We start from the raw sequence: 144179 nt of genomic DNA on the forward strand, positions 1-144179 counted from the left end.
TCAGGCATTTTAGTAAGCTCCTTACAGTCCTTCACAGGTCCACTAACGAGGGCTATGTGAACTTGATCAGGCATTTGTTGCATGAAGAGTTCTTTAAAAATAAAATGAGTATGGTCATTTCCCAGGAAAGGCAGCATATGGCCCATTAGCTCTGAAGGCCTAGAATCATTAAGGCTGGGCAAGGAGAGCAACTGTTTGGCACTCAGACTCTGATAGTCCAAAAGTATGCAAAAAGTGAGTTCTCAGCAATTGGTATTTTTTGTGTTCAGGCAGGTGTTCAAGCAGACTTACCACTCTCGCAGTTGTGGAATTGCTGAGTGACACTACCACGTAGTAGAATTTGGTGCTGTCAGAGGTGATTTCTTGCAGAGCAAATTGAGCTTCAGCTTGTACAAACCAAGTGGTGGAATTTTGCTCCCAAAACTCCGGCAGTTTCAAAACAACTGTGTTGGCTGACTTATTCAATAGCTCTGGAATCATCTTAGAACATTGGGGTCACCAATGTCGGTTTTCATGAATAAAATCAAGTGAGGCACTTTATGTTTAATGAAACCTGTAACACATTTACTGAACTCCAAAACCTAAACGCAAAAGCGCGCTGAAACGTCATCACATTCAACCAGCCTCTTAAAGTGAAATCAAAACTCAATGTCAGTGGTTGTGAATTATGTACATTTCTCCCAATTACATTACCCTACCCAGCATGGGCAATTAATGCAATAATCTGCTGAACATTGGATGTACAAGGTAACTGAAACACCCAGAGAATGGGTAAACTCAAAGCAATAACCAATCAGGATCGAACACTGAGTTTCAAAGTTATTGTTTAAGAAACAATACATTAAGATAAAAATAGAGCTTTTCATCTTTAGGACACAGATTATTTGTGTCACTTAGAAACCAGGTTTGTAACTGCAGTTGACTTTTCCACCACAGGGAGGTTACTGATCGATTAGGTATGGGATCTGAGTTGCACCACAGCACCACCCACAGTCAGGAGGACCATAGTGATGCAGCATTAAATTCTGAACAACCCCATTTCCAACCACGAAGCAGCCTCACTAATCGAGGAGAGATTACCTCACCAGTTTTGACTCTAGCTAGCACACTCTTCCAGCCATTCCTAGACAAATCCATTGTTCTAACAAGACAGAAAACCAATTACCTCCTGGTGCAATGAAGAGTCAGGAAGGCCAATGCTGGCCTTCAATGTTAAATACAGATGACATAATAGGATAGCACGGAGCCCTGGTCAGATCACAGCTAGAATGGAGGGGAGCTTCTGTCTCCTTGCCTGAGGAAGAACAGGATTATTGAGAGTGTAACTTTGGTTCATCAGATTGATTCTTTGGAGGCAAGACTTGTCCTGTGGAAGGAGATTGAGTCAACTGGACTTATTATCTCTAGAGAATAGAAAAATGATCCCGCTATCTCACTAAAATGTATAAAAATTCCTAAAGCAGCAACAAACATCTACTCAGTGGGTTAAGAGACATCTGAAGGAAGACAAGGATTTTTCAATATTTCAGGTTGGAACAATGCATCAGTCCTGATAGGTTTCAACTCAAAATACAAAAATTCCTCCCCCTACACCACAGATGTTCCTCGATCCGCTCTTTGTTGTTCTGGGTTCCAGCATCTGCGGTACTTGTCCAAAAATTTTACTGCCTAAAATTATCCTGGGAATGGAAAGGTTAATGTATGAAGAATATTTGATGGTTCTGGGCTTATACCAGCTGGAATTTAGAAGAATGATTGGGGATCTCATTGCAGCCAATCAAATATTGAAAGGCCTGGACAGAGTAGACATGGAGAGGATGTTTCCTATAGTGGGAGAATCTAGGACCAGAGGGCACAGACTCCAAATTCAAGGACATCCCTTTACAAAAGAGATGAGGAGGTATTTCTTTAGCTGGAGGGTAGTGAATCTGTGGAATTCTTTGCCACAGAAGGCTGTGGAGGTCATTGGGTATGTTTAAAGTGGAGGTTGATATGTTCTTAATTTGTAAGGGTGTTTAAAGGATATGGGGAGAAGGAAGAATCTCCTTTCTTCTCCTTGTAACCTTTACCACCCTTACAAATTAAGAACCTATCAACCTCCATTTTAAATAGAGGTTGAGAGGGATAGTAAATCAGCCTGAATGGAATGGCAGAGCAGACTCGATGGGCCAAATGGCCTAATTCTGCACCTACATCTTATAGTCTAAAAATGTTTTGTTGAGACTCATGAACAAGGGGAGACAGCTACAAAATAAAGGGCTGGCCATTTGAAACTGAAGTGTGGAGAAATTTCTTAGCCATTGAATCCTCAGAATGTTGAAAATTTTAAAAAATGTGCAGCAGTTATGAGAGATTAGTTGAGGAGATTAAATTGGAAGCTTTTTCAAAGCAACAAACAATCTGCTGAAGGAACTCAATGGATGAAGCAGCTTTATGGGATGAAAGAAATTATTGACATTCTGGGTTGAACCCCTGCATCAGGACCCTGAAATTTCAGTAATTTCTCCACTCCCCACAGACCATAAACAATGCAGATGTTGGAAATCCAGGGCAACAAACAGAAACCTCTGGAGGAGCTCAGCAAGTTGGGCAGTATCTATGGAGAGAAATAAACAATCGACATTTCAGACCAACGCACTGTAGGTTGGGGGACTGCTTCATCAAGTGATTTTGCTCCATTTGCCACAAAAGACAGGATCTTCCAATTGTAATTCCATTTGAATTCAAATCCCAACATGTCGATACATGTTTTCAGAAGGCATCTGATAAGATGCCACACATGAGGCTGCTTAACAAGACAAAATCCTATGGTGGTCACAGGAAAGGTACTGGCATGGATAGAGGAATGGCTGACAGGGAATAGGCAGTGAGTGGGAATAAAGAGGGCCTTTTCTGTTTGGCTGCCAGTGACCAGCGGTGTTCCTCAGGGTTCAGCATTGGGACCACTACTTTTCACCTTGTTTGTCAATGATCTGGACCATGTAATTGATGGCTTTATCGTCTAAGTTTGCAGACGATATGAAGATAGATGGAGGGTCAAGAGGACTTAGACAAATTGGAAGAATGGGCAAAAAAGTGGCACATGGTATAGTATTGGGAAATGTATGATAATGCATTTTGGTAAAAGGAACAATAGTAGAGACTTATCTAAATGGGAGAAGGTTCAAACATCAGAGGTGCAGAGAGACTTGGAAGTCCTCGTGCAAGACTCCCAGAAGGTTAATTTACTGGTTGAGTCTGTGGTAAAGGCGGCAAATGCAATGTTGGCATTTATTTCAAGGGGAATAGAATATAAAAGCAGGGAGATAATGCAGAGGCTTTATAAGGCACTAGTCAGGCCACACCTGGAGTACTGACAATGGTTTTGGGCCCCATATCTCAGACAGGATGTGTTGTCATTGGAGAGAGTCCAGAGGAGACTCACAAAGATGATTCTGGGAATGAAGGAGTTAACATACGAGAAGCGTTTGGCAGCTTTGGGACTGTACTCTTTGGAATTTTGAAGAATGCAGGGGCGTTTCATTGAAACCTACCGAATGCTGAAGGACGAGACAGGGTAGATGGGGAGAGGATGTTTCCTATAGTGGAGTATCCAGAATTGGAGGGCACAGCCTCAAAACTGAGGGGTGATCTTTTAGAACAGAGATAGGGAAGAATATTTTTAGCCAGAGTAGCAAACCTGTGGAATACTCTGTTGCCACAAACTGTGGTGAACACCATGTCCATGGGTATCTTTAAGGTGGAAGTTGATAGTTTCCTGATTGGTCAGAGCATCAAAGGATATGGCGATTAGACAGGTGTATGGAGTTGTGTGGGATCTGGGATCAGCCATGATGGAATGGTGGAGCAGACTTGATGGGCTGAATGGCTCTATTCTGCTCCCATGTCTTCTAGTTTTACGGATACAAAATCTCATGTACTGACACTATGAGGTCACACTCAGGTTGGAGGAACAACACCTTATTCCACCTTGGTGCTCTACAAACTGACAACATGAACATCGATTTCTCCAACTTCTGGTAATTTCTACCCCATCCCCTTCTCTTTGCTGCCCATCACTCCACCTGGTTTCCTCCTCCTTCCCTTTCCTCCATGTTCATTTCTTCTCCTAACAAGTTTTTTCTTTTCCAGCCCTTTACCTCTTCCACCTCTCCCCTCCCAGCTTCTCATTTCAACCCTCCTTCCATTCCAGTCCTGTTGAAGGGTCTCGGCCCAAACTGTTGCCTGTTTATTTCCCTGAATAGATGCTGCCTGACCTGCTATACTCCTCCACCAGTTTGTATGTGATACAGTAACTATGATCAATCTGCAGGCCTTGCTAAATCAGAGTTGTTGCCTGTCTTTGGAAGGTGGATGGTGGCCACGAGGGTTTATCCCACATTAGTTGGAGTGTCCAGTGTGGAGACATTGACCACTGACGGTTAGGCTTCAGTCCCAGAGACAGGAAGAGAATGACGTCAGTCAACGATCAGCTTGTTGTTCACAGATGGGAACAAGTCGAAGAATCCCTGGGGGGGAAATACAAGAGGTTAATCACAACATTCAGGGCTCAAAGAGATGTCACCATCATTACTGCCATTAGAAAGGAGCAACAGGAGCCTGAAAACACACAATCAACATTTTAGGAACAGCTTCTTCCCCTCCATCATCAGATTTCTGAATGATCCATGAACATCCCTCATCATTCCCATTTTCACACTATTTATTTATGGGGGTGGGGGAGGGCACTGCACAGACTTTGACCTCACAATCTACCTCGCTATGATCTTGCACCTTATTGCAACACCATCTGGTATGGAGGCCCCAATACACAGAGTTGTAAACATAGCCAACTCCATTATGAAAACAACCCTCACCAGCATCAAGGACATCTTCAAACCATGATGCCTCAAAATGGCACATATTTAACATTTTACAAACAGGTTCTTTCCATCTGCCATCAGATTTCTAAATAGACCATGAACACTATCTCACTATTTTTGCTCTCCTTAAGTACGAAATTTTTAAACTTTATAATACATTACTTACTGTAATTCATAGCACTTTTCATGTATTGTATTCACTGGTGTTGCTGCAAATCAACAAATTTCACTACATGTTAGAAATAATAAACCTGATTCTGAACTTGCTCACACCAACCAAGGTAACTTCTTGGGCTATTCCCTCTTGCATGTATTTGGGACAACTTTTTAAAAAATAAGCAGTATTGAATATATGGAGCAAGCTACCAAAGAAGAAGGAACAATAGCATCATTGAAGAAACACTTGGATAGGTACACAAAGGGCTGGGGATTAGAGGGAAGTGGGCCAAATTGGAATATATGATAAAGACACTCAATGGCCACTTTATTAGGTATGCCTGTACACCTGCCCATTAATGCCAATTAATTGTGGCAGCAACTCAGTGCATAAAAGCATGCAGACTTGGTCAAGAGGTTCAGTTGTTGTTCAAGTATCGAACACGACTTTCTAAATCTTCAGAAGTCGAATCGATGCGAGATAGGTGTTCGGCATGCTTGTCCACTTTATCGTTGATCCGATCCAGTTTGTCTTCCAACTGTTTGAAAGCGGTTTTAAATTCCTTTAAAATTTCGTCTCGGAGCTTTCTGAGCGCAGCCAGGGTCTCGTCTGAGGGAGCCGTAGCTTCCTTTCTCCCGGATTTAGAACTCTCGCTAGACATTGTAAGTTAGATATGTTCACAGGCAAGTAAGAGATACCGAAAAAATTCCTAACTAAGGTTTAAAAAATGGGGACATTTAGTGCAAAGATAGCGACAGTAACGGAACAAAAGTTCGGAGCAGCTAAACAATCGCCATCTTACTGGAAGTCCCAGTTGTTGTTCAGACCAATCATCTGAATGGGGAAGAACTGTGATCTAAGTGACTGACTGTGGAATGATTGTTGCTGCCAGAAGGGGTAGTTTGAGTATCTCAGAAACTGCTGATCTCTGCATTTTTACAGCATTTAGAATTTGCAGAGAATGGTGTGATAAACAAACAAAAAACATTCAGTGAGCAGCAGTTCTGTGGGCAAAAATGCTTTGTTAATGAGAGAGGTCAGAGGAGAATGGCTAGACTGGTTTAAGCTTACAGGAAGGTGACAGTAACTCAAATAACCATACATTACAACAACAGTGTGCAGAAGAGCATCTAGGAACACACAAAAGGTCAAACGTTGAAATCGATGGTGGTCACTTTATTAATAATGAAGTACCTAATGAAATGGTTACTGATTGTAGGATATGGCAAATTGGTGGGTGCTGCAGTCAGCATGGACAGGTTGGTCCAAAGGACTTGCACCTGTGCTGCATTGTTCTACGACTCCGCCATGATGCGTTCATTGTGGCACTATTTACTTATGAGGGTGTGGTGCAGAGATGGAGACATCCTGAATTATTTATTCCCTATAGGAACTATTTATTATTATGAGTCTATATCTGTGTCCTGCAGTCATTAGCACTCATCGCAGCGCAGAACTGTCTCTGTGACTGGACTCGTTCTCAAAGACTCTGCAGCTCGTGTTCTGTGTTGCTTATTTACTTTTTTATTATTTGCACAACTTGTTCTTTCTGTTCGCACGTTGGGTGTTTGATGGCCTTTGTTGTGGGGGGTTTGTAAGTGGTTCTACTGTGTTTTTGTTTTGTGAGTGCCTGCAAAATGACAAATCTCAGAGTTGTATATGATATACGTACTTAACAAATAAGGGTACTTTGAAGTTTGAACCTTATTTTGTTTAGACATATAACACTCTAACAGGCCCTTAGAGCCAAATAAGCCCACGCTGCCCAATTACACCCTTGTGAGCATTTAACCTACTAACCCGTACGTCTTTGGAACGTGAGGGGAGACTGGAGCATGTGGAAAAAAACCTATGCAGTCATGGGGTGAATATACAAACTCCTTACAGATAGAGGCAGAAATGAACCCAGGTTGTTGCTGCTGTAATAGTGTTACGCTAAGGGCTACACTACCACGCTGCCTCAAAGCAGATGCCCTGGAGTGCAGCTGGAGTGGGGCTTCTGCTGTGATATGCATGGGTGCATCACAGGCCACAGACCAGTGCACTGTGAGGAGTCTATCGCTGTGCCAGACCAACACTTCCCCCTGCTGGCATGCTGGAGATGACACTAAATTACAAACAAAGCTACTGATACTTGACCCCAGATCGCGCAAAGGAAATAAATCCGTGCAATTCTTGTCCTTGTATCCCTTCATATCCTTTCCATCTGCACTTGTCTGCCCTTTCCATTTCCCTCAGTCTGAAATCAATAAGACTAAGTCACAGCAGCAGAATTAGGCCTATCCTGTCTGCTCCGCCAGTCCATCATTGCTGACTTATTTTCCATCTCAACCCCATTCCCCTGCTTTCTCCCCATAACCTTTGATGCCCCGATTATTTAAGAACTTATCTACCTTTGCTTTAAATATATCCAATGACTTGGCCTCCACAGCCGTTTGTGGCAATGAATTCCACAAATTCACCACACTCCAGTTAAAGAAATTCCTCCTCTTCTCTGTTCTAAAACAATATCCTTGTATTCTGAGGCTGTGCTGGGCTCTCCCACCACAGGAAACATCCTCTCCACATCCACTCCATCAAGGCCTTACAATATTTGGTAGGTTTCAATGAGATACCCTCTCATTCTTCCCAATTCCAGCAAGTACAGGCCCAGAGCCATCATCAGCTCTTCATACATTAATCCCTTCATTCCCAGGATCATTCTCGTGAGCCCCCTCTGGACCCTCTCCCTATACTCAAATACACAAATGGAGGCTACAGAGAACAGCGGACTCAGCCTGTTCTATCATGGGTAGAGTTCTCACCACCATTGCAAACATCTATCAGAGACGGGGTCTCAGGAAGGTGACAGGCACAATCAGGGACACCAGCACCTGGACTATGTTCTTTACTCAATGCTCCCATCAGGCAGGAGGTACAGGAGCCTGAAGACCCACACCAAGTTAAACGTCAACTTCTTCCCCATGACCAACAGGTACTTGAAACCACCTGAAAAACATTGGACTACATCTTTTCCTCTCTCTCTCTCTCTCTCTCAACTTGCACTAGTTTTAATAAGATACAGAACAGTACAGGCCCTTCGGCCCACAATGTTGTGTCAACCCATCCTGAGATCAATCTAACCCTTCCCCCTATAGTTTTGTTATGTTTATTTTGTTATGCAAGTTAAGTATAATAAATGTTAAATGAAGTTTACGTTCACTTATGTTTATCGCATTTGTAACGTACTGTGTTGCTGTAGGAAGCTGATTTTCCTTGGCATTTACATGATAGGAATCGTTTATTATCATGTCATGAAATCTGTTATTTTGTGGCATGAATATAAAAGATTTAAAGATTAGTTTTAACTTAGGTTAACTTTATTTGTCAAAGCATAGAGAAATGTGCTATTTTGCATCATCGACCAACACAGTCCAAGGATGTGCTGGGGGCAGCCCGCAAGTGTTGCCACACTTTCTGGCACCAACATGGCATGCCCGCAACTTACTAACCCGAACCTGCACATCCTTGGAATGTGGGAGGAAAGCAAAGCACTTGGAGGAAACCCATGCAGTCACCTAGGGAATGTATAAACCACTTGCAGACAGCAGCAGGAGTTGAACCCCTAATGGAAAAAATTGCTTTAAGTTACAATATAAAAAATAAAAAATGCAAGAGAGGAATAGTGAGGTAGCATCTATGGATTCATGAGCCCTTTAGAAACAGCTTGCTCCCCTCTACAATCAGATTTCTGGAATATTTGAGTGTGGCTCTACAAGCTCCTATACCTCCTCCCCATGGTAGGAATGGGAACACAGACAACACTGCAGCACAGAATGACCTTTTAGCCATCTCCAAGATCAATCTAACCCTTCCCTCCTACATAGCTCTCTATTTTTCTATCATCCATGTGACTGTCTAAGAGTTAAATAACCACCCGTGGCAAGGCAGCCACTACTCTTCATAAAAACCTTTGTATATGTGTATATCCTCATAACACATGCTCTCTAGTCCAGGAAGCATCCTGGTAAATCTCTTCTCCGCCTGCTCTAATGCTACATCACTAAAGACTTTAGCAAATTTCTACAGAGGTACTGTGAAGAGCATTCCAACCAGTTGCATTTGGTCTGGAGGAGCCATTGCACAGGATCACTGTAGAGGGTTGTAAACACAGCCAGCTCCACCGTGAGCATTAGCAGCATTCTTCATTAAGGATCCCCTCGACATAGAACATGCTCTCCTGAACTTCCTGTCAGATCTCCAGCAGGTGGTAAGAGTGGGCTCCCTCACCTCTGCCCCTCAACACAGGTACCCCTCAGGGCTGTGTCCTAAGCCCCCTCCTTTACTCTCTGTATACCCACAGCTCCAATCTGCTAATTAAATTTGCTGATGATACTACACTGATTGGCCTAATCTCAAATAATAATGAGGCAGCCTACAGAGAAGAAGTCATCACCCTGACCCAGTGGTGCCAAGAAAACAACCTCTCCCTCAATGTCGAAAAAACAAAGGAGCTGGTTGTGGACTACAGGAGGAATGGAGACAGACTAATCCCTATTGACATCACTGGATCTGAGGTTGAGAGGGTGAACAGCTTTAAGCTCTTTGGCATACACATCACTGAGGATCTCACGTGGTCTGTACATACTTGCTGTGCAGTGAAAAAAGCACAACAGTGCCCCTTTCACCTCAGATAGTTGAAGTTTGGTGTGAGCCCCCATATCCCAGGAACTTTCTATAGGGGCTCAATTGAGAGCATCCTGACTGGTATAGGAAATGTACTTCCCTCTCTGCGAAGCCCTGCGACTGAGTGGTGCAGACAGACCAGCGCATCTGTAGATGTGAACTTCCCACTATTCAGGATATTTACAAGGACAGGTGTGTAAAAAGGACCCAAAAGATCATTGGGGACCCAAGTCACCCCAACCACAAACTGTTCCAGCGGCTACCACCCAGGAAACGGTACCACAGCATAAAAGCCAGGACCAACAGGTGCCGGGGACAGTTTCTTCCACCAGGCCACCAGACTGATTAATTCATGCTGACACAACTGTACTTTTGTTATATTGATTGTTTTGTTGTACATAATATTTATTAGAAGTTACTAAAAATTGCACATTGCACATTTAGACAGGTGTAACGTAAGGATTTGTACTCCTCATGCATATGAAGGAAGTCAGTAATAAAGTCAATTCAATTCTTATCATTATTACCCTCAGGGAGGAGATACAGGGCGCGCACACACACACAGTTTAGGAACAGCTTCTTCCCCCTCCACCATCAGATTTCTGAATGGACAATGAACTACCTCACTATTTTTAATACTTATTTCATATTATAAGATTTATAGTATATTTTATGTATCGTGTTGTACTGCTGCTGCAAAACAACACATTTGTGATAATAAACCTAATTCATTCACACTACAACACAGGTGTTGGAAGCTGACAGAAACAACAACTGATGGATGATACTTTGAAGTCAGTAGAGGTATTGTTCTCTAGGTGGTGTGTGGGGCTTGAATCCTTCAATAACATCCTTCGCTCGATATGCCAAATGGCTTCATTAGGCTGCTGTGCAAAGGGGAGCTCTCTTCCTCTGACTGACTGCATAATATCTGCAAACTATCCCTGCCTGGACGTTACCTTCACTGGTACCTTGCTGCAATTTCTACATGCCCAGGTCAATAAACCTGCATCTGAAACTTGATAATTGGAGGCATTGTTAACAATGGTGAAGTATTTAAAATCAAGGTCCCAAAGCTTTGGGTTCTCCTCCCTAAAGCCTGCGACTGAGTTTCTTCATAGACATTGTCGTAAGACATGGGATCACAGTGAGGACATTTGACCCATCCAGTCTGCTTTACCATTCCACTATGGCTGTTTTATTTTCCCTCTCAACCTCATTAGCCCTGTAATCTTTGACACCCTCACTAACAAAGAGCCTAACCACCTCTGCTTTAAATGTACCCAAAGGTTTAGCAATCTGTGGCACAGACTTACACTCTGACTAAAGAAATTCTTCTTCATCTCTGTTCCAAAGGGATGTCCTTGTATTCTGAGCATGTGTCCTCTGGTCCTAAAAACTCTCCTACTATAGGAAACATAGTTTCCATCTAGGCCTTTCAATATTCGATAGGCTTCAATGGAATTTCTCCTCATTCTTCTAAACTTCAGCAGGCCCAGAGCCATCAAACGTTCCTCATACACTAACCCTATCATTCTTAGGATGGTTCTCACGAACATCCTCCGGACCCTCTCCAATGCCAGCACACCTTTTCTTAGATAAGGGGCCAAAAACCACTCAAATATTCCAAGTGCAGTCTGACCACTGCCCTACAAAACCTCAAAGCCGTGAGGAAACCAAATAAGTACTTTACAAATAAGTTCCCATGTGAGCTGGGCCCATTAATGATCAATGAACACAAGATGGAGAAGTCTGTCAGAGCTCACGGGAGCCAATAGCAGCGTGGGTCACTCACCTTGAACAGTGTAATGGTCTGGAGAATGCTGGAGGTGCAACACATCTCCCGGATGGAGTGCATGGACAGCTGGGGGCTGCCCAGGTCCACTACTCTCAGCCCCAGGCCCGAAGCCAGAATTGGGCCGATCGTAGACCCGCAGGGGCTGTCGTTTCTCACCATGACATCCTGAAAACAATTGGAAGCTGGTCAGGAGGAACACATTAAGGACACAGGACAGAACACTACAGGCCCTTTGGACCATGATGCTGTGCCAATCTTTTAGCTTGGTCCAAGATCAATCTAACATTTTCCACCCATCGCTCTCAATTTTTCTTTCATCCATGTGTCTATCTAAGGGTTTCTTAAACATTTCTAATGTATCTGCCTCTCCCACCAACCGTGGCAGAGTATTCCATGCACCCCCTACTCTTGTGTAAAAACCTTTCTGACAATCCCCCAATCACCTTAACATTAAGCCCATTTCCATTCTGGGAAAGGTTTCTGTCTACTCAGTCTCATCTTGTACACCTCTATCAAGTCCCCTCTCATCTTCCTTTGCTCCAAAGAGAAAAACCCTAGCTTGCTCAACCTTCCCTCACAAGACAGACTCTCTAGTCCAGGCAACATCGTGGTAAATCTCCACTGCACCCTCCAGGAGCTGGGGGAACTCAGCGAGTCAGGCAGCATCTACAGAGGGAGATGTGAACAGTCAACGATTAGGTCGAGCACTGAGAATGTAGTAGAGGTCAGAAAGCTTAAATTATAAAGATTAACTTTATTTGTCACAGACACATTGAAACATCAAGCCATACAGTGAAACGAATCACTTGCAAACACAGTTGGAGGATGTGCTGGGGCAGATGGCAAGTATCGCCATGCTCCTGGTACCAACACAGAGTGCCTACAACTCCCTTACTAATCTGTACTTTGGAATGTGGGTGGAAACTGGAGCACCCAGAGGAATCTCATGTGGTTTATGGGGAGAATGTACAAACTCCTTAATTATTACTAGATTCTACCCCTCACTTACACACTTGGGGCAATTTGCAGCAGCCAATTAACCTACTAACCCACACGTCTTTGAAGTGTGGAAGGAAACTGAAGCATCAACAAGGTCACGGGAAGACCATGCAGATGGCACTGGAGGCTGGGACTGAACCTGGGTCACTGCTGTTGAGAGACTCACACAGCATAGAACTTGTCCTCTTGCCCAACAGGTTTACACTGAGAACCACGTTTCTGTTTTGTATGAATCCCATTTAATTCATCAACTCTCCCCCAGTTGATCCAGGTTTTTCTCTGGCCAATTAGCCCACCAACCAGCACGTTTGGGATGTGGAAGGGAATCCACATGGTCACAAACCCCACTCAGACAGCTTGACGTCAGGATCGAACCCTGGTCCCTGCAGAGGAGGAAGTGGCTCTTAGGCACATCCTCAGGGTTGGTGGATTGGGGTGTACAATTATTATATTTCTGGTACACACAAGAGATCCTGCTGATGCTGGAAATCCAGAGCAATGCACACAAAATGCTGGAGGGGAATAAACAATCGACACTCATCCTCAGGACTACTTCCCCACACACTTTTATATAATCATCTTCTGTGTATACACGTTCAATAAATTTTCCTACAATTACAATACAATTGCTTCTGCATTTTTCTAGAAACTTCTTAATCTTCAGACTCTAGTCTGAGTACAAGATGGCCATAGCTACTTTTTAGTCTGGTCTGTTCTTTGTTTTCTTAATGCTGCTGCGTCTTGTTCTTCTTTGTTCTTGTATCATTTAATTAAACAGCCATAAGCAACAAGTTTTGTGGCTCATTCTTGATTTCTGAAAGACTACTGGATTGCAAAAGCATGAGGATCTAACACAGTATTGAGGTGAATTTATACAAATTCCCACTGGATGAACCCATTTTCCTATATATGGGGGCAGGGAAGAGAATAAGACAAAAGAACAGAATAAGGCTGTTCAGCTCATTGAGTCTGCTCTGCCATTCCATCGTGTTTAATTTATTATCCTTCTCAATCCCATTCTCCTGCCTTCTCCCCATAACCTTTGACTCCATTAAATAATCAAAAACCTATTAACCTCCATTTTAAATATACCCAATGACCTGACCTCCACAGCCCTCTGTGCCAATGAATTCCACAGGTTCACCACCCTCTGGCTAAAGATTCTCCTAATCTCTATTCTAAAGGGACATCCATGTATTCTGAGGCTGTACCCAGTAGTCCTAGACTCCTCCACTACAGAAAGCATCCTCTCCACATCAACTGCATCTAGGCCTTGCAATATTTGATATGTTTCAAAGAAATATTCATTCATTTTCCTAAACTCCAGTGAGTACAGGCCCAAAGCCATCAAACATTCCGATACCCTGACAGGAGCAGCAAATTTACCTGTAGTGGGACTGCCACTTGATTGGCAATCTCTCGAATGATTGCCATCGTTACTGCAGTGGAGGCGTAGCGCTGGTTACTGTTAAACTTAATTACCGGGCCCTGCACAGGAACAGCGAAAGGCTTTGTTAGCAGATCACACAGCGAGAGAGAGAGAGAGAACCAAAATCAAAGTAAATTTGTCATCAGTGGCCACTTTATTAGATACACCTGCCTGTTAATGCAAATATCAAATCTGCTGATCTCTTGGGATTTTCATGCACAAGAGCCTCTAGAGTTAATAGAGAATGGAGCAAAAAAACTCTGTTAATCAGAAGTCAGAGGAGAATAGCCAGAATGGTTCAAGCTGACAAGAACATGGCAGTAACTCGAATAATCATGCGTTACAACGGTGGTGTGCACAAGAGCATCTCTGAATGCACAACATGTGCAATTTTGAAGTGGATGACCACAAACATGCACTTAGTAGCTAGTTTATTAGGTACAGGAGGTACTTAATAAATATAGTGCAATAATTTTAAATATAAAATGCTTGCATTTTTGTAAATGATCATTTTGCAGTCCAGCATACTCTAATCCCACTAAGACTCACTAATATTTCACATTTTAAAAAAATTATGAAAAGATTTGCTTAGAAGAATAATCACACATATCCCTCCCTCCCCTCAACTCCTTGCTGTTTTTTTGTTGATTTAGAGATTTGTTTGGAAACCTCTGTGGAATTTAATTGTAATACAGGAATTTCACCTTGTGCAGAGCTGGTCTGAGATTCTCTTCATGTTTGTCTCTGGAAAGATTGAAAACAGTAAGTTACAATCAGCTTGTTGCTTCTTGTCCGGAGTTCACACCCCCTGCTGTACCGTGAGAATGCAGAAGATGCACATTTATGGTCTCCACACTAACAGTAAGAATGAGACTGCACTGGAGAGGGTGCAAAGGAAATTCAACAGGAAGTGGAGCATTTTAGTTACGGGATCCCTTCCAAGCTTCACTTCTTTGAGGCAGAACGTTCTGCCCTCAGCAAGGTCCTTACCTTTATCCCTGCACCCGCACATCAGAGAGTTCTGCACCCACCTGCACTGAACTCTTATTTTGCTGCCTGTGTCCACGTCTACTTCGTTGGCAAGGTTTACTTACCCACACCGATGACTCCTCCTTCCATCTTCAAACTCCCTCCTTTTCTTGAACTTATACAAACTCTAGCAACAAGATATTAACCATCTTGTCTTCAGTACTACTCCCTCCTATTAAACCTCACCCCCTCTAAATGCACTACCTTCCACTCTCTGCACCAATCCCAACCGCACCATCAAACCCACAGAAGGTGTGGGGGGTGGGGGGAGTTCATTGTTCGGCAGACTGAGCTCTACCTCGCCGAGGCCACTATCAGACAGTTCCTTGGAAAGCACCCCTCTGAGAAACATCAGGCTTTTGCCTCCCCCACCATCACCAACCTCATCAACTCTGATGCAGGCGGCATCCCAGTGCACCCTCTCCAGAGGACATATTCTGTAAGAGATTGACCAACCTTGGGTTCTTTGCTCTGGAGTAGCAGAGGCTGACAGGAGACGCAACAGAGGTTTATGCACTTATGACGTACTGTAAATAGAGTGGATGGCCAGCATGCTTTTCCCACTGCTGACATGCCTAATACCAGAGGGCATGTATTAGGGGGTGTTTAAAGGGGTAACACACAAAATGCTGTAAGAACTCAGTAGGTCAGGCAGCATTTATGGAAGGGAATGAACAGTTCAGGAAGGCAGGAAAGGAAGGGGGAAGAAGCCCAAATAATCTGGATTCCTGTGCAGGAAGTGTGCGAAGTTAGAACACTTACTGGTAGTTGGGGTGCACAGCATGGGCCATGTCAGAACTGATCATGAAGGACTTGGGAATGGCTTCCTCGTATGCCGTCAGGTTGCTGGTGCTGCTGGACAGCCGACGAAGAACCAACTTCGTAAGGGAGGACTCGGCACCCTGAGCACTGCCACTACCTACCTGGACCCGGCAGGGAGAAGAGGGAAGAGCAAGGTTAGCACTCAGATTCGAGACACATTCACACTTCCACTTATGAGGGGTATAGGATAGGATAGTGGTCACCAATCTTTTTAAGCCCAAGATCATTTACCTCAGCCTTAGTGAAAGTTGAGATCAACCTCAGATCGATTAGTTACATGCATGCACACCGGGACAGAAAAGACCGTAAGTAGAAATAATGTATAAACACCAGGGGTACCCACACTTTTTACACACCGCGGACCGGTTTAATATTGGCAATATTCTTGCGGACCGGCCAACAGGGGGGCGGTTAAACTCGACCGGGATACAGCCATACTCGAAGCAGGTTCCTTATGTCCAGTCTATTCCACAATTTAGTTTTCACCGCTCTCGGCACTTAGCTTCTGTCCTGCTTGCTCACGTTTTTTCCACTGAAAAAATCTCAATGTGTTTGTCTTTAAGTGCAGGGTGCTTGGACTCAAGGTACCGAAGCAGTTTTGAGGGCTTCGTTCCCTCATTAGACAGCCTCCTGGCCTGAACTGCAGCCTCCCGCCCGCCGCCAGACGCCTTGGCCAGGTGTGGCTGGTCGTGGGTCGGGTGAGAGGACAAGGTCAGGGCCGGAGGTCCCTGTGCTGGGGCCGCGGCAGTCGCAATCCGGAGAGAGCGACCAAGCGAGGAGTGCGACAGGGTGCCCGCCCCCTTTACAGGATCTATCGACCGACAAAAGTTTGTTTCAGTAGATCACAGCGTGGTAGCTGCTCTGATACTTAAGGAACTATGAGCCCGAATTAGATCGTCTGCAAATATTTTAGCACCGGGTTCCCCATGAACATTTAGTGTGCTGAACGGGTTCAGAGGCGGTGCCCATCTTTCCGCGCTCCAGGCCAGTAGCAACGGCACTTCCCGCTGGCCGCACAATCCCTGGCACGAGGGTATCACGGCGTTTAGGCGACTGATGACCTCACGTGGGTGCAAGTTCAACAGTCGGCGTGACAGGGAATGAGGAAAGGTGCAGCTGACTCATTGTTTCTTCGCGGCCCGGTGGTTGGGGACCACTGAATTACACTCTGTAGTGCGGGGGAGCTACACGCATGCGCACTGGGCAAAAAGAACGGAACTAAAACCCTGCAACCCAGAAACAATCTCTCAACAGTATTTGTGTATTTATTTTTCTTTTTTTTTCCCCGGGATCTAATGAGAAAGTCTCAAAGATCGACCAATCCATCGCGATCGACGAGTTGGCAACCACTAGGATAGGATACATACAAGCAGGCTTTTTCCCCCCCACTGAGTTTGGTTGAGACTACAATGAGAGGTCATGGGTTAAAGGTAGAAGGTGAAATGTTTAATGGGAATCTAAGGGGAAACTCCTTCACTCAGAGGCTGTTGAGAGTGTGGAAAGAGCTATCACCAGAAGTGGTGAATGCGATTTCAATTTCAATGTTTGGAGAGGTAGGAGGGCTACGGTATGGGTGAAGGTCAATGGGAAGAGGCAGCTTAAATTATTTGGCACGGGCTAGTGGACAAAGAGTCTGTTTTTGTGCTGTAGTTTTCTATGACTCTATAACAAATAGGAGGAGTCCGCCATTTGGCCCATTGAGCCTGCTTCATTTAGATCATGGCTGATCAGACCATTGACTCAGCTCCACCTACCTTCATCTTCCAGATAACCCTTAATTTGCTTGCTATGCAAAACTATTTTTTTAAATTTTTGATATACAGCATTGAATAGAACCCTCTGTCCCTTCAAGCCCCACCGCCCAGCAATGCCCCCCAAACCCACAATTTAACACAGAACAATTTAAAATGATCAATTAACCTACTAACTGGTACTTACTAACCTACTACTTTGGACTGTGGGAGGAAACCAGAGCAAGCCACACAGTCACAGGGAGGACATATTACAGGCAGCAGTGGGAAACCTAACTGTGCCTTATATATATTTAATGAGATAGCCTCGACTGCTTCTCTGGGCAGAGAATTCCACAGACTTGCTATTCTCTGAGGAAAAACAGTTCCTCCTCATCTGTTCACAAGACCATTTGTTCCTCGATCCAGTCAGAAACATCCTTCCTGTGTCTGCACCTACCTCTTCATTGTCGAACAGCGTAATCATTCGGATATTGGTGTCTTCTGACAGCGTCCCATCATCTTTGGATGAGTCTATCAGGCCCTACGGAGAAACAAGAATGAACTTTCTTCGTAGAGGTGTCCGGGACATGCAACACGAGATCAGGTGTGAGGAAGGTGGTGGGGGAGAGGGGATTTAGTGAGCGGTGGGGGAGGTAAACAGCTGAAGGAGGAATCTCATGGGAGAGGAGAGTGAATGAAACAAGACCCCTTTTACCTAGTCTCGCTTACCATCTGAGAGCTTGTACTCCTCCCACACCCCCATCTTATCTGGCTTCTGACATTTCCTTTCCAATCCTGAAGGCTCTTGGCCCGAAATGTTGACTTTTTCCCCCCTGACCTCAGTTCCTCCAGCAATTTATATGTTTTGCTCAAAGATAGAGGTAGAAGCTGTAATTTCATGCAGGCAAGTGTGAGAAGTTCCATTTTGCAACAACCAGCACTAAGAAATGTTAACATCAAATAGATCAAAAGAATCCAAGGATGCTGCTGGGACTTGAGGACCTGAGCTGTAGGGAGAGGTTGAATAGGTTAGGTCTTTATTCTCTGGAGCACAAGAGAGTGAGGGCAGATTTGATAGAGGTAAACAAAATCATGAGGGGTATAGATAAGGCAAATGCAAGCAGGATTTTTCCACTGAGGTTGTGAGAGACTAGAACTGGATGCCAGAAGTTTTTGGTGAAAGGCAAAATGTTTAAGAGGAATATGAGAGGGAGCTTCTTCATTCATGTACTGTGAGAATGTGTAATGGGTGCCAGTAGTGGTGAAGTCAGGTTTGATTGCAGCATTTAAGATAAGTTTGGATAAGTACATGGATGGGAGGGGTCTAGAGGGCTATGGTCTGGGTCAGGTCAATGGGACTAGGCAGAATAATAATTCAGTATGGACTAGATGTGCTGAAGGGCGTTTGAGTCTAACTGGTAATACGCAAGGGATCGATGTTTCAGGTCCACAGTGCGATGCCTCAACCCGAAACGTCCTCTGCAGATGTTGCTCAACTTGCTGCTCCTGATTCTAGCAGGCAGCAGTTTCATGACCCCAGCCTCCTCCTACAAGCCAGTGAATCCCAACACAAGAAACTCTACAGACGCTGGACATCTTCAGCAACATACACATGATGCTCCTCCTGTGGAGGAGAATAAACAGTTGTCCTTTTGGGCTCTGGCCCTTCTCCAACTTGGTAATTTCTCCCCACTCCCCTTTCCCTTTTTTCCATTCCCCATTCTGGCTCCCATTTCACCCTTTCTCTTCTCATCTGCCCATCACCCCCTCTCTGGCTCCATTCCTTTTTCCCCTTCCTCCCATGGTCTACTCTCCTAACAGATTCCTTCTTCAGCTTTTCACCTCTTCTACCCATCACCTCCCACCTCCTCAATTTGTCCCCTCTCACCTACCTTCCCCATGTCACCTATCAACTTGTCCTCCTCCTCCCCCCACCCCCCCTGATCTGGCTTCTTTTCTTTTCAAGGCTGGGGTCCTGTTGGAGTCTGCTCTAAAGCTGCAGCTTAAACTACGGTTCTACACGGCCAGTGGATTATCGTTCTCGCCACGTAGCCTGGTACCTTGATATCTCCAGGTGCGGCCTGGAAGATGTTTGCCTTTAGGGTCGATGTCGCCAACAGAGCGTTGTAGGAGATTAAAACATCAAGCGGTGTACGCTGCTGTCGGAAAGCCCCTGTACTTGAGTGATCTCTCTCTCTATGGTGAGTGAGTTGGGGGGGGGGGGGGGTTGGAGAAGTGATGTGGAAGACTAACATCGAAGCAGCAAGCTGTTGGCCTCCCCTCTTGTTGCAGGAGCAATATTTCTCCCTCACATGTCAAAATGTTGGGATCTCTGTAGTTTTTGAAGGACTCTAGATCACTGGCTCTTTGGAGGGGGGGTTGCTATTGCTAGCATGGTGGGTGGTGGTTTTCAGGGGTGGGGGTTGAAGCTTTGCTGCAGCAGGAGGGGTAGGGGGAAGGTTGATTTTTTTTTTTGCTGCTGCTTGTACATGGGGGGAGGGAAAACTTTGGGCTTCTAATGTTTTCTGTCATTCATTCTTTGGTTTCTTTCCTGGTTTGTGGATGTCTGCAAAGAGGATGGATTTCAGTTTGTCTACTGAATACATTCTCTGATATCAAATTCAACTATTTGCCCTCTTCCTTTCCAGTCCCGTTAACAGGTCATAGCCTGAAACATTCCTGTTTATTCCTCTCCGTAGATGCTGCCGGACCTGCCTGGCTCCTTTGACCATGTGTGTGTGCGCGGTGTTGCCGAATTCCAACACCTCTGTCATTACCTGAAGGGCACAGTAGCAGCTGTGGAGATTATCCAATCGTGGAGCAAATATAAATTCCTTCAAAGCACCACCCAGGGCCTGTGAAGAAGAAGAATAGGGATCTTCACAAAAGAGCAATGCTCAAACCAGTACCAACCCCTTTCGGCACAAAGAAAATGTAAAGTGATCTGAAACATCCTGAGTCAGAAAGCAATACAGCACAGATACAGGCCCTTTGACCCAAACGTCCCTGCCAACCCAGCTAGTCCCAATTTCTTGTGTCTGGCCCATATCCCTCTACGCCCCACCCCTCCACACGTCAACATCACCAGAGCACAAGCAGCATCTATCAAAGACCCCACTACACAGGCCTTGCTCTCTCCGTGCTACTTCCATCGAGCAAGAGGTGCAGGAGCCTTAGGTCCCACCCCACCAGATTCAGGAACAGTTATTACCCTACAACCATCAGGCTCCTGAACCAGTGTGGATAACTTCACTCATCACAATGAATTGATCTATGAACCCCAAGAATTTTGCCAGGGCTTGAGGATCCTAGTTCTAGCGAAAGGTTGAATAGTTTCTGAATTTATACCCAGGAGAATGAGGTGCGACTGTATACAGGTATACAAGATTATGATGGGTATAGTGTAAATATAAGCAGACATTTTCTACTGAGATTAGGTTAGACAAAAGCTAGAGATCATTGGTCAAGGGTAAAAGGTGAAATGCCAAGGGAAAACCTGAAAGTGATACATAAACATGCAAAGACTGACTAACAAACCAATGTGCAAAAGAAGACAAACTGCAAATAAAAAATGTGGAGTGAGCTGCCGGTGGAAGTGGTGGATGCGGGTTTGATATCAAAATTTTAGAGAATTTTGGATAGGAACATGGATGGGAGGGGTATTGAGGGCTTAGTCCAGGTGCAGATTGATGGGACTATGCAAATAGATCGATCGGCACAGATTAGATGGGCCAAAGGGCCTGTTCTATGACACTGCCCTGCAGAGTCCTATTCAATGACTCATTACAACTCATGCTCAATATTTTTTATTTGCAGTTTGTCTTCTTTTGCACATTGGTTTGTTAGTCAGTCTTTGCATGTTTATGTATCATTTTTCATAAAACTATTGTATTTTTTCTTGTAAATGCCGCAAGCAAATGAATATCAAGGTGGTTTATGATAATATATGCATACTTTGATAATAAATTGACTTTGGACTACTGTACCTGCCACAGCCACTGGCAATTTGTTCCAAATACTCGTCAACCTCTGCATAAAAAAGTTGCCTCTTAGATCCTTTAAAAATCTTTTCCCTCTCAACCTAAACCTATGTCACCTAGTTTTGGACTCCCCTACTCTGGGGAAAAAATTGTTATCATCTACCTTATCAATGCCTCTCATAATTTTGAAAATTTCTTTCAGGTCCACCCCCTGCCATTCTCCAGCTTTCAAAGGAATAAAGCCCTAGTCTAGCCAACCTCTCCCTGTAGATCAGAACTTCCCGTTCTGGCAATATCCTGATAAATATTTTCTGTAGTCAATCTTTGGCAGTACATCCATTTCTCTTGTAGATATTGTGGCCATGTCCCATTCTGGAGAATGGATAGCCCAACACAGGGTCCCAGCCTATTCATTCCAGCACCCCCAACAGGTAGCTGTGCACAGCATGTCAGGTGGGTACTCACCGCAGGCTGTGTATCGGCCAGGCACAGCTCAAAGTCAAGGATATTTTCTGCATTCACTCCCAGCTCTGTGCAGATCAAATTCAGCAGGACAGGATGGTGCTTGTCACACTGCAGATAAACCACATCATGAGCCCAGTCAGACCAATATGGGTGTGGTCAACATATCATTTATTGCAGATATTATTATGGCGGGAGTACAGTTTGTGCAATCACCTGACAGTGCCAATTACTGCCGCCCGCAAGTTCTCCCCGTAACTGCAAAGGTTTCTTCCGGGTGTTCCAGCTTCCACCCACATTCCAAAGAGGTACAGATTAGTAAGCTGTGAGTATGCAGTGTGGCAACAATTGCCCCTGTAGCTACCTCCACGGACTGTACTGGTCACTAACACAAGCAGTGCATTTCACTGTATTTCAATGTACATGTGATAATCTTTAAGACATCGATACTGCCAGTGATTGTTGTGGAGGCAAAATGGCAGAATTATAGGAAAGATGTCAACAAAATAGAGAGAGTACAGAGATTTACTAGAATGTTACCTGGGTTTCAGCACCTAAGTTACAGAAAAAGGTTGAGCAAGTTAGGTCTTTATTCTTTGGAGTGTAGAAGGTTGAGGGGGGACTTGATAGAGGTATTTAAAATTATGAGGGGGATAGATAGAGTTGACGTGGATAGGCTTTTTCCGTTGAGAGTAGGGGAGATTCAAACAAGAGGACATGAGTTGAGAGTTAGGGGGCAAAAGTTTAGGGGTAACATGAGGGGGAATTTCTTTACTCAGAGAGTAGTAGCTGTGTGGAACGAGCTTCCAGTAGAAGTGGTAGAGGCAGCTTTGATATTGTCATTTAAAAAAAATTGGATAGGTTTATGGTGTTACGCCCGCAGCCCCCTCCTTTGTGAGAATCGCTAGATCATTATTGGGTTGGGTCAGGGGACCCAGGAAATGAGAGAGAGACGTGCAGAATGCCTTGTTCCCCGGCGATGTAAAGTCACGAGACATGGCCATTGTCTCTTGGAGACACATTTGTGGATTGAGATCCTATGCTACGTGTGAGCCCTCGGGCAAAGTGGGCTGGGTGAAGGGGAGAGATTGCATCATCCCCCAACCTGATTGACATCTACGACCCTGCAAGTCAGGATAAAAGAGGGGCTGTAGGAACGGCCCCTTAGACGCACCAGAAGAAACGCTAGCGATCCCGTAATAGCGGGAAGCCATTTGGGTGGTACCACGGAAAACGGCTTTGAACTAACAACGGGGAACCAACTCCCCCGACTCAACGGATTGGCCTCATAAAAGACCCAGGCAAGTTTAAAACCGTCTCTCTTAAACCCAAAGAGCTGCAGCTTGAATGACAGTGACTTTTATTTTTCCATTGGACAATACAGTATCCCCTAGACAACGATAGAGCTATTTCTTATTATTATTATTATACCCGTGCTTTTAGATTGAGTATTGACGACGTATATTATCTGAATGTTTGTATTAATCTTATTTTTGTGCCCCTTTATCAATAAAGACTTTTAAAAATAGTAGCATCAGACTTCAACGGACCGCTCTATCTTTGCTGGTAAGTGACCCAGTTACGGGGTACGTAACAATGGCCAAAAAAAGGAATGGAGGGTTCTGGGCAGAGTGCAGGTCAGCGGGACTAGGTGAGAGTAAGTGTTCAGCACGGACTAGAAGGGCCAAGTTGGCCTGTTTCCGTGCTGTAATTGTTATATGGTTATATGTTTAGAGGTTCTTAGATAGGCACGTGAATATGCAGAGAATGGATGGATAGACAAATTGAATTAACTTTAAAGATTAAAGGATAGCTTTATTTGTCATATATGGAGTGCAGCATCAAAACGTGCAGTGAAAAGCATTGCTCGTGTCAATGACCAGATTCCAAGGATGCGGTGGGGACAGCCTACAAGTGTCACTATGCTGCCAACACCAACGTAACATGCCCATAACTTACCAACCTAACCTATACGTCTTTGCAATGGGAGGGAACCAGAGCACCCTGAGGAAATCCACATCGTCAAGGAAAGGACATACAGACTCCTTAAAGACAGCAGTGGAACTGAACCCAAGTCACTGACACTGTCAAGCGTTACGCTGTTATGCTACCAGGTCTCCCACTAGCTCAGTTCTGTTTTCAGTTAATTCAGCACCTGTACTGTACTGGAACCCTGTAGAGCAGAGAACATTACAACAGTACAGGCCCTTTGACCCACGATGTTGTGCCGACCTTTTAACCTACTCCGTGATCGATCTAACCTTTCCATCTCACACGACCCTCCACTTTTCCACCATCCATGTGTCCATCTAAGAGCCACGTTCTGATCTTTGATACTCATTTAAAAACCAGCGAACCCTTTTTTATATTTTGAGATTGATAAATGATGTAAATAGTTATATGCAAAGTCTGACACCCCTCAGAGGGCAGCAGACGTGGAGTATTGTGCTCATTTCCGGTCACTTCATTATATAGGAAGAATGTGGAAGCTTCAGAGAGGCTGCTGAGGAGATTTACCAGGATGCTGCCAGGACTAGAGAGTATGTTTTCTGATGAAAAGTTGAGCAAGCTAAGGCTTTTCTCTTTGGAGCAAAGGAAGATGAGAGAGGACTTGATAAAGGTGTACAAGATGGTAAGAGGCACATGTAGGGTAGACAGCCAGAGACTTTTTCCCAGGGCAGCAATGTCTAGTACAAGGAGGCATAATTTTAAGGTGATTGGAGGAAAGTATAGGGGGAAGGGGTGTCAAAGAAATGTGTTTTTCTTAATACACAAAGAGCAGTGGGTGTGTGGAACAAACTGCTAGGTGCGCTGGTAGAGATAGATACAATAGGGACATTTAACAGACCTTTAGATAGACACATGAATGAAAAAAGAAAAGATGGGTTATGTGGGAGGGAAGGGTTAGATTGATCTTAGAGTAGGTTAAAAGATTGGCACAACAGTAGGCCAAAGGGCCTGTACTGTCCGATGCTCTATTCCATATATCCAGTGCCAGCTTTGGAAACAAGTTGTCCCTCAGGTCCTATTTAAATCTTTCCCCCTCTCACCCTAAACCTATACCCGTTAGATCTGGACTCAACCCTAGGGAAAAGACTGATACCATTCACCTCGATGAACCTGTAGTTTAAGATCACTTCAGAAAGTTGCTTTACCAGTTGGGTAGCTTCACTGGCATTCCCACTGCTCTTCCCTCCCATCTCCAGCTGCTCCTGTACAGCTGTGGCAATGATTGGAACCCTGAAAACAGAAACAAGGTAAAGTGTTTAGCTCAACCAGGCAGAAATCAGAATCAGGTTTATTTAAAGACCCCCACCATCCATGCCAAGCCCCTCTCAGAATGTATTTCACTATGTTTCAAAGTACATGTGATAAGTAAACTTGATCCTGAATCTTCATGCTACTGCCATCAGACAGGAGGTACAGGAGCTTTAAAACCCACAGCACCAGGTGCAGGAACAGTTATTTATTTCGAGATACAGTGCCAAACAGGCCCTTTGAGCCCGATCCACGACATTGTCCAGCAACCCACCTATTTAGCCCTAGCCGAATCACAGAACAACTTACACTGACCAACTAACTGGTACATCTTTAGAATGCAGGAGGAAAGCAGAGCACCCGGAGGAAACCCTTGCGTTCACAGGGACGAGTGCACTATCTCCTTACAGACAGTGTTGGCACTGAACTCTGACCTTCGAGCTGTAGTAGAGCTGCACTAACCTATGCTACCACGGTGCCCCGACAACCATCCAGCTCTTGTACCATCGTGGACAACCTCACTCAGCACAACTCTAAACGGATTCTATGACCTACACACTCCCTTTCAAGGACTTCACAACTCATGCTCTCAGTATTATTTACTTTTTAAACTGCACAGTTTGGCTTCTTTTGGATATTGTTTCCCACAGCATCACATCAGCAGAATTCACAAGAAATATGACAATAAACTTAATTTGAAAATAATAAAGCTATTAAAAATAACTCGGGTTACTGTGCATAGGGATAGGATTGAAAAGCAGAATGATGTTACAAGTCGACAGAACTGCTCGCCCGATCTCATTTGGGAATATCACAAAATGTTCTAGACTCAAGCCATAAAGAGGATTTACAGGCACTGGGATAGGTGCATAATTAACGATTAAGTTGATAATTGAATTAAGTCACTATAACCAAGAAAGACTGAAAATATGAAGGTCTTTTCTTTTGAGAGTGAAAGAGTTCAACTTCAAGTTTATTGTCATCTGATTGTACATATGGACATGAGAAGGAATTTCTTTAACCAGAGAGTGATAGATTTGTGGAATTCTTTGCCATGGGCAACTGTAAAAGCCAAGTCTTTATGTATATTTAAGGCAGAGGTTGATTCTTGATTGGTCAGGGGGAAGGCAGGAGATTAGGGCCAAGAGGAAAATTAAATCAGCCATAATGAGCTGGCAGAGCAGACTTGATGGGCCAAATGGCCTAATTCTGCTCCTGTATCTTATGGTTTTGCTAATACAATTAAACAAAACATCCCTCTAGACCACAGTGCACCTACAATACAGATATCACTCAGCACATTAAACAAAATATTACCACAAGATCAGCAGTGTAATTGATCATAGAAAACATGAACAGGACGGGAATTTTCAACATTGACTGGAGACAGAGAGGCCACCGCAACCATGCGTGTGGCTATCTTGTGATGTTTGACAAAGATGTATCTGTGTGTGATTAATAGAACATAGTACAGTACAGCACGGGGCAGGCCATTCAGCCCACAATCTAGTTGTCAATTTATACCAAATGCCTTCCTCCTGCACAGGCTTCATATCCTTCTATTCCTTTCGTATTTATGAGTCAACCAAGATCACAACTGGGCACCACAAGTGTAAGATGTTGATGAATCCAAAAGAGATTGCAAGAACAAGTTCTTTATCTGGGGAGGGCCAAGAACGTGAAACTCATTGCTACAAAAGGTAGCTGCGGCAAACAGCACCGAAGCATTTACAGAGAAGCTGGAAAAATGGCAGAAGTGATTCATGAAGACAAGGGTGAGGTGCGTACTCTCGGACAACCTGGGTGAATGGTGGGGCTCTGATGTGTGTGTAAGAACAAAGTGATCTGGGAAAGCAGATCAATAATCCTTTGAAAGTGGCCCTCTTAAATAGGGGCACAACGAGAGCTTTCATTGTCTTTCATAAACCAAAAATGAATTCAGCGAATAGCCAGAATTCCTTTTGTTTATTTGGGACACTATACTGCTTAATTGGGACAAGAGACTTGCCGATTAGTTTCTAATTAGCTTCAGTCATGCGTACTGTGTATCCATTAGACACTACACTGTGTTTAGAGAATACAGTTTTTAAACTGTCTGTAGCACGTTTGTGTTTTTGTCATTGACAGTTGGTGAGAAATAAGCTGTTAAACACAGAACAGTTTTGCTCACTGTGGTTTCAAGCATTCAGGCTTGGAATTGCTAGAAACAGCCAGTGGAGAAAATGAAATAATTCAGCAATAACTAGGAAGAATTTTAAAGTATCGACAGTCATCTTTGATGAAAATGACTGTTACAATGAAAATGAAGATTTGGGGGATGCAATTGTTGAAAGGCATTAGGTGTCTGTACCGATTTTGTCCATTTACAGTCAATCAAAAGAACATGGCAGCAATACTGGATGAATTCCTCCATTGATACTTATAGGAACTAACAAAGTTTTATAGTACTATAGTAGTATTGGTAGTGTTCTAATTTGTTCATGCATTTCACTTAAATGCACAATTTGTTACTCAGTTAAACATAGTTGGTCTTTTTTCTAAAAATACCTTTGTATATATATCCACGGGACTACAGCAGCTGCTTAGTTGGGCCAAAATGTACTGATCCCAGCATGTACGAATTAACCTGAAGCCACTCTTCTGTACAGGAGTTGAGGATGTTATGTTGAAGTTATACAAGAGGACAAATTTATATATTGTGTAGCCCGGGTTACTGACCTACAGGAAAGAAAAGACTAAGATTGAAAGTGCGGAGAAAATTTAAGAGCAAAAGGATTGCAAGGGACAAAACTGGTCCTCTCAAAGTATCAGAACTGCTCCTCCTTTGTATCTGTATCTATTCAGGAGATGGACAGACTCTACAGAACTGAGGCAAAGCAGCAGCAAGGTCATGTACCCTGTACAGATTACAGGAGGAGGACTGGAAAACTGCAAATAGCACTCCACTCTTCAAGAAGGGAGAGAGGCAGAAGGAAGGAAACTACAGGTCAGTTAGCCTAACCTCAGTGGTTGGGAAGACATTGGAGTCAACTGTTAAGAATGTGGGTTTGGGGTACCTGGAAGCACGTGATAAAATAGACCAAAGTCAGCATTGTCATATTTGCAGGAGACAGAGAGTGGGAATAAAAGGATCCCTTTCAGATTGGCTGCCAGTGACTAGTGGTGTCCCACAGGGGTCTCTGTTGGGACCGCTTATTTTTCGTTATAGGTCAATGATTTGGATGATGGAATTGATGGCTTTGGGGCCAAGTTTGTGGATGATACAAAGATAGGTGGAAGGGCTCATAGTTTTGAGGAAGTAGAGCGGCTACAAAGGACTTAGATTAGGAGAATAGTCAAAGAAATGACAGATGGTCATGCATTTTGATAGAAAATAGTCTACACATTTATTTCTTCTAAATGGAGAGAATATTCAAAACTCTGAGGTACAAAGGGACTTGGTTATCCTTGTGCAGGATTCCCAGAAGGTTAGTTTGTAGGTTGAGTCAGTGGTGAAGAAGGGAAATATGATGTTAAGAGTCATAGAATCATAGAGAAGTGCAGCACAGAAACAGGCCCTTCAGCCCAATGAATCCATGCCAAAACCACTTAAACAGCCTACTCCCATTGACTTGCACAGGGACCACAGCCCTCCATACCCCTACCATCCACGTACCCATCCAAACTTCTCTTAAACATTGAAATCAAGCTCACATGCTGGTAGTTCATTCCACACTCATGACCCTCTTAGTGAGGAAGTTTCCCCTCACTTACAATTCATCCTTTACCCATGACCTCTGGTTGTAGTCCCACACAACCTCACGTGTAAAAAGCATGCTTACCTCACCTTTGTACACCAAATCTTTTATGTTCCAAGGAATATTGCCTAACCTATTCAATCTTTCCTTATAACTAACTCAGGTCCTCCAGACCTGGCACCATTCTCATAAACTTTCTCTGTACTCTTAACCTGTTTACATTTTTCCTGTAGGTAGGTGACCAAAACTGCACACAACACTCCAAATTAGGCCTCACCAATGTCTTATACAACTTCAACATAACATCCCATCTCCTGTACCCAATACTTTGATTTATGAAAGCCAATATGCCAAAAGCTCCCTTTACAACCCTGTCTACCTGTGATGACATTTTCAATGAATTATGGACCTGTATACCCAGATCCCCTTGTTCTATCACACTCTTCAGTGCCTACCATTCACTGTGCAAGACCTACCCTGGTTGGTTGTACTGAAGTACAAGACCTCACACTTGTCTGCATTAAATTCCATCTACCATTTGCAGCCCATTTTCCCAGCTGATACAGATCCCTCTACAAGCCTTCCTCACTCTCCACTGCACCCCCAATCTTGGTGTCATCTGCAAAGTTGATGATCCAGTGACCCACGTTATCATCCAGATCATTGATACAGATGACAAACAACAAAAATCCCAGCATCAATCCCTGATGCACACCACTGGTCACAGGCCTCCAGTCAGAGAAGCAACCCTCTACTACCACTCACTGGTTTCTCCCACAAAGCCAATGTCTAATCCAATTCACTACCTCATCCTGAATGCCAAGCAACTGAACCTTCTTGATCAGCCTCCCATGCAGGACTTTGTCAAAAGCCTTACTAAAGTCCATGTAGACAACATCCATTGCTTTGTCTTCATCCGCTTTCCTGGTAACCTCAAGGAAAAACTCCATAGGACGGGTTAGACTTGACCTACCATGCATGAAGCCAAGCTGACTATCCCTATTCAGTTTATGTCTTTCCAAATACTTATATATCCTGAGCCTTAGAATACCTTCCAATAACTTTTCCACAACTGATGTCAGTCTCACCGGCCTATAATTTCCTTGTTTATGTTTACAACTCTTTTTAAAGAGTGGAACAACATTGGCTGTCCTCCAATCCTCTTGTTCCTCTCTTGTCACTATGGAAGATTTAAATATCTCTGCTAGGGCCTGACAATGTCTGCACTTACCCCTCTGCAAGGTCTGAGGGAACACCTAGGAAGGCCCTGGGGATTTATCCACTGAGATTTGTCTCAGGGTAACAAACACATCCTCCTCTGTAATCTGTACAGAGTCCATGAAGTTGATGCCACTTTGCCTCACTTCTGTAGGCTGTGTCCATCTCCTGAGTAAATACAGATGCAAAGATCTCCCATCTGTTTTATCTCCACACATGGATTACCAATCTGGTCTTCTAGAGGACGAAATCCTTTTGCTCTTGACATTATCTGTAGAATCCCTTCCTTCACCTTGTCTGCTAGAACTTCATACCTTCTTTTAGTTTTCCTGATTTCTTTCTTAAATGTTCTCTTGCATTTCATATACTCCATAAGCACCTCATTTGTTCCTGCGTGTCTATACCTGCCATCCACACCTTTTTCTCTTAACCAGGGCCTCAATATCTCCTGAAAACAAAGGCTCCCTACACCTGTGAACTTTACCTTTTATTCTGACAGGCACATACAAGTTTTGTACTCAAAATATCCTTTTGAAGGCCTCCTACTTATCAAGTGCACCTTTGCCAGAAGACAGCCTGTTCCAATCCACACTTGCCAGATCACTTTTGATACCATCAAGATTGGTCTTTCTCCAATTTGGAATCTCATCCTATGAACCAAACCTATCTTTTTGCACATTTACTTTGAAACTAACAGCATTGTAGACTCGGCATGCAAGGTGTTCCCCTACACAAACTTCTAACACCTGCCCTGTCTGATTCCCTAATAGCAGATCCATTATCACATGCTCTCATATAGGGACTTCTATGTTCTGATGAAGAAAGCTTTCCCAAACATTTGGCAAACTCTATCCTATTTAGTCCTTTTACAGATTGGGATTCCCAGTCAATGTGGAAAGTTAAAATCACCTACTATTACAACCTTGTGTTTCTTGCAACAGACTGCGATCCCTCTACAAATTTGTTCCTCTAAATCCCAAGGACTGTTGTGTGGTCTGTAATAATATCCCATTAACATGGTCATACCTTTCTTATTTCCCAATTCCACTCATAATACCTCACTTGTCAAGTTCTCCAGTCCGTTCAGGCAGAGCACAGCCATGACTAGTAATGCCACTTCCCTTTTCTTTAATCCCTCCTGCTCTGTCACATCTAAAACAAAAGAACCCCAGGATATTGAGCTGCCACTCCTGCAAACAAGTCTCACGAATGGCTACAACATCAATTCCAGGTTTGATCCATGCCCCGAGCTCATCTGCCTTTCCTATGATACTTGAAATATATGCAACTCAGGACACCAGTTGCACTATGCTCAACCTTTTGATTCCTGACTTTGTCTGAGGTCTCACCAACATGTCTCCACAACCTCTCTACTAACTGTTAAGGCACCCTGGTTCCCAACCCCTGCAACTCTAGTTTAAACCTCACCATGCAGCATTAACAAACCTTCCTGCTAGGATTTTAGTCCCTCTCCAATTCAGGTGCAAAGCATCCCTTTTGTACAGCTCCCACCCTCACTGGAAGAGAGCTGAATGATCCAAAGTTCTTATGCCCTCCTTCCTACACCAAATCCTTAGCCAGTGTTAAGACTGCAAGGTGATAAGACATAGGAGCAGAATTAAGCCGTTAGGCCCATCGAGTCTGCTTCACCACTTCATCTTGGATAATTCAACTTTCCTCAGCCCAGTCTCCTGCCTTCTCCCTGTATTCCTTCATGCCCTGACCAATCAAGAATTTATCAACCTCTGCCTTAAATATACACAAAGACTTGGCCTCCACAGCTGCCTGTGGCAAAGAATTCTATAAATAGACCACTCTCTGGCTAAAGAAATTCCTCCTCTTCTCCCTTCTAAATGGATGCCCCTTTATTCTGAGGCTGTGTCCTCTGGTCTTAGACTCCCACACCATAGGAAATATTCTCTCCACATCCACTCTATTAAGGCCTTTCATCATTCAATAGGTTTCAATGAGGTCACCCCCATTCTTCTGAATTCTAGTGAATACAGGCCCAGAGACATCAAACGCTCTTCATATGACAAGCCATTCAATCCTGGAATCATTTTCATGAATTTCCTTTGAACCCTTCGTCCTGGCCCGAAACGCCAACAGCGCTTCTCCCTATAGATGCTGCCTGACCTGCTGCGCTCCACCAGCATTGTGTGTGTTGCTTGAATTTCCAGCATCTGCAGATTTCCTCGTGTTTGCTTTACTCTTAAGCATTCATTTTCAGGGAATTACGATATAAAAGCAAGGATGCAAATGTTGAGGATTTATAAAGCACTGGTGAGACCCTACTTGGACTATTTTGAACAACCTTGGACCTCATATCTAAGAAAGGATGTGCTGACATTGGAGGTGGTTCAAACGACATTCACAAAAATGATTCTGGGATTGAAAGGCTTCTCATACGAGGTGCATTCTATGGTTCTGGGTCTCCACTCTCTGGAATTCTGAGAATGAGGGGTGACCTCACTGAAACATATCAAATGTTGAATGGCCTCAATAGAATGGATGTGGAAAGGATGTTTCTGATATTGGGGGAGTCTAAGACCAGAGGACACAGCCTTAGAATAGAGAAGTGTCCTTTTAGAACAGAGAAGAGGAGGAATTTCTTTAACCAGAGTGTGGTGAATCTGTGGAATTTATTGCCACAGGCAGCTGTGAAGACCAAGTCATTGAGAACATTTAAGGCAGAGGTTGATAGATTCTTCATTAGTAAGGGCATAAAGAGATATGGGGAAAAGGCTGATTGGGGCCGAGAGGAAAAATGGATCAGTCATGATGAACTGGCTGATTAGATGTGGGCCAAATGGCCTACTTCTGCTCTTATATAGGCAAATTAGGGTGGATAAATCCCTAGTGTTCCCTCAGACCCTGTGGAAGACAATTGCAGCAATTTCAGGGGTCCTAGCAGAGATATTTGAGACATTCTTAGCAAAAGGTGAGGGACCGGAGGTTTGGAGGATAGCCAATGTTGTTCTGCTGTTTAAGAAAGGCTCTAAAATATGCCAGGAAATTATAGGCTGGTGAGCCTGATATCAAGAGTGGAAAAGCTATTGGAAGGTATTCCAAGGGACCGGATGGTCCTTTGACAAGGTTCCGCACAGAAGGTTAGTTAGGAAGTTTCAATCGTTAGGTACTAATATTGAAGTAGTAAAATGGATTCAACAGTGGCTGGATGGGAGATGCCAGGGAGTAGTGGTGGATAACTGTTTGTCAGGTTGGAGGCCAGTGACTAGTGGTGTGCCTCAAGGATCTGTACTGGGTCCAATGTTGTTTGTCATTTACATTAATGATCTGGATGATGGGGTGGTAAATTGGATTAGTAAGTATGCAGATGATACTAAGGTAGGTGGCGTTGTGGATAATGAAGTAGATTTTCAAAGTTTGCAGAGAGATTTAGGTCAGTCAGAAGAGTGGGCTGAGCGATGGCAGATGGAGTTTAATGCTGATAAGTGTGAGGTGCTACATTTTGGTAGGAATAATCCAAATAGGACATACATGGTAAATAGTAGGACATTGAAGAATGCAGTAGAACAGAGTGATCTAGGAATAATGGTACATAGTTCCCTGAAGGTGGAATCTCATGTGGATAGGGTGGTGAAGAAAGCTTTTGGTATGCTGGCCTTTATAAATCAGAGCATTGAGTATAGGAGTTGGGATGTAATGTTAAAATTGTACAAGGCATTGGTAAGGCCGAATTTGGAGTATTGTGTACAGTTCTGGTCACCGAATTATAGGAAAGATATCAACAAAATAGAGAGAGTACAGAGAAGATTTACTAGAATGTTACCTGGGTTTCAGCACCTAAGTTACAGGGAAAGGCTGAACAAGTTAGGTCTTTATTCTTTGGAGCATAGAAGGTTGAGGAGGGAGGTATTTAAAATTATGAGGGGGATAGACAGAGTTGACGTGGATAGGTTTTTTCCATTGAGACTAGGGGAGATTCAAACAAGAGGATATGAGTTGAGAGTTGGGGGCAAAAGTTTAAGGGTAACACGAGGGGAAATTTCTTTACTCAGAGAGTGGTAGCTGTGTGGAACAAGCAGGTTTGGTATTGTCACTTAAAGTAAAATTGGATAGGCATATGGACAGGAAAGGAATGGAGGGTAATGGGCTGAGTGCGGGCCAGTGGGACTAGGTGAGAGTAAGCGTTCAGCACGGACTAGAAGGGCCGAGATGGCCTGTTTCCATGCTGTAATTCTTATATGGTTATATACGAGTACTTGGATATTATGGACTGATTGGGGATAGTTGGATATCAGCATAGCTTTGAGTATTATGTCATGTCTAACCAATCTTACAGAATTTTTTTTATGAAGTTACCAGGAAACTTGAAGGCAAGACAGTGGATGTTGTCTACATGGATTTCAGCAAGGTTTTGATAAGGTCCTCTATGGGAGGTTGGTGAAGAAGGTTCAGTCATTTGACATTCAAGATGAGGTAGTAAATTGTATTAGACATTGGCTTTGTGGAGAAGTCAGATAGTGGTAGTAGATGATTGCCCTCTGATTAGTGGTATGCTGCAGAGATCGGTGCTGGATCAGTTATTGTTTGTCATGTACATCAATGATCTGGATGAGAATGTATTTAACAGCAACAATAAAATTGTGGATGTAGTAGACAGCAAGGAAGACCATCAGAGCTTGCAGAGGGACCCACAATCAGCTGGAAAAATGGTCTGAAAAATAGGAGATGGAGTTTAATGCAGACAAGTGCAAGATGTTGCATTTGGTAGGACTAAACAGAGTAGGTCTTACACAGTGAACGGCAGGGCACTGAGGAGTGTGTAGAACAAATGGATCTGGGAACACAGGTATATAATTCATTGAAAGTGGCATCACAGGTAGATAGGATTGTAAAGAAAGCTTTTGCCACATTAGCCTTCATAAATCAAAGTACTGAGCACAGGAGTTGGGATGTTGTTAGGATCGTGAGAGTGTGGAATGAGTTGCCAGTGCAAGTGGTGCATATAAGCTCAATTTCAACATTTAAGAAGAATCTGGAAAGGGACATGATGGCACAGGTATGGAGGGCTATTGTCCCAGTACAGGTCAAAGGGACAAGGCATTTAAATGGTTTTGACATGGACTAGATGACCAAAGGACCCGTTTCTGTTCTATACCGAACTGACACCAAATGCATGAGGAAACAAGTAATGGAAGGGTAGACCAATGGGAAAAAATATCAGACAATTATTTTTCTGTCTGGTCCCCCACCCACCACCCAGACCATAGCCCTCCATACCCATTCCATCCATGTACACATCTAAAATTCCCTTAAATGTTGCAACTGAGCCCTCATCCAGCACTTACATTGACAGCTTGTTCCACACACTTCTGAGTGAAGACATTTCCTCTCAAGATTTTCCTTAGACATTTCATCTTTCACCCTTAACCTATGACCTCTAGTTCCAGTCTCACCAACATCAATGGAAAAAAACTGCTTGTATTTATCCTATCTATATGCTTCAATTTTGTATACCTCTATCAAATCTTCCCTCATTCTCCTACGCTCCTATACAATACTCAGACAATCCCTCGTTTTACCTTGTGACTCTTGAACGCAATCCCCTGACTAATTTAGGCCAACACGCCATACACTTTCTTAACAGTCCTATCAACTTGCATGGCAACTTTGAAGGATCTATGGACGTGGGCCCAAAGATCTTTCCGTTCTTCCGCAGTGCTAAGAATTCTGCCAATTGAACCCTATATTCTCCCTGTATTTCATATACTCCTATCAGGTTTTCTCTCAGCCTCCAACTTGAAGCACTGGACAGTTGAGCCGAGGATTGGGGGGGGGGGGGGGGGGGGGGGGGGGGGGGGGAAGAGTGCATTGTCCTCTGTGCAAACCTACAAATGAGTCTCCTTGTTGGGTCCGAAGCTGTCGTTTATGTCTCTCTGCAAATGGATAGCCAGGTGGGGGATTCGAAGGACTGGGCGACGCACATTGATCAGACGCTGCTCCACACCGTATCCTGTCTGGGAACAGAAGCAGAAAATCATCAACAGTGTGGAGAAATCAAAAGCACAAGATTCCATGCACAGGAGATAGAGAAATTTCTAATTACACAATGATGGAGCACAGATGCATTATCGAACAAGAACACAGTGTTAGATCAAAACCCAACTGACGGTCTATGAAGCAGCATGTTAAAGCAGAGGGGCAAAGATGCAGAGAGGTGCAGGGCATTCGAAAGACTAAGGCTTCAGCAGCTGCATGTACCAACAAAAGTAGTGAGGTAATTAAATGTAGGGACTGTGTTGGATATTAGTGCTGGAGTGAAGTCAGAGAATTATAGGACTAGAAGTGCAGGAGATGGCTCTCTCTCTCTCACACACACACACTGACCCACACACACACAGACCTACTGTCACACTGACCCTCACATACACTGACCGACACACCTATCTACAGACACACTGACCCACAGACACTTACCCACACACACACTGACCAACATAAGACTGACTGACAGAAAAACTGACCTACAGCCACACTGACCCACACACATTACCCACAACATACACAGACCCACACACACTCACATGGCCCCCCACACACACTGATCTACACACACAGACTCACACACAAATTGACCCACCATACTTACCTATATACACACAGACCCACATGCACTAACCCAAAAACAGTGACACATGCACTGACCCCCCCCCCCCCCACACACACAGACACTGACCCACACAAACTCTCACACACACTGACAGAGATACACACTGACCCATACACAGACTTACCACACACACAAAATGCTGGGGGAACTCAGTAGATCAGACAGCATCTATGGAGGGGAATAAACAGTCAATGTTTCAGGCAAAGATCCTTCATGAGTTTCTGCCCATAACTTCAACTGTTTATTCCCTCCATAAATGCTGTCTGACCTGCTGAGTTCCTTTAGCATTTTGTGTGTTGTACAGGACTGGAGACATTTGCAGAGATAAAAATGGACAGAGATTCAAAGATGACGACAAAAATGCACAGGGCACAACTTAACCGGGAACCAATGAAGCCAGCTTACCTTCACTAAAACCCGGCCAGCCACTGTAAGGTCACGGTCAAACCAGGTGTTCCAAATTCCACCACCATAACATTCTACTCCCACCTGCAGGTAGCCCACTTGTGTCTTCTTTGACCGGAGCTTCACCTGGTAAGACAAAGTCAAGACATTCATTAGCAGTTGAGCACTCAAGCAGTGCATCCACACACATACCAGATTACACCCTCTTCCCCCTCCTCCATTGAGCAATAGACAAAAGCCTGAAAGCACTTAACCACCAGGCTCAAGAAAGGATTCCATCCCGCTGTTATAACACTATCAAACAGTTCTCTAACACAGTAAGATGGACCTTTGACTTCACAGTCTATCACGTTATGACCTTGTTGTTTGCCTGTACTGCACTTTTACTGCAAGTTACTGCAATTTACTGCAAGACAGATAGACCTCAGTATGTGCGGTTGGGAGACTGTAGGTCTGACACGGTGGTCAGCAGCACAGGGGCGCCGCAGGGAACCGTACTCTCTCCGGTCCTGTTCACCCTGTACACATCAGACTTCCAATATAACTCAGAGTCCTGCCATGTGCAGAAGTTCGCTGATGACACGGCCATAGTGGGGTGTGTCAGGAATGGACAGGAGGAGGAGTTTAGGAAACTGATACAGGACTTTGTGATATGGTGCAACTCAAACTACCTGCGTCTCAATATCACCAAGACCAAGGAGATGGTGGTGGACTTTAGGAGATCTAGGCCTCATATGGAGCCAGTGATCATTAATGGAGAATGTGTGGAGCAGGTTAAGACCTACAAGTATCTGGGAGTACAGTTAGACGAGAAGCTTGACTGGACTGCCAACACAGATGCCTTGTGCAGGAAGGCACAGAGTCGAATGTACTTCCTAAGAAGGTTGGCGTCATTCAATGTCTGTAGTGAGATGCTGAAGATGTTCTATAGGTCAGTTGTGGAGAGCGCCCTCTTCTTTGTGGTGGTGTGTTGGGGAGGAAGCATTAAGAAGAGGGACGCCTCACGTCTTAATAAACTGGTAAGGAAGGCGGGCTCTGTCGTGAGCAAAGTACTGGAGAGTTTAACATCGGTAGCTGAGCGAAGGGCGCTGAGTAGGCTACGGTCAATTATGGATAACTCTGAACATCCTCTACATAGCACCATCCAGAGACAGAGAAGCAGTTTCAGTGACAGGTTACTATCGATGCAATGCTCCTCAGACAGGATGAAGAGGTCAATACTCCCCAATGCCATTAGGCTTTACAATTCTACCGCCAGGACTTAAGAACTTTTTAAAAGCTATTATTAATGCTTTTTGAGATGGGGATTTAGATGCATATCATATTTTTTTTTACTGAGTTAAGTATTGTATGTAATTAGTTTTGCTACAACAAGTGTATGGGACATTGGAAAAAAGTTGAATTTCCCCATGGGGATGAATAAAGTATCTATCTATCTATCTATCTATCTAAGTCAATACTTTATTCCACACTTTTTAAAAACACAAGAGATTCTGCAAATCCAGGGAAATACTCAGAATGTTTTTGCGTATTCTACCTTGATGCAGTTTTGTAAACATGAAAGATGCCGTGTCAGTGAACAAGACGCTGGTAGCAGCTCCCCTCAGCCTCATGAAAGGGAAGCAACGAATTAGCGATTGGAATATGTTGCTATACAGCACAAAGGCTGGAGAAAAACCCAGTTACTTATCATCACAGCCTATAAGGCCATAAGACAAAGGAGAAGTCAGCCATTCGGCCCATCGAGTCTGCTCCGCCATTTCATCATGAGCTGATCCAATCTCCCATTTAGTCCCACTCCCCTGCCTTCTCACTATAACCTTTGATGCCCTGGCTACTCAGATACCTATTAATCTCTGCCTTAAATACACCCAATGACTTGGCCTCCACTGCCGCCCGTGGCAACAAATTCCACAGATTCACCACCCTCTGGCTAAAAAAAATTTCTTTGCATCTGTTCTGAATGGGTGCCCTTCAATCCTTAAGTCATGCCCGCTCGTACTAGACTCCCCCACCATGGGAAACAACTTTGCCACATCCACTCTGTCCATGCCTTTCGACATCCAAAATGCTTCTGAGGTCCCTCCTCATTCTTCTAAACTCCAGGGAGTACAGTCCAAGAGCAGTCAAACGTTAACTCAAATGTTAACCCTCTCATTCCCGGAATCATTCTAGTGAAGCAACACACACAAAATGCTGGTGGAACGCAGCAGGCCAGGCAGCATCTATAGGGAGAAGCGCTGTCGACGTTTTGGGCCGAGACCCTTCGTCAGGACTAATTGAAAGGTAAGATAGTAAGAGGTCTTACTATCTAGAGATCTCTGGGTCTTACTTACTAAAGATCTTACTATCTTTCCTTTCAGTTAGTCCTGACGAAAGGTCTCAGCCCGAAAGGTCAACAGTGCTTCTCCCTATAGATGCTGCCTGACCTGCTGCGTTCCACCAGCATTTTGTGTGTGTTGCTTGAATTTCCAGCATCTGCAGATTTCCTTGTGTTTATCATTCTAGTAAATCTTCTCTGAACCCTCTCCAATGTCAGCATGTCCATTCTTAAATAAGGAGCCTAAAACTGCACACAGTCCATGCCAAACTCATTCTGCCTTGTCCCATTGACAACAGACCAGAACTACACAAAGGAACTCAGTGGTTCATAATTAAAGAACTATGCAGCACAGAAACAGGTGCTTCAGCACATCTGGTCATTGCCAAACTATTGTTTAGCGCCACCAACCTGCACCCAGAACGTACCAACACACCCCTCCCAATCACGTACATCCAAACTTCTCTCCCCTTTGGCATCACATGTAGATAAGCTCACAAAGAGCTTTTGGCACATATAACCATATATCAATTACAGCACGGAAACAGGCCATCTTGGCCCTTCTAGTCCGTGCCGAACGCTTACTCTCACCTAGTCCCACCGACCTGCACTCAGCCCAAGATCAACACGTGGCTGAAGACATGGTGCAGGAGGGAGGGCTTCAGATTTATAGATAATTGGGCAGTTTTACAGGGAAGGTGGGACCTGTTCCAGAAGGACGGTTTACATCTGAACTGGAGGGGGACAAATATTCTTGCAGGTAGGTTTGCTAGAGAGGCTCCAGTATCTTGTAAACTAGATACAAGGGGGGAGGGGAACCAGGGTGTAGGAACAGATGTATGAGAGAAGGAAGAAAAAGATAGTAAGGTTGTTTGCACCGTTAGAGATAAACAGAGAGGAGGAGGTGGAGAATTTCTTAAATGCATTTATTTCAATGCTAGGAGCATTGTAAGAAAGGTGGATGAGCTTAGAGCATGGATTGATACTTGGAAATATGATGTTGTAGCTATTAATGAAACATGGCTGCAGGAGGGGTGTGATTGGCAACTAAATATTCCTGGATTTCGTTGCTTCAAGTGTGATAGAATCAGAGGGGCAAGAGGGGAAGGTGTTGCATTGCTTGTCAGAGAAAATATTACAGTGGTGCTCTGGCAGGTTAGATTAGAGGGCTTGTTTAGGGAAGCTATTTGGGTGGAATTGAGGAATGGGAAAGCTGTAGTAACACTTACAGGAGTATATTATAGACCACCCAATGGGGAGCAAGAATTGGAGGAGCAAATCTGTAAGGAGATAGCAGATATTTGTAGTAAGCACAGGGTTGTGATTGCATTCCTTTCCTGTCTATATACTTATCCAATTTTACTTTAAATGACAATATTGAACCTGCCTCTACCATTTCTACTGGAAGCTCGTTCAACACAACTACCACTCTCTGAATAATGAAATTCTCCCTCGTGTTACCCCTAAACTTTTACCCCTTAACTCTCAACTCATGTCCTCTTGTTTGAATCTCCCCTACTCTCAATGGAAAAAGCCTATCCACATCAAATCTATCAATCCCCCTCATAATTTTAAATATCTCTATCACATTGTCCTTCATAAATCAAAGTATTGAGTACAGGAGTTATGATGTTATGTTGAAATTGTACAAGATGTCAGTGAAGCCTAATTTGAAATATTGTGTGCAGTTTTGGTCACCTACCTACAGGAAAGATGGCAATAAAATTGAAAGACTACAGAGAAAGTTTACAAGGATGATGCATAACTTGAAGACCTGAGTTATAGGGAAAGGTTGAATAGATTTGGACTTTATTCTCTAGAGCACAGAATGCGGGGAGAGTTGATATACAAAGTTATGAGTGGTATAAATAGGGTAAATGCAAGCAGGCTTTTCCCAACTGAGGCTGGGTGAGATGAGAATGCGAGGTCAAGGAAGAAAAGTGAAATGATTAAGGAGAACCTGAAGGGGAACTTCTTCACTCAGAGGGTGGTGAGAGTGTGGAGCAAGCTGCCGGTGGAAGTGATGGATGCAGGTTTCATTGCAGCATGTAAGAGAAATGTGGATAGGTACATGGATGGAAGGGCTATTGTCCGGGTGAAGGTAAATGGGACTAGGCAGATTAATATTTTGGCACATACTAGATGGGCTCAATGGCCTGTTTTTGTGACTCTTACACTAAATGTTGTAATTTTCCTGTAGGTAGGTGACCAGATCAGTGCATAATACTCCAAAATGGATTATTCAACATAACATCCCAACTCCTGTATTCAGTAGTCTGATTTATGAAGGCCAATATTCCACAAGCTCTCTTAACAACCCTCTCTGTGCTGCCACTTTTAAGGAATTATGTATCTATATAATGTTACTGAGCCTGGGATCTCACTGTGCTCAAAAGGCCTGCAACATTTTTTTGTTACAAACTTGACAAGACTTCAAAGTGCACAAAGTCAAGCACCTTCACTCTGTCACAACAGGCAAGATTTCCCAGTGGCCACCTAATTCTAATTCCCATTCCCACATTAAAAGCTCGTGGCCTCCTCTCCCGCCACACTCAAGTTGAAGGAGCAACTCCTCATATTCCCAGGTAGCCACTAAACTAACAGCATGAACATTGATTTCTATTTCTCTAACTTCTGGTAATTTCGCCCTCCTCCCCCTTCTCTTATTTCCATTCCCCAAACTGGCTCCCCTCTTAGATAGTCAACTTCCCTCTCCTACCAGATTCCTTCTTCAGCCCGTTATATTTTTCATCTATCACCTTCCACAGTCTCATTTCATCTGCCTCCCCCCCCCCCCCCCATCCCATCATCTGCCAGCTTGTATTTCCTACCCTCCACCCACCTTCTTATTCTGGCTTCTGCTCCTTTCCTTTCCAGCCCTGATTATTCCCCTCCACAGATGCTGCCTAACTTGCTGTGTTCCTCCATCATTTTCTGTGCTTTTGCAGTATATTCTGTGTTTAGAGTTTTTTTAAAAACTTTACTGATTGAGATTCATCATAAACACTGGCTGAGCATTGCCAGACACCCAACAAGAAGCACAACCTGAATGTTCAAAGTAAATTTTTATGTCACAATATACTACCTACTTAGTTGGCTGAAATCATTTTGTCCTAATGTTACAGCCTCCAGATGGCAGCAATGAACTTCAAATGCTTAGGTACAGAAAGTGTGTTGAGAATATCACAATCATCTCAGTCCTCATTCTCCTCACCCCTCCACAAGTGATTTTTCAGAAACACTCCCCGCAGACAGTGACTCACCCGCAAGCAGGGACTGTCTGTGTGTGCTCCGATCATGCTGAATCCATTTCCCGGTTTGTACTTGGCTCCCACGGCAAAGGCCAAGATCGATGAGTAGTTCCTTGTCATGTAGTACTATTTAAAACAAATAGATTAACACAGCTCAGCTGGCAAGTAAATCTGTGCAACATTCATTTCTTTAAAAAAAATTACATTATCATGAGTTTCTTGGAAGACTACAAGAGCTTTGATGAGGATGGAACCTTTTGGATGCCAAAGTACCACACAACAGCCCTCAAAAGGTAAAGGCTGAGGGATTAAAGGTTCACTTAGCATAGATACTACAGGGGCCAAGGAGCAGAGAGTGGTGATGAACAGCTACCTTTTCAAAGGGAGGCAAAATCAAAGTCAAGTTTACTGTCATATGTACATGTGTGTACAGGTGTAATACAAAACTTGCCTGCAGCAGCATAACCGGCATCAGATTAGCAGCGTTCACATAAAAAGCTGAAAACAGATTATACAAAATTTTATACGTAATTTAGATCAGAGCAATTAGCCTTCCTCAAGGTCGGGCGTCACCCGCGTGTCCCCTCCCCACTCCTCCAGAGGCCGGAGACGTCCGGTCGCCACAGCTGTCCGCATGCAGCCTCTGGTTCCGCGAGAAGGCCAGTCTCTTTGGGGCGAGGAGAGCCTCAACTCCTATTTGTCAGAGGTACATTGAATGATACAGTGAAGCATGTTGTTTGCATCAAATCTAATCGGTGATGACTGTGCTGGGTCAGCCCACAAGAGTCACCATGGTTCTGGCACCAACATAGCATACCCACAACTCATTAGCCCTAACCCGTACATCTTTAGAATGTGGGAGGAAACTCGAGCATCTGGAGGCTATGTGCCTGTCATGCTGATGCAAGCAAGCTACAAAAGATTAAACTACACACATTTTTAAAAAAAACAAGAACCACCACACTAGAACAAGGGAAACTAAAGTCTAAACTGAAGTGATCCAAGAGGCTGTAGTATTGCTAAACTGCAGTGATTTGGACACTTCCCTTCACCTATTCAGTTCTTGACGAACTGGCACAACTCTAATCACTACTCAGTATAGTAACACTAAAACACTTCGGCTTTTCCTCTAATTGTGTTCTTTCTTCCAAAAATTGTGTTATTTATGTATTTCCTGAAAGCATTATGTATTTGATGCAGACATTGCAGGAGCCCTAAAAGAGATATTTAAACATCCCTAGCCAAGGGTAAGGTGCCAATCAGAGGACAAGTCTCAGCATGGACTGTTTATTCATTTCTGTGCTGTAATGTTCTATGACTTCCTGTGCTTGTGATGCTGCTGCAGGTAAACTTTTCATTGTATTTGTGCACACACAGACTTCTGCATATAGAAACATAGAAAATAGGTGCAGGAGTAGGCCATTTGGCCCTTCGAGCCTGCACTGCCATTCAGTATGATCATGGTTGATCATCCAACTCAAAACCCTGTAGCTGCTTTCCCTCCATACCCCCGATCCCTTTAGCCACAAGGGCCATATCTAACTTCCTCTTAAATATAGCCAATGAACAGGCCTCAACTGTTTCCTGTGGCAGAGAATTCCACAGATTCACCACTCTCTGTGTGAAGAAGTTTTTCCTCATCTCGGTCCTAAAAGGCTTCCCCTGTCCTTAAACTGTGACCCCTCATTCTGGACTTCCCCAACATCGGGAACAATCTTCCTGCATCTAGCCTGTCCAATCCCTTTAGAATTTTATACGTTTCAATAAGATCCCCCCCTCAATCTTCTAAATTCCAGCGAGCAGAAGCCTAATCGATCCAGTCTTTCTTCATATGAAAGTCCTGCCATCCCAGGAATCAATCTGGTGAACCTTCTTTGTACTCCCTCTATGGCAAGAATGTCTTTCCTCAGATTAGGGAACCAAAACTGCACACAATACGCTAGGTGCGGTCTCACCAAGGCCTTGTACAACTGCAATAGAACCTCTCTGCTCCTGTACTCAAACCCTTTTGCTATGAATGCCAACATACCATTTGCCTTTTTCACTGCCTGCTGTACCTGCATGCCCACTTTCAATGAATGCTGTACAATGACACCCAGGTCTCGTTGCATCTCCCTTTTCCTAATCGGCCACCATTCAGATAATAATCTGTTTTCCTGTTCTTGCATAACCTCACATTTATCCACATTAAATTGCATCTGCCATGAAATTGCCCACTCACCTAACCTATCCAAGTCACCCTGCATCCTCTTAGCATCCTCCTCACAGCTAACACCGCCACCCAGCTTCGTGTCATCCGCAAACTTGGAGATGCTGCATTTAATTCCCTCGTCTAAATCATTAATATATATTGTAAACAACTGGGGTCCCAGCACTGAGCCTTGCGGTACCCCACTAGTCACTGCCTGCCATTCTGAAAAGGTCCTGTTTACTCCCACTCTTTGCTTCCTGTCTGCCAACCAATTCTCTATCCACATCAATACCATACCCCCAATACCGTGTGCTTTAAGTCTGCACACTAATCTCCTGTGTGGGACCTTATCAAAAGCCTTTTGAAAATCCAAATATACCACATCCACTGGCTCTCCCCTATCCACTCTACTAGTTACATCTTCAAAAAAAATCCTATAAGATTCATCAGACATGATTTTCCTTTCACAAATCCATGCTGACTTTGTCCGATGATTTCACCACTTTCCAAATGTGCTGTTATCACATCTTTGGTAACCGACTCTAGCATTTTCCCCACCACTGATGTCAGGTGGTACATCGGGGACATCAGGGATATGACAATAAACTAGACCAAACCTAAATCAAACTAACCAAGATTTGAATATGGTTTGAACTCAAGCTGCTGGACCATGCTTGTGTCTCTGGACTGGTAGGTAGCCCATGCTCAGAATGAGAAACAGGTTTATCATCACTGACACAAGCCAAGAAATTTGCTGTTCTGCAGCAGCAGACAAGAACTACTCTAAATTATAACTTAGATAGAGAATCAAAACATGGGTTCTCGGACTGTTCAGAAATCAGATAGGAGACGTGAACAAGCTGTTCCTAAAACGATGAATGTATGTCTGCAGGCTCCTGCACCTCCTCCCTGATGAAGCAATAAGATGGCATGTCCAGATGGTGAGGGTCCTCAATGATGGATGCTACGTCTTTGAGGCATCACCTCTTGACAATGTACTCTATGGTGAGAGGCAAATGGGCACAATGAGTTCTATGAGTTAACAACCCTCTGCAGGTTTTTTTGATCCATTGGAGCCTCCATACCAAACAGCAATGCAACTAGTCAAAATGGTCTTTATGGTACACCTGTAGAAATTTGCAAGAGAGTCTTTGGTGACATATCAAATCTCTTTAACCTTCTAACAAAATACAGCTGCTGGCATGCCCTCTTCGTGATTGCATCAATACATTGGGACCAGATAGATCATCAAGGTTGTTGACACATGGAATTTGAAGATGCTCACCCTGCTGATCCCTCTGAGGACTGGTGTGTATAGTCCTGATCTCCCCTTCCTGAATTCCACAATCAATTCCTTGGTCTTACTGACATCGAGTGCAAGGTTGTTGTTGTGGCAACACTCAACCAGCTGATCTATCTCCTTGTCACTATCTGAGATTCTGCTAACAGTTGTGCCATTGGCAAATTTATAGATGGCAATTTAGCTTTACCTAGCCACACAGTTGTGGGTGTAGAGTGCGTTCCTGGATAGACAGCTTTTGGCAGAAACTCTCAAGGGGAGCAGCTGCTTTTTCTCTGTTCAGAGTTACACACAAAATGCTGCAAGAACTCAGCATCTTAGTCAGTGCAAACTGCCCCACAGTTGCTGGGCAGCGTGGCTCATCAGGTCAGAAGGGCCTGTTCTGTGCTGTATCTCTAAATAAACAAGAGAGGTTGACCACCCAGGGCTTTTCTCTTTGGAGCGAAGGTAGATGAGAGGCAACTTAGAGGTGTACAAGATGATGGGAGGCATAGATGGGGTGGATAGCAGGAGGCTTTTCCCAGGCAGAAGTAGCTAATACAGTGATGAGGCCACACTTAAATCGGGGGCTGCTGGTCAGTGTGGCCTGAGGGGCCAGATGGACCTACTCTGTGCTGTATATCGTCAAACGAAAACAGCTGACATATTTTAGGCTGAGATCTTCATCAGGACTGGAAAAGAAGGGTGCAGAAGCCAGAATAAGAAGGTGGGGGGGGGGGAGGGGATGAATACAAACTGGGAGATGATAGGTGAAACCAAGTGAAGGGGAAAGTGGATGGCTGGGGGTGGGGTTGGGGAGAAGCAATCTGATAGGAGAGATGAGTGGACTATTGGTGAAAGAGAAAGAGGAGGGGCATCAGAAGGCCAGGTGAGGAGAAGGGGTAGACAGGTGCCAGAATGGAGAATGGCAAAGGCAAGGGTGTGGGTGGGGGGGGGGGGGGGGCAGTTATTACTGGAAGCTGGAGAAACTTGCGTTCATACTATCAGGTTGGAGGCTACCTAGACAGAATACAAGGTGCTGCTCCCCCAACCTGAGGGTGGTCCCATCGATGCAGTTGCACCCCCATCTGCCCCATTCAGATCCTCACCTTGCTGGCAGGTTCAATGTCCCAGTGGTCAGTCTCCTTGAGCTCTTTGAAGCCAGCTGATCGGAGACGTCGCTTGCATTCCTCCACAACTGTAAGAACCAAAAAAGGTACAGAGATCACGAGTCAATCAACTGATTGATAATGGGACACCTACCATACCAATGCCAGCCCATTAGCCTATCCACTCTCTCCTGATAACAATCATTCCATCCAGACAACATCCAAGTGATTCTAGGCACACAAGAGACTGCAAATACTGTAACCTGCAGCAAGCGCATTCTACTGGAGAAATTCAGCAGGTCAACTGGCATCTGTTAGAGGGAGGGAGGAAGGAACTCTCAGGATTGATAAAACACTGTCAATTCCTTTTTCTCCTACACATACTGATAGATCCACTGAGTTCCTTTAGCAATTTGTCATTTCACCCTCACTACCTTCCAACAGTGTGGTAACTAGAATGGCTCATTGTAGTCCAGCTGTGACCAACATAGAATTGTTTCAATTTTATCTTACTCTAGCTTCTTTCCAGTCCCGTTCGAGGGCCTTGGCCTGAAGTGTCAACTGTTCATTCTTCTCCATAGATGGTGACTGACCTGCTGAGTTCCTCCAGCATTTGTGTGTTGGCCTAGATTTCCAGCATCTGCAGAATCTCATTTTTAATTTTGTCATTGCTCTCTATCTATCCATTTATTTATTTAGGGGTAGCAGGTCCTTCTGGTCCAATGAGCCCACGCTGTCCAATTACAGCCATGTAACCAATTAAACTACTAATTAAACCAATTAATCTGCGGGAGGCAAACTGGAGCACCTGGAGGAAATCCACAGAGTCACAGGGAGACCAGTTAGTTCAGGAACTGAATGGTTGAATGGAAGAAACTGTTTGTGAACCTGGTGGTGAGAGACTTCAGACTTCTATACCTTCTCCCTGATGGTATATGCAAGAACATAGCAAAGCCCAGATGGTGAGGATCTTTGATGTACAGGTAGTCCCCGAGTTTCGAACGTCCGAATTACAGACAACTTGTACTTACGAACCGTGGAAGGAGAACGCTGTCCGCCATTTTAAGTCATTGCCGTTGACGCCGTGTTGACTGTTTAACTTTGAATTTGGTTTAAATTTTTCTTAGTAAGATTCACCCTGACCCCGCCTGTTCCATTCAGCTGGTGGCACAGTGAGATCAACGCCGGGCTGGAGAAGAGGTTCCCAAGTTCGATCCAGTGACAGACCGCTCCCATGCCGGGTTGATGTTGATCCAGCGACTCCCGTACCATCCGTGCCGGGTTGATGTCAAGCTCGCAACTCGACCTCGTAAAAAAAACCCACTGCCACCTCCAGTTTAAATTCCCACACGGAATATTGTGGAGGATCAAATACCCAAACCCAGCACAGCCCCCACTTGTCCTATTTAGCCTGTCTCAGTGCGGTGGTTCTTAGGACCCAGCAAACCTCGGGAGCCGGCAAAGCTCGGGACCTACCACCCGCAGTGTTTCTGTTCCATTGACGAGAAGTGAGCACGATTGAAAATAAAGTGGAAATAATAAAGCATTTGGAAAGAGGTGAAACGCCATCGGTCATTGGAAAATCATTAGGTTACAGTCGGTCAGCGATCGGAACAATTTTAAAGGATAACGGATAAAGTGAGGATAATGGAGCTTGTGAAAGGCCCTGCCCCGATGAAAGCTACAATTATTACTAAGCAACGTAGTGGTTTAATTATTGAAATACATACCTTTCTTAAGTGTTTTATATGCATAGAAAGGTAAAATATATACTATATACTAAGACAAACATTTGACTAACTGACGCTGAATAATACCAGATGTACTTGTTCCGACTTATGTACAAATCTGACTTAAAGACGGACTCAGGAACAGAACTCGTACGTAACCCAAGGGCTGCCTGTATTGGGCAAGAGTCCACTCTGCAGCTTCTTTGAGTCATCTGGTATATTTAAGGTGGAAGTTGATAGGCTTTCAATTAGTAAAGGTTACAGGGAGAAGACAGGAGAATGGGTTTGACAGATAATAAGTCAGCCATGGGGCACTAAGGTAGCATAGCAATAAGCATGATACTATTACAGATTGGAGTGTTGGAGTTCAATTCCGATGCTGTCTGGAAAAGGGGTTTGTACGTTCCTCCCTGTGAATGTGTGGGTGTCCTCCGTGTGTCTGGTTTCCTCCCACACTCTAATTAAGTACCGGTTAGTAGGTCAATTGGTCATTGTAATCTATCCTGTGATTAGGCCAGGGTTAAATAGGTGGGCTGCTGGGTGGCAAAGCTCACTGGGCCAGAAGGTCTGTTCCGCGCTGTCTCTCCAAATTAAAAATAAAAATAAATGGAATGGGGGAGCAGACTCAATGGGCCAAATGGCCTAATTCTGCTCTTATGTCTATAGTCTTATGTTCCTGTCCATTTGAATTGCTACATCAGACTGTGATGCATCCAGTCACAATACGTTCAATGGTATTTCTGTAGAAGTTTGTTGGTGCATTCATTGACAAACCAAACCTCCTGAACCTTCAAAGGAGCCACTTGTGGTGTCATACGAATCACGTTGGTGCTATGGTTGGATAATCCCAGCAACAGCAGATGGGACTCAGCTCTTTTGTATTGCATTTATCGGTTGTACACCCCTACATTATAAAGCTATCCCACTGTGTATTCTGTAGATTTGAGACAGTATGATAGGATGCTGGACACTGTTACAATCGTGGAAATAGTGCAGGATTTCAGCCTCTACCCTCCCCTGATGCTCCAAACCCTGCTCACCATCCCCTCAGGAAAACATTATCAAAGGTGCCAGGAGTGGTAGAAGCAGACACCTTAGGGGCTTTTAAGAGACTCTTAAGTAGGCACATGGACGTTAGAAAAATGGAGGGCTATGTGGTTGAGAACGGTTAGATTGACACAAGAGTAGCTTGAAAGGTCAGCACAACATCATGGGGCAAAGGACCTGTACTGTGCTGCAGTGCTCTTTGCCCACCATCAAGGACATGCCATCTTCTCTCAACTGAGATCAAGGCAGGAAGAACTGAAGCCTCAAGTCCCACACCACAATCTACTTCCCTTCAACCATTCAATTATCAAACCAACCGGCACAACCCCAAATCATAAACAAAAAACTCTGCAGATGCTTGAAATCTTGAGCAACGCACACAAAATGCAAGAGGAACTCAGCAGGTCAGGCAGCATCTACAGAGGAGAATAAACAGTCGACCTTTGAGGCTAAGTCCCTTCAGCAGGACTGGAAAGGAAGAGGCAGAAGCCAGAATAAGGGGGTAGGGGAAGGAGGAGTACAAGCTGCACATGGATTGAAGACTCAGAATCACAGGGATCACAAAGGAGGACCAGTGAAAGAGGGTCTCACTGAACTCCCATTGAAGAGAAGAATTAAACTTCAATGGAGCAGCAATCATAAACACAAAAGATTCTGCAGATGCTGGAAAATCAGGACAGAATTCTTGTGCCCAATAAAGAATTTTATGAACACAGAATTTTGCAGTTGCTGGAAATCCAAGCAACACAAAAAATGCTGGAAGAACTCAAATTTGGGTCACATCTATGGAGGGAATAAACAGTCAATGGGCAGAGGCCCCTTCAGGACTGCAAAGGATGGGGATGGAAGCCAGAATACGACAGTAGGAAGGAGAAGGAGTACAATCCAAATCACTGCAGTTCATCCACACTCTGTTGCATTAAAACGGACTTCATTTTGATTGCCTTCTTATATATTAGTAGCAACACTGTGACCACTTTGATTATTATGCACTAAAATGGACTCCGTTTGCCTTGTGAATGCTGCTTATATGATGCTCTGTGCCTGTGATGCTGCTACAAGTTTTCCATTGCATTTGTGCACACATGGTCTTGTGGCAATAAACTTCACTTTTGATTTTGAACGCAGATCTGTAGTTATACAGTCAATAGTTACTCCGTTAGGTACACCAGCTTGTTAATGCAATTATTTAATTAACCAATCATGTGGCAGTAACTCAAAAGACAAACACATGCAGACATGGTCAAGAGGTTCAGTTGTTATTCAAACTAAACATCCGAATGGGAAAGAAATGTAACCTACAGTGTCTATCTTAAGTATTCACTCCCCCCCCCCCCCACCCCCCTTGGAAGTTTGTGTTTTATTGTTTTAGAATCACAGTGGATTTAATTTGGCTTTTATGACTCTGATCAACAGAAAAGACTTTCATGCCAAAATGAAAACAGATCTCTACAAAATTATCTAAATTAATTACAAATATAAACTGCAATAATTAATTGCCTAAGTATTCACTCTCTTTAATATGACACATCAAATCATCACTGGTGCAGCCAATTGGTTATAGAAGACACATAATTAGTTAAATGGAGATCTGCTTTTTGGAGACCTGTGTGCAGTCCAGGTTTTCAAATGATTGTAGTAAAAATACACCTGTAACTGGAAGGTTCAACTACTGGTGAGTCAGTATCCTGGCAAAAACTACACCATGAAGACAAAAGAACACTCCAAGCATCTCCACGAAAAGGCTATTGAAAAGCACAAGTCAGGAGATGGAAATTTTCTTGTATCCAAGTCACTGAATATTCTTTTAAGTACAGTTATGTCAATCATCAAGCAGTGGAAAGAATATGGCACAGATGCAAATACAAGGCTGTTTTCCAAAACTGAGTGACCATGCATGAAGGGGACTAGTGAGGGAGGCCACCAAGAGACCCATGACCACTCTGGAGGAGTTACAAGCTTCAGTGGCTGAGATGGGAGAGACTGTGCATACAACAACTGTTGCCCGGGTGCTTCACCAGTCACAGCTTTATGGGAAAGTGGCAAAGAGAAAGCCACTGTTGAAAAACACACGAAATCTCAGCTAGAGTTTGCCAGAAGGCATGTGGGAGACTCTGAAATCAGCTGGAAGGTTTTTATAGTCTGATGAAATTGCAAGTGACTTTACTGTGGAATGTGTGTTGGTGTTGAGGTGGTTTGAGTATCTCAAACTGCTGATCTCCTGGGATTTTCATGTACAATCTCTAGAGTTTATGGAGTACCATGCAAAAAACACCCAGCGAGCAGCAGTTCTGTAGGTGGAAGCACCTTGTTAAACACAGAAAACCTACAGGACAATACAGGCCTTTCAGCCCACAAAGCTGTGCTGAACATGTCCTTACTTTAGAATTACCTATGGTTACCCACAGCCCTCTATTTTTCTGAGCTCCATGTACCTATCCAGTAGTCTCTTAAAAAACCCTATCGTATCCGCCTTCACCACATTCCACTCACCCACCACTCTCTGCGTAAAAAAACTTAATCCTGACATCTCTTCTGTACCTACTTCCAAACACCTTAAAACTGTGCCCTCTCATGCTAGCCATTTCAGCCCTGGAAAAAGCCTCTGACTATCCACACGATCAGTCCCTCTCATCATCTTATACACTGTTAATGAGAGAGATCAGAGGATGGCCAGACTGGTAACTCAAATAACATGTGGTGTACAGAAGAACATCTCTGAACACACACCATGTTAAATCATGCAGTGGGTGGGCTACAGAGGCTGAAGACAACAAACATACACTCAGTGCACTTTATTATGTTTCAGAGGTATCAAATACATTGGCTACTGAGCACATGTTCCAAAGTCAAGGGTTCAGACCACAAACATACACCCAGTGGCCACTTTATTATGTGTAGGAGGTACCTAATAAAGTGGCCATTGAGTGAAAATTCCAATGTCACAGTGTCAGACAAGAGCAGGTGCCCCACATATCCACAGCCCCAGGTAAAAGTAAAACAACCAGATTACATACCATGATAAGGGGACACCCCTTCATCCACAAAGGCCAGGAACTCCTCAGCAGCAGTCTGCACTGCAGCCTTCAAACCTTTTTTAGCTGCGGTCTGAAAGTTGGAGAGCATAATAAAGTGAGCACCTCGACTGTCGAATGAGCTGCAACATGCCTTCACCATGTCACTGTGGTGAACAACAAAACTGAGCCACATTGAAGCTGTGATACCCTCAGGAAAATGAATCTCAGGGTTGTATATGGTGACATTCAAGCATTTTGATAATAAATTTACTTTGAACTCTGAAATACAAACAAGACATTCTGCAGGTGCAAGATTATCAAAGTAACACACACAAAATGCTGGGGGAACTTAGCAGGTCAGGCTGCATCCAAGGAAAGGAATAAACAGTTGGCCCAAGGCTTTCTCATGCCCTCTTCTAGCCAAGTTAATTCTTAAGCTTCTTCCTGGCTACCTTGCAACTCTCTAAAGCCCTGTCTAATCCTTGTTTCCCAAACCTTAACTTCTTTCTTCCTCTTGACCAGATGTTTCACTTCTCTTGTCAACCATAATTCCTCATCCTTTCCCTGTCTCAATGGGATATCCCTTTCCAGAACCCCATGCGGAGGTCACCAGGAGACGCTCATGGAGTGAGCACTGTTTCAGATTCACTCCATAACCTTTACTTTTCTTAACCTATGATCACCCTTATTTAACTTACTTTTACCTACACCAAAAGATTCTTGCTACTTTTTTGGACTTATCTTTAAGAGTGTACTGTGAATTTTGAAGAAATGAGTATAGAAATGGCTTTGAGATCTAAAGGGCGAGACCCTGGGAAAGATTCTAACGGGAACGGAAGGAAAAAAAAGTCCGATCCTAAGCGCACTGAATTGACTTATGAAATGTTATTGGAGCTTTTAAATGAAAAATTTGAAAAACAAAGACAAATTTTCAAACAAGATATAAAGGCTTTTCAGGATTATATGGATAAGACTGATTCAGTAGTTAACCAGCAGCAAGCTCTAATCGCAACTTTGCAAGAGGACGCTCGGAAGCGAGACTTGATAATTGAAAAACTGGAGCAGAAATTATCTTCGACGATTAAACAGGTGGAAACACTTAAAGCCAAGAGTGTCAACTTTGAAAATCGGTCCAGAAGACAGAACTTATGCATACTTGGTCTCCTGGAAGGTAGTGAACAAGGGGACCCCTCGAAGTATTTTGCTCAACTTTTAAAGGATGCGTTCCCATCTGTATTCCCAGACAGTCCTCCGTTACTTGATCGCGCACACAGAATTATGCGCCGATCATTAAGTTCTTCATCTAAACCACCTGTTGTAATTGTTCAATTTCATTATGTGCATGTCAAAGATCAACTTATTCGTGTGGCTCGGCGTTTAGGGATGGTTAAATTCAAAGATTTCGAGTTTAGATTAGTGGAGGATTTTAGCCCAGAAGTAATAAAGGCAAGGCTTCTTTTTAAACCTCTGATGTCCGAATGTTATGAGAAAAATCTAAAACCAGCGCTTTTATACCCTGCGAAGCTTAGAATCTCGCCTCTGAATGCACCACGATGTGTTTTTCTCTCCACATCTGAAGCTCGAAGCTTTCTGGATGAGAACTACCCTACTGCTTCGGATTCTCGTCTCTAATAAATGAATGATTTTGATCGTTACAAGATAGTTTTTGTTTCCAAAACCAGATTTTGTTTCTGGCTATTGGTGTAGGTTTATTCTATATATTTTAATTAAAGTTTTTTTTTTCGATGTACTAATCTTCTTATTTTACTTACTGTAACCACTGTACTTTATTTTTGGTCATTATTATTAACCCTTTGAAGGTGAATTTTTTTTTAACAGTTTGATATATATCCTTTTCATTTTTTGTGTGACTAAGATGGCGGTTTCTTCTCTAAAATATTTCTTGCTTTTTTTTTTGATTTCGCCTTTTTTTTTCTCTCGTCTTCTTCCTATAATGCATTTCTTATCACATTTTAACTTTTTGTTTGAGTTTTAATCCGATTTATAAGTTACTAGTGTTTATATTCTTTTTGGGGGTTTTTTTTTTACTAGCAATTATATTAAGAAGTTTGTTTTAGTATAGTGATAATTACTTTTTTGGAGTTTGGGTGGATCTTTTTTTCTCTCCTTTATATATTTGGAGTTGCCTTCTGCTGACACGGGGGTAGATTTAGTATCATTCCTTTTTTTCCCCCAGACTTCTCCAGGTTTGGGATGGGCTTTTTCTTCATGGGTGGGGGGTGGGGGTCTCTTTTCTAAATCTATTGTTCTTTTTACCAGTTTTTTTTTAGTTTTTTCATTTGGGCTGATTTTAAACTACTAAAATGTCCGCGATGTCGTCACTTCCGGGACCACCCCTTATTTTTGTTCCTCTTTCGGGTGCATGAGTTCATAATTTGGTTATCTCTTTATATACCAAAGGGTTGATTTTAGAAATATGGCTCAGACCATTAATTTTGTCTCTTGGAATACCAATGGCTTAAACCAGGGGTGTCAAACTCATTTTAGGTCACAGGCCGGATTGAGCAAAATGCAGCTTCATGCGGGCCGGATCAGTCGGACGCGTGCGAACGCAGCTTTCGTTGCCTCCGTTTTTTCAGCCTGCTCTCATGTGTCTCAGTCTCTGCTATAACTACAAAGTGTTTCACTTTACAAATTCCGTTTCTTATGAAGAAGACTGCCGAGCAAGACTGCCGAATAAACACTAAAAACCCTGAAAACCTGGAACCTGAATAAACTCAGCATTAGCCATATCATACGCCATAGGCGCTTCAATTACTGGGGCCAGCTTTAATAGTAATTAGATATTATCTCGTGGGCCAAAGATAATTCCACCGCGGGCCGGATTTGGCCCGCGGGGCTTGAGTTTGACATATATGGCTTAAACCATCCGATTAAATGGAAAAAGATTTTCAAAGTATTCCAAAGACTGAATGCACATACTATTTTTGTACAAGAAACTCATGTGAAGAAAGAGGACAATCAACTTTTTTTAGGTTTTGGAGGGGTCAACAGTACCATTCAAATTCGAATGCCAAAGGGAGTTTCAATTTTTATTGACTCCTCTATTACATTTGTCCAACACGATATTATTTCGGATCCGAATGGTAGATTTTAGTTAATTACTGGGTTATTTTTTAACAAAAAGGTTGCTATGGTTAATGTTTATGCTCCAAATGTGGATTATCCTGATTTTTTTAAGTCCTTATTTACTTCTCTACCTAATCTAAATGAATATATGTTGTTAATGGGTGGTGACTTTAATTGTTGTTTAAATCCTTTGCTGAACAGATCTATATCCACTCAGACTTTACCTAATAAGTCAGCCACTTACATTAATTCTTTTTTGACTGATAATGGAATTTTCGATATTTGGAGATTTCGGCATTCTAAGGACAAAGAGTTTTCATTTTTCTCACATGTTTATCATTCTTACTCGAGAATTGATTATTTTTTTAGTGACTCTCGTTTTATTCCATCTGTAATTGGTTGTAATTATGATATTATAGCCATCTCTGATCATGCTCCATTGAAACTTTCTATTAAATTTATGGATACAGCTTCTAGTGTTAGGCAATGGCGATTTGATTCTATCTTACTGCAAGATCTGGATTTCATTAAATTTATGAAGGAACAGATCGATTTCTTCTTTTCAACTAATTCCACGGATGATATTTCTTGCGGATCACTTTGGGACACTTTTAAAGCATATATACGTGGACAGATTATCTCCTATTCTGTTGGTTTGAGAAAACATATTAAGAAGGAAACTCTTTTATTGGTTGATAAAATTAAAGAAATTGACAAGAAATATTCGACTGCTCCTAGTAAGGAGCTTTACAAACAAAGGGTTGAACTTCAAATGGAACACAGTTTATTACTTACATCTTCGATTGAAAATCAATTAATGAAAACCAGATCTGATTTTTATATACATAGAGATAAATCGGGTAAACTGTTAGCTAATCAATTGAAGAATGCTTTGGTTAAACGTCAAATTATTAAGATTCGTCAACAGAATGGTGAATTGACAGTTAACCATGATGAGATAAAGAAATCTTTTCAAGATTTTTATACCTCCCTGTATCATTCTGAATTCCCTCATGATCATAATACCATGTATAATTTTCTTGGGAAATTTAATTTTCCAAAATTATCATCAGATGATCTTTCAATATTAGAAACTCCTATTACGGATGCAGAAATTAAAGGGGTTATTTCCTCTATGAATTCTGGGAAAGCACCAGGTCCAGATGGGTATACAGTAGAATTTTTTTAAAGTGTTTTTCCTCTACTCTTTCTCATTGGTTATGCAGGGTTTTTGAAGAAGCAACTAGATTGGGTAAACTGCCACAATCTTTTTATAGAGCTTCCATTTCTTTAATATTGAAAAAAGATAAAGACCCTACTGACTGTGCATCCTATAGACCAATATCCTTATTGAATGTAGATTCCAAGATCTTTTCCAAGTTACTGGCGTCCAGGCTGGAGAAGGTATTACCTCAAATTATCTCGGAAGATCAAACTGGTTTTATTAAAAATCTCTATTCTTTTTTCAATATTAGGAGATTATTGAATATTGTTTATACTCCTTCACGTAGCACCTCAGAATGTGTCATCTCATTAGATGCAGAGAAAGCATTTGATGGAGTTGAATGGCCATACTTATTTACAGTGCTTGAGAAGTTTAATTTTAGTCCGACATTCATTTTCTGGATTAAACTGATATATCATACTCCAGCAGCCTCGGTTTTTACTAACAATCAAAGATCTCCCTCTTTTCGTTTATTTTGGGGTACTAGACAAGGCTGTCCTCTTAGTCCATTACTATTTAATATCGCTTTAGAACCTTTGGCAATTGCTATTAGAGAATCACCGAACATTTTTGGCATTACTCGTGGGATGGATATACATAAGTTATCATTATACGCAGATGATTTATTATTATTTATTTCTGATCCTGAGAAATCCATTCCTGCAATTATATCATTGTTGGCTCAATTTAGTAATTTTTCCGGGTATAAATTAAATCTTAATGAGAGTGAATTGTTTCCTTTAAATAGACAGGTTCCAATTTATGGAAATTTACCTTTTAAATTAGTTAATGACTCTTTTATATACTTGGGGATTAAAATTACTAAAAATTATAAGGAGTTATTTAAGGTTAATTTTTTACCCTTAATTGATCAGATTAAATGTTTGTTCACTAAATGGTCACCATTATCTTTATCTCTGATAGGTCGGATTAATGCTATTAAGATGATTATTTTACCCAAGTTTTTATATATATTTCAAGCGATACCAATTTTTATTCCGAAATCTTTTTTTGCTAATGTTGATTCAAAAATTTCTTCATATATATGGCAGAATAAAAATCCTAGATTATGTAAAAAATATTTACAGAAGGCAAGGAAGGAAGGTGGATTGGCATTGCCTAATTTTAGATTTTATTATTGGGCAGTTAATATCCGATATTTGATATGTTGGTTAAAGGATTGGGATTTATCTTTTAGCCCTCATTGGGTGAACTTGGAAACTAAATCTGTACAAGGATTTTCATTGGGTTCTATTTTAGGGTCTTCTCTTCCCTTTGCTCTTTCTAAATTGCAGAAACGAATTGACAATCCGATAGTTAAACATACTTTACGTATATGGTTTCAATTTCGGAAATTTTTTGGGTTGAATCAGTTTGTTTTAACTATTCCTATTGTATCCAATTTCTTTTTTTATCCTTCTATTATAGATCAAGCTTATTCAGCTTGGAAGACTAAAGGATTGCTACGATTTTCCGATTTATTTTTGGATAATTGTTTTATGTCTTTTGAACAATTATCTAATAAATATAATTTGCCTAGATTTCATTTTTTTTAGATATTTACAGATTAGGAATTTCTTAAATACTGTACTTCCTACCTTTCCAAATCTTGAGTCTTCGGGTATTTTGGAGAATTTGTTAGAACTAAATCTCTCTCAGAAAGGTGTAATATCAAAACTCTACAATATAATCATGAAAATACGTTCAGAGCCCTTCTGTAAGATTAAAAATGGTTGGGAAAGAGAACTTAACCTTACTATCCCTATTGAGAATTGGGATAAAATTCTTCAATTAGTCAATTTATCATCTATATGTGCTAACATTCATTAATACAGTTTAAAGTTGTGCATGGGGCTCATATGTCTAAGGATAAATTGGCTCGTTTTTATTCCTATATAAATCCTATTTGTGACAGATGTCATTCTGAGATAGCGTCTTTAATTCATATATTTTGGTCATGTCCGCTTTTGAAAAAATATTGGAAAGACATTTTTGGTATTATTTCCACGGTATTGAACATTGATTTACAACCTCATCCTATTACTGCAATTTTTGGTTTACCAATGATGGACTCAATCCATTTATCTTCTTCTGCTTGTCAAATGATTGCATTTCTTACATTAATGGCTAGAAGATCTATTTTGTTGAATTGGAAAGAAATTAATTCCCCTACCGTATTTTATTGGCTTTCTCAAACTATGTTATGTCTAAATTTGGAGAAAATTAGAAGTGTTGTATTTGATCTTTCTATTACATTTGAAAAGACATGGAGACCATTTATTCAATATTTTCATATGATGTAATGAGACCCTGTTCCAAACCTATTCGTTTTTCCAGTTTTGATTATACATATGTTGAGAGGATTGGAGTTGGTGACACTGATGATTTTGTATTTTTTTTATAGATATTATAAACAGCCCATTTTTTTCCATTTTTTTCTTTTTTTCTCTTTATTAGTTATTAGGTTGTTAGATTAGTTTTTTCTAGCATACATTTTTTTTCTTTTTCTCTTTTTTGTTTTTTTTAAATATTGTAGACAAACTGCGTTGGCACCAAAAGCATGGTGAACTTGCCACGCCCAATGGTTGCTTCCATTTGGTAGGTGAGGCTAGAACTAGGGCAGGCAGTAGCATAGTGGTTAGCGAAACACTTTACAGCACCAGCGCTGTTCAATTCTCGCCGTTGTTTGCAAGGACAATGTGACCCCGTAGGGTTCCTCCCATGCTTCAAAGGTGTACAGGCTAGGGTTAGGTTTTTTGCATGTTGTGTTTGTTTCAGAAGCATGGCCACATTTGTGGCCTGCCCCAGGCACGATCTCGGACTGTGTTGGTCATTGACACAAAACAAATGCATTTTACTCTATGCTCCAACGTACATGTAATAAATAAAACTAATCTGAATCTGACAAACTCACTCACCCGCCCAGCATGGACTGCAACAGACTGCCAAAATTGCTCACTGACACCTACTCAGGATGAGCACTCAATGCCAGCCCCTTTTTATTGAGGAATAAAAAGTTTAGATTAAAGCAGAACATGGAAATTCATTTTGAGCTGAGAGTTTTACAGTATGGAAACAGGCCATTCGGCCCACCTCAAGTTCAATTGTCACTCTATCACAAACATGTATACAGCTAAATAAAGCAGTGTTCCCCAGGGCCACCTCTCCGAGGATCGTCACCTTGTTGCGGTGGAGAGGCTTTGAGTTTCTGATTGATATCACCTGGAGCATAGCTCCTTAGTAGGGTCACCCACGGTAGCAAAGTCAAGGGGAAGGTTCCAGTAAAAGGGCAATCCAACCAAGAACTCAACACTTGAGGTGACAAAAGATGGTGGATTACAATGACATTCTCCTTGCATACAACCACAGGAGGAAGGCTGCAGCAATAAAGGGTCCCCAGTCATCTTGCATTCCATGCCGCTGCCCCCTTACTTTGATGTGTGGCCGCTAGTATTTTTTATATATTGCACTGTGCTGCTGCCTCAAAACAACACATTTGATGGCATGTGTCTGTGCTAACAGTAATTCTGATTCTTTCCTCACAGGTACTGCCTGTCCTTTGAGCATCTCCAGCCCTCTCAAAAAGAATACACACCCTGAAATGAAAACAAACACTGGAAAGCTTGCAAACCCAACAGACTAGTTACATTCCAATACTCTGAATTCTCCTTCTCCCTATTACTCTACACTTTTTGTTGCCTCAGCAAGTAAAGCAACCAACATTGTCAAAGTCCTACCCACCCTGAACATCTTCTCTTAAGATGCAAAAGCCTGAAAGCACCTAACACCAGACTAATGGACAGCGTCTATCCTGCTGTTATCAGACTCTTTATTAGTTTCCTATTAAAATAAGATGGACTCTTGACTTCACAATCTACTCTTCGTGACCTTTGCACTGTATTTTTTAACTGATTCTGATTTTCTGCATTGTGCTATAGTTTTCCCTTGCACTGCCTCCAACACATGGTTGTCATAAAATAATCTGTATGGGTCAAAGTCTTTCATTGTACCTCGATACACGTGACAGTAATAGAACAATTTACACAGTTACTATCAAATTAGAATCTTTTTGCTGAATATACTAGACTTTGCACTATTCTGTACTTGTTCCCTTGTCATTGTAGTTATCATTACCACGTACACTGATTACTTCATACAAACTATGGATTTCATTACACTATGATGCATTCGGCAATAAATTAACCTGAGACAGACTGTGCTGACTCTGTCAGCAGTCACCCGGCGACCAAGCCTGCGGCTATTCGGCCCAGTATCAGCCTGCCGACCCCGCCGCCGGTCTCAAGTCATCAGTTCCCTTCGCAAAAGTGAGGAGACTGCTCCCCCCATCGCAGCGGGGATGCCAGCCCGAAATTCACAACTCCCGAACTGACCCCCTCACCTGCATCGCCGTAACCTGCTCCGAATGCCGGCTCAGAAATAGGGCCGGGCCTGGACTGCTACTCAACCAATCCCGCAAGAGGCAGACGTAACAACGATTGACCAATCGCAGGTGGAAGGCGTGAACCAAAGTTCAATCGCCCAATCCGGCAGGCGCTCTGCCGGCGTGTCAGGGCCATCGAGAGGACGGACGGCATTATTAATTAAACCAATCCTGCGGGGTCGGAGCTGTATTCCTATCAACTATTCGAAAGTTAGAATGTCAATCATTTATCACACTAAGGGGACGTGAACGAAAGGACTACTTATCCAATCCCGCAACTGCGCTTGACGTTCTGCCAATTAACCAATCCGCCGGGAGGCGTGAACAAGATGTTAATCAACCATTCGAGCGATGGGATGTCAGTTATGATGATGGACAACGGAGTGGCCAGTGCGGTCAGTCGGTTGTCCGGCTATGGCTGTACGGTTGAATTGTGGAGCGGCTGGCCTTGCCAGTGAGTGGTGTGCTTGGCTGTAGAGGAGTGGATGTTGATCCCTCTGCTTCTTTCTCGCTGTTTTTCTTTCCCCTGCCCTGGCGGTCTGACACGACGTTCCAGGTAGTTTGGCCAAAGTCTCCTGCTTTCATGTCGCGCTTACAGACGTCTGTATAACGCGGGGCTGGGCTTCCAGTCGGGCTGGTGCCAGTACAGTACGCCTTCGGGGATCCGGCAGTCCTCCACGCGGTTGATGTGACCATTCTGAGTGAGGAGGGTGAACATACTGTTCTTGTGATGCCTGCTTGTTTTAGGGCATCCTTGTGTGGGACGTGATCCTGCCCTCTGAGGCAGCCAAGGTGGAGCGTGCTTACGCTGCGCTCATGGTGAGAGCAGCTTGTCCATGTTTCGCTGCCCTGGGCACACAGTCCTGGTAAACCTTCCTCTTGGTGTTCCTGGTCAGCGTGGACACTCATGCTGTATAGTCCAGACTGACTTGTGCTGCACCAGTAGCTTAATAGCGCTAAATGATAAACATAATACTTCCTTCAAAGTCCACCTACTAAATGTTTACCAATATTAAGAAAGCTTAAGACACAAGAATGTTGCTGTTTCAAGGGCAAATAAAGAGTGGACAGAGATGGGTGTCTTTCTAATGTCTTTCCTGTCTAATGTAATGTCGAAATCCAAATTGACCCACTCATGAAATGATGTTTTTTTAAAAAAAGCTTATGGACAGGAAGTGTTGTTCCAACAAAATGAAATGCATACAAAACAAACAGTGCCTCTAAAGGCTAGAACACTCCCAATACCTATTAAATGCTCCCAATGGCGTGCATCTCAAATAGCCTCTGACAACCTAGTCCCGTTCCTGGCCATCACGTGTGGCTTAGCTACTAAGCCTGGTGGAATTGTTTCTACTGACAGAAGAAGGGGCAAAGGCTGGTTACTGGTGCTTTAAAAGCAGTCACTTCGGGCAGATGGGGCTCATCATCCATGGTTGGCAGCTCATCTAGGAGAAGGGAAGCTCAGATCTCAAACTTCCTCTGCCTTGTGGCTATACCCACTCATCGGAAAAGCTTTGTGAGTAAACGCTGAGGGAAAATCCCGATCTACATTCCCTAAGACAGTCCTACCTTGAGTTCAATGTTGACTGGCAACTCCTGTGACACTGCTGGTGCCAAACTGTATCAGTCTCTGCCGTCTGATTAGTCAGCTGCGTGGAGAGGGGCAGCCTGCCCTTTGGGCAACAGCTTGCTCTCCATACTGTACTGCCTTGGCTTGTGTAACATGCAGACGGGAGGCAAATTCCACGATTGACCCTGACCAACGGAGGGCCTCAACTAAGAACATGAGTTGTAGAGTCCTTGAAAGTGAGTCCATAGGTTGTGTTCAGTGTTCCACGCTGGTTCAGGATCTGTACATTGGGGTAGAACAAGGTAAAACAATAACAATGCAGAATAAATAACATAGAAAGTGCAGTGCAGGTGATCAATAAGCTGCAAGATCATATGAAAATTACGTACTGTCGGCCCTCCTTATCCGCGGATTCCGCATGCGCGGATTCAACCAACCGCAGATCGGGAAAACCCGGAAGTTCTCTCTTTAGCACTCGTCGTTTGAGCATGGACAGACTATTTTTTCTTGTCATTATTCCCAAAACAATACAGTATACCAACTATTTACATAGCATTTACATAGTATTGGGTATTATAAGTAATCTAGAGATGATTTTAAAGTACAAACAGTCCCCGGGTTATGAACGAGTTCCATTCCTGAGTCCGTCTTTAAGTCGGATTTGAAGTCGGAACAGGTACATCCGGTATTATTTAGCGTCAGTTAGTCAAATGTTTGTCTTAGTATATAGTATATATTTTACCTTTCTATGCATATAAAACAGTTAAGAAACATATGTATTTCAATAATTAAACCACTGCGTTGCTTAGTAATAATTGTAGCTTTCATCGGGGCAGGGCCTTTCACATGTTCCATTAAAATTGGGCCGATCGTTGATTGACTGTAGCCTAATGCTTTTCCAATGACCGATGGCGTTTCACCTCTTTCTGATCGCTTGATTACTTCCACTTTATTTTCAATCGTGATTGTCATTATTTTCATGAACATAAACACTGCAGATTCAGAGCTGTACCACCAGGTCCTAATGTCCACCACACTGCGACAGGTTAAATAAGGTCCGGGGTTCCACTGGGTCCTTAAGACCACTGCACTGAGACAGGTTAAATAAGGTCCGGGGTTCCACTGGGTCCTTAAGACCACCACACTGAGACAGGTTAAATAAGGTCCGGGGTTCCACTGGGTCCTTAAGACCACCACACTGAGACAGGTTAAATAAGGTCCGGGGTTCCACTGGGTCCTTAAGACCACCACACTGAGACAGGTTAAATAAGGTCCGGGGTTCCACTGGGTCCTTAAGACCACTGCACTGAGACAGGTTAAATAAGGTCCGGGGTTCCACTGGGTCCTTAAGACCACCACACTGAGACAGGTTAAATAAGGTCCAGGGTTCCACTGGGTCCTTAAGACCACCACACTGAGACAGGTTAAATAAGGTCCGGGGTTCCACTGGGTCCTTAAGACCACCACACTGCGACAGGTTAAATAAGGTCCGGGGTTCCACTGGGTCCTTAAGACCACCACACTGAGACAGGTTAAATAAGGTCCGGGGTTCCACTGGGTCCTTAAGACCACTGCACTGAGACAGGTTAATTAAGGGACTTGAGCATCCACACTTTTTGGTGTCCGAGGGCCGACTGTACTTGCATTTCGAGATGGTTCAAAACCAGAATCATTTATTAATACTGACATGTCATGAAGTTGTATTACAGAGGTAATGAAATGCATTAAATTACTACAAATTACAATAAGAAATATAAATAATTAAATAAGTAGTGCAAAAAAAAAGCGAAATAGTGAGGTAGTATTCATGGGTTTGTGGTCCATTCAGAAATCTGATAGAGGAGGGGAAGAATCTTTTCCAAAAATGTTGTGTGTGTCTTCAGCCTTTTGAACCTTGTGCCTGATCAAAGTTAAGTTAAAAGTGAATTTATTATCAAAGTAGATATATAGAACCATATTCTATGGTTATATAAATCTTGAGGTTCATTTTCTTGCAGGTATTTACAGTAGAACAAAGAAATACAATAGAATCAATGAATTGAATTGACTTTATTACTTTCATCCCTAATATACATGAGGAGTAAATATGTTATGTCTCTGTCTAAATGTGCAATTTACAGTAATTTATAATAAATAGTATGTACAACATGATAACATATATAACATAGAAATACAGTTGTGTCAACATGAGTTGATCAGTCTGATGGCCTGCTGGAAGAAGCTGCCTGGAGCCTGTTGGTCCTGGCTTTTATGTTGCGGTACCATTTCACAGAGGTAGCAGCTGGAGCAGGTTGTGGTTGGGGTGACTTGGGTCCCCAATGATCCTTTGGGCCCATTTTTACTCACCTGTCTTTATAAATGTCCTGAATAGCGGGAAGTTCACATTTACAGATACGCTGGGCTGTCCGTACCACTCTCTGCAGAGTCCAATGATTGATACTGTACCAATCCAGTGATTGGTACAGTTCCCATACCAGGCAGTGATGCAGCCAGTCAGGATGCTCTCAATTGTGCCCCTATAGAAAGTTCTTATGATTTGGGGGCCCATACCAAACTTCTTCAACCGTCTGAGGTGAAAGAGGCGCTGTTGTGCCTTTTTCACTACATAGCTGGTATGTACAGACCACGTGAGATCCTCGGTGATGTTTATGCCGAGGAACTTAAAGCTGTTCCCCCTCTCAACCCCTGATCCATTGATGTCAATAGGGGCGAGCCCGTCTCCATTCCTCCTGTAGTCCACAACCAGCTCCTTTGTTTTTGCGACATTGAGGGAGAGGTTGTTTTCTTGACACCACTGGGTCAGGGTGATGACTTCTTCTCTGTAGGCTGCCTCATTATTATTGAGAAACTTCACAGGACTGACAAACAACCAATGTAGAAAAGAAAACAAACTGTAAATACAAAAAATATAATCATAAATAAATAATACTGAAAACTTGAATTGTAGAATTGTGAAAGTGAGCCTATGGGTTGTGTATTCAGTTCAGAGTCAAGATGATTCCATTGAAGTAATGAGAAATTGGCATGTCCTGATGGCAAGATTCATTGATGATGGATGATTAGTTTAATAAATAATGTTTGTAAATTCATTTATTACTGTTGACATGTACTGAGGTACAGTGGACAGCTTTGATTTGCCTGCTATCCACACAGATCATTTCATCACATCAGTAATACAAGTTAAAAGCAATAACAGATTTTGCAGGGTGCGTGGGAGCGGAATGTTGAAATACAACATTTCCGGAGGAACAGAGTAAGAGTGATACAGTTCCCCACCCGTTTTCTCAGATAGATAAACATAGCTGAGCTGGTCTTGCTAGTTTGAAATGAGTTGAGTTTGTTAATTACTGTCACATACTGAGATACAGTGAAAACTGTTTGTTTTGTGTTACATACCTCGTGGGTATCTTGTGACTGTCTTATGACCATGATGAAATTGAGTATCTTGTGAGCATGATGTAATGGTCTTGTGTTGGTGGGGTGATGTAATTTCCGGCCAGTGTGAGGTCACGTAATGACATGTTTCAACAGGTATAAAATGGGAAAGCCTGCTGTGACACAGGAGTTTTTGTGTTGAGTCGTCGTTTAATTCGTCAGTTACTCCGTTATGCTGTGTATTTAGTCTCATGACGCAGTTTCGTTTTAAAGTGGAGTTTTACTTTCTACTGTAAGGTACAGAATTGTTGTGCCAGCAGTTTTGCTGATTGCTGCCAGTTTGTTTGATGTATCTTTGATTTAATTTTAAAGTCTAAGTATTGGAGAGTGAAGACTTTACTGAAATATGGGAATCCGAAGGATTGAGTAAAGTTGGTGTTGTTTAGCGGTTTAATACAGAATCGACCTTATTGAATCTTTGTTCAAGAATACCTGCATGTGAGATAACCCCTACCTGTAAGAGTAGAAAGGGTTGTTCAGTATTTATTTGCCAAGGAAAAGGTCAGTTCCTTTAAGCCGTTTTTATTTCCTTTATCGTGAATCCTTAGGCAAAGGCATATTTCGGCATAAGACATAAGGCATAAGACGCCTCACGTCTTAATAAGCTGATAAGGAAGGCGGGCTCTGTCGTGGGCAAAGTACTGGAGAGTTTAACATCGGTAGCTGAGCGAAGGGCGCTGAGTAGGCTACGGTCAATTATGGAAAACCCTGAACATCCTCTACATAGCACCATCCAGAGACAGAGAAGCAGTTTCAGCAACAGGTTACTGTCGATGCAATGCTCCTCAGACAGGATGAAGAGGTCAATACTCCCCAATGCCATTAGGCTTTACAATTCAACTGCCAGGACTTAAGAACTTTTTAAAGCTATTATTAATGCTTTTTGAGCTAGTGATTTAGATGCATATCATATTATTACTGAGTTAAGTATTGTATTGTATGTAATGAGTTTTTGCTACAACAAGTGTACGGGACATTGGAAAAAATGCTGAATTTCCCCATGGGGATGAATAAAGTATCTATCTATCTATCTATCTATCTAATGTCACATTGTCAAGGAATTCATTATTTCAGGAAAGTCTCTCCTAATTGACTGTATAAATCATGTGGACTTTTGTATTTACCCCATTTAAGACTGTGTTTGCATTTACCACTTTAAGACTGTGTTCGCATTTACCACTTTAAGAACTGTGTTCGCATTTACCACTTTAAGAACTGTTCCAGAGTTGCCGTATAGCAGTTAACTTCCAGTTAAGTTAGTCATTTGTTTACTTTCCATTTTTGTTTAGCAGAGTTTAATAAATGTTAATTTGTTTAAAAAACCCTGACTCAATTCTATATTCATGGTTGCCGGACACATATCGTAACATTTGTGTGCCATCCAGACAGAACATTTCACACATACTATATCGAGGTAATACAAAAGGAAAACAACTAACAGATAATTTAGTTTATTATCGTCAGTGCCATTAATAGGGATAATTTCATCACATCAGTGTATTGAGATAGTCCAAGGGAAATCAGTAATGTAACAGAGTTACCACCATTACAGCGCCAGTGGGCCGGGTTCAGATCCGCCGCTGTCTGTGAAGAGTTTGTACATTCTCCCTGTGATCATTTGTGTTTCCTCCCACATTCCAAAGACAGACAGATTAGTAAGTTGAGGGCGTGCTATATTGAAGCATGGCAACACTTGTGGGCTGCCCCCAGCACCTCCTTGGACTGTGATGATCGTTGACACAAAAAACCCATTTCACAATATGTTTTGATGCTTCAATGTACGTGTGACAATAAAGGTAATCTTTAAATCTCTAAATGGTAATAATAATCAAACAGAAGACAAATGATCAGGCAGTTCAGCCCATTGGATCCATGCTGACTGCTGAGCATCCATTTTGCTGTGTTCCTGCACCAATACCATTGCATATCCCCCAAAGTTTCTACCACTATAGCTCAGCAGCACTTAATACCATCGTTCCCACAATCCTGATTGAAAAGTTGCAGAACCTGGGCCTCTGTAGCTCCTTCTGCAATTGGATCCTCAACTTCCTAACTGGAAGACCATAATTTATGATGATAATATCTCCTCCTCGCTGACTATCAATACTGGTGCACCTCAGGGGTGTATGCTTAGCCCATTGCTCTACTCTCTCTATACCCATGACTCTGTAGCTAGGCATAGCTCAAATGCCATCTATAAATTTGCTGACAATACAAACATTGTTGGTAGAATCTCAGGTGGTGAGGAGAGGGCATACAGGAGTGAGATATGCCAACTAGTGGAGTGGTGTTGCAGCAACAACCTGGCACTCAATGTCAGTAAGATGAAAGAGCTGATTGTGGACTTCCAGAAGGAAAAGACGAAGGAACACATACCAATCCTCATAGAGGGATCAGAAGTGGAGAGAGTGAGCAGTTTCAAGTTCCTGGATGTCAAGATCTCTGAGGATCTAATCTGGTCCTAACATATCGAAGAAGCTATAAAGTCAAGTCAACTCACTTTTATTGTCATTTTGACCATAACTGCTATGTACAGTACACAGTAAAAATGAGAACGTTTTTCAGGACCATGGTGTTACATGACACAGTACAAAAACTAGATTGAACTACGTAAAAAGTAAAAGGTGTCAGTCCAGGCTCCGGGGATTGAGGAGTCTGATAGCTTGGCAAGACAGCGGCTATACTTCATCAGGAGCTTGAAGAGATTTGACGTGTCAACAAATACACTCAAAAACTTCTATAGATGTACTGGGGAGAGCAGTCTGACAGGCTGCATCACCGTCTGGTATGGAGGGGCTACTGCACAGGACCAAAAGAAGCTGCAGAGGGTTGTAAATCTAGTCATTTCCATCTTGGACACTAGCCTACAAAGTACCCAGGAAATCTTTAGGGAGCGGTGTCTCAGAAAGGCAGCGTCCATTATTAAGGATCTCCTCCACCCAGGGCATGCCCTTTTCTCACTGTTACCATCAGGAAGGAAGTACAGAAGCCTGAAGACACACACTCAGCGATTCAGGAACAGCTTCTTCCCCTCTGCCATCCAATTCCTAAATGGACATTGAACCCTTGGACACTACCTCACTTTTAAAATATGTATTATTTCTGGGTTTTTTGCATGATTTTAATCTATTCAATATACGTATACTGTAATTGATTTACTTATTTATTATTATTTTGTTTTTCTATATTGTGTATTGCATTGAACTGTTGCTGTTATGTTAACGAATTTCACATCACATAGACCTGATTCTGATTCTAATTACCTGCACACGCAGCGCACGTTAGTGTCAAACTACCTCGGCAATCTGTGTGGCCTTTAGATACGGCAGGAGGGTGGATTACTCAGAGAAACCTCAGTCAGTGACGGAATCAGAGTCAGAATTAGCTTTATTGTCACTGATATGAAGTTTGCTGTTTTTTGTTAGCAGTACAGTACGAGACATAAAAAAGTACTCTGTAAGAAAAAATAAATAAATGTTACCAAAAAGGAATGGCGAGGAGGCACCAAGGGGTCAGAGTGGACATGGGGGAGGATTACAAGTATCTGGGGATACGAATTGACAATAAACTGGACTGGTCAAAGAACACTGAGGCTGTCTACAAGAAGGGTCAGAGCCGTCTCTATTTCCTGAGGAGACTGAGGTCCTTTAACATCTGCCAGACGATGCTGAGGATGTTCTACGAGTCTGTGGTGGCCAGTGCTATCATGTTTGCTGTTGTGTGCTGGGGCAGCAGGCTGAGGGATACAGACGCCAACAGAATCAACAAACTCATTCGTAAGACCAGTGATGTTGTGGGGGTGGAACTGGACTCTCTGACAGTGGTGTCTGAAAAGAGGATGCTGTCCAAGTTGCATGCCATCTTGGACAATGTCTCCCATCCACTCCATAATGTACTGGTTAGGCACAGGAGTACATTCAGCCAGAGACTCATTCCACCGAGATGCAACACTGAGCGTCATAGGAAGTCATTCCTGCCTGTGGCCATCAAACTTTACAACTCCTCCCTCGGAGTGTTGGACACCCTGAGCCAATAGGCTGGTCCTGGACTAATTTCCACTTGGCATTATTTACTCATTATTATTTAATTATTTATGGTTTTATATTGCTATATTTCTACACTATTCTTGGTTGGTGCGACTGTAACAAAACCCAGTTTCCCTCGGGATCAATAAAGCATGTCTGTCTGTCTGTACTCTTGGCTTCATAGACTGTTCAGGCATCTGATGGTGGAGGAGAAGGAGCTATTCCTAAAACATTCAGTGTGGGCCTTCAAGTTCCTGTGAAACACACACAAGATGCTGGAGGAACTCAGCAGATAAGGTGGCATCTACAGAGGGGAATAAACAGTTGGTGTTTCTGGCTGAGACCTTTCATCAGGACAAGAAAGGATAGGGAAAGAAGCCAAAAGAAGGTGGTGGAGGAAGGAGTACGAGGTGACAGGTGAGACCAGATGAGGGTGAAGCTGGGTGGGTGGGGGAAGAGGTGATGAAGTGAGCAGCTGGGAAGTGATAGGTGGAATAAGTAAAGGGCTGAAGAAGAAGGAATCTGATTTGAGAGGAGAGTTCAAAGTAAAAAGAACGTGGACAATGGGAGAAAGGGAAAAAGGAGGTGCTCCAGTAGGAGGTGGTGGGCAAGAGGGGAAAGGAGCAGGGTTAGAGAGGATCCCGAATGAGGAATGGAAAAGAAAAGGGAGAGAAATTACCGGAAATTAGAGAAAACAATGTTCATGTCGTCAGGGTGAAGGATACCCAGATGGATTTTCACATCTGCAGAATCTCTTGTGTTCAGGTTTTGTCACTCCTACCTGATAGCACGTGGATGAGCGAAAAACGGAGTTGAGTATGGGATAGACTGTGGGGTGGGCTGGTGGAGACGGTATCGGGGGCTGGTGGAGACTGTTTTTGGGTTGATAGTGGGAAAGTTCATAGTGGGGACAGTCTGTGCAATACTCCGACAGACCACCAGGGGGAGCAGCCCGTGCAATTCCGTAATGAAAGCAGAGCTTTGCTTTTGAGGCATCTGTTTGCTCAGAGAACATAAATCAGATTAAAACATATGACTTTCCAGTCACAAGGATGCGGGGGCGGGAGAATATTGGCAGGCTCTATTTGTGCCTTAATCCCAGCTCAGTCACCAAATACCTCTGATCAACTTAGCTCCAATAAAGATTATTTATCACACGTACGTCAGAACATACAGTGAAATGACTTGTCTTGCACGACGAGTCTTGCACAACGAGTCTTGCACAACGACCAGCACAGTCTGAGGATTGCGCTAAGGGGAGCCCACAAATACCACCAGGGATCCGGTGCTAATGGAGCATCCACACAGCTTACTAACTCTGATGAAGAGTCCCTGCCTGAAACATCAGCTCTTTTTTTGCCTTTCCATGGATGCTGCCTGACCTGCTGAGTTTCTCCAGCATTTTGTGTGTGTTACTCTGGATTTCCAGCATCTGCAGGTTTTCTCTGGTTTATGATAGGTTCTTGGTTTGGCAGGGCGTCAAAGGTTACGTAGCGAAGGCAGGAGAATGGGGTTGAAAGGGATAGTAAATCAGCCATGATGGAATGGCAGAGCAAACTTGATGGGCTGAATGGCCTAAATCTGCTCCTATGTCTCATGGTCTTCTGACTTTCTAAGGCCTTTAGATCTCTGCCTTGGGGCATCCTGGGGATCATTTTCGGGAGGGATTCCATTCAGATTCTCCCATGTTCTGCGTGTCGACAATCCCAGCAGCCCACATGGTGATGAGCAGGACTCCAGCCTCTGGACAGCTGTTCACCAGTACAGCATGACATCAGTGTGCATGCTGAAGGCCTTCATCAGATAAAGTCTGATGTTGTTAAAACAACTCCATCAGCCCAAGAAGGGAAGATAAGGAAGGACCAGGAAAACAAGACAAGGTATTCCTAAAATGGCCAAGATCTCAGAAGCCTGACGTCTTGTTGAAAGTCAATTCCAGTTCCAGCTCTGCATCAACACATCAAAATCTCTGCAGCCACTGCCAACAATTTTAATCAGAAGCCTCCCCAGAATCAACAAAATGGAGGGTGTGTGTGCCAGTGATTCATCCAGTGTCTCTCAAAGAGAAACAGAATCCTTTTCCCATGGTTGGAGTATCAGAAACAGAAGGGCGCAGGTTTGAGGTTAGAGGAAGGAGGTTTAAAGTGTCTGTTAACATTTACAGACGTTTGTACATAAGACATACAAAATGCTGTAGGAACTCAGCAGGTCAGGCAGCATGTATGGAAATGAAAAAAAGAGAGTCAATGTTTCAGACCAAGACCCTTCATAAGGACTGGAAAGGAAGGAGGCAGAATCCAGAATTTGAAGGTAGGAGGGGAGGAGTACAAGCTGGCAGACAGGTGATAGGTAAGACCAGGTGAAAGGGAAGATGGATGGGTGGGGAAGGGGAGATGAAGTAAGTTTTGTAGCCACCAACCTGCACAGGAACATTGATTTCTCTAACTTCTGATAACATCTATCTCATTCCCCATTCTCTCCATCTCCATTTCCCATTCTGGTTTCCCATTCACCCCTTCTCTTCACCACACCTGGGCATTTCCTCCCTCTATCACCTTCCCTTTCTCCCATAGTCCACTGCTACACAAATAGGGATATGGACAAGATGCAAGCACTAGTCAGCATTTGGTCAGCACAGACCTGTTGGGCCTGTTGAGTCCTTGAAAGTGAGGCCATAGGTTGTGGAATCAGTTCAGTTTTGAGGTGAGTGCTGTTATCCTAGATAGTTCAAGAGCCTGATGGTTGAGGGGTAATAACTATTTCTGAACCTGGTGGTGAGGGACCTAAGGCCCTTGGAACTTCTTCTCAATGGCAACAATGAGAAGAGAGCAAGGTCTGGATGGTGAGGGTCCTTGATGATGGATGCTGCTTTCTTATGTGTTCTAGATGTGTTCAATGGTGGGATAGACTGGATTGTATCCACCACTTCCTGTAGACTTTTCCATTCCTGGGAATTGGTGTTCCATACCCGGCTGTGATGCAAATGGGCATAAACTATTAAGAAAGTAGTAGGCGCTGTTGCGCCTTCTTTGTGATGGCACTTACAGTATGTGCTGGTCCCAGTACAGATCCTCTGGTATGATAACACCAAGGAGTTTAAAGTTGCTGGCTCTCTCTCTCTGACATTATCTCTGTACTCAACTCTTAGCAGTAATCACGCACAACCCAGCCTGAGCGGATTCCCACTTGCAGGAAGAAATTGCCACTTATTATACCTGCAGCTTCACAATGACCTCACCCTGCCCAGACAAAGATATATTCATCATTGTCTACTGGTGAGGCTCGTATTCCTTCGATACTCTTTTCACTTTCTCAACACATTCCAACATTCTCGGCTAGCTCCATTTTGTCTTACAAACTTCCATTTTAGCATGTACCAAGGAGGAATTAAATTTAACTCTTTCCTTACACTCCCCAAATGTACTCAACACCTGACACTCTGGGGAGGAGAATTCCAGAGATTCCAAAGTCGAGTTTATTGTCACGCGCATCAGTACACGTATGCACAGGTGCAATGAAACACTTAATCGCAGCAGCATTACAAGAAAAACATATGCAACCCTCTCACACTAACTCTGCTAACAGCCACGTGACTCAGTGGTGAGAAGGTCACCTTTCATAAGCAATGCACGTCCAGGGTCACTGTGATTTGGGGTTCAACCAAACAGGAACGACTGGATGTTTCAATTAAAGGAACCTCGATATGAGCAAATGTTGTGTAAATACTGCCCGTACACAGTTCTCGGTAGCCCAGAAATGACAGATCGTACACCAGCATGAAATTATAAAGAAAATATATTTACCGACTTTCAACTTGATCGAACAGTTAACAGAGGAAGAAACAGAAAGATAATTGAGTCCATTACAGCTAAACTAGTCTAAAAGTGCACATAAACATTTCTGTAGTAGCTGGGAGTAGCTTTACTCATGGTGCTGAATTATTCTCACCAACCACAGGTAAAACTTCTCTTCTTGGAATCCTCTGCCTTGCGAAGCACTCCTTCAAAAGGGTCTCCCCTTCAGATGGGATCCTCCAGGCGTCTTCCCTGGTGCTCTTCTCCCCACACCTCCCACCAAAAAGAGCTCAAACCGGACTACTGTCCTTCATAAAAACTTCCCACTGCCCCACTCCTTATTGGCTGACACAACATTCCTATGGTGGACAACATGGCTCCTTACCTTTAGCCAGAGCCAGAACACTTTTACCAGCAGGACACAGAAAACTACTAAACTAAAACACCTCACAGCATAGCAGTAGAAATCTTACCCAGGGCATTACTTATAAATTAAGAATAAAGAATACAGAATTTTACAAGAAAGAACAATGCCTAGTCCAATTATGTTGATGTTATGCTCCAGAAAACACACCAGTGCCTCTGCTTCCTCGAGAGGCTTGAGAAATTGCTATGACCCTCTCCAGTTTTTAGTTGATGCACCATAGAAAGCACTCTGTCTGGAGGCATCACGGTTTGGAATGGCAACTGCTTTGTACAGTGACCACAGAGAACTGTGGACACATCACAGAAACTAACCTCTCCTCCATGGGCTCATGAGTATATTGAGTATTTTCATTGGGTATATTTAAAGCAGAGGTTGATAGGTTCTTGATTAGTAAGGGTGTCAAAGGTTATGTCAGAAGGCAGGTGAATGGGGTTGAGAGGGATAATAAATCAGCCATATTGGAACGGCAGAGCAGACTCGATGGGCCGAATGGCCTAATTCTGGTCCTGTCTATTCCTCAGTAAAGCAGCTAGCATGATTAAAGACCACACCCCACCCCAGACCTTCTCTCTTCTCGCCCTTCCCATCAGGCAGAAGATACAAATCCTGAAAGCACATATCACCAGGCTCAAAGACAGCTTCTACCCTGCTGAGATAATATTATAAAATTGTTCCCTAGTACGACAAGATGGATTCTTGGCCTCAGAGCATAACCACATTAAGATATTGCACTTCATTGTCTGTGTGCACTGCTTTAAATCTGTTACACTTTATTCCGCATTCTTTTATTGTTTTACCTTCTTCTACCTCAAAGTACCATGTAATGAATTGATGAACGGCATACAAGACAAGTTTTTCACTGTATCGTGGTATATGTGACAATAGTAAATCAATTCCAGTTTCGAGCAACACCCACAGAATGCTGGACGAACTCAGCAGGCCAGGCAGCATCAATGGAAAAGAAGTCAGAAGCTGCTTGATCTACTGCATTTCCAGTACTTTTATGTTTTTTATATATGGTTATGGAGAGAGCATGCAAACTCCTTCCAGACAGCAGCAGGAATGGAACCCCAATCCGTGATCATTGGCGCTGTAAAACGTTGTGCTAACCGCTATGATACTGTGCCAGGCTGTATCGAACCTGTTGCTATGATAACTGTGGTCCTCTAGGCCTTTTACTGCTTGTGCAGTAGAATAGCTAACTGATACAGCCCAAGAGCATGTCTCTTAGGAGTGTCAGTCACAGTGGGGATCTGGTGCTTGCGATCTAAGAATAGGTCATTGAGAAGTTTGGATGCATGAGGCAGCTGTCATCGACATCAAGTCCTCCGAGCTATGCAGTGCTGGGTCAAGATGACAGGAAGAGGGTTCTGTCCTTGCCAGTAATTGTTGCAATTAAAGTCACTTTGTGTTCTAGAACTACAGTGTAAAACGTGGGATGGGTCTGCGGTGGATCCTTTCAGAAACTAAAGAAGTCGAAAACAAACTATGCCATGTTAAAATCAAATTTTAAAAAAACTTAGAGTGATAGAGTCGTAGAGAAATACAACAGGGTGACAGGCTTTTCTGCCCAACAAATCCATGCCAACCAAGGCTCCCAGTCCCACTGGCCTGTGTTGGCCCATATCCTGTGGGACTCCTGTCCTCGCACCTATCAAAATATCTGTTCAAATGCTCCAATCTTTTTACTTATTTCATTTAGGAATACAGTGTACAACAGACCCTTTCAGCCCGACAAACTGCACCCTCCAGCAACCCACCTATTTAACGCTAACCTAATTACAGGACGATTTACAATGACTAAACATCCTACTAACCGGACTGTGGGAGGAATCTGGAGCACTCAGGTGAACCCCACGTGGTCAAGGGGAGAATGTATAGACGGCACCGCATGGTCACGGGGAGAACAGACAGACTCCTTACAGACGGCACCACACGGTCATGGGGAGAACAGACAGACTCCTTACAGACAACACCGCATGGTCACAGGGAGAACAGAGAGACTCCATACAGACGACACCGCATGGTCATGGGGAGAACAGACAGACTCCTTACAGACAGCACCACATGGTCATGGGGAGAACAGACAGACTCCTTACAGACGACACCGCATGGTCACGGGGAGAACAGACAGACTCCTTACAGACAGCACCGCATGGTCACAGGGAGAACAGAGAGACTCCTTACAGACGACACCGCATGGTCACGGGAGAATGTACAGACTCCTTACAGACAACACCGCATGGTCACGGGGAGAACAGACAGACTCCTTACAGACGACACCGCATGGTCACGGGGAGAACAGACAGACTCCTTACAGACGACACCGCATGGTCACGGGGAGAACAGACAGACTCCTTACAGACAGCACCACATGGTCACGGGGAGAACAGACAGACTCCATACAGACAGCACCACATGGTCACGGGGAGAACAGACAGACTCCTTACAGACGACACCGCATGGTCACGGGGAGAACAGACAGACTCCTTACAGACAGCACCACATGGTCATGGGGAGAATGTACAGACTCCTTACAGACAGCACCGCATAGTCACAGGGAGAACAGACAGACTCCTTACAGACGGCACCGCATGGTCACAGGGAGAACAGACAGACTCCTTACAGACGACACCACATGGTCACGGGGAGAACAGACAGACTCCTTACAGACGACACCGCATGGTCACGGGGAGAACAGACAGACTCCTTACAGACGGCACCGCATGGTCACGGGGAGAACAGACAGACTCCTTACAGACAGCACCGCATGGTCACGGGGAGAACAGACAGACTCCTTACAGACAGCACCGCATGGTCACGGGGAGAACAGACAGACTGCTTACAGACAGCACCGCATGGTCACGGGGAGAACAGACAGACTCCTTACAGACGACACCGCATGGTCACGGGGAGAACAGACAGACTCCTTACAGACAGCACCGCATGGTCACGGGGAGAACAGACAGACTCCTTACAGACGGCACCACATGGTCACGGGGAGAACAGACAGACTCCTTACAGACAGCACCGCATGGTCACGGGGAGAACAGACAGACTCCTTACAGACGACACCGCATGGTCACGGGGAGAACAGACAGACTCCTTACAGACAGCACCGCATGGTCACGGGGAGAACAGACAGACTCCTTACAGACGACACCGCATGGTCACGGGGAGAACAGACAGACTCCTTACAGACGACACCGCATGGTCACGGGGAGAACAGACAGACTCCTTACAGACGACACCGCATGGTCACGGGGAGAACAGACAGACTCCTTACAGACAGCACCGCATGGTCACGGGGAGAACAGACAGACTCCTTACAGACAGCACCACATGGTCACAGGGAGAACAGACAGACTCCTTACAGACAGCACCGCATGGTCATGGGGAGAACAGACAGACTCCTTACAGACGACACCGCATGGTCACGGGGAGAACAGACAGACTCCTTACAGACGACACCGCATGGTCACAGGGAGAACAGACAGACTCCTTACAGACGGCACCACATGGTCACGGGGAGAATATACAGACTCCTTACAGACGACACCGCATGGTCACAGGGAGAACAGACAGACTCCTTACAGACAGCACCGCATGGTCAAGAGAGAACAGACAGACTCCTTACAGACAGCACCGCATGGTCATGGGGAGAACAGACAGACTCCTTACAGACAGCACCACATGGTCACAGGGAGAACAGACAGACTCCTTACAGACAGCACCACATGGTCACAGGGAGAATATACAGACTCCTTACAGACGGCACCGCATAATCACGGGGAGAACAGACAGACTCCTTACAGCCAGCACCGCATGGTCACAGGGAGAACAGACAGACTCCTTACAGACAACACCGCATGGTCACAGGGAGAACAGACAGACTCCTTACAGACGGCACCACATGGTCACGGGGAGAACAGACAGACTCCTTACAGACAGCACCTCATGGTCACGGGGAGAACAGACAGACTCCTTACAGACAGCACCGCATGGTCACGGGGAGAACAGACAGACTCCTTACAGACGACACCGCATGGTCACGGGGAGAACAGACAGACTCCTTACAGATGACACCGGAATTAAACTCTGGACTCTGACGCCCCGAGCTGGAATTGCCTTGAACTAACTGCTGCGTTACCATGGTGCCCAATTTTGACATGATGCCTATTCCAGATGGAATTGCTCAGAAGTGTTCCCTGCTTTGAATTTATCTGGTTTGGTAGCAGGAATATTTTAATTTTATTCTACTTTATTTATTTAGAGATACAACCCAATGAGCCCACACCGTCTAATTACACCCATGCGGTCAATTAACCTACTAACCAGTATGTCTTTGGAATGTGGGAGAAAACCAGAGCACCCGGAGGAAACCCACGCAGCCATAGGGAGCCATAGGTCGTTATTTTGGTCCTGATGAAGCATCTCAGCCCGAAATGTGTCCAATGTCCTTCGTAGGTGACCAGTGGAGTTCCTCCAGCACTTTGTCTACTTACAAGTACAGGGGGTGATTGATAAGTTTGTGGCCTAAGGTAGAAGGAGTCAATTTTAGAAAACCTAGCACATCTATTTTTCAACATAGTCCCCTCCTACATTTACACACTTAGTCCAGCAGTCATGCAGCATACGGATCTTGGACCTCCAGAAAGAGTCCACAGCAGGGGTGATTGATACGTTTGTGGCCTAAGGTAGAAGGAGATGAGTTATACAGCTCTCGTTACATGCACATGCAGTTCAACTCTTTAAGTGATTACACCGTCCCGTAGACTTGCTCCCTCACAGTGACACAGTCTGTAAAGCTTGTGCCTCACAGTACAAGACATCCAGGTACAAGCATGACTTCAGACGCTGTCTGTGTGGAGTTTGCATGTTCTCCCTGTGATTGCATGGATTTCCTCTTGGTGCTCCAGTAGGTTTAATTGGACACTGGAAATTGACCATAATAAATTGGGGGGAGACATTAGAATGTTTAAATATCGTGAAAAATGTGGAAAAGATAACTAATAGGAAGGATGTGGAAGCTTGAGAGAAGATGCAGAGGGGATTTATCTGGATTAGTGAACATTTCTTATATCAGAAGGTTGAACAAGCTGGTTCTTTCCTCTCTCGAGTGAAGAGGATGGGAGGTGACATGACAAAGATGTATAAGTTGATAAGAGGCAGAGTTAGAGTGGACAGCCAGAGCATCTATCCCAGGGCTGAAATGGCTAATACGAGAGAGCATAATTTAAAAGTCATTAGAGGAAAGTACACGGGGTTGTCAGGGTTGGTTTATTTTTACAGAGTGGAGGGTGTGTGGAACACCCTGTCAGGGCTGGTGGTAGGGACAGAAATCTTAGGGACATTGAAGCAACTCTTAGACTGGCACATGGATAAAAGAAAAATGGAGGACTATATGGGAGGTTTTCAACTCTGTCGATCTCTGGAGACAGTTTATCTACTGATGTCTCTTATAAACCCACCGTCTCTCAGAGTCGCTTCGACTATACCTCTTCCCACCCTGTTAACTGTAAGAACACCATCCCCTTCTCTCAATCCCTCCCTCTCCACCACATCCGCTCTCAGGGTGATGCTTTCTGTTCCTGAACATAGGTGATGTCTTCCTTGTTTAAAGGCGAGGGCATCCCTTCCTTCAGCATCAACACTGCCCTCAACTGCATCTCTTCCATTTTGTGCACATCTTCGTTCACCCATCCTCCCGCCACCCTACCAGGGGTAGGGTTCCTCCTGAATTTTTTGAGGATGTGACTAAACACATGATGAGCAAGGAAGAGCAGTAGATGTAGTGTATATGGATTTCAGCAAGGCATTTGATAGGGTACCCCATGCAAGGCTTATTGAGAAAGTAAGGAGGCGTGGGATCCAAGGGGACTTTGCTTTGTGGATCCAGAACTGGCATGCCCACAGAAGGCAAAGAGTGGTGATAGATGGGTCATATTCTGCATGGAGATCGGTCACCAGTGGAGTGCCTCAGGGATCTGTTCTTGGACCCTTATTCTTCATGATTTTTATAAATGACCTGGATGAGGAAGTGGAGGGATGGGTTGGTAAGTTTACTGATGGCACAAACATTGGAGGTGTTACGGATAGTGTGCAGGGCTGTCAGAGGTTACAGCGGGACATTGATAAGATGCAAAACTGGGCTGAGAAGTGGCGGATGGAGTTCAACCCAGATAAGTGTGAAGTGGTTCATTTTGGTAGGTCAAATATGATGGCAGAATATAGAATTAATGGTAAGACTCTTGGCAGTGTGGAAGATCAGAGGGATCTTGGGGTCCGAGTCCATAGGATGCTCAAAGCAGCTGCCCAGGTTGACTCTGTGGTTAAGAAGGCAAACAGTGTATTGGCCTTCATCAATCGTGGAATTGAATTTAGGAGCAGAGAGGTAATGTTGCAGTTATATAGGGCCCTGGTCAGACCCCACTTGGAGTACTGTGCTCAGTTCTGGTCGCCTCATTACAGGAAGGATATGGAAACCATAGAAAGGGTGCAGAAGAGATTTACAAGGATGTTGCCTGGATTAGGGAGCATGCCTTATGAGAATAGGTTGAGTGAACTCGGCCTTTTCTCCTTGGAGTGAAGGAGAATGAGAGGTGACCTGATCGAGGTGTACAAGATGGTGAGAGGCATTAATTGTGTGGAAAGTCAAAGGCTTTTTCCCAGGGCTGAAATGGCTAGCATGAGAGGGCACAGTTTTAAGGTGCTTGGAAGTAGGTACAGAGGAGATGTCAGGGGTAAGTTTTTTTACACAGAGAGTGGTGTGTGTGTGTGGAATGGGCTGCCGGCAACGGTGGTGGAGGTGGATACGATAGGGTCTTTTAAGAGACTTTTGGATAGGTACATGGAGCTTAGTAAAATAGAGGGCTATATGTAAGCCTAGTAATTTCTGAGGTAGGGACATGTTCGGCACAACTTTGTGGGCCAAAGGGCCTGTATTGTGCTGTAGGTTTTCTATGTTTTTGTGTTTGTCCTCATCTACCACTCCACCAGTCTCCACATCCAGCATATAATTCTCTGTAACTTCCGCCATCCCCAATAGCATCCCACTACCAAGCACATCTTTCCCTCCGCACTTTCTGCTTTCCGCAGAGATTGCTCCCTATGCAAATCCCTTGTCCATGTGTCCCTCCCCACTGATCTCCCTCCTGGCACTTAATTTTGCAAGCGGAACAAGTGCGACACTTACCCCTACACCTCCTCCCTCACTACCATTCAGGGCCCCAAACAGTCCTTCCAGTTGAGGCAACTCTTCATGTGTGAGTCTCTAGGGGTCACTCCGGTGCTCCTGGTTTGGCCTCTTGTATATCGGTGAGATCTGACGTAGATTGGGAAACGGCTTCGTTGATCACCTACGCTCCATCTGGCAGAAAATGCCGGATCTCCCAATGGCCACCCATTTTAATTCCACTCCCCATTCCCATTCCAACATGTCCATCCATGACCCCCTCTACTGTCGCGATGAGGCCAAACTGAGGTTGGAGGAACAACACCTTATATTCCGTCTGGGTAGCCTGCAACCTGATGGCATGAACATTGATTTCTCAAACTTCCGATAATGTTCCACCCACCATCTCCTTCACTAACCCCCACTCCTATTTGCCTCTCACCTTATCTCCTTACCAGTCTATCACCTCCCCTTCTCCTTTCGTCCACGGCCTTCTATCCCCACCTATCAGATTCCCCCTTCTCCAGTCCTGGATCTCTCTCACCAATCAGCTCTTTACTTCACCCCTCCCCCTCCCGGCTTCACCTATCATCTTGTGGTTCTTCTTCCCCTCTTTCCCACTTCCTTACCCAGACTTTTCATCGTTCTTCTCAGTCCCGATGAAGGGTCTCGGCCTGAAACATTGTCTGTACTGTTTTCCATAGATGCTGCCTGGCCTGCTGAGTTCCGCCAGCATTTTGTGTGTGTGGCTATTTGGGAGGGAGATGTTAGATTGATCTCGGAATAGGTTAAAAGGTTGGCACAACATAGCGGGCCATAGGGTGCTGTGCTGTTCCATATTCTCTGTACTATGCTCTACCTTTCACCAGAATTGGTCAGTTGTTTATATGAAATTGTTGAATGGAGTGTTGAACCCTGAGGATTGTACATGCCCAGTCCCAAGGTAAGGTGCTAATCCTCAATCTCAAATTAAGCTTAATTGGAATAGTTTTGTAGAGCTATACAGCACAGAAACAAGCCCTTCAGTCCAGATCATCCATACTGAGTGCCAACCTGAGCCTATATGTGGCCCATATCCTGCTAATGCTTTCTTATCCATGTACCCGTCCTAATGTCTTTTAAATGTCATAATTGGTCCCGCTTCTGCCACTTCCTCTGACAGCTCGTTCCATACACCCACCAGCCACTGTGTGAAAATGTTACCCCTCAGATCCCCTTTAAATCTTCCCACTCTTCCTTTAAATCTTTAAATTCCCTCTGGTTTTAGACTCCCCTGCCCTGGGGAAAGGACTGTCTAAAGACTTGCTTTATTTGCCACGTGTGCATTGAAACATCGAAGCCTGGAGTGAAATGCTTTGATTGCAACAATAACCATCGCGAGGATTTTGCTGGGGGCAGCCCACATATGTCCCACACTTCTGGCGCCGACATAGCATGCCACAACTCTCAAACCCTAACCTATAACTGTTTGGGATGTGGGAGGAAACCAGAATACCTAGAGGAAACCCACGTGGTCACGGGGAGAACGTGCAGACTCCTCACAGACAGCAATCGGGGATATGAAGGGTGCTGTCAAGCATTATGCCATCCGTTACATACCATGCCACCCCAGTATAATTGCACCTGCCTCTACCACTTCCTCTGGTATCTCATTCCATTTATGCACCTCCCTCTGTGAGGAAGTATTTGCCTCTTTGGACTTTTTCTAAATATTTCCCCTGTCATCTATATTTTGACTCCCCTACCCTGGGAAAAAAAGACAGTGACTATCTAACCTTTCTATGTCCATGATGGTTTTATAAACTTCTATAAGGTCACCCCTAAGACCCCTTCACTCCTGGGAAAACAGTTCCAGCCCGTCCAGTCCTGCTAATATCCTGTTGGATCCAGGTCCGGTGCTGATGCCACTGGCCAGCCCAAAGGGCAACTAGTTCTTTTTAATAATGTACCTCATTTGACCCCCTCAACCACTGTTTGTGGCAGCTCATTCCAAATACACACCACCCTTTGTGAAAAGAAGTTGTCTCTGATGCTCCTTTTAAATCATTTGCCTCTGATCTTAAACCCATGCCTTCTTTTAGTTAGCATCCCCTCCCTGGGTAAAAAGACTATGTGTTTTCATCCTGTCTATACCCCTCATGATCTAATGTATCCCTCTAATCAGGCAGGAGCATTATCAGGGTGGAAAACAGCTTCTTCCCCGGGTCAGGAGGCAACTGAACTTCCTGCCACCATCCAGGTCTCATCACGTATGAATAGACAGTTGCGTATACTCTTCACTTTTTGATTTGTGTCATAAATGTAACTTATTTATTGATTTATCTGTGCTGATATTTTACCTTTGTGTTGTGTGTGAGTTGTGTACCATGATGTGTGCCTTGATCCGGGGGAACGTTGATTTGTTTGACGGTGTACCTGTGCACTGTTGAATGACAATGAGCCTGAGCCTATCAGCTCACTCTCAGTCTCCTGTGCACTAGGGAATAAGGCCCTAGTCTACACAACCTCTCCTTGTATCTCAGGCTCCTAAGTCCAGGCAACATATTGATTAATCTTTTCTCCACTCTTTCTTGTTTAATAGGATCTTTCCTACAGCAGGCAACCAAAAGGGTGCATGGTACTCCAAGTGCATCAAGCAGTCACCCATACTGTGTCTGATTTTTCCTGTGACATTAGTGGTCTCCAGAACCGAAAGTCAGACGAGCAGCTCCTCTACATTCCTGTTAATTGGAAGATGGTCTCTTCTGGGACAGGACATAAATCACTTGGCAGGACTTCTCTCTTTCTGTCCGCTCTGGGGCAGCTGTGGAGGCTGTCACCTTGATTTATGTCACCACTGATAGATCCATAAATAGGAACCAGGAATCCAATGACCCGCTCATACCCGCCTTGTGAAACAAGCTCTGTCACCTCATTCTTGCCCTTGAAATGTTCCTCAAACAGAGGTTAATTTTATAACCCCCCTCCACTCTGGCACATTTTGAACACCACAAAGGTCTTGTGGTTTAGATGTGTCACGTCTTTCAAAGACAGCCTGGCACTTGAGCAGCATAATCCATTCGCCCTGACCCACAACCTGTTTCTGTCACTTCTCCAGCTGGCCTTTTCAAGAATTGAATTGAATTGATCTTAATTCTTACATCCTTCATATACATGAGGAGTAAAATTCTTTACGTTACGTCTCCGTCTAAGTGTGCAATGTGCAATTTATAGTAATTTGTAATAAATAGTATGTACAACAATATAACATAGAAATACAATTGTATCAGTGTGAATTAATCAGTCTGATGGCCTGCTGGAAGAAGCTGTCCCAGAGCCTGTTGGTCCTGGCTTTTATGCTGTGGTACCGTTTCTCAGATGGTAACAGCTAGAACACTTTGTGGTTGGGGTGACTCAGGTTCCCAATGATTCTTCGGGCCCTTTTTACACACCTGTCTCTGTAAATATCCTGAATAGTGGGAAGTTCACATCCACAGATACGCTGGGCTGTTCGCATCACTCTCTGCAGAGTCCAGCGATTGAGGGAAGTAGTTTCCATACCAGGCAGTGATGCAGCCAGTCAGGATGCTCTCACTTATGCCCCTACAGAAAGTTCTTAAGATTTGGGGGCCCATACCAAACCCCTCCAACTGTCTGAGGTGAAAGGGACACTGTTGTGCCTTTTTCACCACACAGCTGGTATGTACAGACCACGTGAGATCCTCGGTGATGTTTATGCCAAGGAACTTAAAGCTATTCACCCCCTCAACCCCAGATCCATTGATGTCAATAGGGGCGAGCCCGTCTCCATTCCTCCTGTAGTCCACAACCAGCTGCTTTGTTTTTGCAGACATGAAGTAATTAGTCAAAGCTAGTGGGTCATAAACAGAAGAGGGGTGGTATGGTAGTGTAGTGGTTGGTGTAATGCCAGTGACCTGGGTTCAGTCCCCACCTCTGTCTGTAAGGAGTTTGTGGGTCCCCTCATAACCACATCAGTTTTTTCTAGTTGGTCTGGTTTCCTCCCACAGTCCAAAGCCGTACTGGTCATTGTAAACTGTCCTGTGATGAGGCCCAGATTAAATAGGTGGATGTTGCGGCTCATCGGGCCGGTCTAAATAAAGAGATTCTGCAGATGCTGGAAGTTCTAAGCAACACACATAAAATGCTGGAGGAACTCAGCTGCTCAGGCACCATCTATGGAGGGGAATACAACACTTTGGGCCGAGACCTTTCATATGGTCTTTTCAAGGCTAGGAGGAATGTCTTACAAGAGGTTTGTTAATGTTCTTGAAACTTGATTTTGATTGTTAAGGGAACCAAAGGACTCCCTCTCACCCCTTCTCTTCTCCTTACCTGCCCATCACCTCCTTCCCTTTCTCCCATGGTCCACTGTCCTCTCCTATAAGCCTCCCCCTTCTTCTTCAGCCCTTTACTCTTTTACCTAACCCCTCCCAGCTTCTTACATCATCCCCATTCCTCCACCTTCCCCCTCACCTGGTCTCACCTGTCACCTGCTGGCTTGTACTCCTTCCCTTCCCCCTTCCTTTCCAGTCCTGATGCAGGGTCTCAGCCTGAAGCATTGACTGCTCATTCCTCTCCATAGATGCTGCCTGACCTGGCTGAGTTTCTACAGTGTTCTGTGTGTGTTACTTGAGAATCGGGATCAGAACAAGGTTGAATATCACTGTCGTATGAAGTCTGATGTTTTGTCACTGCAGTACAGTGCAAAGATAAACATTACTGTAGTTACAGAGATAGATGGTGCAAAAGACGAACCACAAGGTTATGTTCAGGGGTTCATGGACCATTGAGAAATCTGATGGCAGAGGGGAAGAAGCAGGTCTTGAATAATTGAGCGTGGGTCTTCAGGCTCCTGAACCTCCAGACGGTGAAGGTTTTCAATGATGGATGCCAACTTCTTGAGGATGCCCTTGATGGTGGGCAGGGTTATGCCCATGATGGAGCTGGACGAGTTTAAAGCCCTCTTCGCCCTCCTGTGATCATGTGTATTGGACCCTCTATACCAGGCTGGCACTGAGGTAAAAGGTTGGCTGTAACCTTCTGAATGATGGAGCAGGCATGAAGGGCTGAATGGCTTGCTCCTGTTCTTTCTGGAGTTTCCTGCATAAACTAGCATCTATTTGTGTTTCATTTACTGCCCATCAAATATCCTTTGCACTGAAAGTGAGGATACTATACTGAGTAGCCATTACAGTCACAGGTTAAATCTGTGGCACAATGGTGTGGTGGTTTCCAAGGTAACATGCCCGAACGATTGGCGTCCTGTCGCACTCACCTCAATTATAAGCAAATGCTTTGAGAGGCTGATTAAAGACTACATCTGCAGCATACTACCACCCACACTGGACCCCCTACAATTCGCCTATTCATGGAACTGGTCTACCGATGACGCCATAGCCACGGCACTACACAGCGTCCTCTCTCACCTGGAGAAGAGGAATGTTTACGTGAGAATGCTGTTCCTGGACTACAGTTCAGCATTCAACACCATAATTCCCACCAGACTTGACAGGAAGCTCAGAGACCTCGGCCTGCACCCTGCCATGTGCAGCTGGATCCTGGACTTCCTGTCAGATTACCAGCAGGTGGTAAGAGTGGGCACCCTCACCTCTGCCCCTCTGACCCTCAACACAAGTGCCCCCAATATTGTGTCCTGGCTTTCCTCCTCTACTCCCTTTACATCCATGATTGTGCTGCCACGCACAGCTCCAATCTGCCGATCAAATTCCCAGATGGCATGACTTTGATCGGCCTTATTTCTAGCAGTGACGAGACAGCCTACAGAGGTTGACACCCTGACACAGTGGTGCCAGGATAGCAACCTCTCCCTCAAAGTTCAAAAAACGGAAGAGCTGATTGTGGATTACAGGAGGAACAGAGAGAGGCTCGGCCCGATCATCATCAATGGGACAGCAGTTGAGAGGGTGAGTAGTTTCAAGTTCCTTGGTATACACATCACCGATGATCTCAGCTGGACTGTACACACTGGCTTTGAGGCAAAAAAAGCAAAACAGCTTCTCTTCCACCTCAGGCGACTGAAGAAGTTCAGCATGAGCCCCCAAATCCTCAAGACCTTCTACAGGGGCACCACTGAGAGCATCCTGACTGGCTGTATCACCGCCTGGTGCGGGAACTGCACCAACCTTGATCATTGGGCACTGCAGAGAGTGGTACGGACAGCCCAGCACATCTGTGGATGTGAACTTCCCCCCATTGAGGACATTTACAGCAGCAGGTGGGTAAAGAAGGGACACCAGTCACCCCGACCATAAACTGTTTCAGCTGCTTCTGTCTGGGAAATGGTACTGCAGCGTTAAATAAAGCCAGAGTTAACAGGCTACGGGACAGCTTCTTTCGACAAGCCATTAGACTTTTAAATACACGTCTGTACATTGCGACAGAGTCACAGCTCAAAGATTTTTACTCCCTCACATTGTGGGCTGGGTGTAAGATTTAAATAAATTCTAAATTCTATTGTAATGCTTTACAGTGCCAGTGACACAGGTTCGATCCTGCCTCTGTCTGTAAGGTATTTATATATTCTCCTCCTCAGAACTGTGCGAGTTTCCTCTGGGTGCTCTGGATTCTTCCCACATTCCTAGTGTGCAGGATTCCCTAAAGGTTAACTCGTAGGTTGAGTTGGTGGAAAGGAAGGCAAATGCATTCATTTTGAGAGGACTAGAATATAAAAGCAAGGATGTAATGCAGAGACTTTATAAAGCATTGGTCAGACCACACTTGGAGTATTGTGAGCAGATTGGGCTGCTTATCTAAGAAAAGGATGTGATGGCATTGAAGAGTGTCCAGAGGAAGTTTACAAGAATGATTCTAGGAATGAATCGATTAACACATGAGAAGCTTTTGATGTCTCTGGGCCTGTACTCACTGGAGTTTAGAAGAAAGGGGGAGGGGGGATCTCATTGAAACCTATCCAGTACAGAGAGGCAAAGATAGAGAGGGTATAAGGAGGATGTTCCTTATGGTGGGTGTCCTGGACCAGAGGGCACAGACTCAGAATCGAAGGACATCCCTAGGGAACAGAGTTAAGGAAGAGTTTCTTTCGCCAAATGGTGGTGAATCTGTGGAATTCATTGCCACAGATGGCTGTGGAAGCCGAGACTTTGGACATATTTAAAGGGAATGTTGATCTGTTCTTCATTAGTAGAGGTGTCAAAGGTTACAGGGAGAAGGCAGGAGAGTGAGGTTGAGGGGGATAATAAATCAGCCATGATGGAATGGGCCAAATGGCCTAAATCTGCTCCTGTATCTTACAGTCTTTGCTACTGTCCTGTAAGGAGTAGTTCTTGTCTGGAAGCTAAGAGGGAAAGAACGAAAGGAAAATTTCAAGTTATCTGGATGAAAAGAGAGCACTAAACCATGTGGAGGATAATTGACAACAGCAAAACTATCCTGGAATTTTTCCACATATTTCTGGTGTCACCCAAGAGCTGTCCCGAAGTGCCCTCTACAATGAGGTGATGAATTTGTGTGGGCTGGTGTGGAAAACGGAGTGCACAGCAGTTAAAACCCGTGCACTATTTATAGCATTGTCTCTTCAGCTGCCCAGACCCTAGACTCTGGAATCCTACCTCTTAAACCTTCCCAGCCCTCGCTTCTCATGTTCCTTAGATTTACCAGGAAGCTGCCTGGATTGGGGAGCATGTCTAATGAAGACAGGGAGAGTGAGCCAGGGCTTTACTCTTTCAGGTGAAGGAGAATGAGAGGAGACTTTACAGGGGTGTACAAGATGATATGAGGCATACATTGAATGGATATACAGCACCTTCTTTTCCAGGACGGCCTAAAGCGATGGGCCATAATTTTGAGGTTTTCGGGAAAAGCACAGGGGCAAATTCTGGCAGAATTTTTACAGAGTTGTGGTATGTGCATGTTATGCACTGCTGGGTAGGTTGTGGAGGCAGGTACATTAGGGACATTAAAGAGACTGTTAGATAGGCACATGGATGAAAGAAAAATGGAGTGCCATGTGGGAGGGAAGGGTTAGATTGAGCTTAGAGAAGGTTAAAGGATCAGCACAATATTGTGGGCTGAAGGGCCTGTACTGTTCTATGTTCTAGTATATGTCCTATGTTTTCTATCCAACAATTTGAACAAACTCTGTCTGGAAGCTTCCTTTGGCAAATAGTCTCCAACTGCGTTCCTGCAAGTTAGCTTAGGCTGTTTAAATAAAATGGCTTACATTTCTGTACCACCTTATCTACATCTCAGTCCATCCTTGTTGTTACGTGCCATCGAGTCTTCATTGACTCATGGTGACCCTATGGATAGTTCCCCTAAATGAGTTTTGATCCTCACAAAGGCAGCTCATTGTTGATAGTGTTGAGTTCATAGATGTCCTAAATGTGTCCATTCTTCTGATTAGTGGCCTTCCGTGGTGCTTTCACCTCACCAAGCATGATGTCCTTTTCCAGGGGGCTGTTTCTTCACATGATGTGCCCACAGGGGGAGTCTTGTCACATGATGTGCCCATAGGGGGAGTCTTGTCACATGAGCCTTCAGGGAGAGACTTGTCACATGATGTGCCCACAGGGGGAGTCTTGTCACATGATGTGCCCACAGGGGGAGTCTTGTCACATGAGCCTCCAGGGAGAGACTTGTCACATGATGTGCCCACAGGGGGAGTCTTGTCACATGATGTGCCCACAGGGGGAGACTTGTCACATGATGTGCCCACAGGGGGAGTCTTGTCACATGATGTGCCCACAGGGGGAGACTTGTCACATGATGTGCCCACAGGGGGAGTCTTGTCACATGAGCCTCCAGGGAGAGACTTGTCACATGATGTGCCCACAGGGGGAGTCTTGTCACATGATGTGCCCACAGGGGGAGTCTTGTCACATGAGCCTCCAGGGAGAGACTTGTCACATGATGTGCCCACAGGGGGAGTCTTGTCACATGATGTGCCCACAGGGGGAGTCTTGTCACATGAGCCTCCAGGGAGAGACTTGTCACATGATGTGCCCACAGGGGGAGACTTGTCACATGATGTGCCCACAGGGGGAGTCTTGTCACATGATGTGCCCACAGGGGGAGACTTGTCACATGATGTGCCCACAGGGGGAGTCTTGTCACATGAGCCTCCAGGGAGAGACTTGTCACATGATGTGCCCATAGGGAGAGACTTGTCACATGATGTGCCCACAGGGGGAGTCTTGTCACATGATGTGCCCACAGGGGGAGACTTGTCACATGATGTGCCCACAGGGGGAGACTTGTCACATGAGCCTCCAGGGAGAGACTTGTCACATGATGTGCCCACAGGGGGAGACTTGTCACATGAGCCTCCAGGGAGAGACTTGTCACATGATGTGCCCATAGGGAGAGACTTGTCACATGATGTGCCCACAGGGGGAGTCTTGTCACATGATGTGCCCACAGGGGGAGACTTGTCACATGATGTGCCCACAGGGGGAGACTTGTCACATGAGCCTCCAGGGAGAGACTTGTCACATGATGTGCCCACAGGGGGAGACTTGTCACATGATGTGCCCACAGGGGGAGACTTGTCACATGAGCCTCCAGGGAGAGACTTGTCACATGATGTGCCCACAGGGGGAGTCTTGTCACATGAGCCTCCAGGGAGAGACTTGTCACATGATGTGCCCACAGGGGGAGTCTTGTCACATGAGCCTCCAGGGAGAGACTTGTCACATGATGTGCCCACAGGGGGAGACTTGTCACATGATGTGCCCACAGGGGGAGACTTGTCACATGAGCCTCCAGGGAGAGACTTGTCACATGATGTGCCCACAGGGGGAGACTTGTCACATGATGTGCCCACAGGGGGAGTCTTGTCACATGAGCCTCCAGGGAGAGACTTGTCACATGATGTGCCCACAGGGGGAGTCTTGTCACATGATGTGCCCACAGGGGGAGACTTGTCACATGATGTGCCCACAGGGGGAGTCTTGTCACATGAGCCTCCAGGGAGAGACTTGTCACATGATGTGCCCATAGGGAGAGACTTGTCACATGATGTGCCCACAGGGGGAGTCTTGTCACATGATGTGCCCACAGGGGGAGACTTGTCACATGATGTGCCCACAGGGGGAGACTTGTCACATGAGCCTCCAGGGAGAGACTTGTCACATGATGTGCCCACAGGGGGAGACTTGTCACATGAGCCTCCAGGGAGAGACTTGTCACATGATGTGCCCACAGGGGGAGACTTGTCACATGATGTGCCCACAGGGGGAGACTTTTCACATGAGCCTCCAGGGAGAGACTTGTCACATGATGTGCCCACAGGGGGAGACTTGTCACATGATGTGCCCACAGGGGGAGTCTTGTCACATGAGCCTCCAGGGAGAGACTTGTCACATGATGTGCCCACAGGGGGAGTCTTGTCACATGAGCCTCCAGGGAGAGACTTGTCACATGATGTGCCCACAGGGGGAGACTTGTCACATGAGCCTCCAGGGAGAGACTTGTCACATGATGTGCCCACAGGGGGAGACTTGTCACATGATGTGCCCACAGGGGGAGTCTTGTCACATGAGCCTCCAGGGAGAGACTTGTCACATGATGTGCCCACAGGGGGAGTCTTGTCACATGAGCCTCCAGGGAGAGACTTGTCACATGATGTGCCCACAGGGGGAGACTTGTCACATGAGCCTCCAGGGAGAGACTTGTCACATGATGTGCCCACAGGGGGAGTCTTGTCACATGATGAGCCTCCAGGGAGAGTCTTGTCACATGATGAGCCTCCAGGGAGAGACTTGTCACATGATGTGCCCACAGGGGGAGACTTGTCACATGATGTGCCCACAGGGGGAGTCTTGTCACATGATGTGCCCACAGGGGGAGACTTGTCACATGAGCCTCCAGGGAGAGACTTGTCACATGATGTGCCCACAGGGGGAGTCTTGTCACATGATGAGCCTCCAGGGAGAGTCTTGTCACATGATGAGCCTCCAGGGAGAGACTTGTCACATGATGTGCCCACAGGGGGAGACTTGTCACATGATGTGCCCACAGGGGGAGTCTTGTCACATGATGTGCCCATAGGGAGAGACTTGTCACATGATGTGCCCACAGGGGGAGTCTTGTCACATGATGTGCCCACAGGGGGAGACTTGTCACATGATGTGCCCACAGGGGGAGTCTTGTCACATGAGCCTCCAGGGAGAGACTTGTCACATGATGTGCCCACAGGGGGAGTCTTGTCACATGAGCCTCCAGGGAGAGACTTGTCACATGATGTGCCCACAGGGGGAGACTTGTCACATGAGCCTCCAGGGAGAGACTTGTCACATGATGTGCCCACAGGGGGAGACTTGTCACATGATGTGCCCACAGGGGGAGTCTTGTCACATGAGCCTCCAGGGAGAGACTTGTCACATGATGTGCCCACAGGGGGAGTCTTGTCACATGATGTGCCCACAGGGGGAGACTTGTCACATGATGTGCCCACAGGGGGAGTCTTGTCACATGAGCCTCCAGGGAGAGACTTGTCACATGATGTGCCCATAGGGAGAGACTTGTCACATGATGTGCCCACAGGGGGAGTCTTGTCACATGATGTGCCCACAGGGGGAGACTTGTCACATGATGTGCCCACAGGGGGAGACTTGTCACATGAGCCTCCAGGGAGAGACTTGTCGCATGATGTGCCCACAGGGGGAGACTTGTCACATGAGCCTCCAGGGAGAGACTTGTCACATGATGTGCCCACAGGGGGAGTCTTGTCACATGAGCCTCCAGGGAGAGACTTGTCACATGATGTGCCCACAGGGGGAGACTTGTCACATGAGCCTCCAGGGAGAGACTTGTCGCATGATGTGCCCACAGGGGGAGACTTGTCACATGAGCCTCCAGGGAGAGACTTGTCACATGATGTGCCCACAGGGGGAGACTTGTCACATGATGTGCCCACAGGGGGAGACTTGTCACATGAGCCTCCAGGGAGAGACTTGTCACATGATGTGCCCACAGGGGGAGACTTGTCACATGATGTGCCCACAGGGGGAGTCTTGTCACATGAGCCTCCAGGGAGAGACTTGTCACATGATGTGCCCACAGGGGGAGTCTTGTCACATGAGCCTCCAGGGAGAGACTTGTCACATGATGTGCCCACAGGGGGAGACTTGTCACATGATGTGCCCACAGGGGGAGACTTGTCACATGAGCCTCCAGGGAGAGACCTGTCACATGATGTGCCCACAGGGGGAGTCTTGTCACATGATGAGCCTCCAGGGAGAGTCTTGTCACATGATGAGCCTCCAGGGAGAGACTTGTCACATGATGTGCCCACAGGGGGAGTCTTGTCACATGATGTGCCCACAGGGGGAGACTTGTCACATGATGTGCCCACAGGGGGAGACTTGTCACATGAGCCTCCAGGGAGAGACTTGTCACATGATGTGCCCACAGGGGGAGTCTTGTCACATGATGAGCCTCCAGGGAGAGTCTTGTCACATGATGAGCCTCCAGGGAGAGACTTGTCACATGATGTGCCCACAGGGGGAGTCTTGTCACATGATGTGCCCATAGGGAGAGACTTGTCACATGATGTGCCCACAGGGGGAGTCTTGTCACATGATGTGCCCACAGGGGGAGTCTTGTCACATGAGCCTCCAGGGAGAGACTTGTCACATGATGTGCCCACAGGGAGAGACTTGTCACATGATGTGCCCACAGGGGGAGACTTGTCACATGAGCCTCCAGGGAGAGACTTGTCACATGATGTGCCCACAGGGGGAGTCTTGTCACATGATGTGCCCACAGGGGGAGTCTTGTCACATGAGCCTCCAGGGAGAGACTTGTCACATGATGTGCCCACAGGGGGAGTCTTGTCACATGAGCCTCCAGGGAGAGACTTGTCACATGATGTGCCCACAGTGGGAGACTTGTCACATGATGTGCCCACAGGGAGAGTCTTCTCACATGATGTGCCCATAGGGAGAGACTTGTCACATGATGTGCCCACAGGGGGAGACTTGTCACATGAGCCTCCAGGGAGAGACTTGTCACATGATGTGCCCACAGGGGGAGTCTTGTCACATGAGCCTCCAGGGAGAGACTTGTCACATGATGAGCCTCCAGGGAGAGACTTGTCACATGATGTGCCCACAGGGGGAGACTTGTCACATGAGCCTCCAGGGAGAGACTTGTCACATGATGTGCCCACAGGGGGAGTCTTGTCACATGATGTGCCCACAGGGGGAGACTTGTCACATGAGCCTCCAGGGAGAGACTTGTCACATGATGTGCCCACAGGGGGAGACTTGTCACATGAGCCTCCAGGGAGAGACTTGTCACATGATGAGCCTCCAGGGAGAGACTTGTCACATGATGTGCCCACAGGGGGAGTCTTGTCACATGAGCCTCCAGGGAGAGTCTTGTCACATGATGTGCCCACAGGGGGAGACTTGTCACATGATGAGCCTCCAGGGAGAGACTTGTCACATGATGTGCCCACAGGGGGAGTCTTGTCACATGAGCCTCCAGGGAGAGTCTTGTCACATGATGTGCCCACAGGGGGAGTCTTGTCACATGATGAGCCTCCAGGGAGAGACTTGTCACATGATGTGCCCACAGGGGGAGACTTGTCACATGATGTGCCCACAGGGGGAGACTTGTCACATGAGCCTCCAGGGAGAGACTTGTCACATGATGTGCCCACAGGGGGAGTCTTGTCACATGATGTGCCCACAGGGGGAGTCTTGTCACATGAGCCTCCAGGGAGAGACTAGTCACATGATGTGCCCACAGGGGGAGACTTGTCACATGATGTGCCCACAGGGGGAGTCTTGTCACATGAGCCTCCAGGGAGAGTCTTGTCACATGATGTGCCCACAGGGGGAGACTTGTCACATGATGTGCCCACAGGGGGAGTCTTGTCACATGATGTGCCCACAGGGGGAGACTTGTCACATGATGTGCCCACAGGGGGAGTCTTGTCACATGATGTGCCCACAGGGGGAGACTTGTCACATGATGTGCCCATAGGGAGAGACTTGTCACATGATGTGCCCACAGGGGGGAGACTTGTCACATGATGTGCCCACAGGGGGAGACTTGTCACATGAGCCTCCAGGGAGAGACTTGTCACATGATGTGCCCACAGGGGGAGACTTGTCACATGATGTGCCCACAGGGAGAGACTTGTCACATGAGCCTCCAGGGAGAGACTTGTCACATGATGTGCCCACAGGGGGAGTCTTGTCACATGATGTGCCCACAGGGGGAGACTTGTCACATGAGCCTCCAGCGAGAGACTTGTCACATGATGTGCCCACAGGGAGAGACTTGTCACATGATGTGCCCACAGGGGGAGACTTGTCACATGAGCCTCCAGGGAGAGACTTGTCACATGATGTGCCCACAGGGGGAGTCTTGTCACATGATGTGCCCACAGGGGGAGACTTGTCACATGATGTGCCCACAGGGGGAGACTTGTCACATGAGCCTCCAGGGAGAGACTTGTCACATGATGTGCCCACAGGGGGAGACTTGTCACATGAGCCTCCAGGGAGAGACTTGTCACATGATGTGCCCACAGGGGGAGACTTGTCACATGATGTGCCCACAGGGGGAGTCTTGTCACATGAGCCTCCAGGGAGAGACTTGTCACATGATGTGCCCACAGGGGGAGTCTTGTCACATGATGAGCCCACAGGGGGAGACTTGTCACATGATGAGCCTCCAGGGAGAGACTTGTCACATGATGTGCCCACAGGGGGAGTCTTGTCACATGATGTGCCCACAGGGGGAGACTTGTCACATGATGAGCCTCCAGGGAGAGACTTGTCACATGATGTGCCCACAGGGGGAGTCTTGTCACATGATGTGCCCACAGGGGGAGTCTTGTCACATGAGCCTCCAGGGAGAGACTTGTCACATGATGAGCCTCCAGGGAGAGACTTGTCACATGATGTGCCCACAGGGGGAGACTTGTCACATGATGTGCCCACAGGGGGAGACTTGTCACATGATGAGCCTCCAGGGAGAGACTTGTCACATGATGTGCCCACAGGGGGAGACTTGTCACATGATGTGCCCACAGGGGGAGACTTGTCACATGATGAGCCTCCAGGGAGAGACTTGTCACATGATGTGCCCACAGGGGGAGTCTTGTCACATGATGAGCCTCCAGGGAGAGACTTGTCACATGATGTGCCCACAGGGGGAGACTTGTCACATGATGAGCCTCCAGGGAGAGACTTGTCACATGATGTGCCCACAGGGGGAGACTTGTCACATGATGAGCCCACAGGGGGAGACTTGTCACATGATGTGCCCACAGGGGGAGTCTTGTCACATGATGAGCCTCCAGGGAGAGACTTGTCACATGATGTGCCCACAGGGGGAGTCTTGTCACATGAGCCTCCAGGGAGAGACTTGTCACATGATGAGCCTCCAGGGAGAGACTTGTCACATGATGTGCCCACAGGGGGAGACTTGTCACATGATGTGCCCACAGGGGAAGACTTGTCACATGATGAGCCTCCAGGGAGAGACTTGTCACATGATGTGCCCACAGGGGGAGACTTGTCACATGATGTGCCCACAGGGGGAGACTTGTCACATGATGAGCCTCCAGGGAGAGACTTGTCACATGATGTGCCCACAGGGGGAGACTTGTCACATGATGAGCCTCCAGGGAGAGACTTGTCACATGATGTGCCCACAGGGGGAGACTTGTCACATGATGAGCCTCCAGGGAGAGACTTGTCACATGATGTGCCCACAGGGGGAGACTTGTCACATGATGAGCCCACAGGGGGAGACTTGTCACATGATGTGCCCACAGGGGGAGTCTTGTCCTAATCTTGTTGAGGGCCGATTCTGTGAGAGGTCCATGAGATGCGTAGCATTTTTCTCCAGCACCGCAGTTCAAAGGCATTGATGTGCTTCCTATCCTCCTCCTTTACCGTCCAACTATTGCATCTATATAATGTTGTTGAGAACACCATCACCTACACGAATCGGATTTTTGTATGTAGAGATAGATTCCTGTTCCAAAGATCTTCTCTAAATTCTTCGTGGCTGCTCTGCCAAGGGCGATTCTTTGTTGGATTTCTTGACTGCTTTCCGCTTTGGTGTTAACCATTGATCTAAGTCAGTTGAAACTGTCAACCACTTCAATTTCCTTTCCATTGAGATTGAAATTGGTTGTGCTGCCATTTGTCATAATCTTAGTCTTCTTCAGGTTAAGGTGCAGACCCAACTTGAGGCCAGGTTCCCTGATGCTGGTGAGCAGTTGCTTCATATCTTCTTCGTTTTCAGCCAATATTGTCATGTCATCAGCATAACGAAGGTTACTGATGATTCCGTCACCAATTCTCACCCCTCAATTGTTCTCATACACTTCTGCTTCTCTGAAGATTTGTTCGGCGTACAGATTAGACAGGCAGGGGGAGAGAATGCAGCCTTGACGAACCCCTTTACAGATGCTGACCATTCTGTTTCTCCTTGTTCCTTTTGAACTGCTGCTTCCTGACATGTATAAAGATTGCACATAAGGACGATCAAATGTTCTGGTACAGCCATGTGTGCTAATCTGATCCATAGTTTGGCATGATCAACGCAGTCAAAAGCCTTGCTGTAGTCAATAAAACACATATAGATGTCTTCTCAAGAATCCATCTCACATCTGCAATGATGTCTCTTGTTCCCCTCCCTTTCCTGAAACCTGTTTGTGTCATAAGGGGTCAGGAGGCTGGACCCAAGTGCAGGACGCAGGCACTGAAGTACTAGGGGCAGGACGGGAACAACTAAACGAGAGACAAGATGTGGAGACCGTGGTGTGCGTGAGGGACGTGAGGTTCAAGGTGATGCTGGGGTTCCGAGAGAGTCTTAGAGTTCAGGCAGGCAGAAGGGTCCCAGAGCTCAGGCAAGGCAAGATCCCGCAGTTCAGATAGGGTCTAGGAGTTCACTGGGCAGGCCACATAACTCCTAGGCAGGGCCCAAACCTCCCAGGCTGAAACAGGGGGGCCTGAGCAGGTCGTGGGGCACCTGGGTAGGTTGTGGGGCACAACCCATCAGCAGCAAGGGATAGGTAGGGGCAGAGACCTCTGGGCAGGCCACATAACTCCTAGGCAGGGTCCAAACCTCCCAGGCAGGAACAGGGGGGCCTGAGCAGGTCACAGGACACCTGGATAGGTTGTGGGGCACAACCCATCAGCAGTGAGGGATGGAAAGGGGCAAAGTCCCCCCACCGGACAACAGCAGTCCAGCCAGACTTGCCCGACAGAGGCAAGCGATAGGAAGGGAACTAGGTCCAGGGTGACTGCCAGACTTACTCAAAGAACTCATCTTTTACAAGGGGAACTCCAAGCCAGGGCAACCAGAGGAACAGGATAAGTAAGCCACCCAAGATGGGCAGGATAAACAGGACAACCCCCCAACTCCACTCAGTCCCAGAGCCCCCTATATACACCGCCAGCCGATGGGCATCAGGTGCGCCTCCCTGCGTCCAAACAAGCCACGATGATCCACAGGTGTGACTAGTTGGGCTCAAGGGTGAAAGGAGGGATGGCTACTAGACCCGGAGTCCGGAGTCCATGGACCAGATCAAGAAGCGGAATGCGGGCTCCGGACCGGACCATAACTGTTTGCACTTCAGGAAGGTCCCACTCTAAATAAGGTTGAAGTCTTTTCTGAATGGTTTAGTGAAATTTTGCTGGTATGAGGAATGAGGGCAATTGTACACTCACCAGTATTGGTAAAAGCACTGATTTCCTTCGTTTGCTTGGCCATGATGGCGTCTTCCAGATCAGCTGACGGAGTGTTGTCAGTACCACAACAGCTGCATCTGATCGCTGTGGTATTCCGATTGGAATTGCATCAACGCCAGGTGCTTTGTTCTTTGGTAGGGCTTTCAATACTGCTTCAACTTCTTCCTTCCTTACCTTCGGCTCCTCATTGTAAGATGAAGGATGGTACTCCTGATCCAGTTGATCTTTCTGCTGTAAGACTCTCAGTATTCCTTCCATCATTGTTTGATCATCCCAGATTCATTCAGCATGGCACCTTGCGCCTCTTTCAGCATTCCCATGGGAGGCTGGAATTTCCTCTTCAGTAGCTTTAAGAAGACTGATCTTGTCATTCCTTTCTTATTTTCCGTTTCTACTTCTTCACACATGTTATTGTGGTAGCTTTCTTTGTCTCACCTAGCAGAATGTTAGAAAGCTTAATTGAGAAATGCAATTGCTACCTCTTTCACCTTAACTTTAACTTCTCTTCTTTCCTGTGCGATTTTCAGAGTTGCTTCACTCATCCATTTCGGTCCGTTCTGCGTTTTCGCCGTATGCAGAGTCTTCCCACACTCTTCGTTTACAGCATTCTTGATACTTTCCCACGATCCGTCTGGTGTCCTATCGGTTGTGTTCAGAGCAGCAAAATGATTGTTTTGGCCATCTTTGAGTTCTGGTGGAATATTTTGAAGATCATATTTTGGCACTCTGGTGAAAGGCTTGTGCTTCCTCAACTTTACTTTGAGCTTGTATATTAGTAGTTGGTGTTCTGAGCCACAGTCAGCTCCAGGTTTTGTTTTTGTCAACATCATAGAACTTTTCCATCACTAACCTCTGCAGATATAATCTATTTAATTTCTGTGTAATCCGTTGGGAGAGGTCTGCGCTTGTGTCGTTGGAAAAAAGGGCTTGAGATGAACAAGCTGTTGGTTTTGCTGAAGTCGACTAAACATTGTCCAGCATTATTTCTGGTACCTAGTCCATATTTATTGACTTCTTGACTATCCTTTCCACACCCAACTTTTTCATGCCAATCTCCATAACTATCAGTATTTCTTGTTTTCATGTTCCATCAAGTTCAGCCTGCACTTGCTCATCGAACTGATCTACTTCATCTTCCTCTGTGTCTGTTGTTGGTGCATATATTTGTACAATGGTAATGTTGATAGGCCTTCCTCATAGACGAATTGAGATTAGGCGATCGCACACTGCATTGTATTTCAGTACAGCTCCAGCCAGTTTCTTCTTGAGTATGAATGTGGCACTATTTCTCCCTGTTTCTCCTGTACTTGTCATTCCTAGCATAGTTTATCCAGTGTTGATCAGATTGAAAGTGTCCCATACCAGTCCACTTCAGCTCCCTGATTCCAATAGGTCAATATGCAAGCATTCCATTTCATCTTTCACCATCTCCAGCTTTCCCTGATTCATACTGCATACGTCCCATGTAACTAAAATCAATCAAAGTCAGCCTCTGACCCTCTGTTCGTGCCCAGGAACATCAGCAATTGAAGGTGCCGAAGGCTTTACTCCAACCACATCTAAAACCTTGGTCTTTGTCACATGGTGCGAGCAGAATCATCTGCAGCTTAATGTGAAAAAGACTAAGGAGCTGGTGGTGGACCTGAGGAGGGCTAAGGCACCGGTGACCCCTGTTTCTATCCAAGGGGTCAGTGTGGACATAGTGGAGGATTACAAATACCTGGGGATACGAATGGGCAATAAACTGGACTGGTCAAAGAACACTGAGGCTGTCTACAAGAAGGGTCAGAGCCGTCTCTATTTCCTGAGGAGACTGAGGTCCTTTAACATCTGCCAGATGATACTGAGGATGTTCTACGAGGCTGTGGTGGCCAGTGCTATCATGTTTGCTGTTGTATGCTGGGGCAGCAGGCTGAGGGTAGCAGACTCCAACAGAATCATCAAACTCATTCGTAAGGCCAGTGACGTTGTGGGGGTGGAACTGGACTCCCTGATGGTGGTGTCTGAAAAGAGGATGCTGTCCAAGTTGCATGCCATCTTGGACAATGTCTCCCATCCACTCCATAATGTACTGGTTAGGCACAGGAGTACATTCAGCCAGAGACTCATTCCACCGAGATGTAACACTGAGCATCATAGAAAGTCATTCCTACCTGTGGCCATCAAACTTTACAACTCCTCCCTCAGAGTGTTAGACACCCTGAGCCAATAGGCTGGTCCTGGACTTATTTCCACTTGGCATGATTAACTTATTATTATTTAATTATTTATGGTTTTATATTGCTATATTTCTACACTATTCTTGGTTGGTGTGGCTGTAACGAAACCCAATTTCCCTCGGGATCAATAAAGTATGTCTGTCTGTCTGTCTGACTTATTCAGAAGGGTCACCAGCTCTTCCCCAGCAGTTTGTTGAGTGTTGTCCAACCTGGGGGATCTTATCTTCCAGCACAATATCATATTTTGTTTTTGTTTCTCTGCAGTTGTCCATAGGGTTTTCATGGCAAGATACGGGAGCAGATTGCCAGTCCTTTCTTCCACACAGACACTGCTGCTGCCCGGGTGGGTGGTTTGTCTTAGTCTGACCCCTCAGCAGGGACCTGTCCATCATGGGAGATGAACTACTTATCTCTCAGCATCATTGATGCACGCAAGCTGACAAACCATGTGAGGGTCCATCCTTTACACATGTAAACTAAGGGAAGCAATAGGTCACATGGCTTATTGATTTTGTTCTATCCATAAAGGTCATGATTAGTCTGATAGTAATCTTAACTCTGTATTCCTGTCTTCCTGCGGTATATCTATGGGTGTCATGGCAGAATAGCAGTCAGTACGTTTTACAGCAGCCAGCTATAAGATCAGAGTTCAATTCCCACTAATGTCTGTAAGGAGTTTGTACATTCTCCCTGTGACCACATGGGTTTCCTCCCTGTGCTCTGGTTTCCTCCCAAATGCCAAAGAAAAGACATATGGTTAGTGTTTCCTAACCAAATGTTCGGTGTGGGCATGCGATGTTGGGCCCTGAAGTCTGGTGATCCTTGTGGGCTGCACCTATTACAATCCTTGCTTCTTTGATTTGATGCAAACAACACATTCCACTGTACGTGTAAGAAGTAACACTAATCTTTAAATCTTTAACAATACACCCCTCTCAAGAATCCATCCATCATTGCCTTAAAAATATACAAAGTCTCTGCTTCCACTCTTTTCTTGAGGAAGAAAAATCCAGAGATTCACAGCCCTCTGAGGAATTCATCAGATTTTCTACTGAGCTTCTGACATTTTACTTCATGTTATTTGTCCTACCAAAATAGACAACTTTATATTTTTCTATCTTTAGTAATGTGGTAAATTGGTGTACTATTGTCATGTGAACTGAAGTACAATGGAAAGCTTGACTTGCATTCTGTCTATATAGATCTTTGCACATTGCACAGGGGTAGTACAAGGGAAAGCAGTAACATAATGCAGAATAAAGCAACCAAACCTTTGGTGCCTTCATTCAAGTTGTTGATATTAATTGTCTAAAGTTGAGATCCTGGCAACAGTCCATAAGATGTACCCTTGGTTACACCTTCAGAGCCAAAAGAGAAGCCTATTTATGGCCACTTACTCTCTATTGTTAGCTAGCCAATATTGCTTCCACATCAATTTACTGCCTCCTACACTATGAGCTCCTATTTTCCATAATAACCTTTGGTGTGACAGTTTATCAAACATCTTCTGGAAAGCTAAGTATAGTGCTTCCACCTGTTTCTCTATGTGCATGTGTAGCTTCTTCAGAGAACTCCAAAGAATTGGTCAAGTCTGATTTCCTTTTCACTAAAACATGTTGAAGTTGCCTGATTACATTGAAACTGATGACATTTATCGCACCAAATGTGGTGTCACAGGGTGGTAGGGTCGTAAAGAGAGCTTTTGGCACGTTGGCTTCATAAATCAAAGTGCTGAGTACAGGAGATGAGATGTTAGGTTGAAGTTGTATAAGACATTGGTGAGCCTAATTTGGAGTATTTGTGCAGTTCTGGTCATCATCTACAGGAAAGCTATCAATAAGCTCAAAGTAATGCAGAGAAAATTTACAAGAATGTTCCTGGGACTTGAAGACCTGAGCTACAGGGAAAGGCTGAATAGGTTAGGACTTTATTCTCTGGAGCAGATAAGAATGAGGGGAGATTTGGTAGAGTTGTACAAAATTATGAGGGGTATGGTTAGGGCTAATTCAAGCAGGCTTTTCCCACTGAGGTTGGGTGAGACTAGTACTAGAGGTGATAGGTTAAGGGGAACACGAGAGGGAAACTAATTCACTCGGAGTGTGGTGTGAGGGTGGAATAAGCTGCCAGCGGGAGTACTGGATGTGGGTTCAACTGCAACAGTTAAGAGAAGTTTGGATAGGTGCATTTATGGGTAGGGTATGAAGGGTTATGGTCCAGGTTCAGGTCCATGGGACTCGGCAGAATAGTTCAGCATCGACTAAATGGGCCGAATAGCCTATTTCTTTGCTGTAGTGCTCTATGACTCTGTGACTATGATATAGTGAGTTCAATAATGACAGATGTCAAGCCAACTGGCTGCTAGTTGAAAGTGTTCTGCCTCCCTCTTTTTTTTGGATAAAGGAGTTGAATTTGCTGCTTTCCAACAGAAGAAATATGATCTGGAGCTGGAGTTAGCTCTTGGCCTTTATAACTCGAACTGTTATTCGGTAAGATCATGGCTCATCCGATCTTAAAGATTAAAGATCAGCCTTACCTGTCACATGTGCATCGAAACTTTGAAACATACAGTGAAATACGACATTTGCATCCACCATGGTCTAAGGATGTGTTGGGGGCAGCCCACACTTCCAGTGTCAAGAGAGCATGCCAGAACCCACTAACCCATACGTTTTAGAACATTATAAAGCCTCAGCATTTACTATATTCTAGTCTTCTGGAATAAATGCCTGAAATATTGTCTTCTGAAGACAGAGCAGTTGGAATATAAGGATACAATTTGCATAGTGATTTCCTTCCTTTGGTCTAAATACTGACACATCCTGAAATTAATATTGATTCAAGGACTGCACTCCCCAAAATAAGAGCAAGTAGATTAATAGTGATTAAGATCAAAGGACATTATAGTGTCATACAGCCCAAAAACAGGCGTTCGACAAGATGCACACCTAAACTCAAAAAGAGATTCTGCAGATGCTGGAAATCCAGAGCAACGCACACAAAACGCTGGAGGGATTCAGCCGGTCAGGTAACATCTACGGAAATGAAGGAAGAGTCGTCGTTTTGGGCGAAGACCCTTCGTCAGGACGTCTAAGCTGTCCCACTTGCCTGTGTTTGGCCCATATCCAAACGTTGACATACCTGCCTCAGCCGCTACCTCTGGCAGCTCTTTCCAAATACAGATCACCCGCTGCATGAAGAAGTCACCTGTCAGGTTCCAGTTGAAATCTGACCTTAAACCTATGCCACACGCCATAACTCACTCACCCTAACTGTATGTCTTTGGAAAGTGGGTGAAACCAGAGCTCCCGGAGGTCACGGGGTGAAAATACAAATGCCTCAAAGACAGTTGGCAGGAACTGAACCCCAATTGGTGATCACTGGTGCTTGATAGTGACTACAGTCCCATGCTATTAATGACCTTATTGCTGGTAAAAACTGCAGTTATCACCAGCTCCACTCATAATGAGCCAATGTCATGCAGATCAATTTGTCTGCTCCCAAACATGACAATGTCACATCTGGTCTCCACCGGTCGGTTTCTTGCAGATGTTGTCAGCAATGGGGAATAGAGTCCCACACCTCGAAACAAGTGAGAGAGTGATAGTGGGAGTGAAGTGGACAGCTGCCTCAGAATCTGAGGGTATAACTGACTGCAACATCTGTGGGCACCCACGCAGTGTGGAGATAGTTTCTACTTTAAACCTGGCACCACCGTTGCTGTTTGGTGCCTGTGTCCATGGTTACCAGCAGCAACAAGCGGCTCTCCCTAGTCACGACGTGCAATAGTGCCTGATGCAGTACAGAGGGAACGCTGCATTGTCTCCCTATGTCTCACATTCTCTCTCTCTCTCTCTCTCTCCTCTCTCTCTCTCCTCTCTCTCTCTCTCTCTCTCTCTCTCTCTCTCATCTCTCTCTCTCTCTCTCTCTCTCTCTCTCTCTCTCTCTCTCTCTCTCTCTCTCTCTCTCTCTCCCTCTCTCTCTCTCACTTTCCTCCCATTTTCTCTCTCTTTATTCATGGCTGGAGTTTCTGGGGGCAAATTCAGAAGGTGCAGGATAGATACATCCCAAAGATGAAGAATTATTCTAAAGGGGGGATGCCACAACTGTGGCTGTCCAGGGAAGCCAAAGATAGTATTAAAAGCAAAAAAAAAAGGGCATAAAATATAAGGGAAAAAAGCAGTGGGAAAGTAGAGGATCAGGGAGCCCTTAAAACCAGACGGCTTCGAGAAAAGTCATACAGAGAGAAAAGATGAAATACGAAGACAAAGTAACAAATAATATTTAAAAAGGAATACAAGAAGTTTTTTTCAGATATGTGAAACACTCTCGTTTCCTCAGCTGCATAAGTCTAGGGAAGACAATCTCCGGCCCCACCAGACGTGGGAGATTGAAGTGGGAGCCTCCTCCCCCAAACCCCTGTTTGTGTGGATGCTGTGTAATTTGCTACCCTGTTACAAATCAATGCCACGAACTAAGAGACAGCATACGATTAAAGGAATTATATTTATGAATCTTAGCTAAAGGGTTAGTAAATAACAAAAAGAAAAAGGCCCTATTCTAATTAAACAGTCAAACGTGCACAAGTTGGAGCTCATCTTGAACTTCTCTGTCACTCACTCGCTGGGCCCTCGGTCAACATGAAGGCATACACCCATCTTCCGAACGTCACTCTCGCAATCCATCTCGAACAAACGGGTCTCCCACCGGATCACATGCGTCAACCAGTTCTCCTCAGTATCTTCTCTCTTCATCTCCTCTCGAACAAATGTCCAGGACCAACCTTATTGTCCCTCACCAAGAGAAACCTCCCGCTAATTGGATGGCCACACGTTCCCACATCATCCCTTATCTTCAACAATAACCCAAACAAGCTGAAAGCAGAACAGAACTGCTAAATGAAATACCTACAGCTTAACAGTAAAGATATGAACCAGGGCACAACATACGTAAAGAGTAAAAGAGAGATGAGAACCACTGGAAAAATGATGCTGGAGAGGCAGTAATTGGGTACAAAAGATGGCAGATGACCTTAATAACTATTTTGTGTCAGTCTTCGCTGTGGAAGATGTCAGAAATGTGAGTGTCAGGGGGGCAGAAGTGAGTGTTGTTGCTATTCCTGAGAAGGTGCTTGAGAAGTGGGGAAAGTCTGAAGTAGATAAGTCACCTGGACCAGATGGACTACACCCCAGGGTTCTGGAAGAGGTAGTTGAAGAGATTGTGGAGGCATTAGTAGTGATCTTTCAAGAATCACTAGATTCTGGAACGGTTCCAGAAGGACTGGAACTTTGCAAGTGACACTCCACTCTTTAAGAAGGGAAGGAGGCAGAAGAAAGGAAATTGTAGGCCAGTTAGCCTGATGTCAGTGGTTGGGGAGATGCTGAAGTCCATTATTAAGGATGAGGTTTCAGGGTACTTGGAGGCACATCATAAAATAGACCAAAGACAGCATGGTTTCCTTGAGGAAATAGCGGTCAGGATAGACAAAGGAGCATCAGTGGATGTGGTTGATTTGGATTTTCAGAAAGCCTTTGACAAGGTGGCAAACAGGAGGCTACTTAGCAAGATATGAGCCCCACGGTATGACCGGAAAGATACCAGCATGGATAGAAGATATTCTGACCGGCAGGAGGCAAAGAGTGGGAATAAAGGTGGTCTACCCTGGTGACCAGTGGTTAGTATTTGGACACTTCTTTTCACGTTATATGTCAATGATTTAGATGAAGATATTGATGGCTTTGTGGCCAAGTTTGCAGATGATACAAAGATAGGTAGAAGAGCAAGTAGTGCTGAGGGAGCAGAGAGTCTGCAGAAGGACTTGGGCAAATTGTGAGAATGGGCTAAGAAGTGGCAGATGGGATGTAGTGTAGGGAGGTGTACGATCATGCACTTTGCTAGAAGGAATAAAGGCAGTGACTATTTTCTAAATGGGGAGAAAATTCAAAGGGTCTTTGGAATCCTCATGAAGGTGAACTTGCAGGTTGAGTCAGTGGTGAGGAAGGCAAATGCAATGTCAGCATTCATTTCAAGAGGTCTAGAATATAAGAGCAATGCAGAGACTTTATAAAGCATTGCTCAGACCACACTTGGAGTATTGTGAGCAGTTTTGGGCTCCTTATCTAAGAAAAGATGTGTTGGCTTTGGAGAGGATCCAGAGGAGGTTCACGAGAATAATTCTGGGAACGAAAGGGTTAACAGGTGAGGGGGCGTTTGATGGCCTGGGCCTGTAATCGCTAAAGTTTAGAAGAATGAGAGGGGGATCCTCATTGAATCCTTTCAAATATTGAAAGGCCAAGATACAGTAGATGTGGAGAGGATGCTTCCGATAGTGGGGGAGTCTGGGACCAGAGGGCACAGCCATTTTGAAGAGAGATGAGGAGAAGTTTCTTTACCAGAAGGTGGTGAATCTGTGGAATTTATTGCCAAAGATGACTGTGCAAGCCAAGTCATTGGGTATATTTAAGGCAGAGATTGATGGGTTCTTGATTAATCAAAGGTTACGAGGAGAAGGCAAGAGAATGGAGTTGAGAGGGATAATGTCAGCCTGATGGAATGACAGAGCAGACTTGATGGGCCAAATGGCCTATTTCTGTTCCTATGTATTAGGGTCACTCTCTCTCCCTCCCACTCTCTCTCTCTCTCTCTCCCTCCCACTCTCTCTCTCTCTCGAAATATGTCACTCGCCCTACCTCTTACTCTCCCCCTCTCTCACACCCACTCTCTCACTGTCACTCACTCTCTCTGTCTCTCTGTCTCGTGACATATACACACTCGCCAGCTCTCTGTCTGTCTCCCTTTCATTCCTTCCCTCTCTCACACACACACTCTCTCTCACTCTCAATCCCTCTCTCTCTAGCTCTCTCTCTCCCTACATCTCACACTCTCTAAAATGAAAATAATTCATTCATTCTTCAAATAATCTCCTTTAATCTCTGGGCACTCTGGGTTCTATTCCTCCTGCCTCAGCAATATCGATCACCAGAATAAACCCTCTCTTCCCTGAGCCAGCTTTCCCACTGAACTATCATTCCTCAAACCCGGGACCAGCCAAGAAACCTCCTCTGCCCCCTCTGTGCAGTTTCCACACCTTTCCTGATGTGTAGTTCTCAGTTCTTGTTGTAATCGCTTATCAGAATGTGGGCATCACTGAGAGAGCCGTAAAGCCATTAGCCCATAAGACACAGGAGAAGAATTATTTGGAATTAGTGGAATTAATTGAGCGCCAGAGTGGTGTAGCAGTTACAACGATGCTATTACAGCTTGGGGCATTCCAGAGTTTGGAGTTCGATACTGTAGGGAGTCTCTTTTCGTTCTCCCCGTAGAATGTGTGGGTTTTCCTGGGTGTTCCAGTGTCCTCCCACAGTCCAAAGAAACACCAGGTAGGTTAAGTGGTCATCGTCCTGTGATTAGGTTAGGGTTATTCGGGGTTGTGGGATTGTTGGGGTGGTGCATCTCGAAGGGCTGGAAGGGCCCAGTCTGCGTTGTATCGCTAAAATAAATAAAGTGGGGCTGTTCAGCCCATTGGGGCTGCTGCACCATTTCACCATGGCTGATTTATTATCCCTTTCCACCCCATTCTCCTGCTTTCTCCCCATAACCTTTGACACCTTTACTAATCAAGAACCTATCAACCTCCACTTTAAATATACCCAATGACTCGGCCTCCACAGCCGTCTGTGGCAATGAATTCCACAGATTCACCACCTTCTGGCTAAAGAAATTCCTTCTTATCTCTGTTGTAAAGAGATGTCCTTGCATTCATCTGGTCCTAGACTCTCCCACTATAGAACATAGAAATCTACAGTGCATTGCTGACCATATAACCTACTCTCAAAACTGCCTAGAATTTCCATAGTGCATAGCACTCTATTTTTCTAAGCTCCATCAAAGTGGCTCTTAAAAGATCCTATTGTATCCACTTCCACCACCGCTACTGGCAGTGCATTCCACACACCCACCACTCTCTGTGTGAAAAACTTAACCCTGACATTCCCTTGCTACCTGTTTCCAAGCACCTTAAAACTATGCCCCCCTCATGTTAGCCACTTCAGCCCTGGGAAAAAGCCTCTGGCTATCCACACGATCAATGCCTCTCATCATCTTATACACCTCTACCTGGTCACCTCTCATCCTCCGTCACTCTAACGAGAAAAGGCCAAGTTCACTCAACCTATTCTCATAAGGTACGCCCTCCAATCCAGGCAATATCCTTGTAAATCTCCTCTGTACTCTCTCCATAGTATCCACATCCTCCTGTAGTGAGATGACCAGAATTGAACACAGTACTCCAAGTGGGGTCTGACCAAGGTCTTATATAGCTGTAGGAGACATCCTTTTTGTTTTCACTCTAGCTAGCTCTTTCAATATTCAATAGGTTTCAGTGAGATCACCCTCAAGAGCATCCTGAGCAACTGCATCACTGCCTGGTTCGGAAATTGCACCATCTCGGATCGCAAGACCCTGCAGCGGATAGTGAGGTCAGCTAAGAAGATCATTGGGGTCTCTCTTCCTGCCATCACGGACATTTACACTACACGCTGCATCCACAAAGGAAACAGCATTATGAAGGACCCCATGCACCCCTCATACAATCTCTTCTCCCTCCTGCCGTCTGGGAAAAGGCTCCGAAGCATTCGGGCTCTCACGACCAAACTATGTAACAGTTTCTTCCCCCAAGCTGTCAGACTCCTCAATACCCGAAGCCTGGACTGACACCTTGCCCTATTGTCCTGTTTATTATTTATTGTAATGCCTGCACTGTTTTTGTGCACTTTATGCAGTCTGTAGTCTAGTGTAGTTTTCTCTGTGTTGTTTTTTTTATTATATAGTTCAGTCTAGTTTTTTGTACTGTGTCATGTAACACCATGGTCCTGAAAAACATTGTCTCATTTTTACTATGCACTGTACCAGCAGTTATGGTCGAAATGACAATAAAAGTTGACTTGACTTGACTTGACTTGAAGTGAGTCCAGACCCAGAGTCATCAAACACAGCTCATATGTTAAACTCTTTCATTTCCGGGATAAATCTTGTGAATGCCTGCTGGACCCTCTCCAATGCCAGAACATCGTTTCTTAGATAACAGGCCCAGAACTACTCACAATACTCCAGGTGTGGTCTGACCAATGACTTATAAAGCCTCAGCATTTCATCTTTGCTTTTATATTCCAGTCTATTGCCCTTCTCTATTTGACCTTCAGAGGTTGGTGGCCTGTTGCCTGTTGAACCACTGTTAACCATCTGGGGACTCGGGAGTCCTCGTGCAGGATCCCTATCGATTAACGTGCAGGTTGAGTCAGTGGTGAGGAAAGCAAATGCAATGTTAGTATTCATTTTGAGAGGACTATCCTCCGAAGAAAGGCTCTCTGATCCAGGCAGAGTCATGGTAAATCTCCTCTGCACCCTCTCTAAAGCTTCCGCATCCTTCCTATAATGAGGTAACCAGAACACAACATTCCAGGTGTGGTCTAACCAGGGCTTTATAGAGCTACAACATTACCTTGCAGCTCGTGAACAATCCCCTTACTAATGAAGATGAAGACCCCAAGATTCTTCTTAAAAACCATATCAATTTGCACTACAACTTTGAGGACCAATGAATGTGGACCCCAAGATTCCTCTGTTCCTCTGCACTGTCAGGAGTCCTGCCTGTATTCTGCCTTCAAAGAGAACCTCCTCACGCTTTCCCAGACTGAACTACATCTGGCACTTCTGCTCCCGGCCCTGCGTCCTGTCTATGTCCCGTTGTAACCTACGACACCTCACTACACAAACCACACCACCACCAACCTTTGTATCATCTACAAATGTACTGACTTCCTTTCTCCACTGCAGAGTTGGATGCAACTGCACACAAGGCTGTTTGACTGAAAGATCTGTTAAGTGCTTCTTATTTGGCCTGGCAGTGAGTTGGGACTTTTATCGTCACAGTGACGATATTGGATTAGCCTCAGGAATTCAGCTTCAACTTGACGCTTACCAGAACACCCCTCAATATTTCTCATATCCCAGAGACACATCCTTCTGCTGAGAATCGTAATGGAGAGTGTGGAGGATTTAGCAAGGTCACCATCACAGCTTAGCTGCTGATTAGTACAAAGGGGCTCCAAGGGGGAATCATTATTTAGAAGATGGCAGAGAAATTATGTCTGGCCCCAGAGACCTGAATATAGAGTCATGGAGTCATAGAGCACTACATCACAGAAACAGAGCCTTCGGCCGATCTAACCTGAGCCAGATTGTTATTCTACCTTGTCCCACTGACCCGCACCCAAACCAGAGCCCTCCATACCCCTCCCATCCAAATGCTGCATTACAACCTGCATCCACCACTTCCACTGACAGTTCGTTCCACACTCGCACCACCCTCCAAATGAAGATGTTTCCCCTCATGTTCCCTTTAAGCAATGACCTCTAGTATTAATCTCACCCAGCTTCAGTTTTGAGCACTTACCCTGTCTATACCCCTCCCAATTTTGTATATCTCTATCAAATCTCCCCTCATTCTCCTTTGCTCCAGGGAATGAAGTTCTAATCTATTCAACCTTTCCCTATAACTCAGCTCCTCAAATCTTGGTAACGTCCTTGTAAAATTTTCTCTGTACTCTTTCAATCTTATTGATTTCTTCCCTGTAGCTGGGTGACCAACACCCAAATGAAGCCTCACCAAAGTCTTATTCACCTTCAGCATAGCATCCCAATTCCTGTACTCAATAGTATGATCAATGAAGGCCAACATGCCAAAAGCACTACCTGTGACTCTACTTTTAAGGGATTTTGGATCTCTGATCCCAGATCCCTCTGTCTTACTGCACTCCTCCAAGCCCTACTGTTCAAAGTTCTGCAGCCTCTCATGATCCTGTGCATTAGAGCCTCCATAGCAGGTGGTGATGCAACCCATCCAAATGCTCTCCACCATACATCTGCAGAGATTGGCTCAGTTATCGGCGACAGATCAAATCCCCTCAAACTCTTAATGAAGTAAAACTACTGTCGCGTCTTCTTCATGATTGCATCAATATGTTGGGCCCAGTGTAGATCCTCTGAGAAAAGGTATGTAATAAGGGTCTCGGCCTGAAACGTCGACAGTACTTCTCCTTATAGATGCTGCCTGGTCTGCTGTGTTCCACCAGCATTTTGTGTGTGTTGCATGTAATAAGGACAATGATAGATAGATAAATAGATAGATAGATAGATAGATAGATAGATAGATAGATACTTTATTCATCCCCCATGGGGAAATTCAACATTTTTCCAATGTCCATACAATTATTGTATCAAAAACTAATTACATACAATACTTAACTCAGTATAAATATGATATGCATCTAAAATCACCCCTCTCAAAAAAAAGCATTAATAAATAGCTTTTAAAAAGTTCTTAAATAGTTTACTAAAATACATTGAATGGTAATTTAAGCTCAGTCATAACCCCGGCACTTTAACATATCTTACCCCTGGCGGTTTGAATTGTAAAGCCGAATGGCATTGGGGAGTAATGATCTCTTCATCCTGTCTGAGGAGCATTGCATCGATAGGTAACCTGCCGGCTGAAACTGCTTCTCTGTCTCTGGATGGTGCTATGCAGAGGATGTTCAGGGTTTTCCATGATTGACCGTAGCCTACTCAGCGCCCTTCACTCTGCTACCGATGTCATACTCTCCAGTTCTGTGCCCACGACAGAGCCCGCCTTCCTTACCAGCTTATTAAGACGTGAGGCGTCCCTCTTCTTAATGCTGCCTCCCCAACACGCCACCACAAAGAAGAGGGCGCTCTCCACAACTGACCTATAGAACATCTTCAGCATCTCACTACAAACATTGAATGACGCCAACCTTCTAAGGAAGTACATTCGACTCTGTGCCTTCCTGCACAAGGCATCTGTGTTGGCAGTCCAGTCTAGCTTCTCGTCTAACTGCACTCCCAGATACTTGTAGGTCTTAAACCTGCTCCACACATTCTCCATTAATGATCACTGGCTCCATATGAGGCCTAGATCTCCTAAAGTCCACCACCATCTCCTTGGTCTTGGTGATATTGAAGACGCAGTTACGGTAGGCTACGGGGATTTCAGTATGCAGGCAGTTTAAGAAAATCAGGTTGGTTCTGGATCCCAAGAGAGGGAATTTGTAGAATGCCTATGAGATGGCTTCTTTAGAGCAGCTTGTGGTTGAGCCCACTAGGGAAAAGACCTGAAAGAGGAGCTGGCCGAAGTTGACTGAAAGGGACACTAGCAGGGATGATGCAAAAAGCAATAACTGGGGTTTCTAGGGGCATTTCAGGAGGTGTAGGATAGATAGATCCCAAAGATGAGGAAGTATTCTAAAGGGCGTATGAGGAAATCATAGCAGACAAGGGAAGTCAAAAACAGCATAAAAGTAAAAGAAAGGGCATATGCCTTAATATAGCAAAAATTAGCAGGAAGTTAGAGGGTTGGGAAGCTTTTAAACACCAACAGAAGGCAACTAAAAACACCATAAGGAGAGGATAGATGAACTATGAAGATATGCTGGCCATAATATAAAAGAGGATACCAAAAGTAAAAGAGAGCAGAGAGTGGATATCAAACCGCTGGAAAATTACACTGGAGAGTAAGCAATGGGGGACAAAGAAATGGCGCAGAAACTTAGTGACTTGTGTCAGTCTTTACTGTGGAGGATGGTAGCAGACTGCCAGACATGCGAGAGTCCCAGGGGACAGGAGTGAGTGTCTTTACTACTACTAAGGAGAAGGTGGTAGGGAAGCTGAAAAGTCTGAAGTCAGATAAGTCACCTAGAGAAGATGGTCAACACCCCCAGGGTTCTGAAACAAGTGGCTGAAGAGATTGTGGAGGTATTAGTGATGATCTTTCAAGAATCACTAGATTCTGGAACGGTTCTGGAAGACTGGAACATTGCAAGTGTCACTCCATTCCTTAAGAAAGAAGAGAGTTGGTTGGGAAGATGTTGGAGTGTATTACTAAGGATAAGGTTTTGGGGTACTTGGCGGCACGTGACAAAATAGGCCAAAGACAGCATGGTTTCCTTAAGGGGAAATAATGCCTGACAAATTTGCTGGAATTGCTTTGAGGAAATAACAGGCAGGATAGACAAAGGACAGTCTGTGGATGTGGTTTACTTGGATTTCCAGAAGGCCTTTGTCAAGGTGCTGCACATGAGGCTGCATGAAAAGGTAAGTGCCCATGGTATTACAGGAAAGGTACTAGCATGGGTAGAAGATTGGCTGACTGGCAGGTAATAAAGGGGACCTTTTCTGGTTGTCTGCTGCTGACTAGTGGTGTTCCACAGGGGTTAATATTGGGACAACTTCTTTTCACGTTACATGTCAATTATTTGGATGATGAAATTGATGGCTTTGTGGCAAATGTTACAGATAGTACAAAGATAGGTGGAAGATTGGGAGAATGTGCAAAAAAGTGGCCGATGGAATACAGTATCGAGAAGTGTACAGTCATGCCGTTTGGTAGAAGGAATAAAGCCATAGATTATTTTCTAAATGGGGAGGTAATTGAAAAATCAGAGGTGGAAAGAGCCTTATGAGCTCTTGTGCAGGATCCTCTAAAGGTTAATTTACAGGTTGAGTTGGTGGTAAAGAAGGCAAATGCAATGTTAGCATTCATTTCAAGAAGACTAGAATATAAGAGCAAGGATGTGATGCTGAGGCTTTATAAAACATTGTTCAGATCACACTTGGAATATTGTGAGCAGTATGGAGCCTCTTATCTAAGAAAAGATGTGCTGGCATTGGAGGGGGTCCAGATGAGGGTCACGAGAATGATTCCGGGAATGAAAGGTTTAATGTATGAGTGCATTTGGTGGGTCTGGGCCTGTACTCGTCTGTACTCCAGTTTAGCAGAATAAAGGGGGATCTCATTGAAGCAAATCCAAAATTAAAAGGCCTGGATAGAGTGGATGTGGAGAGGATGTTTTCTTTCATGAGTAAATCTAGGACCATGGGGTCTAGCCCCATAGGGGAACGTCCATTAAGAACAGAGATGAGAAAAAATTTATTTAGCCAGAGGAGATGAATCTGTGGAATTCATTGGCATGAATACCTATGGAGGCCAGGTTATTGGGTATATTTAAAGTGATAGGTCCTCTGTTATTCGGGGTGTTAGAAGTTATGGGGAGAATGTAGGAAAATGGGGTTGAGAGATAATAAATCAGCTGTAATGAAATGGTGGAGCAGACTCAATGGGCCAAGTGGCCTAATTCTGCTCCTATTTCTGTGGTCTTGTATTGACACCCAGGAACTTAAAGTTCTCATCTGGGCAGAAAGATGTCGTAGTGGTTAGTGTAACACTTCACAATACTAGCAATCAGCAGTCAGCGTTCAATTCCCACTGCCGTCTGTAAGGAATTTCTATGTTCTCCTATGATCACGTGGGTTTCGTCATAGTGCTCCGATTTCCTCCCACATTCCAAAGACATTCGGGTAAGGTTATTGAGCTGTGGGCATGCTCTGTTGGCACTGGAAGTATGGTGACACTTGCAGGCAGCAGCCTCCCAGCCCATCCATGGAGTGTTGGCGCAAGGTGATGCATTTCACTGTATGTTTCGATGTACATGTAACAACAAAGCTAATTTTTCACCTTTAACCCTGTCTGCCACTGCTCCCCTTTCTCTACACAATAACCTTAGTCTGGAAACGATTGTCCCTTCATCTTTACACTGAACAGACATGAGGCCATTTTGTAAACCGTACCCACAACTTAACTCCAGTGAACCGAAACTTTCCAGAGCAAATATCTCTTCTGAGGACGTGTACCCACAATGAGGGATGCCTTCTCCTGATGACGATGAACCCGAGTTTTGCCCTGAAGCAGTATAACTTCCATCCCTTAGCTCCTGAAACATCAACTTTTTATTCCCCTCCGTAGACGCTGCATGATCTGCTGAGCTCCTCCAGCATTATGAGTGTGTTGCCCAAGCTTTCTAGTGTCTGCAGAAGTCCTAGTGTTTGGCATTAACAGATAATCTTTATTTGTTGCACGTACATTGAAACATACAGTGAAATGTGTCATTTGCATCCGATCTCATCGCAGTCTGAAGATGCGTTGAGGGCAGCCTGCAAGTATCGACGTGCTTCCAGTGCCAACATGAGATGCCCTCAGCTTACTAGCCCGAACCTGAATGTCTTTGGAATGTGGGAGGAAACCAGAGAACCCGGAGGAAACCCACGCAGTCACAGAGAGATTGTACAAACTCTTTGCAGACAATTGAATGCCACTGACAGGTGTTGTAGAGTGTAACACTAAACACTACGCTAAGTGCCTGGGTATCAACATCTCAGAGGGTCTGCCCTCTATAAAGAGGCCATCTACCAATGTTAATGCTGCAGTAGTCTCTGACGGCATTGGAACAGGTCATTATTCCTGAAATAAACAGTTGCTTCAAGGCTGCCTGATGCTGGAGAAACCACTTCAGGAATCTCCCAGGAGGAATTTTTTGCCTTTCTTATTTGGGCTTTTGAGGAGAAAGGGGAGGATGGGATGTGGGCAACAGATTCTGTCTCAGATTCAGATTTATTTATCATACATACATGGAAGCACACAGTGAAATGCATTGTTTATGTTAACAACCAGAACACACGTAAAGATATTCTGGGGCTAGCTCACAAGTGTGACCACACTTCTGGCACCAACATAACAGGCCCGCAACTTGGTAACCCTAACTGATAAGTCTGGTTTTGTTTTGAATGAGGGAGAAAACCGCAGCACCAGGATGTAGGATGTGGAAGCAAAACACAAGCAGCAGCAACAACAACAAAATAACAGCAGCAAAACCCCCGTTCCCCACCATCACACCCCCTCACATACACAGAGAGGCTTCCCACCCCCGGCCAGGCCAGTTCCAGGCCTCCAGTCCTTGGCCTAGACTCTCAGAGTCACAGACATCAGGTGGCCTACCAGTGATCACTGACCTGGACACACAAGCTCAACTTTTGGGGCTCTGATCTCAGAACAAACTTACTTCTGGCTTTGCCTAAGATGTATGGTTAAGCCAGAGAGGTCTCTCCTCTGCTTGGTAGCCTCTCCAAGGATATATGCATCACAATACCCAACCAAAGGCGGTGCTGGGGTCAGGAGACAATGTGCAAGAATGTCCCTGAACTACAAAACAGACTGAACCAGAGAGCTAGGTTAAGGATAAGGGGTTGAAGGATTAGAGGGGATGGATAGAATCTGGAACATTCTATCTGAGAGACTGATGGATGCAGAAACAGTTGCAATGTATCAGAAGATCATCAATTCATAAGACATAGGAACAGAATTAGGCTATTCAGCTGATCACCTGTTTGTGATTCGATCATGGCTGAATTATTTTCTCTCTCAACCCCAGTCTCCTGCCTTCCCCCCATAACCTTTGATACCCTTACTAATTAAGAATCTATCAACCTCCACTTCAAATATACAGGATGACTTGGACTCCACAGCCGTTCTCTGTTCTTGTATTCTGAGGCTGTATCCTCTGGTCCTAGACTCTCCTACTATAGGAAACATCCTCACCACATCCACTCTATCTAGGCCTTTCAATAATCGGCAGGTGTCTAGATAAGAACTTGAATCATTGAGGCTACAGCCTAAGTTTTGGTGAATACTTGATGGTCAATGTGGACATGATGGGTGAAACTCCTGTTGTGTTGGTGCATGATTGTATGAACTGTGTCCTTCCTCGAGTCACAGAATCATAGAGCACTAGAGCACAGAAATAGGCCCTTCGGTCCATCTAGTCCCATCTACCAGCTCCCGGATGATATCCCTCCTTACCCCTCCCATCCATGCATTCCTTAGATATTAACCACGTCAACCACTTCCACTGGCAGATCATTCTACACTCTCACCACCCTCTGACTGAAGACGCTGTTCTTCAAAGTTCAAAATCAATTTATTATCAAAGTGCATATATGTCACCATATACAGCCCTAAGCCCTGATGGAGGGACTTCACCCAAAATGTCAACAGTTTATTCTGCTCCATTGATCCTGCCTGACCTCCGGAGTTCTTCCAGTTCTTACATTTTATAAATATAACAGCAACAACAACAACAACGTCATTGTTATTATTGTTGTTGTTGTTGTTGTTGTTATTGTTGTTATTTCTGGCAATACAGGTCCAAGTGGTTAACACTAAAAAAATCACAAACACATAATAAAAGACCAACATAATCAAGATGGTAAATGCAGAATCAATCCAACACATTACAGGATCCTGTAGCAGCTTCACTCAATCTGATTACTTACACAGGCACAATCAAATGACAAACATCATTCACCAAAATCTTGCTTTAAAACACATACTCATAAAAGACACCATATCTTACTATAAATACAAGCCTGATCCAGTTTTAGAGTCAGAGTTCCACAGATTACATTATGATCCATTATTGCAGATAGGATTAATGATAATAATAAGCAATTGAGAAATGAGTGTGTACCTCAGGTTTACCAGCTTGAGTTGAGAAAAAATAAAAATACAATAATAATAAACACTTATTTATAGAGCTTTTTCATACGAACAGTGTAGTTCAAACTGCTTTACAAAACTTTATTCAGCATTTCCTACTTTTCTTTGTACTACCTGAATGTACTGTTACAGTGAATTGATTGCTATGCAAGACTAGTTTGTCACTCTACCTTGGTACAGGTGACAATCATAAACCAATTTAATTCACCTACGCAGGCAAGAGATGGTGGATATTTCGAGTCTGGATCCTGCATTAGACTCAGAGTATGGAGGGAAGAGAGCCAGTACAAAGAGCTGAGATGGATGTTGAGGCAGAGGCTGGTTTTCTTAAGAAAAAAAAGCTTCATTTGACACATGTACTCCAGAACATTGAAACATACAGTGAAATGTGTCATTTGCATCAAAGATCAACAGAGTGTGAGGATGTGCCGGGGCAGTTCAAAGTATCACCACCCTTCCAGTGCCAAAATAGCATGCCCACAACTTACTAACCCTTACAAACCTGTACGTCATTGGAATGTGCAGGAAACCACAGCACCCAGAGGAAGCCCTCACCGTCATAGTGTGGTGAACTGCATATACCTGTCTGGACACCCCCCCCCCCCCCCCCGCTGACTGCTCCTGTGGCTCCTCCCACAGACCCCTGTATAAAGGCCATTGGGGGCACAGACCCTTCCTCAGTCTCCAGAATGTTGTGTGGTGCTCGCTTGCTGCTTGTGCTTTCTTCCAGCCAATAAAAGCCTACCTTAACCCACGTCTCAGAGTTATTGATGGTGCATCACACAGGACAAAAGTACAAGATCCTTACAGACAATGACACGAATTGCAACCCGACCTTCCTGCCGCTGATGTTGTAAAGCATAACACTAACTGCTATGCTACTGTGCTGTCCTTGTCCCTTGCCTCACCATTCCCTCTCCCCTCTTTATCCTCTACACTGAAGTCTGGAGTTGCATATAGGCCAGACCTGGTTATTATCATCCCCTTGGCAGACCAATAACAGATGGAGGAAAAGGCAGAAGGTGTTATATTCGAATGCATGTGGTTTACAAGACTAGGTAGATGAACTTATAGTGCGGCTAGAAACCGGCAGCTGCAATGTTTTGGACGTTACAGAGTCATGGCTGAAAGCTGATCACAGTTTGGAGCTCAACACCCAAGGATACATACACATTATATGGAAAGGAAAGGCAGATGGGCAGAGGAGGTGGGGTGGCTCTGTCAGTAAAAAAAATGAAATCAAATCCTTAGAAAGGGGTGGCATAGGATTGGAAGATGTAGGATCCTTCTGGGTAGACTTAAGAAACCGGATGGATAGTTGCCAGGAAGTAGGGTACAAATTACCATGGGAGATAGAAAAAGCAAATCAAAGGGGCAATGTTACAATAGTCATGGGGGATTTCAATATGCAGGTAGATTGGGAAGATGTACAGGAGGGGCCTTAGGTTCCACACCACCAGGTTCAGGAACAGTAATTACCCTTCATCTGTCAGGCCCCTGAATGGATATAGATAATTGCAATCACCACAAATCTGAAATGATTCTATGACCTACAGACTCACTTTCAAGAACTTATGTTCTCAGTAATTTTTTATTTGCACAATTTGTCATCGTTAGCACATTGGTTGGTTGTCAGTCTTTGTGCATTGCTTTTTTTTTGTAAATACTATTGCATTTCTTTATTTTTCTGTAACTGCCTGCAACTAAACGATCTCATGGTAATCTATGGTGACATGTACTTGCCTTGAACTTTGAAGTTTTCACCTTTTGGTGTTCCTCCTCACATCTCTTTAAGTTTCACCACCTCAAAACCGTGTTCTTTGAGACCATAAGACATGGGAGCAGAATTGGTCCATTTAGCCCATGGTGTCTGCTCTGCCATTTCAACATGGCTGATCCATTTTCCCTTTCAGCGCCAATCTCTGCCTCTCCCCATATCCCTTTTATCAAGAATCTATTGACCTCTGCCTTAAAAATACCTGAAGACTTGGCATATACAGCTGCCTATGGCGATGAATTCCACAGTCTCACCACTCTTCGGCTGAAGAAATTCCTCTTCATCTCCATTCTAAAAGGACATCTCTTTATTTGGATCAGTACTTGGAGAAATGATGTGGTGGCCATTACAGAGACTTGGATGGCTCAGAGACAAGAATGGTTACTTCACGTGCCGGGTTTTAGATTTTTCAGAAAGGACAGGGAGGGAGGCAAAGGAGGTGGGGACGTGGCACTGTTGATCAGAGATAGTGTCACAACTGCAGAAAAGGTGGACGTCATGGAGGGATTGTCTACGGAGTCTCTGTGGGTGGAGGTTAGGAACAGGTAGGGGTCAATAACTTTACTGGGTGTTTTTTATAGGCTGCCCAATAGTAACAGGGATATTGAGGAGGAGATAGGGAAACAGATCCTGGAAAGGTGTAATAATAACAGAGTTGTCATGATGGGAGATTTTAATTTCCCAAATATTGATTGGCATCTCTCTAGAGCAAGGAGTTTAGATGGGGTGGAGTTTGTTAGGTGTGCTCAGGAAGGTTCCTTGACACAATATGTAGATAAGTCTACAAGAGGAGAGGCTGTATTTGATCTGGTATTGGGAAATGAACCTGGTCAGGTGTCAGATCTCTCAGTGGGAGAGCATTTTGGAGATAGTGATCATAATTCTATCTCTTTTACAATAGCATTGGAAAGAGATAGGAACAGACAAGTTAGAAAAGTGTTTAATTGGAGTAAGGGGAATTATGAGGCTGTCAGGCAGGAAACTGGAGGCTTAAACTGGAAACAGATGTTCTCAGGGAAAAGTACGAAAGAAATGTGGCAAATATTCAGGGGATACTTGTGTGGAGTTCTGTATAGGTACGTTCCAATGAGACAGGGGAGTTATGGTAGGGTACAGGAACTGTGGTGTACAAAAGCTAGTGAAGAAGAAAAGAAAAGCTTACAAAAGGTTCAGAGAGCCAGGTAATGTTAGAGATCCAGAAGATGATAAGGCTATGAGGAAGGAGCTTAAGAAAGAAATTAGGGGAGCCAGAAGGGGCCTTGGCAGAGAGAATCAAGGAAAACCCCAAGGCATTCTACAAGTATGTGAAGAGCAAAAGGATAAGATGTGAATGAATAGGACCTATCAAGTGTGACAGTGGGAAAGTGTGTATGTGTGTATGGAACTGGAGGAAATAGCAGAGGTACTTAATGAATACTTTACTTCAGTATTCACTATGGAAAACGACTATAGTGACTGTAGGGATGACTTACAGCAGACTGAAAAGCTTGAGCATGTAGATATTAAGAAAGAGGATGTGCTGGAGCTTTTGGAAAGCATCAAGTTGGATAAGTCACTGGGACCGGACGAGATGTACCCCAGGCTACTGTGGGAGGTGAGGGAGGAGATTGCTGAGCCTCTGGCGATGATCTTTGTATTGTCAATGGGGACAGGAGAGGTTCTGGAGGATTGGAGGGAAATATAGACCAGTGAGTCTTACCTCAGTGGTTGGTAAGTTGATGAAGATCCTGAGAGGCAGGATTTATGTACATTTGGAGGTATAATATGATTAGGAGTAGTCAGCATGGCTTTGTCAAGGGCAGGTCATGATTTACAAGCCTGATTGAATTTTTTGAGGATGTGACTAAGCACATTGATGAAGGAAGAGCAGTAGATGTAGTGTATATGGATTTCAGCAAGGCATTTGATAAGGTACCCCATGCAAGTTTTATTGAGAAAGTAAGGAGGCATGGGATCCAAGGGGACATTGCTTTGTGGATCCAGAACTGGCTTGCCCACAGAAGGCAAAGAGTAGTTGTAGATGGGTCATATTCTGCATGGAGGTCGGCCACTAGTGGAGTGCCTCAGGGATCTGTTCTGGAACCCTTACTCTTCGTGATTTTTATAAATGGCCTGAGGAATGGAGGAAATGAGGAAGTGGAGGGATGGGTTAGTAAGTTAGTAAGTTTGGGTTAGTAAGTTTGCTGATGACACAAATGTTGGAGGTGTTGTGGATAGTGTGGAGGGCTGTCAGAGGTTACAGCGGGACATTGATAGAATGCAAAACTGGGCTGAGAAGTGGCAGATGGAGTTCAACCCAGATAAGTGTGAAGTGGTTCATTTTGGCAGGTCAAATATGATGGCAGAATATAGTATTAATGGTAAGACTCTTGGCAGTGTGGAGGATCAGAGGGATCTTGGGGCCCGAGTCCATAGGACACTCAAAGCTGCTGAGCAGGTTGACTCTGTGGTTAAGACTCTGTGTATTGGCCTTCATCAATTGTGGAATTGAATTTAGGAGCTGAGAGGTAATGTTGCAGTTATATAGGACCCTGGTCAGACCCCACTTGGAGTACTGTGCTCAGTTCTGGTCGCCTCACTACAGGAAGGATGTGGAAGCTATAGAAAGGGTGCAGAGGAGATTTACAAGGATGTTGCCTGGATTGGGGAGCATGCCTTATGAGAATAGGTTGAGTGAACTCGGCCTTTTCTCCTTGGACTGACGGAGGATGAGAGGTGGCCTGATACAGGTGTATAAGATGATGAGAGGCATTGATCATGTGGATAGTCAGAGGATTTTTCCCAGGGCTGAAATGGTTGCCACAAGTGGACATAGGTTTAAGGTGCTGGGGAGTAGGTACAGAAGAGATGTCAGGGGTAAGTTTTTCACTCAGAGAGTGGTGCGTGCATGGTGGAGGCGGATACAATAGGGTCTTTTAAGAGGCTTTTAGATAGGTACATTGAGCTTAGTAAAATAGAGAGCTATAGGTAAGCCTAGTAATTTCTAAGGTAGGGACATGTTCGGCACAACTTTGTGGGCCAAAGGGCCTGTATTGTGCTGTAGGTTTTCTATGTTTCTATTTTGAGGCTGTGTCCTCTAGTCCTAGACTCCCCTACCATAGGAAACATCCCCACCACATCCACTCTATTAACCACTCGATAGGTTTCAATGAGGTTTCCCCTCATCTTTCTGAATTCCAGTGAGTACAGGCACAGAGCCATAAAGCACTCCTCGTATGACAAGCCTATCAATCATATTTCTGAACCTCCTTTGAACTCTCTCCAATGTCAGCACATCATTCTTAGATTATGGGGCCCAGAACTGCTCACAATACTCCAAGTGAGGCCTCACCAGTGCTTTATAAAGTCACAAAATTACATCCTTGTTTTTATATTCTACTTCTCTTGAAATGAAAGCTAACATTGCATTTACTTTCTTCACCACCGACTCAACCTGCAAATTAACCTTAAGGGAATCCTGCACAAGGACTCCCAAGTCTCTTTGCACCTCAGATTTCTGAACTTTCTCTCTATTTGGAAAATAGTCTTCACTCATTTCTTCTACCAAAATGCATTACCATACACTTCCCGGCATTATATTCCATCTGCCATGTCTTTGCTCCTTCTCGTAATCTGTCTAAGACCTTCTGTAGCCTCTCTACTTCTGCAAAACTACCTGCCCCTCCACCTATCTTTGTACCATCCACAAACTTTGCAACAATGCTATCAATTCAGTCATTCAAATCATTGACATATAATGCAAAAAGAAGTGATCCCAACACAGACCCCTGTGGAACACTACAGGTCAACCAGAGAAGGCTCCCTTTATTCTCACTCTTTGCCTCCTGCCAATCAGAGAATGCTCTATCCATGCTAGTATCTTTCCTGTAACACCATGGGCTCTTAATTTGTTAAGCAGCTTCATGTATAGCACCTTATCAAAGACCTTCTGAAAATCCAAGTACACAACATTCATCAGTTCTCCTTTGTCTATCTTGCTTGTTACTACTTCAAAGAATTCCAACAGTTTTGTCAGGCAAGGTTTTCTCTTAAATAAGAGCTTATTTTATCAAGCAACACACAAAATGATGGTGGAACTCAGCAGGCTAGGCATCACCTATAGGAAGAAGCACAGTCGACGTTTCAGGCTGAGGAGGCGACAATGCTTCTTCCTATAGATGCTGCCTGGCCTGCTGTGTTCCACCAGCATTTTGTGTGTGTTGCTTGAATTTCCAGCATCTGCAGATTTCCTCGTGTTAGCCTATTTTATCATGTGCCTCCCTGTACACCAAAATGACATCCTTATTAATCAACTCCAACATCTTCCCAACCACTGAGTTTGGACTAACTGAGCTATGATTTCCTTTCTTTTGCCTCTATTCTTGAAGAGTGGAGTGACATTTTCAATTTTTCAGTCTTCCAGAACCATGCAGAATCAATTGATTCTTGAAAGGTCATTACTAACACCTCCACAGTTTCTTCAGTTACCTCTTTCAGAACTCTGGAGTGTAGATCATCTGGTCTTGGTGACTTCTCTATCTTTAGACATTTCAATTTCCCAGGAACCTTCTCCCTAGTAATGGCAACTTCACACACTTCTGCCACTGACACTCTTAAACTTCTGGCATCCTGCTAGTGTCTTCCACAATGGAGACTGATGCAAAATACTTATTCAGTTCATTTGCCATTACTACCTCTTTGTCTCTCATTACAACCTCTCCAGCATCGTTTTCCAGTGGTCTGGTATCTACTCTGACTCTCTTTTACATTTTATATATTTGAAGAAATTTTTGGTATCCTCCTTAATATTATTCACTAACTTACCTTCGTATTCTATCTTTTCCTGTTTTTGACTTTTTTAGTTGCTTCCTGTTGGTGTTTAAAGATTTCTAAATCCTCTAACTTCCCACTAATTTTTGCTCTATTATAGGCCCTCTCTTTGGTTTCTATGTTGGCTTTGACTTTTCTTGTCATCCACCATTTTGTCATCCTGCTCTTAGAAAACCTCTTCTTTGGGATCTATATATCCTGTGCCTTTTGAATTGCTCCCAGAAATTCTAGCCATTGCTGCTCTGCCATCATCCCTGCTAGTGTTCCCTTCCAATCAATTTTGGCCATCTCCTCTCTCATGCCTCTGTAATTCCCTTTTCTCCACTGTAATACTGATACATCTGACCTTAGCTTCTCTTTTTCAGATTGCAGGGTGATTTATTTCATATTATGATCACTGGCTCCTAAGGGTTCTCTTATCTTTCTGGTTCATCACACAACACCCAGTCCAGAATAATTGATCCCCTAGTGTGCTCAACCATGAGCTGCTCTAAAAAGCCATCTCGTAGGCATTCTAGAAATTCCCCCACTTGGGATTCAGCACCAACCTGATTTTCCCAATCTACCTGCATATTCAAATCCCTCATGACTATCATAACATTGCCCTTTTGACATGAATTTTCTATCTCCTATTGTAATTTGTAGACCACATTTTTACTACTGATTGGGGGTCTGTATATAACCCCCATCAGGTTCTTTTTACCCTTGCATTTTCTTAGCTCTATCCACAACAATTCTATACCTTCTGATCCTATGTCCCCTTTTACTAATTATTTGATTTTACTTTTTACCAGCAGAGTAACTCCAACCTCTCTGCCTACCTGCCTGTCCTCTCAATACAATGTGTATCCTTAGATATTAAACTCCCAGCTATAATCTTCTTTCAGCCATGATTCAGTCATGCCCACAATGTCACACATGCCAATCTGTAACTGTGCTGCAAGTTCATCTGCCTTATTCCGCATACTGTGCACATTCAAGTATAACACCTTCAGTCCTGTATTCATCCTTTTCAACTTTGTCTTCCTTTTGCATTACAACTCATCCCATTGACTGCAATCTTGACCTATCATCACCCTCTCCTTGCTAACAGTTTCACTACACACTGCCTCTGTTTGTAAACCAATTACCACACCCTCAGCCCTAACACTCCAGTTCCCAACTTCCTGCCAAATTAGTTTAAACCCTCCCAAACGGCTCTAGCAAAACGTCCCGCGAGGATGTTGGTCCTTCTCGGGTTCAGGTGTAATCTGTCCCTTTTGTACAGGTCATACATTCCCTAGAAGAGATCCCAATGATCCATAAATCTGAAACCCACCACCCTGCACCAGTTGCTCAGCCACACATTCATCTGCCAATTCATCCTATTCTTGCCCTTACTGGTGTGTGCTACCGATAGCAATGATTACTACAGAGATTACTACCCTGGAACTCCTGCTTTTCAGCCTTCTTCATAGCTCCCTAAAAATCGCTGTTCAGGACCCCCTCACCTTTTCTACCTATGTTATCGGTGCCAATATCCACCAAGACATCTGGCTGCTCACCCTCCCCCTTTAGAATGCCATGGACATTCCTGACCCTGGCACCTAGGAGATAACATACCATCAGGATGTCTCTATCCACCCACTGAGTCTCGGCTATCACCACTACAGTGCTCTCCTCTGAGCCACAGCACCAGACTCAGTGCCAGAGACCTGATCACTGTTGCTCCCCCTGTAGGTTGTCTCCCTCAACAGCATCCAAAGTGACATACTTATTATTGAGAGGAATGGCCACAAGGGTATTCTGCACTGGCTGCTCATTAACCTTCCTTCTCCTGACAGTCACCCAGTTTCATGCCTCCTGCAGCCTAGGGGTGACTACCTCTCTGTACGTCCTATTGATCACCTCCTCAGTCTCCTGTTTGAGCCAAAGGTCGTCGAGCTGCAGCTCCAGTTCCTTAACACGCTCTCTGAGGAGCTGCTGCCCAGTGCATCTGGTAGCAGATGTGGTTAGCCCTAAGGCTGGAGGTCTCCCAGAATTCCCACATCTCACACACAGAACAAAACACTGCCCTAACGGACAAGAAATGAAAAGATAAAGAGGAAGAAGAAACTTGCCTCACCCGAGTCTCATTTCGCTGAAGCCTGACGAGCCAAAGCCACTCACAACAAAGGCTGCTCTGTCTGCACCTGCCTTATTTTTATTTGTCCTTTCTAATGAATTAAGGGTTCCTTTACCTTAAGATCCCTAACTAAATCTGGTTCATTACACAACATCTAATCCAGAATTGCCTTTTCCCTAGTGGGCTCGGACACAAGCTGCTCTAAAAAGCAATCACATAGGCATTCTACAAATTGATATTCAAGTTCGTTTAATTGTCATTCAACCATATATGAAAATCCATGAGTACAGCCAAATGAAACAGCATTATACTGGGGCCAAAATGCAAAGCACAGTACCAACAGTCATACACTGCACAGGACACATTAGCACATAGAAGATGGCAATAAATATAGAGCCACACAAAAAATATAGTCTAAGTCCCTGCGTCCATGGATGTTGCCGGCAAGAACAAGACTGCAGAAGTCTGTGGACGAGCGTAATCCAGTTTGTCCTTCACTGAGCGCACACTGGAGGGCAGCACTGACAGGAGGGGCCAGCCTTCAATCCCGCATGGACGCCACACCACACCGCCTCCAGCACCGTGCCTCCTGGGCAGCTGCACGAGGCCGAGTTCTCACTACAACCAGGACCATGCAGCTCCCTGCTGACACCTCGCCCATAAACCAGGGAACCGCACTTGCAGTTTTCTACATTACCAACGTCCAACAAGGTCTTGCAATCATAAGAAAAATGTCCCTGGATGGGTTCCAGTGATTGTGGAGTTTTGAGTCCTGATGCTGAATTTCAACCCGTGTCAAAATCACAACACTTCCTTTCCCCACCCTAGCTGCCACCTTCTCCCCCCCCCACCCCGCCCCCGATCAGAGCGTCCTTCTACACAGCGAGTTGCTGTGATTGGGAATTAATTCAACAAGAACTTCTGAAAGAGAATTAGTTAAGGCCTGGAGGAAACTTTCAGGATTGCAGAACATTTTTTTTTCGCTTCATAGGGATGGTTTTGGGGACAGAGGGTGGAGTTAGGGGTCAGGTAGGGTTTAGGGAGAGAGATGTGGGGGAATCAGAGAACAGGCTGCAGTCTAAGTCTAACCCTAAGTCTCCACTCTGCATTTGGAGGCCAGCAGTGTGTGCTAACTGGAGTCTGAGGCATAGTTTTCAGGGTCCCGTCACTGGCAAATCCAGCGTTCGAGTCCTGGAGTTTGGGCTCTCGTCCAGGGCACTCGTTCATCATCAGCTGCAAATCGTGGATCAATACCAAAGATCAGAGTCTGCAGGTTGACTGAAGGTCTGAATCGAAGCCCAATGGCTAATCGGAGGTCCAGGCCGAGGCCCGAAGGTATATCAGAAGCCCATTCAGGGCCCAGTGGCCAGAGCCCCTTAGTCTCTGAATCTCTGCGAGTGCACTGGGGAAGTGAGGGCCCGGTGTCTGCAAATCCACGAGTCTGCTGGGGGCTGAAGTCGGCCTGCCTGGCGTTAGGGAGCTGAGTACATGTGTGTGGGTGGGAGGGAGGGAGGAACGAGGCTTGTTTCATTGCTGTCGTATTGTTGCTTTGTGCGTTCTGTTTTATTGTTTTCTGGGTTGCTCTGTTGGTGCCGGAATGTGTGGTGACACTTACTGGCTGCCCCCAGCACATCCTTGGGACAAATGCCACATTTCACTGTATGTTTCAACGTACATTTGATAAACGAATCTGAATCTGACTGTGTGGATAGTGCAGGGGGTGAACTAATTGGCCTATGTATCAAAGAACCAGTCTTTGCTCAGTGAGCTGAGATGTTTCCCTCTCTGCTGTGTCATTCCATGACTCTTATGCTTCTAAATCTGTATACATTACAGGAGACACAAAATTAAGTAGATAACTCATTCTCCTTTGCAAATTATCAGCTTATTAGGAATGACTTCTTGTACTGGTAGCTGACTTAGGAATTAACTGACATCATCATATAGAGTTGATTCAACAACATTCACCTTATTCGGTATTGCAATGGGGGTTTAGAGTGCAGAACAGTGAGTTATGGTGCAGACCAAAACTGTACACAGTACTCTGAGTGTGGCCCACCAATAACTAATGCGGCACAACATGACATCCCAACTCTCCTGTACGCAGAGCACTGACTGATGAAGGCCTGTGTGTTAAATGCCTTTTTCCATCACCCTGTCCTGTAGGAAAAGCTTACAAAAGGTAGTAGATGCAACCCAGACCATCACATGAAAACCCCTCCCCACCATTTGGCACCTTTACATAGAGCGCTGTCACAAGAAACCAGCATCCATCATCAAGGATCCCCTCCATCCAGACCATGCTCTCCTCGCCCTGTTACCATTAGGAAGGAGGTACTAGATCCCTCACTGCCAGCTTCAGGAATAGTTATCACCTCTCAACCATCAGGCCCCGGAACAAGCGTGGATAACTTCACTCACCTCAAAACTGAACTGATTCCACAACCTAAGGACTCACTTTCAAGGACTCTACAACTCATATTCTCAATACTATTTATTATTAATTAATTAATTTGTATTAGCCAGCTCGTCTTCTTTTGCACATTGGTTGTTTGTCAGTCTTTGTCTGCAGTTTTTCATTGATTCCATTGTATTCTTTGTATCTATGTGGATGCCTGCAAGAAAATGAATCTCAGGGTATGGTAACATATACATACCTTGGTCCTTAAGGTTGTTATAGCCAGGGGTGGTAATGGGGACAAGCCCCCACTACCTAGTAAATGCTCCCAATGGTGTGTGCCTCCAGTAGCCTCTGACAACCAAGTCCACTTCCTGGCCATCATGTGTGGTTTAGTTATTAAGCCCAGCAAAACCATTTTTACTGACAGGAGAAGGGGCAAAGGTGGGTTACTGGAGCCTTTAAACCAGTTGCTTTGGCAGATGGGGCTTGTCAGCTCATCTAAGACAAGGAAAACTCTGATCTCAAACTTCTGCTGCCTTACAGCTGTACCCACTCATGGGGAGGGCTTCGGGAGTAGACCCCAAGGGAAAGATCCAGAGCTGGAGTTCCTAAGACAGTCCTACATTGAGTTCAACGCTGACTGGCAACTCCTGAAACGCTGCTGGTACCAGACTGTGGTGGTTTCTGCCATTCCTTTGGGTTCATCAGATATAAGGAGAGTGGCAGCTTGCTCCATGGGCAACAGCTTACTGTATGTATCATACTGCCCAGGCTTGTATATCTACACAGCTGGGACGCAATATCCATAGTCGACCCTGTCTAACAAAGGCCTCACTCATATATACTTTGATAATAAAGTTGAACTTTGAACTTTGAACCTGCTACACCACTATGCACCTGGCAGAACTCTCTTTCTTTGTCTGTGGCATTAGAGCATGATAGTCTGCATTTGCATTTGGTGTCCATTCCTAACCTCCGCGGAACTGAGGAGACAGTTAAATGTCAACATTACTGGGTGGGACTGGAGTCACTTGTGGTCCAACTTGGTAAAGGACATCAGATTTTGTCTCCTGAAGGACTGCAGTGTCCCAAAGAATGTTACTGGGTTTGGAGTGCTTAAAACATAGAACAGTAAAGCACAGTAGAGGCTCTTTGGCCCACAATATTGTGTTAACCCTTTAACCAGGGCAGTGGATCCTGGGATAAGATCAAGGAGCCATGAGGGCCAGTCAGTCGGCGTGCTTGGAGTTTGGGAGTCGATACCGAAGATCAAAGCCCTATGACCAATCAGAAGTCTGGAAGTCAAAGCCCAATGGTCAACCAGAAGTCTGGAAGTCAAAGCCCAATGACCAATCAGAAGTACAGAAGTCAAAGACCAATGGTCAATCAGAAGTCTGGAAGTTAAAGCCCAACAGCCAATCAGAAGTCCGGAAGTCAAAGCCCAATGGCCAATCAGAAGTCTGGAAGTCAAAGCCCAATGAGCGAAGCCTGGGGACTGCAAGCCTGCCCTAGGGCTGGAGGACTTTCTGTGTGTGCAGTAGGATTGGGAGGGAGGAACCGTGCTCGTTTTGCTTTGCTGCTTGGCACGTTCTGTTTCATAGTGTTCAGTGTTGTTCTGCCAAGCATTGTGGGCATGGTGTGTTGGTGCCTGAATCTGTGGCGACACTTGTGTGCGTTTGGGTGTGTTGATTGTTAATGCAAATAACACATTTTACTGTATGTTCTGATGTTCAGATAAATAAATCTGAACCTACTTATTAATTTAACCCCTCCAATTTAACCCCTCCTTCCCCCTGAGCTATAAGGAGAGACTGGACAGGCTGGGACTGTTTTCCCTGAGGTGAAGGAAGCTGAAGGGTGACTTTGCAGAGGTTGATAAAGTGATGAGAGGTGTAGATGAAATGAGTGGTCACAGTCTATTCCTTGGGGTAGGGGAGTCAAAGTTTAAGGTGAGAAGGGAAGACTAAAAGACCTGAGGGACAAGCGTTTCACACAAAAGTTGAAGGGTATGTGAAGGGTAGGTGGAACAAGCTGCTAGTGTTCATTCCACATGCTCATCGCACCATCACTGCAGGACTTGTATGTGTCCAGGACAGGGAAACAGGCAGGAAAAATCCATATGGACACCAGCCACCCTGCAAACTGCCTTTTCCAAAAACTCCCTCTGGAAAGTGCTATAGGGCTATTAAAACAAAAACACACGCCTTCTTAAAAGTTTCTGCTCTCAGTCAGTTAATCTGATCCACCATTTCAGTTAGCCCCTCTCCATCCTCCTCTATCTATTACCCCTGCACTGCACTGTAAACACCTTAAACAAGTTTTTATAATGCGGTTTACATTGTGAAAATGCTGACATTTATGTGTTCATGCACGTTTCATTCTATATTAGCATATCTAAGCTTATTAGCCCTTTCTTATGTGTAATTACTTTTATATAATTCTTTGTTCTTTATAATTGTTGTTTTTTGTTGCATGTCTCTCTCTGATCAACAAATTCCGAATACATGTAAATGTATAATGGCAAATAAAGTTGCTCCTTGATTCCGGAGGAAGCTGGGTACAATGACAATGTTTCAAGGATGCTTAGACAGGTACATGTACAGAAAAGGTTTAGAGGGATGCGGAACAATTGTGGGGAAATGTGACAGGCTCCAGAGGGCCCCTTGGTTGGTGTAGGCATGTTGGGCTGAAGGACTGTATTTGTGTTGAATAACTGCATGACTCTATGAGATGTTTCTTTACTCAGTTAGTCGATTGTTATGCAGCAAGTTGAAATGCCAACCGTAAACTCTATCACTGTTATCTGTAGAGTTTTAGATGGTGACAAGGAGGTATACAGGACAGTCTGGTTGAGCGGTGTCGCAACAGCGTCCTCACGCTCAATTTCATTAAGACTAAGGAATTGATAGTGGACTTCAGGAAGGGGAAGTTGGGGGAGCACACACCCAGATGTCATCGAGAGGTCAGGGGTGGAAAGGGTGAGCAGCTTTACGTTCCTGAGCATCAACATCTCAAAGGAGCTATCCTGGGCCCAGCACATTGAGATGTTCATGAAGAAGGCTTGCCAGTGGCTCTACTTCATTAGGAATCTGTGGACACTTGGTATGTCACTAAAGACTCGGAAATTTATACAGATGTACCCTGGAGTCATTCTGACTGGTTGCATCACTGTTTAGGATGGAGGCTCCAATGCACAGCATCAGAAAAATGCTGCAGAGGGGTTGTAGGTTCAGCCAGCTCCATTACGGGTGCAACCCTCCCCACCACTGAGGACATCATCAAGAGGCAGTGCCTCAAAAAAGCGGCATCCATCATTAAGGACCCTCACCATCTGGGACATGCCCACTTCTCATTGCTCCCATCAGAGAGGAGCTACAAGAGGCTGAAGCCACATTCAATGATTCAGAAACGTCTTCTTTCCCTCCACCATCAGATTTCTGAACAGTCCATAAAGCACAAACACTACCTTCATTATTGCTTTTCTGTTGAACTATTTAGTTAGCAAATTATGGTAATTTTTAGGTCCTTGCACTGTAGTTATGTCACTGAACATCAGATTGCAGTTCATATGTCAGTGATAAATAACCTGATTCTGATTCTGATTCCCAGTCCCCGTAGAGGAGCTCTGAAAGGTTCACACTCAGTGGACATGGGGAGGATGTTTCCTATAGTGGGGGAGTCTTGGACCAGAGGGCACAGATAAAGTGGATGTGGAGAGGATGTTTCCTATAGTGGGGGAGTCTAGGACCAGAGGGCACAGATAGAGTGGATGTGGAGAGGATGTTTCCTATAGTGGGGGAGTCTAGGACCAGAGGGCACAAGTGGAGAGGATGTTTCCTATAGTGGGGGAGTCTAGGACCAGAGGGCACAGATAGAGTGGATGTGGAGAGGATGTTTCCTATAGTGGGGGAGTCTAGGACCAGAGGGCACAGATAGAGTGGATGTGGAGAGGATGTTTCCTATCGTGGGGGAGTCTAGGACCAGAGGGCACAGATAGAGTGGATGTGGAGAGGATGTTTCCTATAGTGGGGGAGTCTAGGACCAGAGGGCACAGATAGAGTGGATGTGGAGAGGATGTTTCCTATCGTGGGGGAGTCTAGGACCAGAGGGCACAGATAGAGTGGATGTGGAGAGGATGTTTCCTATAGTGGGGGAGTCTAGGACCAGAGGACACAGATAGAGTGGATGTGGAGAGGATGTTTCCTATAGTGGGGGAGTCTAGGACCAGAAGGCACAGATAGAGTGGACCTAGGGAGGATGTTTCCCATAGTGGGGGAGTCTAGGACCAGAGGGCACAGATAGAGTGGATGTGGAGAGGATGTTTCCTATAGTGGGGGAGTCTAGGACCAGAGGGCACAGCATCAGAATAAAGGGGCTGTGAATAGAGATGAGGAGGAATTTCTTTAACCAAGAGTGGTGAATCTGTGAAATTCATTGCTTCAGGTGGCTATGGAGGTCAGGTCATTGGGTACATTTAAGGCAGAGGTTGACAGATTCTTGCTCAATAAGGACATCATAGATAACAGGGAGAAGGCAAGAGAGTGGGGTTGAGAGGTAAAATAAATCAACCATGATGGAATAGCGGAGCAGACTCAATGGGTTGATTGGTTTCATTCTGTTCCTCTGTCTTAGTCAATTCTATCAGAGTATCCGCTCACGTCCCTCGCTGGTTATACTCTGCTACTGACTCACTGGAACTCGACTCCAGGGCGTGGCTGCACTGAGTAAGGACGGAGCGGCTGGCATGTGTCTCTATTACAGCCCGTGGGAGGTTGTTTCCCGGTAGTGTGTGTGGGAGGGCGACTGGATATATCTGGATCTACTGAAGTCGATGGCCCCAAAATAACAGCCTGACACAAAGATTCCAGAGCCCAGCCTGGCCTCCGAGGTTAGGTTAGAAAGCTTTATTTTGGCTCGAGGGGCTGGAATGTCCTGACTGGTCATTAAATATCAGGTCAGGTGTGCTGGGGGAAGGGAGGGAAGAGGATCTGTAGAGACACTCAGGGTCCTAATGTCCTTCTGATTACCAGTGAGCACTTTGAAAGATTCGATTTATTTGCCACCTGTACGACACATTGAAACACACTGTGAACAGACAGACAGACGGACAGACATACTTTATTGATCCCGAGGGAAATTGGGTTTCGTTACAGCTGCACCAACCAAGAATAGTGAAGAAATATAGCAATATAAAACCACAAATAATTAAATAATAATAAGCTAATCATGCCAAGTGGAAATAAAGTCCAGGACCAGACTATTGGCTCAGGGTGTCTGACACTCTGAGGGAGGAGTTGTAAAGTTTGATGGCCACAGGCAGGAATGACTTCCTATGACGCTCAGTGTTGCATCTCGGTGGAATGAGTCTCTGGATGAATGTACTCCTGTGCCTAACCAGTACATTATGAAGTGGATGGGAGTCATTGTCCAAGATGGCATGCAATTTGGACAGCATCCTCTTTTCAGACACCACCGTCAGAGAGTCCAGTTCCACCCCCACAATATCACTGGCCTTACGAATGAGTTTGTTGATTCTGTTGGTGTCTGCTACCCTCAGCCTGCTGCCCCAGCACACAACAGCAAACATGATAGCACTGGCCACCACAGCCTCGTAGAACATCCTCAGCATCGTCCGGCAGATGTTAAAGGACCTCAGTCTCCTCAGGAAATAGAGACGGCTCTGACCCTTTTTGTAGACAGCCTCAGTGTTCTTTGACCAGTCCAGTTTATTGTCCATTCGTATCCCCAGGTATTTGTAATCCTCCACCATGTCCACACTGACCCCTTGGATAGAAACAGGGGTCACCGGTGCCTTAGCCCTCCTCAGGTCCACCACCAGCTCCTTAGTCTTTTTCACATTAAGCTGCAGATGATTCTGCTCACACCATGTGACAAAGTTTCCCACCGTAGCCCTGTGCTCAGCCTCATCTCCCTTGCTGATGCATCCAACTATGGCAGAGTCATCAGAAAACTTCTGAAGATGGCAAGACTGTGCAGTAGTTGAAGTCCGAGGTGTAGATGGTGAAGAGAAAGGGAGACAGGACAGTCCCCTGTGGAGCCCCAGTGCTGCTGACCACTCTGTCTGATACACAGTGTTGCAAGCGCATGTACTGTGGTCTGCCAGTCAGGTAATCAATAATCCATGACACCAGGGAAGCATCCACCTGCATCACTGTCAGCTTCTCACCCAGCAGAGCAGGGCGGATGGTGTTGAACTCACTGGAGAAGTCAAAAAACATGACCCTCACAGTGCTCGCCGGCTTGTCCAGGTGGGCGTAGACATGGTTTAGCAGGTAGACGATGGCATCCTCAACTCCTAGTCGGGGCTGATAGGCAAACTGGAGGGGGTCTAATTGTGGCCTAACCATCATTGAAGTGGTTCATCAGGAAGTGCATCATTTCCTCCTACGACCAGGCCAGTCCGAGAATGTGCTGGGGGAAGCTCACACTTCCGCCACCAAAGCAATAGGCCCACAACTTACTAACCCTGGCCTTTGGAAGGTGGAAGGAAAGTGGAGCACGGAAAGGAAATCCATGCAGTTGTGGGTAGAATTACAATCTGCTTACTGGCGGCGGTGGGAATTGAACCCTAACTGTTGGCGCTGTAAAGTGTTAGGCTAACCGCTACGTTTCCGTGCCACCCTAATTTATGCACCAGTTTGCTTCAGTGGGTCGGTCGCTGCTATCAGATTATTGAAGGGCCAGAACTGACCACGGGTCTAAGCAGGGTTTTATAGAGCCGCAACATTACCTTGTGGCTCCCGAACTTTTATGGAGGGAATATTGAAAAGAGATCTGAGGAGCAAGTTTTTCACACCGAGGGTGGAACGCGCTGCCAAAGGAAGTGGTAGAGGTGGGTACAAATAGAACATTGAAAAGACACTTGGACAAGTACATAGATAGGAAATGTTCAGAGGGATGAGGATTTGCATCCTGGTCAGTGTAGATGTGCCTGGCTTCATTGGTCAGGACATTGAGTACCCAAGTCGGGAAGTCACTTGCTGTCTCACTTGGCGTATTTCATTCAGTTCTGGTCGCCACATTACGAGAAGGATGTGGAGAGGTGCAGTAGAAGTTCACCTTGGTGCTGCCTCGATTAGAGGCCATGAGCTATGAGGAGATGTTGGCCAAACTAGTGTTGTAGAAAGAACTGTGGGCAACTGGATCAGTATTTATCTATCTATTTATTTACTTATATATTTGTATTGTAACTTATAGTATTTTATTATGAATTGCAACTTTTTATTTATGTTTATGTTTCTTATTGTACCTTACAGTATTTTTATTCAATTCCAACATTTAAGAGAAGTTTGGATAAGTACATGGATGAGAGGAGTATGAAGGGCTGTGGTCCAGGTGCACGTTGATGGGACTAGGCAGACTAACAGTTAGGCACAGACTAGATGGGCTGAAAAGCCTATTTCTGTGCTGTGAACTCTCTGTCACGATGTACTGTACTGTTGCCGCAAGTCGATAAATGTCGCAACATACTGCGTGTCAGTGATAATAAACCTGATTCTGATTCCGAAAACGTTGTGTGGCATCTGTGGCTGATTAGAAGTTTGCATTAACAACCATGTGTAGAGATGTACCTAATAAAGTGGCCACTGAGTGTAGATGTAAAAAATACGCACGTGTGCTTTTGCACATTCCAGGGCAGTGCTTCTGCATCAGAACTGAGCTCCAGAAAGCCTCACACGATGCCTTTCCCGCAAACTACTTTAACTGGCACCATTAAAGGCTGGAGGAATTTCAAAGAGGCCGAAGAGAGCTGGAGAAACAGACTGGGGACAAGTTTCTCATCTGTAGATAAAGGTGTGAAATGATGGGTCAGTGACTGTCATGCTGCCTCATAGTTTCAACCCAGGTTCAATCCCCACCACCAGCACTGTCTGTCTGCAGTTCACACACTCTCCCTGTGACTTGTAGCTTTCCTCTGGGTGCTCTGGTTTCCTCCCACAACCCACAGGTTGCTACATTAATCATTGTTCTTATATTCCCACTCGAGTATAGGTGAGTGGTAGAGTCTGGGCTGAGTTCACGGGGATGAGGGGAGAATAAATCAGATTACTGCTTGTGCTTGGGGCATGATAGTGGGTCGTATGTTTTTTTCTGTGTTGTGTGACTACGCTCAATTACCATTTTATTAGGTACATGGGTAAACTTGCTCATTAATGCAAATATCTAATCAGCCAATCATGTGGCAGTAACTCAATTCATAAAAGCATGCCAATGTGGTTCAGCTGTTGTTCAGAACAAACATCAGAATGGGGAAGAAATGCGATCTGTGTGACTTTGACCGTGGAATGATTGTTGGTGCCATACGGGGTGGTTTGAGTATCTGAGAAACTGTTGATCTCCTGGGATTTTCAAGAACAGTCTCTCAAGTTCACGGGGAATGATGTGAAAACCAAAAAATATCCAGTGGGTGGCAGTTCTGTGGGCAAAATCATCTTGTTAATGAGATAGGTCAGAGGAGAATGGTCATACCGGTTTAAGTAGACAGGAAGTTGACAATAAGTCAGATAGCCAAGTGTTACAACTGCAGCATGTGGAAGAGCATCTCTGAATACAAAGTACATCAAACCTTGAAGTGGATGGGCTACAATGGCAGAAAACCATGAACATACAGTCAGTGCTCACTTTATTAGGCACAGGAGGTACCCAATAAACTGGCCACTGAGTGTCTTGCTAAGACACTGGTCTGGCATTGATCATCAAAAATAGAACCCAATAGATTCTGCAATTCTAGAGGACCTTGCGCGATGTTCCAAACTATTTAACAACTGTGATAATCTAGTGTGGTTCTTGCTACAACACAGCAATGAATTTACACGGAGACATGCAGAACAACATGACTCTGGTGTTAATGAGTGATAAATGCTGGCCCAAGAACTAGCGGAAGGTTTCCTATGCTCTTCATAAATAGAGGAGTCAGCAGATGCTAGAAATCCAGAAACAGAATGCTGGGGGAGCTCAGCCTGAAGACACAGACTCAGCATTTTAGGAACAGCTTCTTCACATCTGCAATCATATTTTGGCAAGATCCACGAATCCATGAACATTACTTCACTAATTTTGCTCTTTTTGCACTAATTTATTTCTTATTTTTCTCATTGTATCTTACAGTATTTTTATGCATTGCAATATCCTGCTGCTGCAAAGCAACACATTACGTGACAAATATCAGCGATAATAAACTTGATTCAGGCTCTATTGTTTACCCGCACTGTACTTTTCCTGTGCTGTTACCCTTTGTTCAGCATTGTTTTACCCCAATGCACTGTGTAATGATTTGATCTGTATGAACAGTAGGCAAGATGTTACAAAACTATGACAAAAATAAACCAATTCCAATTCCAATTCACCCCAACTTGCCCATGCCAGCCAAGTTGCCCATTTAAGCTGCTCCCATTTGCGGTGTTTGGCCTAAATCCCTCTAAACCTTTTTTATCCACGCACCTGTCCAAGCATCTTTTAAATGTTGTTTTTGTACCACTTCCTCTGGCTGCTTGTTCCTTAAACAGACCACACTCTGCCTGAAAAAGTGGTCTCTCAGATTTCTATTAAATCGGAATTTAATACAAAAGCAAGGATGCAATGCTGAAGCTTTATAAGGCATCAGTCAAACCACACGGAGTATTGTGAGCAGTTCTGAGCCCCTTATCTAAAAAGAATGTGCTGGCATTGGAGAGGGTCCAGAGGAGGTTCACGAGTATGATTCCAGGAAAGGAAGGATTTATGTATGAGGAATGTTTGGTGGCTCTGCGCCTGTACTCACTGGAGTTTAGTAGAATGAAACAGGATCTCATTGAAACATATCAAAAATTAAAAGACCTAGATAGAGTGGATGTGGAAAGAATGTTTCTTATCATGGAGGAGTTTAGGTGCAGAGGGACCTCCTCAGAATAGAAGGAAGTCCCTTTAGAACAGAGATGAGGAAGAATTTCTTTAATCAGGGGATGGTGATCCTGTGGAACTCATTGCTACAGACAGCTGTGTTGGCCAAGTCCTTGAGTATAGTTAAAGCGGAGGTTGATAGGTTCTTGGCAGGGGAATGGGGTTGAGAGGGACAATGAACCAATCATAATAGAATGGCTGAGCAGAGTCGATGGGCTGAATGGCCTAATTCTGCTCCTAGGCCTTATGGTCTTATAGTTTTAAACCTATACCCCCCATCATAAATCTTGAACAAGAATGTGTGCATTCACCCTAACAGTTTATAAATCTCTACAAGGTCTCCTATCCTCCATTGACCAATGTCCTGGCCTATTTTTTACAGGAGAAGCTTTGAAAGGAAGAGTAATCTGAGTTGTATAATCCAAGATTTGCAGAAGACATTATGCTGGTACACCAAACAATTAGGAAATTACCTAGTCATTGTTGATTGAGAGTTGAACTGAAGGTGAAGGTATAGACAGTTATTGTGGGCATTGGTGAGATCATACCCATGGCACACAGACTACCACGTTGTTGTCCAAATTTAAATAATATGAGGCTAAAGCTAGAGAACAGAAACTGAAGTCTGGAGACTGGAGACAGGAGACAGGCGACTGGAGACGGGGGACTGAAGACTGAGAACTGGAGACTGGGGATTAGACTCTGGGGAATAGAGACTGGAGACTGGAGATGGGACTGGGGACTGGAGACTGGAGATGAGACTGGAGATGGAATTGGAGACGGGACTGGAGACTGGAGATGGGACTGGAGACTGGAGACTGGGGATTAGACTCTGGGGAATAGAGACTGGAGACTGGAGATGGTACTGGGGACTGGAGATGGGACTGGAGATGGAACTGGAGACTGGAGACTGGGGATTAGACGCTGGGGAACAGAGACTGGAGACTGGAGATGGGACTGGAGATGGAACTGGAGACGGGACTGGAGACTGGGGACTGGAGACTGGAGATGGGCTGGAGACTGGAGACTGGAGACTGGAGAATGGAGTCCGGAGACTGGAGACTGGAGACTGGAGACTGGAGACTGGAGAATGGAGTCCGGAGACTGGAGACTGGAGACAGGACAGGATACTGGAGATTAGAGACTGGGGTTTGAAAATAGGGGGATTGGACTCTGGGGAATAGAGACTGGAGACTGGAGATGGGACTGGAGACTGGATACTGGGGAATGGAGACTGGGAACTAAAGACTGGTGATTGGATTCCAGGGAATAGAGACTGGAGACTGGAGATGGAAATTGAGACTGGAGACTAGGGACAAAATCTGGGGAACAGAGACGGGAAACTCGAGACGTGACTGGCGATTGGGGAGTGGAGACTGGAGAGTGGGGACTGGGGAATGTGGATTGGAGATGGGGGGGGTTGTTCTCTGGGGTAGAGACTTGATCCTGGAGATTGGAGATGGGACAGGAGACTGGAGACCAGTGACCAGAGATTGGAGACCTGGGACTAGAGATGGGACACTGGAGACCAGAGAGTGGAGACTGGGGAATGGAAGTTGGAGACTGGGGACTGGAGATTGGAAACGAGAGACCAGAGACCGAAACTGAAAACTGGAAACTGGAGACTGGAGACTGAAACTAGAATCAGGAGACTGGGGACAGGAGACTAGAGATTGGACACTGGGGATTGGAGACTGGGGACTGGAAACTGGAGGCTGAAACTGGAATCTGGTGACTGGATCAGAAACTGGAAACAGGAGACCGGAGATTGGACACTGTGGAATGGAGACTGCAGATGGGTACTGCAGACTGGAGACCAGAGACTAATGATGGGACTGGATTCTGGAGACCAGTGATCGGAGACTGGAATCTGGAGACTGGGGACTGGAGATGGAAACTGATGACTGGAGACTGGGAACTGGAGACCAGAGCCTGGGGACTGGAGATGGGATGGAGACTGTGGACCAGAGACTGGAGACAGGACTGAAGACCAAATACTGGAGACGGGACTGGAGACTGGAGACCAGTGGCCTGAGATTGGAGAGTGGAGACTGGAGACTGGAGACTAGAGTCTGAAAACTGAAACTGGAATTTGGAGACTGGAACCTGGAGACTAGAGATTGGAAAACGGAGCCTGGAGAATGCAGACTGGAGATTGGGGACTGGAGACTGGAAACCAGAGACCGGAGACCAGAGACTATGGACTGGAGATGGACGTACAAAAAAGCTAGATGAACTCAGCAGGTCGGGCAGCATCCGTTGAAAGAAGCAGTCAACGTTTTGGGTCGAGACCCTTCATCAGGACTAAAGAAGGAGGGGTCAGGGGCCCTATAAAGAAGGTGGGGGGAGGGTGGAAAACCAATCAGAGGAAAGATCAAGGCGTGGGGGCGGGGAAGCAGGGAGGGGATAGGCAGGAGAGGTGAAGAAGGAATGTAAGGGGAAAGCACTATGGGTAGTAGAAGAAGGAAGAGTCATGAGAGGTGATAGGCAGCTAGAAGAGGAGACAGAGTGAAGGTGGGATGGGGGAAGGGAGAGGGAGGGAATTACCGGAAATTGGAGAATTCGATGTTCATACCAAGGGGCTGGAGACTACCCAGACGGTATATGAGATGATGTTCCTCCAACCTGATTTTGACCTCATCATGGCAGTAGAGGAGGCCATGAATGGACATATCTGAATGGGAATGTAAAGGAAAGCTGAAGTGAGTGGCAACTGGGAGATCTTGTCTGCTGTGGCAGACAGAGCGGAGGTCCTCGACTGGAGATGGGATGGAGACTGGGGACCGGAGACTGGAAATTGGAGACTGGAGACCGGAGACCAGAGACCAGAGGTGGAGACTGAAGACAGCACAGTGAGGACTGCAGACCAGGAACTGGAGACTGGGGATTGGACTCTGGGGACTAGAGACTAGAGACGGGACTGGAGACTGAAGACCGGAGATTGGAGATTGGAGACTGGAGACTGGGGACTAGAGGCTGAAGATGGAAAATGGAGACTGGAGACTGGGGACTGGGGAATGGGGACTGGGGACTGGAGACTGGAGACTGGAGACTGGAGACTGGAGACTGGAGACTGGGGACTGGAGACTGGAGACTGGGGACTGGGGACTGGAGACTGGGGATTGGAGACTGGGGACTGGAGACTGGAGACTGGGGACTGGAGACTGGGGACTGGGGAATGGGGACTGGAGACTGGAGACTGGGGACTGGAGACTGGAGACTGGGGAATGGGGACTGGAGACTGGGGACTGCGGACTGGAGACTGGAGACTGCGGACAGGAGACTGGGGACTGGAGACTGGGGACTGGAGAATGGGGACTGGAGACTGGGGACTGCGGACTGGAGACTGGAGACTGGGGACAGGAGATTGGGGACTGGAGACTGGGGACTGGAGACTGGAGACTGGAGATTGGGGACTGGGGACTGGAGACTGGGGAATGGGGACTGGAGACTGGGGACTGGAGACTGGGGACTGCGGACTGGAGACTGG

General features: G+C 44.9%; 1 protein-coding gene across 1 annotated transcript; it reads right to left on the reverse strand.

Moving 5' to 3' along the window:
* Positions 1-536: 536 nt before the first annotated feature.
* On the reverse strand, positions 537-61930 carry dnpep (aspartyl aminopeptidase). The gene is made up of 15 exons (XM_073046205.1): positions 61850-61930; positions 53136-53226; positions 47342-47430; positions 42775-42888; positions 37192-37317; positions 36009-36133; positions 25092-25176; positions 21940-22047; positions 20272-20349; positions 17948-18035; positions 15702-15858; positions 14615-14654; positions 13868-13969; positions 11480-11647; positions 537-4508 (listed from the first exon to the last, which is right to left on the reverse strand). Exons 1-15 carry the CDS (start codon positions 61853-61855, stop codon positions 4458-4460), a joined length of 1428 nt encoding a protein of 475 aa, XP_072902306.1. The 5' UTR covers positions 61856-61930; the 3' UTR covers positions 537-4457.
* Between the last annotated feature and the right edge of the window lie 82249 nt (positions 61931-144179).

The sequence above is a fragment of the Hemitrygon akajei genome, chromosome 5 (genome assembly GCF_048418815.1).
Source record: "Hemitrygon akajei chromosome 5, sHemAka1.3, whole genome shotgun sequence".
Lineage (NCBI taxonomy): Eukaryota > Metazoa > Chordata > Chondrichthyes > Myliobatiformes > Dasyatidae > Hemitrygon > Hemitrygon akajei.

Bases quoted from the DNA above. Each gene is read 5' to 3' on its own strand.
- dnpep (XM_073046205.1), bottom strand. The intron at 36,134-37,191 runs GTAAGCTGGCTT...TTCTGTTCCCAG, and splicing joins CTGGCCGGGTTTTAGTGAAG to ACAGGATACGGTGTGGAGCA. The intron at 20,350-21,939 runs GTGAGTACCCAC...TCTTCTTCACAG, and splicing joins TGGCCGATACACAGCCTGCG to GCCCTGGGTGGTGCTTTGAA.